Source organism: Rhodamnia argentea, chromosome 2 (assembly GCF_020921035.1).
Source record: "Rhodamnia argentea isolate NSW1041297 chromosome 2, ASM2092103v1, whole genome shotgun sequence".
Taxonomy (NCBI): domain Eukaryota; kingdom Viridiplantae; phylum Streptophyta; class Magnoliopsida; order Myrtales; family Myrtaceae; genus Rhodamnia; species Rhodamnia argentea.
The window spans coordinates 16,216,584-16,360,762 of record NC_063151.1 but is presented as its reverse complement, the minus strand read 5'-3'; the positions used below and the strand labels follow the sequence as shown (position 1 = coordinate 16,360,762).

Sequence of the window (144,179 nt, the reverse complement as noted above, 5' to 3'; positions counted from 1 at the left end):
CCCTCTAGATCTCCCCCACGATTTTCCCTCTCGGTTGAGCCCAAGAAAACTAACACTCCCTACCTCTCCTCCTTGCTTGCTCGATCAAGGGAGCTTCAAGCCGGCGCCACCACCTCGGCCTCCTCTCGAACCACCTGTTGAACCACGAGCTTTGGAGGCCATCTTTGCTTGATTTGCTTAGTCCTTTTCGGAAGGTAAACTGCCCTTAAACTCATCTTAGCTTGTTAGGGAACAAAAGGTGGACATTATAGTTGGATTTGAAGGAGTTTTGTTGACTAAAATTTGGTGTTTTTCCCTTGAAACTAAATTAGCTCACTCTAGCTCAGTTCTGGTCATGGGGAGTTGCTGCCATTTCCGTGGACTTCTCTTGCCCAAATCAAGGGTAAGTTGTTCTTAAACCTAACTTAGGACTATAGGCTACTAAGGAGTATGTTAGACGGTGATTTTGTTAGGTTGAGGGGCTGTTCTTTTGGGCGTGTAATGAGGAGCCGAAGTCCGCCATGAGGGAATCGAATGGAAATTTTGTGTGCTAGAGACTAAAGTGGGTAACTATGATTGATTTGGATCATATATTTGGTTTAGTGTATTTGATGGAGGGTCGAGTAATTATTTTGGCATATGAGTATGTTTTAATGCCCATTATTATGCAATGGTAGTCACGAATAAAATTGATACCATGATATTGCTTGTAAAGATACCATTGTGGCTAATTGAACCCCTAATGTTCGATTGGGTTAGTTGTGGTGCTATTTTGCTCTAGCGTGAAGGTTTGATCCTTAAGATTATTCGGCTATCATGTGGTGTTTGGGAAAGTTGATGATTGAATCCATACGGTGTCCTAGAGTATTCGATCTTGTGGTGATTTTTTTCTTTCGCGAAACCATTAGTGAAAATTGGGCTTAATTCCACTATACTCGATCATGAAGTTTTGAAATGTAAGACAACCGAGTCTTAGGCGTGAAATCCCATTTGTGTGCCCCGATTGTGGAAATGTGCAATTTGCTGCTTTTTGGCTTTCAAATGGATGAGTCGCAAGTTGATATGTATTTGATACCTTGATGCGTTAAACGCGGGGTTTGGAATTTATCTTGAGGCGTTAATACGCGGGATTGACCTGATGCGTACTAATGCGGGTCTAAGAAGGGCATGGTAACCTAAGGCGTTAATACACAGGCCTAATTGCTAGAATTTTTTTGTTAAGCCCGAGACGTTAATTCGCGGGCCTAATTGCTGGGAATTTGAGCCATATTAAGTCTATTACTACTCTGTAGTCGATGTGATATCCAGTGCCTAAGTGCCAAGCATAGTCCTAACCGATTAATTGAATGTTGATTGGAAGCTTGTGTAGTGCCAAATTTATTCTTATGTTCTGATTGTGGTGTCGATCATCCGGTGGTTACTTCTGTTTGATTTCTGAGTTATACATTGCTTAGAGGTACTATTGGCCTAGCTTAGGTTTAGGTTTGACTTGCTGAAATAAAATTTCACCTCGTCGTGGGTTCAACTTTTCAGATCCTAAATCCTAGCCATGCCGCCAAAGCGTTTTGGGGTATCGATGGGCATCGATACGTCCGTCACCGATTACCCGGTAGGCGAGGGAAATGCCTATGTTAGGAAGGGAAGTACGGTTTGGGTAGACGAAGGGAATGATTATAGGAAGCCTCATTCCTACGAAGCCTGGTTCTATAAAGACGGTGATGTAGAGTTTGGACCGCTTAGGACTTTTGAGATACCCGCTGGTATCATCCCCGGATGGTTTAGTACTACTCCCCTGGATGGTGAAGTACTCAACTCGGATGTTAAGCCTAAAGTCCAGCCCCAGAATTCACCTAACCCCGAGGAAGGAATTGAAATCGTAGAACCCTCTGATGTTGATGCTGAGGCAGAACCTAGAGAATCTTCCGAGTCGAAACCTGAAATGGAAGATGAATATGATATCCTATCAGACGCTGAATCCGATCCTGATGCGGAGGGAGAAGCAGCAGACCGCATGACAGTCCGAGTTAGACGTTTCTGCAGTGGACTGCCCCTCGATGATGAAGAATCCTATGATGAGAGTGAGCCCGACCCCTAGGTGTAGCTGTAACACCTAGCTTTTGGTATCCCTTTGGGTTTAGGTAGCAGTGTCCTTTTAGTCTGTATCGTCTTTGTTGAACCCTCTAGGCCCTTTATACTTTATCCCTCGTGTTGTAAAACACTATGTGTTATGTTATGATGTTTCCCTTAAGTCGTCTTGTTTCAATTTGTTCGTAAGTTGTTCATGCTTCCGCCTGTGCATACCATATCGCGTTAAGATGCACGCCGTTTGATCCTGGGAGTATTAATAAGTAACGGTAAAGATAGGGATGTTGGTGCCCCCGTAGGACACGGGGCATGACATTTTCCAAGTTTGGGATGCAAGGGAATCTTTCCTAATAGTAGTTTAAGTGATCAGCCTTTTCCCATTTTGCCAAAAATGGGCAGTAAAATGTCTGTCTTGTAAATTTGTAAAAATTTTACTTTGGAGAGAGATGCACACTGGATGTAAAATTTGTTGTTGTCTTGTAAAACTACGACAAGCTTTTTGTATCTTTGTAATGATCTCTGTTTTGTGTGTTTAACTAAAGCTGACTTAGCAAATTTCATGTTGCCTCATTTGTCATGGGACATGGTAATTCTCGATTGAAAAATGAAGTGGCTCATGGAAATTGCTCCCTGCTTGATTTGTGACTGTGCATGGAATACGGGCTTATAAATTTGATATGAAAGAAATCTTTCATAATAGTAGCTTCAGTGATCAGTCTTTTCCCTTTTTTGCGAAAATGGGTGCAAAGATGTCTCTGTCTTGCAAATTTATAGGTGAAACTGATCTACCAGGAAGATGGTGGCCCACTTCTGTCATGTTATCTTTGGTTTCTTCTCTTCAAATGTCTTGTCCATTGTTGATAGAGAGATTTCTAACTTTGGAGAGAAATGCAAGCTGGATACAAAATCTGTTGGTTACCTCAATGTTGAATTTATGTCTCGAGTTTGAGCCCAATAGATCGAACTTGATCTGAATTGATTTAAAAACGCATGAAACTCAAAAGTTGAATCTTGCAATTTTGGAAATCGCTTGAGCATTGGAGTCCACTTCAATTTTGTTCACGTTGGAGTCAAAGTGGATGAGAACTTTGATTGTGGAAAGAAAAAAAAACAATAAAGTAAAGGAAAGTGGGGGCTTGTGGATGAGTCAGAAAGAGAACAACAAGAAATAAGATATTCTAAAAAATCTACTTTCCTATACGGTGCAATAATGGTCAACAAAGATAAAAAGAAATCAAATATCTTATTCCTGCATAAGTCGGTTTTGGATTTCCTAGGGCACAATGCATATATAGAAGACGCGAACAACATGAAGAAGATATAGCACCGGTTGTTGATCCAACGAAGAGGGACTTCTTGAAGCGCCGTTTATCGAGTGCTTGCTCGGTGGGTTTATTCCGTGGAATTACATCAAGTATTCAAGTGTCAAAGCCGATTAAATCTTGTGAGTCTAAGATTTGTTTTAATTCCTTTGCGAGATTGAGAGATTATTTTGTTAGGAATTGGGGGCTAAACATCGTGTGTGTTGTTGGATGTAATTGGGGCTTAGGAAACACCGAGAGTGTTGGAGTTACTCGAGTTTGGTCCGTAATCTCCGTGTATCGCTCGTTCTATAGTGGAATTCGTTGCTGCTCTCCCCGTGGACGTAGGTCTCTACGTCCGAACCACGTACATCTGGTGTTCGATTTATTTTCTTGTTCTGTCTATTTTATTATTCGATCGCTTGTTCCACGCAACACTCAATTTCTACAGAAAAAAGATTTTCTGATCGGTGCTGCCTTTAAACATTAGCACCCTTGCTTGCTCATTCTCTTTCACTCTTTTTCTCTCTTCTTGTGATGAGCTCTCAATCTGAAGGCTACACCCTCCTTTTTGTTTGAATCAGACGGTTGTACATAAGTTCCTTGGAAAGTGAAGATATTAGTTTCGATTGTTGATGCACATCTCGTCTACAGTCCCTTGAAAAGTAGGCATGATTATTGCAGATGAATTTTATCCAAACTCCATGAGTCAATGTTTGAGTAAAACGTGTTCCTACTTTACTTAAAATATGTTTTGGAAATTGAAATGATGTAACTTTCTTCCTAGATCTTCTTTGCCTCTTTAGAAGGCCAATTTGCCTTCTAGGTCTAGGTTCGCAGAGCATAATTTGGGTGACTAATTTGTTGTGAACAACTGTCTTTCTTGAAAGCATAAGCCCATAGGAAAAGGGCGGGAAAAGTACACTAGAAGTGCCATAACTTTTGTACGGCATTCACTTGAGTGCCATAACTTTCAAAACGTTCACTTAAGTGCTATAACTTTTAAAAATCATTCACTTAAGTGCCATGTTGACGTGGCAGCCGGAAAAGCTAACGTGGCGATCGGAAAAGTTACTGTAGCCGCCAGAAAAGTTACCGTAGTATGCCGGAAAAGTTATTGTAGATGCCGGAAAGATGGCATGACATGCCAGAAAGCTGACGTAGCACGTCGGAAAAGTTACTGTAGCACTCAAGTGAACGGTTTTGCTCCGACGTAGCACTCAAGTGAACGATTTTTGAAAGTTATGGCACTTAAGTGAACGTTTTGAAAGTTATGGCACTCAAGTGAACGCCGTACATAAGTTATGGCACTTCTAGTGTACTTTTCTCGAAAAAAGGCTGACTACGAATATAACAACTTTTTAAAGAGTCCCCTCATATTTAAGCCAGACCTTTTGTGTAAAACACCACATCTGGACATAATTACATTAACGGGAAAATAGGAAACTAAAGCATTATGACAAGGGAAACGTAGAACGACTGGCAGATGGAGTGCCAAGAGTTGAAGCCTTGGTTTGTTATCTAATACCATGTTGACCATCTATCCTAAAGCTTAAGCTGGTAGGCAAAGGGTTCTCGATCTATATTTGAGATGTACTTCTTAAAAATTTGTTTGGTTTACACTGTTTGTTGATTAGATTAAGGAGTGGGAAGAGATGGTCACTTACCTAAACCTGATAGTGAGAATAAAGGTGGAAGTCCTGCAGCTTTTGCTTCATGTACGAGGAATAATAATGTTGCAAACAGATGCTTTAAATGAGTAGTTGTCATTGTAAATGAATTTATCCTTGTTTGCCTGCACAGAATCGAACACTAGTTAGCTCCTGTGGTAAAAAGAGAGTCTGCCTGTTCAACATTTGTGATTTTCCATCTTTAGAAGTACGGGAATACATTGTTGAATATGGAGAGAACTTTCTCTTCATCTGGGGAGTTGTCTTGGAATGCTGTCGTCATGCTAAAAATGAGTTTCAGAGGAATAATGGACACAAAAATTGCATATTTAACATATTTTCTGTCTTGCAAACAGATATATCAAATTAAGGGCGTGTCGCGTAAATTGGAAGTTAGAATATTATTGAGGTGATATCCATGGTCTTAGTATATTCTTATTGATTCATTTTATTTTTTAAATGATTTTACATGATAATGCCAGTAATAACTACACTTTATGGTTTTGCAACCTGTTAATTAGCCTTCACTGTCTCTGTGAATTTCTTCATCTAATAATTTATTTTAATTTTACTTGAAACATACTTTAGTTATAAGGAGAATGTAGAAATTTTCAAAGGAGGGGCTGCACTAACAGACCAAAGAATTGGCCTCACGAATGAAATTTTGGCTGCAATGGACACTGTGAAGTATGACTCATCTTTAGAACAGCTCTTTTCCATTCATAATGAAAATTAAGCATCTGACACTTTTTTTGGGCTTAATATGTTTTATATGTTATGCATGGGTGAGTAGCTTCCAAGCCAAAGTTCAAAGCTGTTTAGTTTCAAAAGAGGATTCTGATTTCATTAATAGCCATTACAAGGATATATAAACCTAGGATATATAAAGACTATTCTACCCTTATTCTTAATACTCCCCCTCAAGTTGTGATGTAAATATCAAATAATCCCAACTTGTTACATAAAAGGCTCACTCTACTCCTCCTTAGAGATTTAGTAAAAACATTAGCAAGGTGATTCTCTGTCCTTGCATGCTGAAGAATAATCTCCCTTTCCGAATTTTCTCTCGTACGAAGTGACGATCAACCTTAATGTGTTTAGTTCGCTTACGGAATACGGGATTATTTGCAATGTGAATAGCCGATTGATTATCGCAATATAATACTGATAGATTTGATGTTGGCAAACAAATTTCTGATAATAACATCCTCAACTAGAGCAATTCACACATCACATGTGCTATAGCTTTATATTCTGCTTCCGCACTTGATCGAGAAATCACTTGTTGCTTCTTATTTTTCCAGGCGACTAAATTACCTCCAAGGAACACACGGTAACCCGATGTAGACCTCACGTCGGTAGGACATCCAGCCCGGTTTACGTCAGAGAAACCTATAGTGTTCGGATGTCCGTAATTCTTGAAAAGTAGCCTTTTACCCGGCGCTCCCTTCAAGCACTTAATAATTCTAAGTACAACATCCTAGTAAGTAGTACGGGGAGAATTCTTGAGCTGACCGACTACACTAATAGCAAAAGATATGTCGGGCCTTGTGACGGTAAGATAGTTCAACTTTCCCACTAGTCTTCTATATTTCCCTGGGTCATGTAACAATTCTCCATCTGCATCAACCTTCACATTGGGTTCCATAGGAGTATCTACTGGCTTTACTCCAAGAAATCCAATCTCATCAAGAATGTCAAGTACATACTTTTGCTGCGATAAATTGATACCTGCATGTGAATATGCAACTTCAATACCAAGAAAGTATCGTAGATGTCTCAAATCATTGGTGTTAAATTCTATGTGTAGAAATTGCTAAGTTGTTGGATATCATTTGAATCACTATCGTTAATGATAATATCATCCACATATACCACCAGGAGAATACAACCAGGCGAGGAGATAGAACTAAAAACTGAATAATCTAGTTGAGATCGTTTTAATCCGAACCCGATAACAGCATCACTAAATCTGCCAAACCAAGCTCGAGGAGATTGCTTGAGTCCATATAAAGTTTTATGCAAGCGGCATACCAAATTCTCCCCATGAGCAACAAACCCGGGTGGTTGCTTCGGGTAAGCGAGTGTGAAGACTGCTTTCAATCTACAAAGAAAAAGTTGATGGAGGCAAGATCAAGTGGATTCTCTGCAATGGCTACTCCAGTCTTTCTTGGGGAAAATTATCAAGCTTGGGCTGTCAAGATGACAACATTCTTGGAGGGTCATGATCTATGGGAAGCTGTGGAGAAAGATTATGAGGTTGCTCCACTTCCAAACAATCCGACCTTGAATTAGATAAAGTACCATAAAGAGAGAACCACAAGGAAGGCCAAGGCAAAGTCTTGCATGTATGTTGCTATCTCACCCCCTATCTTCATAAGGATCATGAGATGTGATTCTACAAAGGCAATATGGGATTTCTTGAAGGATGAATACTAGGGAGATGAGAAGGTAAGGAGCATGAAGGTGCTGAATCTCTTGAGGGAGTTTGAGAGACAGTAGAAGAAGGATTTAGAGTCAGTGAAGGAATACTTTGATAGGCTGATTGAGATAGCTGAAAAGATCAGAGTCTTAGGGAGTGACTTGAAGGATGACAGACTAGTTCAGAAGATCCTAGTCTCTTCCGGAGAAGTTTGAAGCCACCATAGCTTCTTTGGAAAATACAAGAGACTTAGCTGACATAAAGCTTGCAGAATTGTTAAGTGCCCTGCAGGCACGGGAGCATAGAAGACCGATGAGAAGAGAAGAGCCAGTAAAGGGTGCACTACAAGCTAAAGTGAAGTTCAATGATGGAGGCAAAGGGAAGAAATGGAATCAGTCAAAAGGGAATGCAGGTGACTCCAAGTTCATAGCAAAAGAAGGAAGTTCTAGTGGGTGCGTGCCGTGACCTAAAATTAATTTTTAGGCTAATGGATTATCGGGTTAATTATTTAACTAACCTAATACGGACTCTCCCAAGCCCTACCAAATCGTAACATTGGTTAATTCAATTGATTTAAAATTCGGGGTCGCCACTAATCATTTTTGATAGGTTGATTAGGAACCTAAGCAAAATAGCGGAAGAACTACTTTACTTTTACGAATCGGAGATTAAGTGTTCGGGGACTTGGTTACATTAGTTAATTAAAACTAATGCCCTTTCGGTACCTTAAATTTCATGAAAATCCTAAGTTTAGCAACTCGAATTGAATCAATTCAAAGTTTAGAGAGTGGAGTGATTTTTAGGTCTTCTCTTGTTTAAATGTATGCATGAATGACATGGAAACTATCTAAATGGCAAAGAGAATATAATATAGCAAACTTGACATATAAGATGCAAACATGCGACATGACACGATACGGTACAAAAACGTATAACATATTAATGACATGACGTGCAAACATAAGATGCGAGCATGGGATATGCGGACATTAGATATGCAAATGTGAGATGCAAACATAAGTTATGCAAATATGCGGACACCAAGAAATATGATACGAGAAAAAACAATGACATGCAAACATGAGATTTTCGAAAAATATGGTATGCGGATATGAAATATGCAAAACATGAGATATGCAAGAGAACATGTGTTGTATGGTACAAAATATGCAAGATATGCACGATATGACAAGATATGACTCGATATGCAAGAGATATGCATGATATGTAATGCAAATATTGATGACCAAAAATGAGATAATGCATATGCATGATATGATTTTTATGCTCTTTCCTTTTGAATTTTTTTGTCACATGATGGTAAATTGAAGATTTCATTATCTTGATTTATATTCTTAAAAGGTCAATGAGATAAGGTTTTCTAAGAAGCCTTATCTTCCTAAAAATTTCAACTAGATAGGGTTTCTAAGAAACCTTATCCCTCTAGAATCTTTAGGGATTTGCAATATAGCAAACCAAATCAAGATATTATCCATCTACAATATTCCAATCAAGATATGGAAAATCAATCAACAAGATCATGACTATCCATGCCTTTCAACTTTTTCAAAAAAATGAGATATCCCAAATCTAAAATCGGTTCATGAAGATAGCGAATCGGATCTAAATGGCAAAAGATCAAATTCGCTAACTTTCCGTCTTTACTAAGTTGGAGGGTCGTACCCGAATGGCAACGGGTAAGGTTATCCAACTCAACGTCGACGTTGCCTATTAGAATAAAGATTTTTTCTAATTTAGATTTAGGATTTTTTTTATTCTGAAAATTGTTCCTAAAACATGAATCAATTCAATTCAAACAATGTTTTTTCTGAAAATTTCAATAAAAATCAGAAAATTGGTGATTGAACTTGCAAAGATTGCTCTTTTGATTATCAAAAATTGAAGCTCAATGTTTGCTTAGCAAAATGTTCCATATTTCAATCGTTTGATAGGGAAAACATGTCAAATCAAGAGGAATCATAACATATGCAAAGTCATACTCAAATACGACATATTTCGCAACCAAAAGTGAGGAAAATTACCTTGTTTTGCTTAAAAAAAAAAAACTGCACGCGCACGAGTTGTGAACTCCACCCAATAATTGCACCTTTTGGCTTTGATTTGCAGCTGAAACGAACCCCAAACAGCAAATAAACCTCCCTAAAAAACCTACGGTAAAATGTAGCACTAAATAGTGAGCAAACTGAGCATAATCGCCACGGAACAGAAGCTGAACAGCAGCTAATCAGCACGACATAGCAGTGGCGTCGGGATGGCAACAGTAGAGGCGGATCTCGGGAGGGTAATAGCTCATGTTGGCTTCGACGGAGTGTTTTGCATGTCCACGCTCGGGAAACCAGTATATGTGTCGACGAGGCCGGTATTAGGAGAGAGGCTTTGTGAATAGACCAACGGCAACGAGCAAGATGAAGCATCAACCAAGAAACTACAAACATTAGAGCTCAAACATATTAAAAAAAATTAACTCAAGTGAAGAATAATCTTTTGTCCTTTTCCTTTTTCTCTTCCTCCATTGTCAAAGTGCTATTCTGGCAGAGAAAATTGACCGATTTGTGCCCACGTCTTCTTTGGAGGTGAGAATTGCAGTAGTGGAAGACTTCTCTATGGACACGTTTTTCCTTGATCAATATGTTGAGTCTTGTGTGAGTGCCTTCTTCGAGTATTGCTCCGGCACCTTCCCCTAACCTTGCGAACTCCCTCTCTATTTTCTCAATGTGTCGCTCTAAGAACCATCGACAAAATTATGCCGTGTATTCTCAACCCCTAATGGCCGTGTCTTCTAATGAATGGCCCCCTCCCCCTTGTGTTGTGAACAAGCTTCCTATTTATAGAACAAACTAGGGTTTCGCGACTTTCATTTAATTACGAAGTAGTCCCTCAACTTTGGGTAATCGCAATTTGATCCAGAGACAAAATATTCTATTTCATAAAGTTTTTTTCTCAATTAATGAGCATCTTTAATTAAAAGGCTTTTTCCCAAATAAAACATTAAATGGGCTGGTTTAAACTCAAATTAGACCTCAAGACCTTAATGAATTTTTCGGAGTTGCCCCCAAGCTACCCGAATTCTGCTCTTTGAGCTTTGGTCCACCGCTCTTCGATTGGAATTCATTTTCCACTGCCCATCCGATTAAATGTAAATGCAATGTAATGCAATATGATGCTAAAAATAAATATGAAAAATGATTTGATTATTTTTGGTAGGAGTTAAAATTAATTCCTAACTTTTATTCAAAATAAATAACTAAAAAGATAGTCAAAATTTAGGTGTCAACGGTCTGGCAACTGGAAGAAGAACAAAAAGCCTTGTCAACACCGTGGTGGAACTAATCATCAATCCTTTAGATGCTGGAGGAAGCCCGATGCTAAGTGCAGAAGATGTCATAAGGTTGGTCACATGGAAGCTATCTGCAAAGAGAATAATTACCAGCAAACAGGAGAGGCACGGATAGTTGTGAATGAGGCTGAGGAAGAACACTTATTTGTAGCTTCCTATTCTGGTTCTCCTATTGAGAATGATGCATGGCTAGTGGATAGTGGTTGTACCAATCATATGACTAGCAATTTGAAACTGCTTAGGAGTCTAGATAGGTTAGTTAGGTCCAGAGTCAAAATTGGCAATGGACGGTATATCGAAGTACAAGGCAAGGGTATAGTGGCTATTGAAGGAAATGAGGAGGTGAAGCCGATTAGTGATGTTCTCTTTGTGCTAAAAGTTGACCAAAATCTGTTGAGTGTTGGTCAATTAGTTGAGAGGGGCTATAAGGTGAAGTTTGAAGGGAAGGAATGCCTTATTGATAATGCGGATAGCGAGGAAGTGCTGAGAATACCAATGAAGGATAAGTGCTTCCTGTTCAAGCCACGGGAGATGCAACAAATGGCTATGAAGTGCAAAGAAGAAAATGCAGAGCTATGGCATAAAAGGCTTGGGCATGTTCACGGGAAGAACATGTTGTTTATGTAGAGGAATAGCTTGGCGGATAACTTACCAAGTTTGGAGGAAGAATTTCCATAGTGCAGAACTTGTCTTCTTGGCAAGCAAGCCATATTTCCTTTCAACGGAGGAGGCAAGAGAGCATGTGAGAAGCTGCAATTGTCGGTGGCTAGTGATTTCACCTAGAGGGGAGTGAATAGGTGATAGAGTGTGATTTTAAGAATTTATTGCGGAATTTAGATCACACGGCGCAAAACGGAGATATCGGATGAAGGAGACAGAGTGTATCGCAACGAGTAAGTAATTCAATTGATGCAGGATATATAATGTGATCAATGCGTGCTGTTCGTGTGTAGTTTAGCTATCACAAGATATCTAGAGTGATCAAAGTAAGAGATAAGGAAAATTGCACAGAGGGTTTATAATGGTTCGGCTTTGGCTGACATCGAATCGAGTGGATTCCACTAGTAAGCTGCTCGGAGGTTACAAATCGGTGATCTCCTTGACACGTAGGACTTCACACCTAGCGCTCAATACTCGTATGTACACCTCCTCACAATTACAATGGATGGATCAAGAAGTGTGTTGGAAATGGAGTTTACTCTATTTAAGAATTATGAACACTTTTGCCTCTCAACGCCGATCTTTGTTTTCCCTTCGTCTTCGAGATATCTTTTGTACTCTTCCGCCTCCAATCTAGCCGTTGTAAGGCATCCAGAAGAGATCTCTCCAAATCTACCCTTTTGGACAAGATGATTACCAAAAGAAGATTTCTTAGCCGTTGGGGATCGCCAAAGGAAAGTCTTCCCCACTTAGATCAAATCGCCCATACAATTATGATCTCGGGTTTCCATAGATGGTTTCTTCCATTTGGAAAGTCTTTGTTTGTTTTCTTGGTTCCGCATCCTTGATTGATCTCTGTCACCGAGAATCTTCAAGAATGATCCAGCTTGATGGCGTCCGTTGATATGCATCAATTAAGCTCAATTTGTATTCCTCTTGAAGTTCTGATTCTTGCTCGTGAAGTACTTCTCTCGGAGCTTGAGCGTCACTCCAACGTTTGAGCTATCCCCACTCATCGTTTGAGCTATCCCCACTCATCGTTTGAGCTCGAACCGGTGTCTAAGACTCTCAGAAACAACATCTGAGCCAAATCCTTTTGCAGATTCAATCCCGTGCATCCCCGCACCAAAGGATAATATGCAAAACAAGTAAATCACGACATTATCTCAAAACACAAAAGTACTTGGATTATTTTGTCAATTTCAAAACCGTCTAGGGATTTTTCTCAACAATCTCCCCCTTTTTTATAATGACAAAACGATCCACAATAGTAACGAGTAACTAAGTTAAAAAGGTGAGCAACTTTAGCAAAGTTACTCTAGTGAGGATCTTGCTAAGGAATAATTTTAGCGGTTCTCTCCTTGTACTTTTAGCAAGAATAAGTTCTGAAAAAAATGCATTTATATACGATGATGAGTAGTCTAGAACTTGTGCTATCTCAATTGATGAGTTTATATTCTAAGTGCATATACTTATTGAGATGTGTGATAGTTTCATATACGATGCGAGTATGAAAGTTGTAATTCTTCAGAGTATCACGTTACGTCGGATGCTCGGAGCTTGTCTTGTTTAGCTAAAGCTTTCAAGTTTAACTTGTTAAGTGAAATATGTGATTTTGAGAGAAGGGAACTTGTTCACCTGCTCGGCTTAGGAGAAGGTATTCCTTCTCGGATGATGTTTCCACAGATCATGCTTCCCAGATGATGTTTACGTATTCCACAGAACATGCTTAACTTGAGATCCTGTACTTGAGGGATTCTTGCCAGAATACGCACGCATATCACAGATTGATTTCACACGATTCATTCACATATTTTTCCGAGTCATATATCACACATATTACTTCACGACATCACAAGTTAGTCATATATCGCATATATCATGTCACAACATCACAAGTTATAACACAATTATGTCACACATATCTCACAATATACCATTCTCCCCCTTTTTGTCATCAACAAAAAGGAGTGACTGATATAGTCGGATACAAATTGTAGAGATAAAACGCTGCTTTCCCTAAATTTGATACCTATTCGGGTCATCTATGCAGTATACTTAAATCAATCATGCTAATATTCGGATATGAAATTTTGCGGGAAATAATGAATCACTCAATCAAATGAATCAGAAGAGAAAAGGATAGTGTTCAGAGTGAGATTCGAATACGAGATCCAAACATGAAATGTTGTAAAAAATAGTTTAAGGATTTGGTGTTTGTGCTGGATGAGAAGATGATGGGGCTTAATCTGAAGTGGAAGCTTGGTCCGTAGGTAGTTGAACTAGGATAAACTTGGATAGCTGATTTAGCTTAAGGTCTAGATCACGCCTCAGAGTGAGGATCCTATCCTCCAAGAAGCCTAGCTAAGATTTTGAATTATCATGGACGGTTTTCTGAATTTTTGCAACCTCGGCATCTACCTTTGTACTCGGGCTTTCAACTTCTGAGCGCAGAGAGGTCCAAAGGTTTGACCATTTTTAATCCATCTCTTGTTGCCTCTGTGCTATTTCCACGAGAAGGTTTGAGTCATTGGCACTGTCTGTTTCATCCGTCTGAGTGCCCACATTTGTTGAATCCCCACGAGTCCTTGCATGCTGTTCGGATGATGAAGCGGATTTGCACGGGAGATTTGCTATTTCAGCGGCATCGGTATCTGTTTCGGTTTGCTCCCTCTCAGATGTTCCTTCTCGTGGAAGTGGCCCCTCGCTCTCTATTCCCTGTTCCGGGACAGATGACATTTCTTCTCTCGCTGTATTTCCTTCTTCTTCCGTGTCCTCTCTCTCCTTTTCCTGCTGCTCCGATTGAGTGGCGATCTCATCCTCATATGTTGATCTGACGATCGTTTGAATAAGCTCTTCTAATTTTGTATCATTTGTTGTTGAGCTATTCGAGATGTGCTCCTTTTCAATTCTATCAAGCAGCACTTTAGCAAGTTTTCTTCTTTTGATGCTAGGTCTAGTTGAGTTGTGAGCAATCATCTTGATCCTCCTCTTTCGAGTGAATTCTGAGGATGATTCTACATATTTGTTTTGTGGAGTTTCAACAAGAGGCTCCTTCTGAGGAAGATCTATGGGGATCACTTTCTTCTTTCTATCCCTCCAGCTTCCATCTTCAAATCCGTAACCCATTTTTGTGAGCATTGTCTCGCCTATACTTCCCTAATGAAGCTCTATGGATATGAGTTCCATGGGTACCACTATCCTTGAGTACTCAAAGATTCTGTTTATTAGAGATCCATAGGGCAGCTGGCCCTTATTCTTCTTCATTGCTCTCCTCATGTGCAAAAAAATTAGGTGAGGCAAAGAAAGGGGTTTTCCATTCGGGATGGCCTAGATAAGTTGCCTCATACCTTGAGACATCTATCTTTGAAGATCCCTTTGGCCTTAGGCGGTTGATAACTACCTTATGCAGTATGATGGTCCTCCGAGGGAAGTGGTGATGCTCAACGTGTGGCTTGTTGGCTCTTGAAAGATTAGGGTTGCCGAACTGCTCCTTGTAGACATCTTCATCTGAGACAGGAATTTTGGTGAAACCGAATAGCTCGATCTGAAGAATGTCTGCCAGGTCTTCATAGTTAGAATGATGTTCTGCTCCCTATAAGGAAACTAAATTGCATTTCTATCGATCATTGTGAAGTTCGAGTAGAAATAGGCGATCGATTCAGTATAGGTTAGAGTGGTTAATGAGCAGAAGTTGTAGAGCTGCAAGTTGGTGAGGGGATAGAGGATCTGCGGACCATTCCTTTCAAAAAAGTCAGAATCAACAGGTCTGTTAGGCATAATGCCTCTAGCAAGTAGTGCCTTGTAGCATTGTTGATGTTCTTTCGATCCGAACCACTTGTCTCCCTCTTCTTCATCAGCCAAAAAATTCATTGGTACAGTCTTGAAGAAGGAATAAATCAGTTCATCATCATCATCCCTTAAATGTTCGGTCACAAAAATTTCTTCCTCCTTCACATCCTTCTTTTGAGTACGTCCCTACTCAATCTCTACAAGTTCTCCAACCTTTCCGTTTCCCTTTCCAAAGGGACTACTTTTTTGAAATTCGATTCCTACCCCGGTAGCTAGCCCTATTTCTTTACGAGTGAACATCTCGGAAAATTTGTACAGCTCTTCCTCATTGAAAAACCCATTCCTTCTTATAAATTTCAGAATGTTACTTTCAGACCTACCATCAATCCGTATCCCTTTAATGACATTCGATAGACCCCTAGCTAGCTTTATCCTTTTGTCAACAGGCAAACTAGCGTTTTCCTCAAGGGTTCGGATTACCGTGGAAGAGATTTGTTGCTGAATCTTCTTGCTTTTCTCTTCTATCATTCCCGTTGGTGAAGTCTATGCCATGTGAGCGATCAATCTCTGTGCCTGCTTTTCGGCTTCGCTCGGCGAGGTGGTGAGGTTGTAATGGGTTAGAGCGTCACCGGATGCTCTATGTCCTTTGGATCCTAGGCAGACGGAACGGCGAGAGCCGGCGGCTGATGATTTCTATACCGAAGGGTTCTTGGGCGCCATGAGGAATGATAATTGTCGGGCGATTCTGATTGTGGAGCTTTGGGAGATTTAGGGTTTTTAGATTTCGTAAGGCCGAGAGTGCGATTTGTGAGAGTGAACGAGTAGAAAAGGTTTAGGATGTAGGAGGCGGTTCTTATTTCGATAAAATAGGAAATTCTTTTGAAAATATTTTGAGAATATTTCAGTTCAATCAATTTAATTTCAATCAAGGCAATCAAATATTCAATCAAAACAATCAAGACAATCACATAATATTTGCTGAATATTTAAGAAGATTGTGTTGATGCGTACCTTATTTGTTGCCAAAAATAAAAACGACTTACGCGCCAAGATTTCGAATGATCAAATCTTTTATCGTATATGCTCAGAAGATGTTGTCTTCGGATGATCCTCTAAGTTCCGAGATCCTTGAGTTCCTTCGGATGATGCTTTCAAGCTTTGAAGTCGCTGAAAGTCTTCAAATTATATTTTCAAGTTACGAGGTAATTTCTCCTGTCTAGAGCTCGGCTCAAATGGGAATTATGGTAATACCCAATTCTTGTCTAATGTACTCAAATGTATTTTTGTCAAGTGCCTTAGTGAATATATCAGCTAATTGATGTTTAGAATCAACAAATTGAATGTTAACATCACAGTTATGCACATGATCATGAATAAAATGATGCTTGATTTTAATATACTTAGCTCGCGAGTATAGAATTGGATTTTTCGTGAGGTTGATAGCACTTGTGTTGTCACATTTGATTTCCACGTTGTGAGCTTCAACACCAAAGTCCTTCGGTTGTTGCTTCATCCATAGGATTTGAGCGCAATAGCTCCCTAGTGCTACATACTCGGCTTCTGCAGTTGATAGAGCTATGATGTTCCATTTCTTGGAGAACTAAGACACCAGCATTGATCTCAGAAGTTGACATGTGCCTGAAGTACTTTTTCTATCCAACTTACAACCTGCAAGGTCGGCATCCGAATAGCCATGTAATACAAGATCCGATGTTTTGGGATACCATAATCCTAAGTTTGGATTAGTTCTTATGTACTTGATGATTCTTTTGACGGCAGACATATGAGATTCTTTAGGTTCAGATTGAAATCTCGTACACATGCACACACTAAATATAATATCGGGTCGAGAAGCGATAAGGTATAACAAAGAGCCAATCATGCTCCTGTATAGCTTCTGATCAACCTGTTTGCCTTGTTCATCCTTATCCAATTTGGATGAGGCGGACATCGGCGATTCTGTTTTCTTGCGGTTATTTTGACCAAACTTCTTCACTAGTTCCAAGACATATTTTTCTTGATGTATGAATGTACCCCGATTAGTCGGATTTACTTGTAGTCCTAGGAAGAATTTGATTTCTCCCATCATGCTCATCTCGAACTCATTCCGCATGGTCCGAGAGAAGTTCTTACAAAGATGTTGGTTAGACGAGCCAAATATAATATCATCAACATATATTTGGATAAGCGGAATGTCTTTACCTTTCCTTTAGATCAATAAAGTTGTATCAACTTTACCTTTTTCGAAGCCTTTTTTAGTAAGAAAATTACTTAACCTTTCATACCAGGCTCGGGGTGCTTGCTTGAGTCCATAGAGAGCTTTCTTCAACTTGTACACATGATTTGAGTTCTTTGGATCTTCAAAGCCTGGAGGTTGTTTGACGTAAACTCCCTCCTTGATATGTCCATTGAGAAATGCGCTTTTAACATCCATCCGGTACGACTTGAAGTCATGGTGGCAAGAGTAAGCGAGTAGCAATCTAATAGATTCTAGTCTTGCTATTAGTGCATAGGTTTCATCGTAATCAATCCCTTCTTCCCGTGAGTAGCCTTTTGCAACGAGCCTTGCTTTGCTCCCGATTACTTTTCCTTTGTCATATAGCTTATTCTGGAAGACCCATTTGGTTCCAATAACATGATGATTCTTTGGTTCGGGTACAAGTTCCCAAACTTCATTCGATCTGAATTGTTGTAACTCTTGTTGCATAGCTTTGATCCAGCTTTCATCTTCAAGAGCTTCTTCGATTCTTTTGGGTTTGACTTCAGAAACTAGAGCAAAAGCATTTATCGTATCCTTGAGTTTGGACCCGGGTTCGACTCCTTCATCTATATTTCCAATGACCTGATTTGCGGGATGAGTGGATCTATATTTCCAGCTCCTATTTGATTTATCACATTCGGTCTCGGTGAAATCTTCATCATTTGAATCTTCAGATGATGTGCTTTACTGAGTATTCTCCATGTTCTGAGAGGTTTCATCTAGTTATGCGTCTTCGGATGATGGTTTTTCCTTCTCAGATGATGATTTCTGATTCTCAGATCTTATTGTTTCTTCAGCATCTATCGTCCGAGTAGTCCGGTCATCTTCAAATTTCACGTTCATTGATTCCTCGACTGTCTGACGGTTCTTGTTGAAGACTCGGTAAGCTTTCCTTGTTGTGGAGTATCCTAAGAATACACATTCATTCCAATACTCTGTGTTAGAGTTGGTCCGGAGATATCCATGTACAACAGCTGCAAAGCATGGGTAGTGATGACTTCATTTATGGATTTGTAGAAATTTCTTACTTGCTTTCCAAGTGTGCATGCTTCGCAAAGTTTTGTCTTTTCGAATCTGGCATTTGGAAGTCCTCTCACAAGCTTTTTTTTGGAAAGTTTGTTGATTTGCTTGAAACTTATGTGTCCTAGCGTCAAGTGCCATAGTTCCGGATCGTCTTTAACGAATAGAAGACATTTTTCATTCTCGGACGATGTGTCCGGAAGGTATATGTTGCCATATCTTCGTCCGGTAAATGATAACTTGTTGTCTTGGCTTGTACTTGAACACTTATTTTCTGCAAAAGAAACTTTGTATCCAATATCGCATAGTTGGCTAATACTAACAAGATTGAAGTTCAAACCCTTGACTAATGAAACATCTTTGATGAGTAGATTGCCAATCTTCACGGTTCCTTTGCCGATAATCGTTCCTTTGTTGTTGCCTCCAAAGGAAACATTTCCTCCATCAAGATTTTCAAAATCAATGAACATGGATGAGTCACTAGTCATATGTCTAGAGCAACCGCTATCAAGGTACCATTTGTTTTTTCTTTTGTTTGGTACCTATAATGATCAAATATTCTCATTTTTTCTTTGGTACCCAAATTTGTTTGGGTCTTTTGAGGTTAGCCGTATAAGCGTATCTAAGAATGTTACGTGTTGGTCAATTGATCTTTGAGCAGTAGCTCTTGGAATGTTTCGAATCACCACAATTTGAACATCCCGAGAGATATTGTCCTTCAAATCTTACAAATTGTTTCCTAAAGTGACTCACGTAGGCGCGTTTAGAAGGTCGCTACTTAAGTTTTTCTTTTACTATCGAAAAATAATTTTTCTCATCACTTTCCTTTTGAAAACCAAGTCCGACTTGTTGTAATAGGGAATTTGTATAGAAAGTATATGTTGCAAAGTTTTTGAACCGGATGAGAATTTTTTGTGTATCTCCAAAACTTCCTTTCTCAAAATGGAGTTCTCTTTTTCTAAAAGATCTTTTTCCTTTTTCGGAGAAACATTTTCCTCTTCAAAAGGATTTCTTTCCTTTTTCAAGAAATCGTTCTCCTTTTCAAGAGATTCCACCCGTAATTTCAATTGCGCATTTTCGCAAGATATAGAATCGGATTTCTCATTTAGTTGACAAAATTCTTCTTCGAGAAAACTGATTTTATCTTTTTACGAAATATCCTTTTGTTTAAAAACAGCTACTTCCTTTTTGAGTTCGGAAAGTCTCTTGAGAGTAACCTTGTATTCTAAACATAGCTCATCTATATACGCAGATACTTCGGGAGAGATGTTTGAATGAGTTATCTCAAGGTCATCATTTGAGTCCGCCATTAGACGGACATTTACGTATTCTTCATCACTTTCACATTCGGTGTCTCTCCAAGTCTACGCTTTCAATGCTTTCTTGGATTTCTCATCCTTGCCTTTCTTCTTTAATAGTGGGCAATTGGATTTGATGTGGCCTCTTTTCTTACATTCGTAACAGATGATTTCTTGACCTTCATTTTTTATCTCAGATGATCTTCTCCGATTGTATCGTCCGAGATCCATTCTGTCTTTGAAGTTCCTACCTTGTTTAGCCATTCTTCTAAATCTTTTGACCATGAGCGCTAGTTCTTAATCATCTTTGTCTTGAGAATCCGAAATGTCAGAATCAACATTAGATTTTAAGGCAATTGACTCTTACCTCTAGTTTTGGTTTCATCATTGATTCTTTCTTCTTCATAAGATTGAAGAGTTCCAATGAGCTCGTCCATTGACATGGCGGATATTCTTTGAGTCTCTAGAATGGAAGTTTTAACGTTGTCTCATTTCTTTGCAAGAGCTCGGAGTAGCTTGTTGATTCTCATCGGTCCGGAAACCGGTTGCTCGTGATATGTGAGACCATTCACTATTTCGGTGAACTCGTCAAACATTTCTTTCACTGTTTCTTCAGGTTTCATTTTGAATGCTTCATATTGTCCGAGTAGAAAATTGACTTTTGTCTCCTTTACTCTGTCTGTTCTTTCATAGGTGACGTGAAGCTTATCCCATATTTCTTTCGATGAGGAGCAATCTGCAATACGTTTATATTTAGTAGGAGATAATGCACTGTAAAATGAATAAATAGCCTTTGCATCAAGAGCATCTCTCTTGGTTATCTCGGTTGCGAGATAGAGTACCGTCGGCGTTGTGTTGTTCCCTGCACTTGTAATCTCGTGTCACACCCCCGGGTCTCGACCAGGCACATGAGCATCCCTCGCTACACTAAAAGGACGCTCGCTCGTAAGCTAACCCGGGATCACGACGGCGTTGGAACAAGCTAGAACAAATGATAAGGCGGAATCACACATCGCCGAACGTACATAAATTATACAATTGACATTAGAACAACACAATATAAACATACTTATATTACAATTTAAAAGTTGGATACAAAATACCCATTTAATACAACAACGATACGTAAACGTAGTTCCGACGAGAAAGTAAGTACCGAAAGACAGACCCAAGGACGGACTGGTAGACATCATGGTCTTCGACTTCATACATCAAAAGTGGACCTCAAGCACTGCATACTAATACATATAAACGGATACGGAAGGAGCATAGGCCAAAGACTGGGGTAAGGTCAATCACTGGAGTTGACGAACTCCTCCGCATCCTCCTCTAGGTAGATCTCCATGTCAGAAACGAGTACGTCGGTCACCTCCACCTGGTCGTCCTCATCCACTATAATAATAACCTCCTCCTCCGGCTCGGGCTTGGGATCAGGGAAGTCGGGCTCGGGGGCGGCTGGATTAAGTATAGGAGCGGGGCCATCGGGATCTCCCTCTAACGGTCCAACGAAAGCCCAAGGGAGTAACTCATTGGGCGGTATCTATGAGGGTTTAAATGGACCAAAACGCCTACCGTTTTCCTCAACATACCAAGTCTTGAACCAATGGGGCACCCTATGTACCCCTCCCTCATCAACCCATACAGTGCTACCGCACCGTATCCAAGTTTTATTTGGTCCTATAGGAAAGTTAATCACATGGGTATCTATGTCCTTGGGTAGTCCAAAACATCATGCCGGCATCTTCGGGGTGTACGATCCACAAGTTTACCCCACGGGGGCAGGATAAACGGTTCGGGTAAGTCGAACTACCCCTAGTACGGTTCACAAGTACCACAAAACATTGGCAATAAACAAACATGTGAAAAGAATTTTGAGCAATAAATCCAATGAACTAAAATAAGAATCAATCAAATTCACATAGATCGGCCACAACTGGAAAATCCACATCGGAGGTAAATCACAGGCGGAATAGACACGGGGTAGAGCATGGTAGCAATCAAAACGACCGAACAAACTATGACAAACTCGATTGCTAGTCCTCTTTTGGTAACTTTTCCATTTATTAGACTCGGGATCCCAACAAACTAGTCTCTTTGGCATGTCTTGATGACATTTGTCTCCGAGCATGCTGTCCTCATATACTCGTATATCGGTTCGATAGAGGCCCCGGACCTTATTCTGTACTCCAATCACCACCTCGAGCCTCCACTAGCCATTAACAAAATTTCACTTGATTAAAAGGGACAACCTCGCCCTTGACACGATTTTCGGTCACTTTCTTGATCGATCACCGGGTGACTATCGAAACAGTCCAATTCACCCCGACGATCAGTATTTCACTTCAAACAACATTTGATAACTCAAGATCTCAAGCAATTGGGTATGTCATTATTCAAGTCTCAACAGTTTAAGCACATTTTAGAGCATTCTCGGATTCGTCATAGTTGGCTCAACATACCATGCACACATAATGCCATAAAAACATGTATAAACTCATTTTCTTGCGAAACCGAGCACAAGGCAAACCAAGTATGTGTTATCCATGCGAGGACCGAACCTATACAGCCACGGGGCAACATTTTCATGATTCGTTTAAGGCGAAACCGCACGCCACTAGCAAGCAATTATGAACACAACCCAAGATAATAAGCGATATCAACCACTTTACACTATGAGATCACTCAACTCATGCACTTTAGCTTCTCGGCAAGCTAGTCAAGGGTTAGAACGACTTACTTAGGCCTCTAAGAGACTCAAAAACACCACTCAAGGTCAGCAAATTCACCGCACGGCTCACAAACTCTAACTGGCAGAAACCGGCTGCCTGCGCACCTCACGGTCTCGGATGTCTTGAGGGAGCTACAGAGATCACATGTACACAAGGTTAGTTTAGCTTGAAATAGGACTCATAGAAGAAGAAAATGGCAGTGGTTTGAGGTCAAAAAGACATCGGATGAGGGAGATATACCCATTCAAAAACGGCGATATGGCGATCGGCGGGGTCGGTGAGTGACCTACCTTCTCAACTTCTACAGAACGCGTCCAGTTGAGTTTAGAGGCGATCTAGATATGCACGGAAAGAGGAGAGAGAAACGAAGAGGATGGAGGTAGTTTGAGGTCAAAAAGACATCGGATGAGGGAGATATACCCGTTCAAAAATGGTGGTACGGCGACCGACGTGGTGGTGGGTGAGCGTGAGAGTGGGAGGCCGAGAGGGAGAGAGAGAGAGAGATGAAGAGAGTGAGTGAATGAGAGAGTGGAGAGTTCAAATGAAGAGGAGAAAGAGGAGGTGGAGTGTTTGGCTAGTAGAGATTGTGGATATAATGGGAGTAGGTGGCCCACTTGTACTTGTGAAGGATAGTTGACAAGAGATGGTGATGGTTGTCGGTCAAGCCTATCAATGTCTTATCTTCTTTCTATTTAATTTGGGATGACCAAGGGGAAGTTAAATGTCCATCTCGCCCTTCCCAAGTCTAAATGGGTGTAAGAAATCTTAGGGGCAAAAATGTCATTTTCCCTATGCGGTCCAATTTCCACTTTCTAATTCCTATGGAGCGCTATCCAATCTTTACTGTCTTCGATGAGACGTCGTTCAATTTATTAGTATTGGAATCCTCAAATGTCCGGTCTCTAGTTTCAAAGTCTACTTCGCGCTCAAAATCGACCGATTGGAAATTCGGTACATCTCGGACCGACGAGCGGCTCTTAGGAGTTACGCGTATCGACCTGTGATTTATGTCAAGTTTAAGAATTATTCGAACCATGGTGACCCTGGTTGTCATGTAATTGTGAGAGTAATTGCCGATCCCGGATGGACGCGATCGTTAGAAATCAATTTAGGTCATTTGCAAATCACGCCGTGGTCCCAGCGGTATCACCGCGATCCAATTGCATGACACTAGCAAATTGTTACGATACTGATCTTAGATCGGCCGGTGATGGTTCAAAATATACCCTCGACAATCCTTATGGTCGGGGTGCTAGTCCGCGGTCGAGTTCTTTAGTCCACGTACTTAAATCCTAGTCGGCCATTCCCCTTTGGTCGGTCAACTCTAGAGAGATCAATTTTTGAGCGAGATTACTGAAATACATCGATACTCATTTTATTCATTCATAGACTTCGAAATGGGGTCGGAATTCAGAATGTCACAATTCTTCCCCCCTTACAGAAATTTCGTCCTCGAAATGTACAAGACTTTAACTACTCAAACAGATAGGGGTATTGACGCCTCATCGCTTCCTCGCTCTCCCAAGTAGCTCCTTTCGTTCCGTGGTGCTTCCGGATCACCTTTACTAGTGGGATCGTTTTGTTCCTCAGGACTTGCTCCTTCTTGTCCTCTATTTTGACTGGTCTTTCCACATACGTCACTCGGTCGTCCACTTCTATAGCTTCATAGTCCAATACATGAGTTGGGTGCAGTTCGTCCTTCCTCGGCATCGACACATGAAAGATGTTGTGGACATGGGATAGGTTTGGCGGCAAGGCAAGTTGATAGGCGAAGGTTCCAATTTGCTCTAGTATCTCAAAAGGACCCACATATCTCGAGCTCGACTTTCATTTCTTTTCAAGCCGAGATAGTCCTCGCATCGGCGATACTTTAAGGAAGACATGGTCTCTCACTTGGAATTCCAAAGGTCTGCGCCGCTTGTCGGCGTAGCTTTTACGGCGACTTTGAGCGGTCTTAAGCCTTTCTCTAATGACCTTTATTGCCTCAACGGATTGTTCTACTAACTCCAGGCCCGTTATGCTTCTCTCGCCAACCTCATCCCAACATATCGGGGTTACGTAAGCTCGCCATACAAGTGCTTCAAACGGTGCCATTCCGATGCTCTGTTGATAGCTGTTATTGTATGCGAACTCCACCAGGTGCAACTATTCTTCCCAACCTTCTTTAAAATCTATGACACATGCTTGTATCATATCTTCCAGTGTTTGAATCGTCCTCTCGGATTGCCCATCCATCCGAGGGTGGTAAGCGGTACTGTATTGCGGTTTCGTCCCCATTGCTTCATGTAGGCTTTTCCAAAATGACACGGTGAACTTGGGGTCTCTATCTGACGTAATCGTCACGGGAACTCCATGCGGTCGGACTATCTGCCGCATATACGACTTGGCGTATCTGTCCATGGAAAAATCCTTTCGCACTGCCAGGAAATGTGCAGATTTGGTCAACCTGTCCACTATAACCTAAATAGAGTCATGACCCCTTTGACTCCTTGGCAAGCCCATCATGAAATCTGTCGTAACATGTTCCCATTTCCATTCGGGAATCTCTAAGGGTTGTAGCATTCCATCGGGCTTACAATGCCGTGCCTTTACTTGCCGACACGTTAAGCATTTGGCTACATGCCTCGCCACATCGACCTTCATCTCGTTCCACCAATAATGTTGTCGCAGATTCTGGTACATCTTCTTACTACCGGGGTGGATATTGTAGTTACTCCTATGGGCCTATGACAAAATCTTTTCCTTAAGTTCCCCGTCATTGGGCACGCATAGTTGTCCTCCGAACTTCGTATACTGTCCTCAGAAACTTGGAATTCTAGCCTCCTTTTATCCGCCTCCGTTTCCACTATCTTCGAAGGTCGAGTGTCCGCGGATTGTAAAGCCTTGATTACGTCCCGAATTTCTGGCTCGACTCTCAACGTTGCCACCAAACTAGATAGCCGACGGACTTCAAATTTAAACTCAGAACTCTCAAATCCTCCAAAAGCATCCATCCCTTAACTAACAACGGTATGACGCTTGATTTCCTGCTCGGGGCATCTGCCACCTTATTCGCCCTTCCAGGGTGGTACAGAATCTCACAATCGTAATCCTTTAGTAGTTCCATCCGCCTATGCTGCCTCATGTTTAATTCCTTACGGGAAAACAAGTACTTTAAGCTTTGGTGGTCCGTGTAAATTTGGAACCTTTCACCACACAAATAATGCCTCCAAATCTTCAATGCAAAAACGATGGCTGCTAACTCTAAATCATGCGTTGGATAGTTTATCTCATGATGTCTCAATTGTCGCGAGGCGTACGCAACTACCTTCCCGCGTTGCATTAGCACACAACCTAATCCTTTCAGAGATGCATCGCTGTATATCTCGTAGCCTCCCGGTCCAGAAGGAATGGATAAGATAGGTGCGGTTGTCAATCTGTGTTTCAATTCACGAAAACTCCTCTCGCATTTATCTATCCATTCGAACTTAGTCTCCTTCTTGGTCAATCTCGTCAACGGAACCGCTATCGACAAGAATTTCTCCACAAACTTTCGATAATAACCAGCCAATCCCAAGAAACTTCTTACTTTAGTTACTAACATGGGCCTTGGCCAATTCACGACCACCTCAATCTTAGCAGGGTCAACGGAAATTCCTCCTCCGGAAACTATGTGTCCAAGAAATGCTACCTTTTCTAACCAAAACTCGCACTTGCCGAACTTAGCATATAGCAAGTGACCCCTCGTAGTCTATAGCATAATCCTTAAGTGCACTTCATGATCCTCTTTACTCCTCGAATAGATCAAAATGTCGTTAATGAACACGATGACAAACCGATCTAAATATTCCTTAAACACTCGATGCAACAAGTCTATGAATGCAGCGGGGGCATTGGTTAATCCAAAAGGCATAACCGTGAACTCGTAATGTCCATACTTTGTCCTAAAGGTAGTCTTAGGGATATCTTCCCTTTTTATCCTTAACTGGTGATACCCCGTCCTCAAATTGATCTTTGAAAAGACGCGCGTGCCTTGCAACCGATCGAACAGATCATCAATCCTTGGCGGTGGGTACTTATTCTTAATAGTTACCTGGTTTAACCGCCTATAATCGATACACAATCTCAATGATCTATCCTTCTTTCTTACGAACAACATTGGTGCTCCCTAATGTGACGCACTTAGACGTATAAATCATTTGTCTAACAACTCCTGCATCTGCACCTTTAATTCTTTTAGCTCGGATATCGACATCCTATACGGGGCCTTCGAGATCGGTTCCGCCCCATTAATCAACTCGATAGAAAATTCCATTTCTCTTTCGGGTGGTAAACCTGGTAGGTCTTGGGGAAAAACATCAAGAAACTCTTGTACAACAGGTATATCCTCAAACTTTGGCTCTTCTATTGTCGAATCCATAACAATAGCCGGATAAGCTTCACAACCTTCGTCAATTAACTTTGTCACTTCCAATGACGATACTAAAGGGATCGAAGTTCCTCCTCAACTCCCTACAAACTTGAACCTAGGACGACCAACCGGATTAAATTGAATCGTCCTACTACCATAGTCAACCACAGTTCCTAGCTTTCCTAGCCAATCCATTCCAATTATCACATCGAAATCATATATCGGAAGCACAGCCAAATCTATTTTGTCCTCTCTACCATGAATCACTATCTTGCAATTTGCACACCCTAGTGTAATCGACACACCATCCCTTAAAGGCGTTACCACATGCAAAACTACTTCTAATGACCTTAAACTTAAGCCAACCAATTCAGTAAACCGGGCATAAATAAACGAATGCGAAGCTTCATGGTCAAACAAGGCATACGCAGCGTGATCACAGAGAGAGAGACCGTACCTGTGACCACGCCGGGAGTGTTCTCGGCATCCTTCCTCGTCACCGCATAAATCCTTCCTTGCGCCAAATGTCTGTTCACATTTGCTTGCAACGCAGCTCCCATTTATGGCTCTCTTTGAGGCCTTAATCCTTGGGGTTGATTCCCCGGGGCTCTGTCTGGAAAATTCTTCATTTGATGGCCATGTTGACCACAATTGAAACAAGCACCGGTCTGCAACGGGCACGGTCCACTCCCATGCCTTCTCTCGCATATGCGACAACTCCAATTACTTGATGGGCGGACTTTCCAATGTTCCTTCTCACCGGAGGGACAAATTGTCTGTTGTTCGCCATCTGTCCCTTGCCTTGGTTCCGATTGTCCCTAGGTGGGTTAAACCGCTGCACGGGAGTAAACCTTCTCCTGTCTCTCATGTCTTGCTCAATCATCTGACCTCGAACATACATATCTTCATAGGTGTTCAGATTCCAAGCTATCAACCGGCTACGAAGCTCCGGTTGTAACCTATCCCGAAACCTCATAGCCTTGTCTTACGGGTTCTCAACCATCCTCGGGGCATACTTAGCCAATCTTGGGAATTCTGCCTCATATTGCTCTATCGTCATGTTCCCTTGACGGAGATCCCGAAACCCTCTCATTTTGCGTTCTCGAGCAGCCACAGAGAAATACTTATTGTTAAACACTTGGGCAAAGGCAGCCTACGTCTGTCCCACACCTTCCGGGAACACTATGCTACTCGTGGCCATCCACCAATCATGAGCTGTATCTTACGGGCGATACGTTACCGGGGTTACCTTTTCAGCCTTAGTACAACCTATAACCCTAAAACACTTCTCCATTTCGGCGATCCAGCTAGGTGCCAACTCTGGGTCACCTTTCCTATTAAATCTGGAGGGCTTCAATTTGAGGAATCTCTCGATCAGCTGACACGGAGCCCGAGCTTGCATTTCTTGACCGGGCACATTTTCGCCCACATGACCTAGATTATTCCCTTGATTCCCCGGTGCGGCGTGAACGAAGCCGTGCGGCTGGGCGATGCGGGCGTAGTAGCGCCCCTTTCCTCGGCTTGACTCGGCGTCGAGGCGGCTCTTTCCTGGGCCTGCCCGTTTAGTAACTCTCCAATTTGTTCTAAAGCTCTGAGCATACCATCCACTCTTGGATCTTCCACCCGTGGTGCACTCGAGCTAGACGCTCCTCGGGTTCCTCTACCACGGTTACTCATTGTTAAACACACAGGGTACACGGGCAACTATAATTCTAGTTAGGAATTAGGGATCTAAGCCAACTCTTCGAGGCTAAGCCAACTAGCTACCCAACTAAGCAATTAGAACAATGACGGACCAACGGGCAGCATATATTCAAACTCGAACACACACCACATTAACCAGTTCTTTGCATACCAAGCAACCAATCAGCAATTCATCAAATTTCAATTCATACCTCCGGTCCCACCGCATCTGCAACTTAGCAATATCACTCAAACAGTTCAACTTCAGTAACGTAATCGAATCATGCAACTGTTCGATGCAGCCAACGTAATGCCAAACAAACATGCCAATTCGAATTCCATGCACTACGCGCCTATGACACCTATTCACCTAAGGGTCTCGGTCTCTATCGTTCTAATATCACTCCACCTTATTACTCCAAGCCTCAACCTTATGGATCGAGCTGACCTCACTTTGATACCATTCTACCCAGGATGTCACACCCCGGGTCCCGACCGGGCACGTGAGCATCCCTTGCTACACTAAAATGATGCTCGCTCGTAATTTAACCCGGGATCTCGACGACGTTGGAACAAGCTAGAACAAATGATAAGGCGGAATCACACATCTCCAAACGTACATAAATTATACAACCGACATTAGAACAACACAATACAAACATACTTATATTACAATTTAAAAGTTGGATACAAAATACGTATTTAACACAACAACGATATGTAAACGTAGTTCTGACGAGAAAGTAAGTGCTGAAAGACGGACCCAAGGACAGATCGGTAGACATCACGGTCTTCGACTTCACACATCAAAAGTGGACCTCAAGCATTGCATACTAATACATAGAAACGGATACAGAAGGAACATAGGCCAAAGACTGGGGTAGGGTCAATCACTGGAGTTAACAGACTCCTTTGCATCCTCCTCTGGGTAGATCTCCATATCAGAAACGAGTACGTTGGCCACCTCCACCTGGTCGTCCTCATCCACTATAATAATAACCTCCTCCTCTGGCTCGGGCTTGGGATCGGGGAAGTTAGGCTCGGGGGCGGTTGGATTAAGTATAGGAGCGGGGCCATCGGGATCTCCCTCTAACGGTCTAGCGAAAGCCCAAGGGGGTAACTCACTGGGCGGTATCTCCGAGGGTTTAAATGGACCAAAACGCCTATCGTTTTCTTCAACATACCAAGTCTCGAGCCAATAGGGCACCCTATGTACCCCTCCCTCATCAACCCATACAGTGCTACCGTACCGCATCCAAGTCTTATTTGGTCCTACAGGGAAGTTAATCACATGGATATCTATATCCGTGGGTAGTCCAAAATGTCGTGTCGGCATCTTCAGGGTGTGGGATCCGAAAGTTTACCCCACGGGGGTAGGATAAACAGTTCGGGTAAGTCGAACTACCCCTAGTCCGGTTCACAGGTACCACAAAACATTGGCAATAAATAAACATGTGAAAAGAATTTTGAGCAATAAATCCAATGAACCAAAATAAGAATCAATCAAATTCACATAGACCAGCCACAAGTAGAAAATCCACATCGGAGGCAAATCACGGGCGGAATAGACACGGGGTAAAGCATGGTAGCAATCAAAACGACCGAACAAACCGCAACAAACTCGATCGCTAGTCGTCTTTTGGTGACTTTTCCATTTATTAGACTCGGGATCCCAACAAACTAGTCTCTTTGGCGGGTCTCGATGACGTTTGTCTGCAGACATGCTGTCCTCATCTACTCGTATATTGGTTCAGCAGAGGCCGCAGACCTTATTCTGTACTCCAATCACCACCTCGAGCTTCCACTAGCCATTAACAAAATTTCACTTGATTAAAAGGGATAACCTCGCCCTTGACACGATTTTCGATCACTTTCTTGATCGATCACCGGGTGACTATCGAAACGCTCCAATTCACCCCGACAGTCGGTATTTCACTTCAAACAACATTTGATAACTCAAGATCTCAAGCAATTGGGTATGTCATTATTCAAGTCTCAACGGTTTAAGCACATTTTAGAGCATTCTCGGATTCGACATAGTCGGCTCAACATACCATGCATAAATAATGCCATAAAAACATGTATAAACTCATTTTCTTGCGAAACCGAGCACAAGGCAAACTAAGTATGTGTTATCCATGCGAGGACCGAACCTACATAGCTACGGGGCAACATTTTCATGCTCGTTTAAGGAGAAACCTCACGCCACCAGCAAGCAATTATGAACACAACTCAAGATAATAAGTGATATCAACCACTTTACACTATGAGATCACTCAACTCATGCACTTTAGCTTCCTGGAAAGCTAGAAAAGGGTTAGAACGACTTACTTAGGCCTCTAAGAGACTCAAAAACACCACTCAAGGTTAGCAAATTCACCGCACGGCTCACGAACTCTAACCGGCAAAACCTGGCTGCCTGCGCACCTCACGGTCTCGGACGTCTTTGGGGAACTACAGAGATCACATGTACACAAGGTCTATTCGGCTTGAAATAAGACTCACAGATGAAGAAAATGGTGGTGGTTTGAGGTCAAAACGACGTCAGATGAGGGAGATATGCTCGTTCAAAAATGGCAGTACGACGGCCGGTGGGGTCATCGAGTGACCTATCTTCCTCGGCTTCTACAGAATGCGTCCAATTAAGTTAAGAGACGATCCAAATATGCACGGAAAGATGAGAGAGAGACGAAGAGAATGGTGGTGGTTTGACATCAAAAAAATGTTGGATGAGGGAGATATACCCATTCAAAAACGGCGGTATGATGACCGGCGTGGTGGCGGGTGAACGTGAGAGTGGGAGGCCGAGAGGGAGAGAGAGAGAGAGAGAGATGAAGAGAGTGAGTGAATGAGAGAGTGGAGAGTTCAAATGTAGAGGAGAAAGAGGAGGTGGAATGTTTGGCTAGTAGAGGTGATGGATATGATGGGAGTAGGTGGCCCACTTGTACTTGTGAAGGATAGTTGACAAGAGATGGTGATGGTTGTCAATTAAGCCTATAAATGTCTTGTCTTCTTTCTCTTCAATTTGGGCTGACCAAGGGGAAGTTAAATGTCCATCTCGGATTGACGGGCGGCTCTTAGGAGTTACGCGTATTGACCCGTGACTTATGTCACGTTTAAGAATTATTCGAACCATGACGACCTTGGTTGTCATGTGATTGTGGGGGTAATTGTCGGTTCCGGATGGACGCGATCGCTAGAAATCGGTTTAGGGTCATTTGCAAATCACGCTATGGTCCAGCGGTATCACCCGCGATCCAATTGCATGACACTAGCAAATTGTTCTGATACCGATCTTAGATCGGTTAGTGATGGTTCAAAATATACCCTCGACAATCCTTATGGTTGCTGGGTGCTAGTCTGCGATCGAGTTATTTAGTCCACGTACTTAAATCCTAATCGGCCATTCCCCTTTTGTCGGTCGACTCTAGAGAGATCAATTTCTGAGCGAGATTACTGAAATACATCGATACTCATTTTATTCATTCATAGACTACGAAATGGGGTCGGAATTCAGAATGTCACACTCTGTCGTTGATTTTACTCCTCTTTATACGACATCCCAGATTTGGGGATGCTGGCATCCGAGGAATGCTTTAAATTTGTTCCGCCGGTCGCTATAATCTTTTCCTTCAAAGTATGGTGGCCTATTGTTAGTTCCACCTTCGATCCAAGAAGGAGAGAAATTGCTAGCCATAAAGATCGTTAGCTCAGAAGTAAAAACACTTCACAAAATATGAGCACCAGACTACGATACCAATTGTTGGTGGCTAGTGATTTCACCTAGAGGGGGTGAATAAGTGATAGAGTGTGATTTTAAGAATTTATTGCATAATTTAGATCACACAGTGTAAAACAAAGATCTCAAATGATGGAGACAGAGTGTATCGTAATGAGCAAGTAGTTCAATTGATGCGGGATATGTAATGTGATCAATGTGCGCTATTCATATGCGGTTTAGCTATCACAAGATATTTAGAGTGATCAAATTAAGATATAAGGAAAACGCACGAGAGGGTTTATAGTGGTTCGGCTATGGTTAAGCCTACGTCCACTTTTTCGGTTGACAGCCAATCGGCTAGACTCCACTAGTAAGTCGCTTAGAGGTTACGGATCGGTGATCTCCTTGACACACAAGACTTCACACCTAGTACTCAACACTTGTGTATACACCTCCTCACAATTACAATGGATGGATCGAGAAGTGTGTTGGAAATGGAGTTCACTCTATCTAAGAATTATGAACACTTTTGCCTCTCAATGTCGATCTCTATTTTCCCTTCGTCTTCGAGATGTCTTTTGTACTATTTTGCCTCAAATCTAGCCGTTGCAAGGCATCCAGAAGATATCTCTCCAAATCTACCTTTTTGGACGAGATGATTACCAAAAGAAGATCTCTTAGCCGTTGGGGATCGCTAAAGGAAAGTCTTCCCCGCTTGGATTAAATCGTTTATACAATTATGATCCCGGGTTTCTATAGATGGTTTCTTCCATTTGGAAAGTCTTTGTTTGTCTTCTTGGTTCCGCATCCTTGATTGATCTCTGTCATCGAGGATCTTCAAAAATGATCCGGTTCGGTGGCGTCCGTTGATATGCATCAATTAAGCTCAATTTGTATTCATCTTGAAATTTTGATTATTACTTGTGAAGTACTTCTCTTAGAGCTTGAGCGTCATTCCAACGTCCGAGCTATCCCCACTCATCGTCCGAGCTTGAACCAGCGTCCGAGACTCTCAGAAACAACATTTGAGCCAAATCCTTTTGCCGGATTCAATCCCGTGGATCCCCGCACCAAAGGATAATATGCAAAACAAGTAAATCACGGCATTATCTCAAAACACAAGAGTACTTGGATTATTTTGTCAATTTCAAAACCGTCGAGGGATTTTTCACAACAACAATTAGTCCACACATACTTATGTGGACCTATGTCCGAGTCATCTTTTAGTAGTAGCAGGTATTTCATTACTTTCACAGATGACATGACTAGGACGAGTTGGATTTACTTTCTACGGGCCAAGTCCGAAGTTATTGATGTGTTTGTGAAGTTCAAAGCCTTAGTTGAGAATCAGAGTAGGAAGAAAATCCAAATGCTCGGGTCTGATAATGGTTCTGAGTATACCGCTCACAAGTTTAAGTTAAACTGTGAGCAAGTAGGCATTGTGTAGCGATTCATTGCTCCCTATTCACCTCAATAGAATGGGGTCAGTGAGAGGAAAAATAGAAGCATTATGGAGATGGCCGGATGTATGATGCGGGAGAAGATGTTACCTAACAATTTCTGGCCTGAGGCGGCTATTACTGCAGTGTTCTTGTTGAACAGATTGCCCACAAAGGCCTTAGAGAGGTCGGCACCTTTTGAAGTCCGGTATGGTGTTAGACCTTATGTGAAGAATTTGAAGGTTTTTAGGTGGTTGTATTATACTCATGTTCCTTAGGTCAAGAGGGACAAGCTGGATCAAAGAGCCGAGCCTGGAGTCTTCATTGGGTACAGTCTCCAATCAAAGGCTTATAGGATTTTTCAGCCTACGACGGGGAAGGTATTTGTGAGTAGAGATGTTGTTTTTCTAGAGGAAGATGAGTGGAATTGGATGGAAGAAAAGAATACGGGACAGCAACAATCTGCAACAATTGTACAGTTTGATGAAGTTGTGGATGGGTTGGAAGATACTATGGATGATCCGCAAGTAAGAGGCACAAGGTCACTTGCTGAAATTTATGAAAGAAGCAATGTAGCAATGCTTGAACCAGCTAACTTTGTGGAAGCTAAGGAGGATCAGAGGTGGATTGCTGCAATGCGGGAGTAGTTAGCAATGATTAAGAAAAACCACACATGGGAGCTTGTTGACGGACCATTTGATAAGAATGTGATTGGGGTTAAATGGGTGTCAGAACAAAACTTAATCCCGATAGTTCTCACAATAAATACAAAGCTAGGCTGGTTGTGAAAGGCTATGCTCAGATATAGGGAGTAGACTATTCTGAGACTTTTGCTCTCGTTGCAAGACTTGATACAATCAAGCTACTATTAGCTGTTACAACAGAGAAAGGGTGGCCTATATTTCAATTAGATGTCAAGTCTGCATTTCTGAATGGAGAGCTCGAGGAGGAGATTTTTGTTGAACAACCCGAAGGCTTCAGTATCAAAGGGCAAGAAGAGAAGGTATACAGATTCAGGAAAGCTCTATATGAATCGAAGCAAGCTCCAAGAGCTTGGTATTGGAAGATAGACAGATATTTGCGGGATTTTAGCTTTGTGAGAAGCTTGAGTAAGTTCACTCTTTATGTCAAGAGGGTGAATCACAAGTGTTGTAATTCGTCACTCTATCTAGATGATTTGTTGGTGATAGGGAATGATGTGGAACCGATAGAGAGGGTAAAGTAAGGTCCTTTTGCAGTTTTTGAGATGTCAGACTTGGGAAAGATAGCTTATTTCCTGGGTTTGGAAATCAAACAAGCTTCACATGAGATCTTCATCTGCAAAAAAAAAAAAAAAAAACAAAAAATACATGAAGGAAATTCTGAAGAAGTTTCAAATGGAAGATTGTAGAAGTGTTAGCACTCTTATGGGCGCTAAGGAGAAGCTGCGGAAGAATGGTGGAACAGATGCGATAGATGCTTCTATGTATAAAAACTTGATTGGATGTCTCATGTATCTTACAGCAACTAGACCAGATATTCTATTTGCTGTGGATGTTCTATCCAGATTCATGAGTAGTCCCGATCGGTTGCATTTGGTTGTTGCAAAAAGGGTCTTGAGATACCTCAAAGGAACATTGTTCTCTGGTGTGAAGTTTAGGAAAGGCGGGAAGTTTAAGTTGCGGGGCTTTTCTGATAGTGACTGGGCTAGCTCGGTGGATGACATGAAGAGTACATCCGGGTACTGCTTCACTCTTGGTTCCGCTTGTTTCTCCCGGTGTTCCAAAAAGTAGGAGATTATAGCTCAGTCCACTGCAGAGGTAGAGTTTATAGCAACTACCGCAGCTGTAAATCAAGCTTTGTGACCGAAGAAGATAATGAAGGATTTGTGGTTGAATTTGGTGATTGCATTGAAGTTTACGTGGACAATCAGCCTGCATTAGCAACATCACGTAATCCAGTTTTCCATGGCAAAACCAAGCATTTTAAGGTCAAATTCTTCTTTCTGCGTGAAGTACAACGAAGTGGTGAAGTTAAGTTGGTCTATTATAGATCAGAAGATTAGCTTGCAGACATGTTCACAAAGCCACTTCAGGTTGGAAGATTTGAGCTATTAAGAGAGAAAATAGGAGTTTACAGTAACAACCGATCCAAGGAGGAGTTTGTTGGCGCTATGTCTCAATGTCGCTGATGTTCTCGTCATTTTAGCCTTTTTTGTTATTTAGTCAAGTTTGTTTGTTAGGTGGTTAGTTTGTTAGCTATTTTCTCTAGGCGATTAGTTTGTTAGCTATTTTCTAGGAAGTGGAACAAGTCTCTTTTGCACGTTTGTGTGTGGTTCTAAAAAGCTTCCTATTTTGCTTGTAGTTGATGCTTTTTTCTAAAACAATGAAGTTTATGTTTTTCATTCCATCTCTCTCTCTCTCTGTGCAACTAGAAGTTTGAGTGAATTAGCTGAATATATCACTAATAGCAGTTTCTGAGGCCTCGCGGAATTGGACCCGTGAAGTGATTATCCATCCCGGAAAAACTTTGAAGAGCTCGACTAGCGCAAATATCTTGGGGCAAGTGGCCGACAAAAATGTTGCTGGCTAGCTGCAGATTTGTGAGCTTGCTTAAGTTACCTATAGTGGACGGAATCAAGCCGGATAAAATTGTTATACATAAGCACGAGATTAGAGAGAGACTCGAGCATTCCTATTTCTTTGGGAATAGGACCAGATAGCTCATTTTGGTAAAGTTGAAGGATATTTAGATTGGTCAAATTCCCTATGGACGATGGGATAGGGCCTGTTAAATCATTGTATAGCGATTTGAAATGTATGAGGGATCTCATTCCTCCAACTTCCTAACGCATGAAGCCAGAAAGTTGATCGCCATAGAAGTAAAGAAATGCCAAATTACCGAGATTTCCTAGAGTGGTAGGGATGGATCCATTGAGATCATTGACCGACAAATCAAGTTCATTGAGAGACCCCAACAATCTTATTTCCTTTGGAATGGACCCAACAAGTTGATTAACGAAAAGCCATAAGCTCGACAAGTTGCTCATGTTTCCAATGGAAGAAGGAATTGGATTGGTGATGTTGTTGTTGTTTAGGTTGAGAGAATTGAGAGATTTAAGCATTCCTATTTCATTTGGAATGGAACCAACAAGTTGATTAATGAAAGCCCTTAACTGTAACAAGCTGCTCATGTTTCCAATGGAAGAAGGAATTGGACTAGTGATGCGGTTGTTTATTAGATAGAGATAATTAAGAGATGTAAGCATTCCAATAGAAGAAGGAATTGGACTAGTGATGCGGTTGTTCACTAGGTTGAGATAATTGAGAGATTTAAGCATTCCTATTTCTTTAGGGATGAAACCAAAAAGCTTATTATCCGAAAAGGATAGATAGGACAAGTTGGTCAAACTACTTATTTGATTGGGAATTGAGCCGGTTAAATTATTAAGACCCAAATCCAAAATTTGTAAAGATCCTAACGACCCGAGTTGAGTTGGAATGTTTCCCGAAAGGTTGTTTCGAAGCAAGGTCGGATATGTAAGCTTGGCAAGATTGCCAATGCCCGGAGGGATATTTTCGAAGAGGGAGTTGTTGGCAAGATTTAGAGTGATCATATTCAGCAACTGGGAGAAATTGAGATGATAAAGCGTATCACAAATGGTAGAATCTGAAAGGTTCAAGCTCGTGATGCTTGCGAGAGGATCGCAACCAATCCCACGCCATGAACAAGCTTTGCTTCCATTCCATGAAGACAAAGTAGAGCGACTACGGCTGTCTAGGTTAGACTTCTAGGTTAGGAGTGCCTCCACCTCCTCATTTACCGTTTCGTTACTAGCACCAATGATGGCCGCTAGAGAAGAGCTCCGAGATGAAGCAAGACAGGGCATTTGATGCACGAGCACGAGGAGGACGTAAGCGAGGAACGACATGGAGAGTTGTTTCTGAGACGAGGCCATGACAGGTTTAAAGGGGTGGCTTTTCTTCGTTTCAAGGTGTGCATAAGTGTTGAAAGGAATCAAGTATAACCAACGTATTTATAGAAGAATAGGGACCATATAGTCTTTTATTCTTTGTTATTATTGTAAATTTAAAAATTTCACATTTTTTGCGAAAAAAACGAAATGTGCCAACAAAAGATGTGATGCAAGAGAAAGTGACACAAAAGTTCATATCCCACTGGCAGAACTGTAGAAGTGATGGTGATTTTGGAGGAGGGAAATACGGCATTGAAGAAAGATTGCCCAAGTTCCCAAATTATCTACCGACGCTCAACTTCCATTTTCTTTTGGAGTTAGGTCCACAGAGCAAGTAGCGTGCTCCGCGTAAAACACGAGATGTGGACGTGACCAGGTCAAACAGATAACGACAGGTAAGGAAACAAAGCAAAATAGAAAGAGCAAGAGGTAAGATAAGGAGCTTCAAAGTCCATAATCGTGATATCGTGTTAGACAAATTATCTTCTCTCACAGACTTAAAACCGTTTGGAAATGGAACAATATGTATACATAGTATATCCAACAATACCGTCCATGGAGAAAGATCAAAGCCGCATGGACACGACAATGATCATTCGAACTGCGATGGCTTCGATGGCATGTCATGTATGATCTCAAACAAGCGTTGAGCGTCTTGTTTTGATCAGTTTTTTCATTTTCTCTTTCTTTTTTTCCGACTTCTGGGCATTTTGGCATCAGCGTTTGTTGTGCGTCTCTCTGATCCCTTGCTTTCATTCATCAATTCATGGTACTGTAGCTTTAAACAAGGACGATGGATGAACCGACGGTCATCAGCAAAGCGATAGACATCATCTCGTGATCGTGACCGCACGTCATCACGACTTGTGCACCGTTCATCTGACATGTGGGGCGCTCTATTTGCGAAGACTCCTTAGTCTTCTGCAGAGCAAGGACTTGATATTGCTTGCTGGAGGACAATCCCAACCGGCATTATCGACTGTGCACCCGTTGCCAAAAAAGCATGAAAATCAACAAATGCGCAAGAAAGTCCTTTTTCTCGATTTTTATCTTCGAGGTATATTTTCTCCCAATTTTAATATCATAAATATAGAAGCCATCATCAAGAAAAAACAAATTTGGCACAAGGTGTTATAGGCGTCCTTCAGTAAATCTTACCCGATCATAACATGACTGTAATTTCATAATTTTTTTTTTTGTTACGAAAATTCCATCCAAAAGTTTAAACCGATAGATAGAGAAAGACCATGTCCAAGAAATAAATTAGGGTAGAATGCGACTTTAGTACTATGTTGCAAAGTCCAACTTAAAAACTTATGTCAATCGTCTCCCTCAAGGTTTTTGCGCTCTTTATGGGACGTAACAAATGATTTTCGCCAATGAGGCGTCAGACAAGTTGGTGAGACGCCCGAACCTTAGACAGTTAAACAGAGGAGGTCCTAAGTTCGGATCCCGGTGGCCACGTCTTGGGGGACTTACCTGGTGGTATTAGCAAAAACCCCCATCACCCCAAGGAATAGTTCATTACATGTGGAAAACCTCGGTTATAAAAAAAAAAAACAATTGATTTTTTCTAAAATGACAACAAGAATGTAGAGAAAGGAACGTAAACAACTTACTTTTGATCAAGTTTGACATGAAGCCTTACGTGTATGATTTTTTTTCACTTGATGGAAACATTGGGTAGCATCTATCAAGAGCATCTCAACCACACCCAAATTGTTGAAATCCGATCTAAGAATATCACATATTAATATTTGTATCACTTGACTGATATGGTACTAGAATTTCACAAGTTCTCGATCCGGTGGCACCATTTGTAAGTTGAGTTTGCGCTTTCGGGATTATCGGGAATTACTTCAATTAGGTCTAAGATGAGATATCGCATGAATACCGATGTCGAACGGAGGAGATAAATGTGTTTGAAGTTTCGCGGATACAATGAGCTATTGGCTCGTAGTGGCGAGTGTTGGCAAGACTAGAAGTGGCAATTTCAACCACGACACGAGAACATGATTCCAACACAGCCGCAAATTTATGAGAGAAAGACATGATTGACACAATCCAATACGATTAAATTTCGAACTAAGAAGAATTGACATATTTCACTCATTTTCAATGAATAAGTTCTTTGCAATCACATTAGATTAATAGTAGAACGTTACGAAACTACATGGATAATTGATACAAATACACTGACATGACAAGAATTGCCAACAAGTGAAGCCTCTAATATTAGCTCATTCTTCCAATTTTATGCTATCTACCGAATTGAACAGCGATGAACGATGTGTTGTTAGCCCTTTAGAAACTTGTTGCATGCTTGGACGATGCTCCGGTTTAGGACTCAAGCATGAAAATGCGATCTTCGTCATGAGAGCCACTTCCCCTAGCAAATCGCCTTCGGGGTATGGAATCCTCTGATCCAAAACTTCTTTTAGGGAGCAATGGGGGGTTGTCGAATCACTTGATGTTGGTAGAGATGTGGACAAGAGAGTTGATATGAGATTGCCCGGATGTCTTCCCATTATCACTTCCATTGCTAAGACTCCGAAACCATATATACATCGTGTTTCTCGCTCACTTCCATCGTGTAGGCAAGTTTTGCAAATAGAAAGGAACAACCCTTTTTCTCACTTGATCTTATCAGCGCTTTCTAAATTGATCTTTTACTCTGTTAGATGCACATACAAGTAAGTGAAACCAGTTTAAAGAAACCTTGTACTGGGACCGAAATACTAATATGTCCTTTAAGTAGGACTTCTTGAATGTTCGAAACATCACATACTTATGAATGAAAAAGAGTAAATCCTCATGAAAAGAAGGAAGAGCACTTACCTGGAGCTGCGTATCCAAATGTGCCTGCAAACGAAGTCCAGTTAGATGAATCGGGTTTTAGAACCTTGGCTGTGCCAAAGTCCGAGACGTGAGCTTCGTATTCTTTGTCGAGTAAAATATTCTTGCTCGATATGTCACGATGGATTATTGGAGGACAGCAGTCATAATGCATGTAGGACAAAGCATTAGCCACACCTTTAACGACATTCAATCTCTTATTCCAGTCAAACGGTCTTATCCTTTCTTCGTTCTTCAAGACATCCTCCAAGCTGCCCGATTCAAGATACTCATAAACCAAAAACGAATGGCGAGAGCTCGAACAAAAGCCATACAGCTTCACGATGTTTCGATGTCGGGTTTCCATCAAAGCATGAATCTCCCTTTCGAATGCTTTTCGACTAGCCATTTTGACATCAGGCGCTTGGTTAAGTTTTTTAACAGCAACAATCTCACCCGTTCGCAACTTGGCCTTATAAACACTCCCTTGTCCACCCGTGCCGATGCAATAGTTGGCGTCGAATTCCTCAGTGGCATCGATAATGTTCTTGTACACCGTTCTTCCATCGTAGCTCCATATTTCCAACATATTTTCACTGCTCGCTTCTATCAAGCCGTTCTCTCCTTCCCTTGTTCTTCTGTGTACAATGCATGAAACTCCCACTACAAGAAGCAAAGCAAGCAGGCAAAGAGAAGTAGGGAGTAAAATGAGGAGCAAATTTGTGTGTCTGTCTTTCCCTTTCCCCGCCGTCCCCGGACAATGCGTGAGACCCGTAATATCTCCGCACAAGCCTTTGTTCTCTCCTACAGTAGCGATTGTAGCATTATGAAAGGCTGGGATGTTTGGTAAAGGACCCTCTAACTCATTATGGGATACATCAACAGATGTAAGACCTGTTAGATCATCAAAAGCTGGTGAAATCGCACCCGAGAGTTGATTGTGTGAGAGATTGAGTGTTTCCAAATTGCGCAATTGTCCAAGATCTCGAGGTATATCTCCAGCAAGCAAATTTTGGCTTAGATCGAGACTTTGAAGAGAGTGGAGATTGCTGATCTCTATTGGAATGCTCTGCTCAAGACTATTTCTGCTTAAATTTAGATACTGAAGGTTCACACACTCCCCAAGTTCTCTGGGGATTGAGCCACTTAGCTTGTTTCCCGCAAAGTTAATTTGTACAAGGTCCGACAATGCTCCAATTTCGCGAGGAATGTCGCCAATGAGATGGTTGCCATCCAGCCAAAGCTCTAGCAGATACCGCAAATTTGCAAGTTCTTTCGGAATTTCCCCGACAAGATTATTCGAAGATACATGTAATACATGCAATTGAGTCATCTTCCCAAGATCAGGCGGTATCATGCCTGATAATTTGTTGTCGGAGACTTTCAGGCTCGTCAAATTGCCCCACGTGCCCAATCTTGTTGGAAGCTCTCCGTAAAGTTCATTATTGCTCAGCTCAAGATAAACCAAGTAGGGGTATGTGCCGAGAACATCAGTAATGTTGTCCTTTAGCTGGTTATTTTGGAGCCTAACTCTAAACAAACTCGTACAATTTTTCAGGCTTCTTGGTAGGGGTCCCGTGAAGTGATTGTTGTAAGCAGAGAAATTTACAAGAACATGACCGCTGCATATATCCGGTGGCAATTGGCCGACGAGCTGGTTATCGCTAAGTTGTAGCCTTGTGAGGGATGTGAGATTGTTGATCTCAATTGGAAGAGAGCCTTCGAGGCTATTCTGGAATAGAGACAGTTCAACAAGGGTTCCTAGTCTTCCCATCTCTTTCGGAATCGATCCTGTGAGATTGTTTTGGTAGAGATCAAGTTGAGAGAGAGATCTAAGGTTTCCGATTTCGGGAGGAATATGACCGGAAAGCTTATTGCCACAAAGATAAAGAATGCCTAAGTTGCTTAAGTTCCCTATCGACGACGGGATTGAACCTGTTAGATCATTGTTTAAAAGCTCGAAATGCATGAGGGATCTCATTCCTCCGACTTCTTCAGGTATGTGGCCAGAGAGTTGGTTTTCATAAAAGTAAAGAAAGCCTAAATTACTCAAGTTTCCTAGAGTTCTTGGGATAGATCCGCTGAGGTAATTGCTTGATAAATCAAGCTCGCTAAGAGACCCCAACATCCCTATTTCTATTGGAATGGACCCAACAAGATCATTATTGAACAACCATAACTTTGTCAAACTGCTCATATTTCCAATGGAAGAAGGAATGCGACCGCCGATGCGGTTGTTAAATAAGAACAACTGGTTGAGAGATTTGAGCAGTCCTACTTCTTGAGGGATGAACCCGGAGATGTTATTGTTTTGAACGTATAGCCCAGTCAAGTTTCTCAAACTTCCTATAGAGCCGGGGACCGAACCTGTGATGTTGTTCGATGACAATTCCAAAACTTCTAGAGACCGCAGCAATCCGAGTTGGATTGGAATCTCTCCAGAAAGCTGGTTCTGAGACAAGTCTAGGTAAGCGAGCTTGGAAAGATTGCCGAGACTCAAGGGGATGTTCCCGAAGAGCGAGTTGTTGTCAAGTTTAAGAGTGACCAAGTTGGGCAACGAAGAGAAATCGAGATCGTGAAGCATACCGCGGATGGCGTTGCTCGAGAGGTTCAAGCTGATGATGCTCCTGAGAGGATCGCAACTGAGTCCGCGCCAAGAACAAGGGTCGCTTCCGTTCCACGAAGACAAGATAGAGTGACTCTCGCTGTTGAGCTGGGATTTCCACTTCAGGAGCGCCGCCACTTCCTCATCTCTTGTTTGGCTGCCTGAAAGAGCGAAGGCCATTAGAGAAGAGCTTTTGGATGAAGCAGGACGAGACACTTCTTGCATAACAAGCATGAGGAGGACATAAACTAGGAGGAGCATCGAGAGCTGTTTTCGAGACGATGCCGCCATTTGAAGGATGTTTTAAGCTATGAGGAAGGGGTGCTTTTGTTGTCTCAATGGCAATGCTAGCGGCCGAGGTATTTGTAGTATAATGAAGTCGGATCTTTATGCCATCTAAGACCAAGTCAATATTGGTTCACACTCTAAGCTCACGCAATGCTTGCTGTCCATGACAGCTCCCGGTAGTTTTGACTTTTCTGCTTTGAGAAATTTAACATCCGGTGCCATTTCAAGGATGACTTTGAGAGCACATTCTGTCCATAGAAAAGAGAGCATTATCTTCTTGAGCCCCTCTTTAGAGAAGGGTCGGTCTAACTCAAATGTGAAAGTGTGAGCAGAAATCTGTGAGACATTTGTATCTACTAGACCTATCAAAATAAGGCATAAGTTGTTACATGGACCAGTTATATTCAATAAATGAGTTATAAATGTTTCAAATATAATATGATTTTTAAATGAGTCATAAATGGGTTTTCATCTTACATATACCCAACCTATCTCTATGATACTCTTCTTCTCTCTTTCGCCCTCACTCGATCTTGCGCTTCCTCACTCGCACTCTCACCTCAGTCTAGGTATGAGATTTTCTAAATTAGATGCAAGTACGAAAGTGTTTTTCAAATATATTTCAGGTCAAGTATGAGTTGGATATGGATCATATTGAATATGAATCACTATATTTGCATTGCAATAAATAGGTCATAAACAGGCAAAATAAATTTATTTGGATCGGACCATTTATGCTCGACCTATCGGCTTGACGTACGTAGTATCTACACAGAGTCCCAGTTGAAGGACAAGCTTCATATGTACCCTTCTTTCTTGGAAGTGATAGACAGCGGCATGAGAGTCTTCATTGTCAAGAGCAGTGAAGAAGGGTCCACAACACTCGAATCAAATAAATGCTAACAAAACTGGCAACTTGCCTACATTGACTTCATCGACAGTAGGTCTTGCCATTTGTCTAATTAAGATAGCGGAAATCCCTTTGTTGGTACTGGCAGTATCCAAATTCAAGTCCCCGGAGCATCAACAAATGGTAAATCAATTGGGGAAGCGTTAATATTTCCGATCAAAGAAACACTTTCATTTTATTAGAAATAAATATATCCTTTTTACATGAAGGTCTCATGCACTAAACATCGCCTGGAGAATGTGCAAGCTCAAAATAGAATATGAGGAGTCAAATAGATGACGTCTCTCACTCATGCCACGGTGTTACATCCTTCATATTAATAAGGAATTTGGAACTTTTAACTTATTGTAAATTTAAACTGTAAAAAGATGAGTACTATTGAAAAGCAAAGCCTACGGCGTTCTTGGCTCTCGCTAACCTCTGTCCTTCATTTAGGTGATTTGTCTACTATATATGTTTACAATCCGCCTCTGGGCCTGTTTGGTTCGATTCCGGGGGAATATCTTCGGGAAAATGCGAACTCTTCTTCGGACAAATCACCATGAAGGAAGGCATTTTTCACATCTAGTTGATGAAGAAGCCAACCAAAACGTGTTGCAAGGGAAATAAAGACACGAATGGATGAAATTTTGGCAACAGGTGAAAAGGTGTCGTCATAATCAACACCGTACGTCCGAGTATATCCCTTTGCAACTAAACGAGCCTTCAATCGATTAAGAGTGCCATTAGGATGAACCTTAACAATGAACACCCAACGTCAACCAATAGTTTGTTTCTCCGCAGGTAATGAAGTGAGTTCCTAAGTACGGTTCTCAATGAGTGCCTTCATTTCATCTTCCATTGCTTGCTGCCATCCAGGATAAGCAAGAGCTTCGATAACACTGCTGGGCACGTAAACAGAGGACAAGGACGAGGCAAAGATGGAGAAACTAGGAGATAAACCGTCATATGACAAAAAATTGGAAATAGGATGATGAGTACGAAGACAATCAGATAGACCAGAATAAGGAGCATAATGATCCACAGGACGACCGACACAAGAACGTGTACCTTTTTGAGTAGCTATGGGCACATCAGATTAGAGGATGGTACATCAACCGATGAGGGAACAGATGAATCATGTGTTGGTGAAGTCCGCACCACCGTAGTAGGAGCTGCACCATATTGATGATATGTGCGGTCAGCAAACCGAAATCCCGGAGATGGTTACGAAGGAATTGAGAGTGGAGGAATTGTCGGTAAGACACATTCGCCACTCTTAGGAGTCACTGTAGGTTTGATCTAAGTATTATAATATGACTGATCCTCAAAGAATGTTACATCTGCCGACACGAGCACACGACGACGTTTAAGACTACAACATTTGTAGCCCTTCTGAGTTCGAGAGTATCCTACATAGATACATTTCTCTGCACGAGAATCCAACTTATCAAGACTTGGAGTAAGGTTATGCATAAAAAAAACACAGCCAAAGACACGTAGAGGTAACACAAAGAGAGAACGATTTGGATGTAACATAGAGAACAGTGTCTCCCCCCGTAGAATAGAAGTGGGAAGCCGATTAATTAAAAAGCAAGCTGTAAGAACAACATGGCCCCAAAAGGTTTTAGGTAGGTGCATGTGAAACAGAAGGCAACGGGCAACATCAAGAAGATGGCGATTTTTACGCTCGGCAACACCATTTTGCTGAGGAGTGTATGAACAAGAAGTCTAATAGATAATACCGCGAGAATTGAGAAAAGACTGAAAACCCGATATGACAGAAAGATACTCTTTTGCATTATCTGAGCGCAACACTTTAACAGAGGTATGTTACTAACTTAGTACTTCAAAATAGAACATGCGAAAGCAATGAAAAATCTCTGTATGATCTTTTATTAAGAATAACCAAGTTATCCTGGAAAAATTATCCACAAATGTAACAAAATATCTGAAACCAGAAATATCGGAGACATGACATGGACCCCAAACATCGGAGCGAACCAACTTAAATGGACTTGACACACGACTCTGAATATGGGAAGGAAAATAAATCCTATGATGTTTACCAAACTAACAAGCCTCACACTGAAAACAATTCACGGACTCGGACTCGGACTCGGGAAATAAACGCCGAAGAGTGTTTGGTGGCGGATGACCAGCAAAACAATGTATCCTAAACACATCAGAGAATGTGCACTTCACAATTGCAGCGGCTAGCGCCTTGTTGTCTAGGTAATACAGACCATTGGATTCATGTCCCCCACCAATCATCTGTCCATTCCTCAAATCCCGAAAGACATAATGAGAGGAGAAAATGTTACCGAACAATTTAGTTCTTTAGTCAATGAACTAACATAGATTAAATTGTATGAAGATTTGAGATGAAGGACAGATGACAAAGAAAGAGATGAACTCCAATGAGCAACTCCATTACCGGTAACCCGAGATTGTGAGCCATCGGCTAATGTAACAAAATTTGACAACCCAGGAGATTTACAACAAAGTGAAGACAACAACTTAGAATTACTAGTCATATGGTGAGTAGCTCCCGAATCTATGACCCAAGAGTCGGATGGTGCTAAAAGTAAAGAAGATGAACTACCTTTTGATGTCCGTGCTAGAGTTGCGGTAGGTGCTGAAGGACATGTCACCTGTTTGGATCAAACCCATGCATCATACTCAGCACCTGTCAATGTAACCGAACCACTCGTGTTCCGCACATTAGCGGAGTCCGGTGGAGTCTCTTCTACCTTTGCATAAGCAATAAAGTTAGGGCGGAGTTCCGGATAAAGTGTGTGACAATAGGCCTCTGTATGTGCGGTCCTTTGACAATGATTACGATGGCGAGAGCTACGACCACCACCAGAGATAGAAGTACTACGAATACTAATACCTCCATCACGACCACCACGACCTCCATTCCGAGCAAAACCACGGCCACGACCCTTATAACCACGACCACGAGCTCTATGTGCGGTAGTGCTATGAGAAATCATAGTACTTGTCTCCATGGATAGGGTGGAGATCCTTTCAACGAGAGTGGAACGAAGAGCTCGAGAGAAAACCTCATCAACTATACGGAGGGAACTCTGGAAAGTAATTTGTTGGCGAAGTGAGGAATACTCGGGTCCTAATGCCTTGAGATATAATATAACTCGAAGATCCTCCTATCGTTTAATGAGAACAATCAGATTGTTTGAAGCTGGAAGATACCTATCCAATTGCCCGTAAAGTGTGGTAAAACGAGCGTAATGCTCATATAAGGGTTGATTCCCACAGTGAAGATCAAATAAGGCCTCCCATGTGTCACACACTGGTGTCATGTCATTCTCTTCTAAATACGATAAGGCACACTTTTCCTAGACTTCCTTAGCAGATTTGCACTAGATGAAGTGAGGACTAATTTTAGGATCCATACTATTTCATAATAGAGTACGGATCATTGCATCTCCAGCAAGCCAATCGGGTATCTTACTCTAATCTAAAGGGACCGTAGCTTTAAGATACTCACTTTGTTTAGTGGCGATAAGGTAAACTTCAACAGCAATAGACCAAGATGGATAATTAGTTCCATCTAACTTTACCGAAGTCAATTACAATTGCAAGTGGGGTAAATTATTTGAGGATCTAGAGGTAGCCATCGGTGAATCAAGGACACGAGGGAATCCAAAGAACAATTACTTGGCTTCAATTACTTCACTTGGATACTAAAAGTCATCCACAAAGTAGACCAATCAAGTACTTATAACTAGCAATCACCACACCACAGGATATGCCACAAACTTAGACAACCATTGATCAAGAATCGGCAGAAAATTCTTCAAGCTTCAGCCCCTCACAAAATTTCAAAATCCATTACCACACGCAGAATTCAATAGAAAATAACAAACCTCGGGAGAACCATTGTACAAATGATGTAATGGACAACCGAACTAGAGACCCAAACCATTGCGACACACGGAATGAGTTTGCAGCTTCCGGTCGATGTCAATTTGTAAGCTTACGGGTATGTAAGACGTTAGGCGAGACAAGCGTGGACTAAACGACTTCAATTTCTGGGCTTATCGGCATGGACGACATCGGGCAAGACAGGCAGGGATTGGAAGACAGGGGCTGGACGTCGTCGGTTCCAGGTTCATTGGCCCGGGCGAGGTCGCACGACGATGGCTTTGGGCTCACCGGCCTGGGTGACATCGGGCGACGCCCGACGACGCTAGTTCTTGAGTCGTCTGGTCCAAGGCGATGCTGATTTGGGTTCGCCGAGGTAGGACGATGAGTGTTTCTAGGTGGCGTTGGCTTAGATGGCGTTAGACAACGTCGAGATCGAGGATTCCGACATCGGGTTTGGAGGTTAGTGGTCGGCCATGGGTGATCTATCGTAGTTGATAGTGATGAGCGAGAGTTTTAGGTTTTAACCTCGCTCCGATATCATGTTTAGTTTCAAAAGAGGATTCTGATTTCATTAACAGCCATTACAAGGATATATAAACCTAGGATATATGAAGACTATTCTACCCTTATTCTTAACAAAAGCGATTGGACTGACGAATTGTCATAGAGCGGTGTATTGCTATAATCTAATTTTGTGACACCAATGCTATTTAAGACTTGGAGCATGGAGATTCCTGTTCGTATCTTTAAAGAGGTTGAATTCTCCTAATTCGCATCCTGTAGCATGGTTTAGTTTCTACCATGTCATGTGTCAAATCTAGGGAGGAAAGCAATTCTTGATATCTGAGCATGGTTTTCACCTGTCTTTCCACAAACTTGAATTGATTTTACTGGAAGTGAAAGGAAAGTGTGCTGTTATGCCTTTTCCCAGTTGGTACAAGAACAACAGACCGTTGGAGCCTGAAAATTTTTTGAGATAAATTATCTGGTTACTCAAAAAAAGCGAACAAAGATACTAAGCCTAAATGGAAACACAAATTAGGATGGGGCTAACTTCCGCCAGCTTCCTTCTTGGTGATTACAAAGCCGACAACTATTTATGCTTTGTTTAAAAACCTAATGAATATCATAATTACTAAGAACAATTTCTGATATGGTCCCTAGCTCTGTTTTAAAATACTTTGCGACGGTAGTTTATTATTGGTAGAAACATTGATGACCATAAAGTTGGCAGTTTAAGTACTGATTTTGTGCCTCTTTCCACAGTTAAATGGTTTCATACTGAATAGCATTCCCACTGTGGCGACTGTTATTTCTTTTGGAATGTTCACTTTGCTTGGCGAAGATCAGACACCAGCCAGGGCATTTACATCTCTCTCTCGGCTGTTCTCCGGTTTCCTTTGTTCATGCTCCCTAATATAATAACTCAGGTACTTCAATGTTCTGTTTATAATGAAACTGATCCCGTCTTTGCTGCTATTTTGGAATGGGGAGATAAGTATGTGTCTCTGACATAGGTGTTTTGACTTTTGAGTGCTTACAACCTACGTGATATTAAAGTTGTCTTCTATCTTTTACATGTTCTCTTGTAGAAAAGGTTAAGAGAAACGCGTTCTCATTTATCGTGTCTGAAGAAGAGGATGGCAGCTCGTATTTTTCCTCTTTTCTTAGGTTCCCTTCATTCAGTTTAAGAAGTTCTCTATGCTTGGAGTCTTAATTGATTGAAACATTCTTTAGAAAATTGCTGCTTGTTCAAATCTCCTGTTTATTATTTGGATGTGTTTTGTGATGTAATTCTAACTTAAAGTTCTCTGAAGAGATGGAAATTCCTGTGCCTCGACATTGTTTGAAAATGGTTCATACATGCGGTAATTTGATGAAATGTTTTGAGTTGATTTTCTCATTCTCGTAGAATTACCTATTTGAAGAAAATAATATCATTGAGAAATATATGAGTTCCATGGGTGAGTTTTCTACTTGTCCCAGTTTTATCTCAGCTGTCTTATTCTGTCACAAAATTTTTGATGTGTGTATATGCTTTAAAGGTGTTTGGACTATATTTGGATTTTTTAGTAACAACTGAAGTTTTAATATGGCAGTGGCAATGATTAGTGGTAATGGGTGGCGACAATACCACTAGTTGATTATTAATGTGGTGGTATTGATGAGAAGGAGGTGGGCATCATTGGTACGTGTAACTGTTAACAGTGATGGAAAGTACAAGAATTCGGTGGCATGATCCCATGCCAGAGAATTTCGGTACACTCAATTTTCTGGAAGCATTTAATATGGATTGCATTTTCATCCATGATTCCCTATGTCACGGGGCTAGAGTTGAGGATCGACCCGCGCGACGACTAAGGCTTCCTTTGTATCGGTGGAGCACTCGCATAGAGAGAGGAGCGTTCTTAGAGAGAGAGAGTCTGGGAGGAACTTCTTTAGTAGCTCATTTGTAGATGATCAAATGACAAAGAGGACGCTTCTTTATATAATAGAGGGCCTCCGATTACAACCGTAGGTCTCTATCTCATCCGACGCCTAAGATTACACCTCCTATCTTCCTAACCACCGACATTAATTAAGAAGATTCCATAACACGGGACAATTACTGTCTCGCTTACCCCTAGGAATATTCTAGAAGATAGTAGAAAACTCTAGACAAACTTGGGGATCCAAGACACAACAAGTCTTGGGGTATCTCTCAATTAGACGATCAATCGGTGGGGACACGAAAACCTCAGCCCGTGTCATTTTTCCCTACCCATTTGAGCGCCGTCCTCTGTGCTCTTGACTCGGGGTTGAATTTTCCACCGAAAGTTTTCTTTTGGCCGCCGCATCCTTTTCTTGGATTATCGGCTTCTTTGTGTTTTTGTTCTTTTGTCCATGAGAGCGCTTCTTCTTCGGCTTTGGGACTTGATGTCTCCTTGGTGCTTCGACCGCAACATGAGTCATTAGCGACTTGTTCTTTGAATTGGCCGTACCAATGTCTTCCACCTCCGGGAATAGCACTTGGATTGGCATGATGATTTGGGTTTTTGTGAGTAGCTCCCACTCTTCCTTTCGTTTCGCCAAAGGTCGGGTCTTTATGCTTGATTGAGGCGGCACTTCTACTCTTGTTTTTCTCTCCACGAGTCTAATCATGTTGATATTTTTCGTTTCTTTCACTCCATTGAACATGGTCACAATCAATGGGCATTCGGGATCGGTTATGATGATCGACTTGGTTCTTAGGTTAACCATCACTTTAGCCCCGTGAAAGAAATCCATACCCAATGGAAGATCATAATCGTCGAGTGGAATTACCTCGAAATCAAGCTCTTCTTTCCATCCACCAACTTGAATCTCGATGCCTCTAGCAACACCATTAGCTAGTTTATCTTTTGACTTGAGCGTCTTGAAGAAATGTTTAGTGGGTTAGTGGAGTTCCAACCACTTTGCCGCTTCGCTCGAGAGGAATAAGTTTGTCGCCCCTGTCGACCAACGCAATGAGCGTCTTGCCGCGCTACCTTGACTTCCCCGAAGTTTAGCGTCGATGCCCTCGAGGATTTCTTTGGCGGTGATTGAGTTCGTATGGAGCTAAGTTGTCTCACACCACCGAGTCCCAACACCCTTCCTTCTTTCTCTTTTGGTTCCCGATTACCATCCTTGGTGACGATGGAGTATAGTGTTTTTCCTTGATTTTTCTTTGGACACAATTGCGTCCAATGGCTGCCTTTGTATATCCCGCACGGCTGCAATGGAGGATGTTTGAACTTGTCCTCCGGGTTGTAGTTGTTTTGGGGGCGATTGCCCTGATGTTGGTAGTGTTGATGTCCGGAGGACCCTTCTCCCCAATTCTTTTGATGTTCACCATGGTCTTTTTGGCCACGATTGGGATCACATTTGTTAACAATAAAAGAGCGATTGATTTATTTCTGAGAATAAGAGAAGTACTTATAGGCTTAAGATTAAGCCTAGTACAATTATATTTATACCCCAACTTGCTAATAATCTAACACTTCCCGTCAAGTTGGAGCGTACATATAAAAAAGATCTAACTTATGACAAATATATGAAACTCTTCCACGTCGAAGAGGCTTTGTGAAAATGTTTGCTAGTTGCTCTTCAGAACATATGTGCACTAATCATTTGTCTCCATAGTTCACCTTTTCTCAAACAAAATGATAATCCACCTCTATATGCTTTGTTCACTCGTGAAACACTAGACTGCTAGCAATATGAATAGGCGATAGATTATCACAACAGAGAGTAGATGATCCGATCATAGGCGATCCAATCTCGGCTAAAAACATACGAACCTATTAGAGTTCTCCTGTAACATTAGCCATAGTACGATACTCGGCCTCTACACTTGATCGGGAAATAACAGACTGCTTCTTACTTTTCCATGACACAAGATTACCACCAAGAAAGATGTAGTATCCCAAAGTAGGCCAGCGATCCATAGGGCAACCGGCCCAATCTGCATCAGAATATCCTATCACCTCCAAAGACTCGGGATTAGAGTAACCGGATATATGAAGATGATCCCGATTATGAAACACAAGTCCTTGACTTGGAGCTCCCTTTAAATATTGAACAGTTTGTAGAGTAGCTTGCCAATGAGTAGTACGATGAGAGCTCATAAATTGACTTACCATACTAACAGTGAATGAAATATCCGGACGAGTAATGGTAAGATAGTTTTACTTGCCTACTAACTGGTGATACTTCTCCGGATCATGAAGAAGTTCTTCGTGTTCATTATCAAGCCTTGCTCTAGGGTCCATAGGTGTGTCACGAGGTTTAGCATCATGTAAACCGATCTCCTTGAAAATATCAAGAGTATATTTTCGCTGGGAAAGAGCAATACTGCTATTAGCATAGGCAACTTCGATGCCAAGAAAATTTCGAAGACAACTTAGGTCTTTAGTACTAAACACCTTCTGTAAAAATTGCTTGAGTCGTTGTATACCTTCAACATCACTTCTTGTGACAACGATATCATCAACATAGACAACAAGAATAATACACCCTTTTAAGGATGACATACTAAATATTGAGTGATCCATACTGCATCGATACATGCCAAAAGTGACAACCGCATTGCTTAAACGACCAAACCATGCACGAGGAGATTGCTTAAGTCCATAAAGAGCTTTTTGTAACCTGCACACCTTCCCACCCGAGCAACAAACCCAAGTAGTTGCTCCATATATACTTCCTCGTGAAGATCACCATGAAGGAATGCATTTTTGACAATAAGCTGATGAAGAATCCATTGTGATCGAGTAGCCAATGAAATAACGATACGAACAAAAGGAATTTTAGCTACTAGAGAAAATGTCTCATCATAGTCAATACCATAAGTCCGAGTATAGCCCTTTACCACAAGACGTGCTTTTAAGTGCTCAACCGAACCATCCGGATTATGTTTGACAACAAAGACCCAACGACACCCCACCAACTATTTATTAGCCGGTAATGGAACAAGCTCCCAAGTTTTATTACGATATAATGCAGCCATCTCCTCAAGACGAGCCCAACCAAGATGGGCCAAAGCTTCCTACACACTACTCGGCACGGATACGGATGCAAGGGATGACACAAAGATAGATATCCGAGGACTCAAGTTATGATAAGACACAAAGCTAGAAAGAGGATACCGAGACCAAGTATGATAAGCAATAAAAAAAACTAGCATGAGATTGTGGAGGAGGATCCGAAACCTGGACTGGAGGTGGTGATTGTGGGGCACTTGCTAGTGGAGAGTTACAACCCCAAATAGAGCGAGAACCGCGTGTATAAACTTGACGAGGAGTCGGCGATGGTAAGCCTAGATCCGATGGAGCAATATCATGAGTAATAGACGGTGGTTCCGACTGAGATGTAAGTGTAGAGGGTGGCGGAAGATCCATGGTTAATGGTGCACGAGGACGAGCATTACCAAAAAATGTTTGATCCTCAAAGAAAGTCACATCACCAGAAACATACTCCTAAAGACGAGTAGGATTATAATAGACATATCCCTTTTGAGTATGGGAGTAACCCACGAATATACATTTTTCTGCACGAGGATATAATTTGTCCAATCTAGGAGACAAAGAATGAACAAAACAGACACATCCAAAAATACGAGGGCGAATAGACCATAAAGGACGATCGGGATGAAGAAGAGCATAAGGAATAGCTCCTTTCAACACAGATGACGAAAGATGATTAATAAGATGACATGTTGTAAGTAGTGCATAGCTCCAGAAGGATTTAGGCATATGAGTGTGAAGGAGTAGACAACGAGCAACATTCAACAAATAACGGTTCTTACGTTCAACAACTCCATTTTGTTGTGGAGTGTGAGTGCAAGAACTTTGATGTAAAATACCACGAAATTTCAGAAACCGAATGAAGGTAGAAGAAGAAAAGTACTCACGAGCATTGTCGGTATGCAAACACCTAATAGAACAATCATACCGAGTACGGATTTCATTATAAAGTTGGCAGAAAGAATGAAAAACTTAAGTACGATCTTTTATTAAATATAACCAAGTTGTACGAGTACAATCATCAATAAAAGTGACAAAATAGCGAAGACCAAATGGAGACTCTCGACTAGGACCCCATACATCGGAGTTAATTAACTCGAATGGATGTGAAGCACGGCTAGAAACACGAGGAGAGAAAGACTCACAATGGTGTTTACCCAACTAACACGTTTCACAATTAAATTGAGGACTTGAACTAGACACGAAATGAAAACGTTGGAGTACGCCCGTCGATGGATGGCCAAGGCGGCAATGTAGTCGATAAATATCATCCACAGCTTTATTCCGAACTCTTACAGCGGCAGCAATAATCTTAGGGTCTAGGATGTACAATCCACTAGCTTCATGCCCACCACCTATTCGGCGTCTAGTCTTCCGTCCTTGGAGAACACACGAAGATGAAGAAAAGATAATATCGCAATCAAGATCACAAGTAATAGAACCGATCGATAATAGATTGTAAGGAAAGTGTGGAATATGATAAACAAAAGGTAAAGAGATAGAGGAACTCAATGATACACAACCTATACCAGTTACTTTAGAATGAGAACCATCTGCTAAGGTGACTAATGTAGAAGGAACAAATGAAGTGGATGTGAAAAGACGAAGATCGCCGGTCATATTATGAGTGGCACCTGAATCAATAACCTAAGAACAAGGAGGAGCTGTACTAGACAAGAGACAGGTAGGATCATCACGCTGTGCTAAAGTAGCAGTAGGACAAGAATGAGAACCATCTGCTAAGGTGATTGATGTAGAAGGAACAGATGAAGTGGATGTGAAAAGATGAGGATTGCTAGTCATATGATGAGTGGCAGCTAAATCAATAACTCAAGAATGAGAAGGAGCCGATCTGGACAAGAGACAGGTAGAATCATCATGCTGTGCTAAAGTAGCAAGAGGACTAGAGACACCACCACTCTCACTTTGTCGTGCTCTGACCAACTCATCATATTCTGCACGAGTCAAGTATACCGTACCCTCTCTAGAAGAGGATCTAGGGAGATGAGCTCAAGGCTCGGTATCAATAGAAGTATGTAGACCTCGCAGCTAGGGATGGAGGTCATAACAATAATCAATAGTGTGCCTAGAAAGTTGGCAATGAGTACAAAAGCGGTTTGCTTGACCACCACCACGAACTCCTCTAGAAGTATTATCACCATCACCGTGAACGGCACCTTGACCTTGAAAACCACGACCACGACCACCGTAAGAACTATCGGAATTCCAACATCCACGACTACTAATACGGCCACAAGTCCCTTGACCTCCACGAACCACCATAGCACTACTATTTGATATTGTTGAAGTCTTGGAACTGGAAGTGTAACGAGTAGCTCGAGAATACACTTCTTCAATGGAAGGAAGAGTGCTCCGAGAGGTGACTTGTTGACGAGGAGCACTATGATCCGGACCAAGGCTAAGAACAAAGAGCACGGTTATCATGTCCGCTTCTCGTTATCGCATCTAGATAACTGTGGTAGCAGGTGGAAAATAAGACTTGAGGCGCTAATACAAAGATGCAAAGTGAGCATAATGTTTTGCCAAAATAGCATCACCAATTTTGGCTTCAAATAAAGCCTCTCACATATCACAAACTCGACTCATGTTATTCTATCCGTAATACAGTAAAGCACACTTTGTCCATACCTCACGGGTTGTAGTGTAATCCATGAAAAGATGGCGAACAGATTCAGCCATACTTCCCCATAAAAGTATACGCAAAGTAGTATCTACGTACTTCCATTCTTCTAGACTAGCTGAATCTGTAGGTGGTCCTTCTTCAAGCCATCTAGACCGGCAATTAGAATAAATAAAAGTTGAAAGAGCCATCGACCAAGAAGGGTAGTTGGTACCGTCCAACTTGACCAAGGTATTGTGTAGATTTGTCATACTATAATATGGACCAAAAGATACTGAACTTGAAAAAGCACTAGAGGGGCCCAACCTCGAAACAATGGATGGAGAACTAGATGAACTAGTAGACGTCCTCACAAACTACCAATCACTAGAAACTTGACTCGCGTATGTAATAAATAACACACCCCACTTACTATAGAACTTCTTCGAGTATCCACAAATCTCGATAACCCCACATGTCACTCCAACTTCAAAACACAAAATTCGTAGAACTGGCACTTCAAAACATCACATTCAACCAAAAAACAGCACTAACAAATTCAATGCTCCCTTCGGACACCACAACCAATGCAAAATTCACCACTACTACTACCAGCATTAAACCAATAAAAAACAACACCAAATTTCAACCTCATATCAACAAAATAAGAACAAAATCAGCAATAAACCACCTATCAACGAAAAAGGCCATTCATAGTGGCCACACCATTGGTAAACCCACTCACAACATCACAATTACACAATTAACCCATTCACGAGAGCACTTGACTTACAACAAGGAGGTCGCAAGAGAAATTGCCCTCAAATTAGGTTGTCGGACCAGGAGATGTTTGCCTTGGGGTAGCTTGGTCCGGGCGACTCAGCCTTGGAGTCATCCGGCTTGGGTCGCCTTGTTTGGGAGACTCGGGCCCTACGATCGCCGGGCCGGATCATATGGTCCGGGTGACTCGGGCCTTGCAGTCGCCCAGCCGGGTCGCTTGGCCCGGGCGACTCAACCTTAGAGTCGCCTAGCCCGGGTCGCTTGGTGCGGGTGACGCCTCCCCTGGGTCGCCTGGTCCGGACGACTCGGACCTGGGGTCGCTTGGTTAGGCGACTTCTTCCGATGTCAGATCCTTCGTGGATGGGTTGGTCGAGTTGGAGCAAGAGATTCGTGGAGGTTGGTGGTCGCTAGTATCAAATCTAGGGTTTGTTGGTGGCTAGTAATTTCACCTAGAGGGGGGTGAATAGGTGATGGAGCGTGATTTTAAGAATTTATTGCGGAATTTAGATCACACAACGTAAAACAGAGATATTAGATGATGGTGACGGGGTGTGTCGCAATTAGCAAGTAATTCAATTGATACAGGATATGCAATGTGATCAATACGTGCTGTTCGTGTGCAATTTAGCTATCACAAGATATCTAGAGTGATCAAGGTAAGAGATAAGAAAACCTGCACGCAGGGTTTATAGTGGTTCGGCTTTGGTTAAGCGTACGTCCTCTTCTTCGGCTGACGACCAATCGGTTAGATTCCACTAGTAACTTGCTCGGAGGTTATAGATCGGTGATCTCCTTGACACACGAGAATTCACACCTAGCGCTCAACACTTGTGCGTACACCTCCTCACAATTACAATGGATGGATCAAGAAGTGTATTGGAAATGGAGTACACTTTATCTAAGAATTATGAACACTTTTCCCTCTTAACGCCGATATCTTTTCCCTTCGTCTTCGAGATGTCTTTTGTACTCTTCCGCCTCCAATCTAGCCGTTGCAAGGCATCTGGAAGAGATCTCTCCAAATCCATCTTTTTGGATGAGATGATTACCAAAAGAAGATCTCTTAGCCATTGGGGATCGCCAAAGGAAAGTCTTCCCCGCTTGGATCAAATCGCCCATACAATTATGATCCCGGGTTTTTATAGATGGTTTCTTCCATTTGGAAAGTCTTTGTATGTCTCCTTGGTTCCGCATCCTTGATTGATCTCTATTACCGAGAATCTTCAAGAATGATCCAGCTCGATGGCGTCCGTTGATATGCATCAATTAAGCTCAATATGCATTCCTCTTGAAATTTTGATTACTGCTTGTGAAGTACTTCTCTCAGAGCTTGAGCTTCATTCCAACGTCCGAGCTATCCCCACTCATCGTCCGAGCTCAAACCAGCGTCCGAGACTCTCAGAAATAACATCTGAGCCAAATCCTTTTGCCAGATTCAATCCTATACATCCCCGCACCAAGGATAATCTGCAAAACAAAGTAAATCAGGGCATTATCTCAAATACAAGAGTACTTGGATTGTTTTGTCAATTTCAAAATCGTCTAGGGATTTTTCTCAATAGGGTTTAGTTTTTTTTAATTGAGCTCTGATACAATGTTAACGATAAAAGAGTGATTGATTTATTTCTGAGAATAAGAGAAGTGCTAACGAGCTTAAGATTAAGCCTAGTATAATTATACTTATACCCCAACTTGCTAATACTCTAACAGCTTTCATCATGTTTACGATCCTTGTTTCGATTCTTCCATTCATTCCCCTTGGACTTGGATAATTGAGTTTGTTGAAGTCGATCGGAGACTCGACCATGGAGATTGCCTTCGTGACGCTCCAAACATCTCTTCGCTTTAGCTCGAGTTACGCCCACGGCGTCAATCCATCCATGAACGCCCCAAGAGTCTCCTCCTTACCCAGATTGGGGATTTGGAGTTTGAGCTCGGTGAACTCTTTCAGGTACTCTCGGATCGTGCCTTTTTGCTCAAGGTGATGGAGTTTGCTATGAGCTTCTTATGCAGCGAACACGAGGTAGAAATGATTCTCAAGTTCTTGGATAAACTTGTCCCATGTTTCTATGAGATCGGATGTGCCTTTCCTAGCTTCATCAACTATAAATCGCCACCACAGCATGACATTTTCAAAGAGATATAAAACAGCAGTTCGTACCTTGGCTGTCTCATTGTGGATACCAATAGCATCAAAGTATTGCTCCATGTCTAGCTCCACGGCGGATTGTTTGCCTTTAAAGTCTTTTGGTTTTGGCATGTTTATCTTTGGCGCCGCTTGAAAGGTAAATGCACCATTCGCGATTGCACTATTTGCGATGCTCATTTTGTACAAGACTATCTTCGTCTTGAGCTCTTATATCTCCACCTTCAGTGCTTCTATCTCAACTTTGTGGGAGTTTCCTTTTTCTTGGGCATCCAGCTTCAAAGCTTCGATCGACACTTCGAGAGCTTCGTCCTTCATTTGTAGTGGTGCCATGGCTCCATTGAGAACGATGGTGAAGTCTTCGTGAATTGTCCTCTTCATCTTGGTGATCCGCTCTTTTACATCTTCAATCAAGGTCATCGATGAGCTCATACATTGTGGCTTTCAATTTGTCAAATTTTTCACCAAGCAAGGACACAACATCCGAGGATGCTTCTCTTCTTTATGATTTACCCCGGGCTTTCTTTTGTGGGCTTTCTCGTGGGGAATTTCTCCATCCACGGCAGCAACATGATCCACTTCTGAGATCGACATTGCCTTGACCAGCTTGATGCTCTATGAACCTACTAACAACTTGTCTCTATGATGCTCTGATATCACTTGTCATGGGCCCGGAGTTGAGGGTTAATCGGTTCGGCGACTTAGACTTCCTTTATATTAGTGGAGTGCCTAAGCTAAGCCTTTCTTCCAATGATTCACTCGGATCTCGTAGAGAGAGGAGCGTTCTTAGAGAGTTTGGGAGGAACTTCTTTAGTATTTGATTTGTGGATGATCAAATGACAAGAAGGATGTCTCTTTGTATGGTAGAGGGCCTCGGATTACAACCGTATATCTCTATCTCATCCGACGGCTAAAATTGCACCTCCTATCTTCCCAACCACCAACATTAATCAAGAAGATTCCAGAACAGGGGACAATTACTATCTCACCCACCCCCGGGAATATTCTAGAAGATATTAGAAAACCCTACACAAATCCTAAGGATCCAAGACACAACAAGTCTTGGAGTATGTAAGACCCTAAATTTCTGCCAATTAGATTAACGAGCTAATTGGTTACTTCGAGGCTAAATTATTCGATATTATGAGTTGGGCATTTAATATATGGTGATGTGGAGGATTATTTGAGGTAATGAAATGGTTCGATTCAACGGGGTTAGATGGACCGTCTATGTTTGATTGATAATTTTAGTTTGAGAAAACGATCCGGCGCAAAATTGGATCACAATTCGAGCCCGAAAACCCAAGAATTGACCCACCCTCAAGCCTCATTTTAAAAGACCCTCTTCTCTTTCTCTCTTCTCATTATTTCTCTCTTTCCCTCTCCCTTTTCTTGTGAAAAGCCTCCTCCATCTGAGAGCTCTTTCTTGCGGGTTTCAGCGCATGCCAATAGAAAAATGGCTCATTTGAGCTCGTCCGGAGGGCGAATCGAACTCCGTTTTTTCCTACACGACCATAAGATCATGGGCAATGTGGATCTAAGGATTGATTGTCCAAAAAATTGATAGAAATTCATGGATTTGAGCTGGACAGAAGCTAGACGAGGAGACCTACAATTCATCCGACTCAATTCGGACTTCGTTTTTCTTAGTACACAATCCCAGGCAAGTGGACTTCTATCCCTATCGATGTTTAAAAATGGGTATTTCGAATAGTAGAATTTGTTATTTGGAAGCGAGAATGCGATTGCATGTTCGATCGATCGTTTGGTATAACATCTCTAGGATATGGGTACTTCGATTGCAAGAGCCGATCATCCCATATGTAGTTGGTTTGAAGCGAATCATAACTACACTTGTTATGGGGTGATTCGGTCATGGGCCTTGGTAGTTGATGCGTGAAGCGCGTAACTCCCATGTGGGTGCTGCTGATTAGATTATGTTTTTTGGTTATGAGCAAAATGAATTAAGGACTGAACTTGGAAAAACGTGGAGCCGAGAGCCGTGGAGGGATCAATTGTGCACTCAAGGGATTTGTGAAAGTGGAATTGATAGATAGTTCCACACAATGGGTTGAGTAACTTGAATTGGGTTCTAAGGATCCGGTCCCCACCGAGTTGTTCGGTGAATGGAATCAAGTTACTTAGGCATTCGGCCGCGACGTTGGTGGGAAGAATTCGGGGACTCTGTGTTTCATTGTGTTTGGGTTATCTATTAGACCTCGATTGTCTTGAAGTTCCTTTTTCGTATTTAGATCGTGGATGTTGTGCTTGAATTTTATTGCTTGTTTGCTTATTGAGATTTGCTTGATTGAATGAGTGAATGGACGGCCTAGTCGTTAGGCTAGAAGTTTTACCTATCGAGCTGTTAGCTCACCCCTATTTGGGGACTATCTTTTCGCATACTCGGGTAAGGAATGGGATTGAGCCCTAAAAATGGTGGCAAAGACAAAGCTCGTTGATTGCACCGATGGGATGAAAGTAGTCCTCGTAGTTTGTAATATTTGGACTTTTGTAAAGAATCTTCCAAAGGGTATATGTACTTGTAAATAAACTCAATTTCCTTTCCCAAACTATTATTTGTTGATCATGTGTTTTAACAGGATTACAAATCCTATGAGTAAAGCCAAACCTTTAGGTATCATGCCTACCATATGTTCTCTATGCACTTGTTTTATGTTTAGTCTTTTGCTTTCGCCCCTTATTTATATAATAACAGATTAAAATAGAAGTGAATTAACTCTGATTAAGGATGGCGGCTCTGACAAGTTGGCATCGGAGCCGGGGTTTAAGGTCGGGCTACTACTATCACGACCCGAACCCTACGAGCTCGCCAACATCCCCTTTGGCCATGATTATGTACAGTTCTCCAGGATCTAAAGGCCAATGATATTCGGAAGCAAAAAAACAAACCCCGTACGAAGCAAACAGCAACACGATAACTTGGGACGGAAAAAGGAAAACTTATATACATATCCACATATCTCTTTACAAAAGTCAGACCTAAGGCTTCAGAGGCCATTGTACAAGCCTATGACCATTACAACAAAAAGGACAAATGGTCGAAGCCTAACTATACTTCAAAAAAGTTCTCACTCAAAAAGTCAAGAGGCCAACTACCCTAGGCCCCATCCTCGTTATCATCGGTCTCGGACCATATAGCTTCCTCTTCCTCCTAATCTATCTCGGGTGGCAGCTCCACATCCGATGGCTCTACGATCTCTACAACCTCTTCCGGGACCGGGTCCTCGAGGCCGGACTTCGAATCCTCGGGGCCGGTGTCCCGGCTCATCACTATATCATCGGGAGGAGCAGCTTGAGTGGGGTTCAATTTCCCAACTCCATCATAAGGGATATCAAAACCCATCAACGGTCCTACTAGTATATCCTCGTGTCGGTAAGTCTATACCAGGTAAGTGTGGGGCTTCCAAAAATTCTCCCCGACGTTTACCCATATAGTCATAGTGTGTCTATAATATGCCTTATCTACCCCTACCGGATACTCGTAACCACTTGTTTCCATATCTCGGGGGATTCCAAATCTCCGGGGTGGATCGTTCATTATCGAGGCGGAGGGTCTGAAAAGAGATAACCCACGACGGGGTGAGAATAAATCTCAGTAAGAAAGTCCCTAATCCTAGATCAGGGCACTAGTGCCTCCGGACATAATCTAGGTGAGCGGTTCTCAAAAAATTCTTCCTCGCTAAATAATTCACAGAATAAATTCCAGAGTAAATGTCATTCTTTCTCCCAACTTGCTACACCTTAATAAAGAAATTCAACGTTACTCAAAAGCCCGCGTTTAACACATCGAGCTATAATATAAATGGACAAACCCGTGTAATAACGCCTCAGGCCATTATATAGTCCGGACCCGCATAATAACGCCTCAAGTTAGTATCCCGCGTTTAACGCCTCAAAATAAAATAATAAAAAGAACCCCGCGTTTAACGCCTTAGGGTAAAATATGGTCTTATAAATATAAACCCCACGTGATAACCCCTCGGGGTAAAATATGGTCTTATAAATATAAACCCCGCGTGATAACGCCTCGGGGTAAAATTCCGCACATCCGCTCGATTATTCCTCATAAAGACCATATAGTAATAATAATCCCTCGATCGCTCGTCTAATACCATCCAATCATATAAAACCTCCCGGTCAATCAATCCAAACCACACGATCTCGCTAAACCTCCCGATTACCAGATCAAAACCACACGATCTCACAAACTTTCTCTAATAAAAGATCGGGACTACACGATCTTTCTAATTTTTCCCGTCCACTCAATCGAGACCACTCGATCTAATTATACTGGAGAAACATTCGATCGGGACCACGTGATTCACTCACGTTGAATAAATAATTAATCGGGACCACCCGATTAAATCACACCGCAACAATTAATTTACACTACACGATCAATTTATACCAATGAAATAATTAATCTGCACCATACGATTAAAATTATGCTAACATAGCAATTAATATTTACTACACGATTAAATTATGCTAACGTAGCAATTTATCGGGACCGTACGATTACGTCATCATAAAGTGGCACTTAATCTAAACCACACGATCTATCTTCATAAAGCAAGATGCAATATAAGCCGCACGATTAATCTTGATAAAGTGACTTTCAATCATAGCCGTATGATTATTCTAAATAAAGCAACTTTCAATCATGGCCATCCAATTCCAATCATGGAAAACTATTCACCTCAAGACCACAAATTTTCTCTCTCCTCTCTCTCCATTTTCGGCCATCAAGTTTGAAGAACACAATCCAATGAACTTTTGCATCAAAACTACTCAAATCGTAATCCTTTAGCATCCTAACTACCTAATCAAGGTTTAGGAACTAACTTACATTGAAATTCTAGCAAATCCTATGGTGAAAAGTTGAGAAATTCCCAGGTCGAAAGGCGGCATCGGCGGTATCCGTGACATTCCGAAATCCGACCCTTTTGAAGTAATGAAATGTCACCGATGTATTTCAAGAAATCTCGCTCGGAATTGATCACTCTTGAGTTAACTAACCGAAGGGGAATGGCTAACTGGGAAATGGGTACGTGGACCTAAGAACTTGACCATGGATGGACAATTTGGCCATAAGGGTTGTCGAGGGAAGATTTAGCTATTATAGGCCGATCTAGGAACGACTAAGGAACAAATTGCTAGCGTTATATAATTGGATCGCGGGTGATTCCGTTTGACCACAGTATAATTTGTGAACGTTCCTAAACCGTTTCTTGACGATCGCGTCCTTCGTAACTAATGATCGACCCTCGCAATCACATGACAACCAAGGTCGCCATAGCTTGAGTATGATACGAATCATAAGGTCGATACGCGTAACTCCTAAAGAGCCGCCCGTTAGTTTGAGATAAACTGAGTTGCAATCGATTTGGATTAGCCATTAAATTGGACTTCGAACTTGGGCATCGGACTTTTAAGGATCACAATATGAATATTTTGGATGTCGCCTCACCAAAGTCAATTAAGTTTACGGTTCGTCCCAAAATGATTAGAAAAGTGAGATATAGATGGAATTAGAAATTTCTCTTTTACCGTTGGATTAGAGCTCATTCCTCAAGTTAGATTAAGGGCAAAGTAGTCTTTAGACTTGAGTTGGATTTACAAGATTGCCCCTCTTGTTGTTATTTGCAAGAAGCCAAAAGTTTGAATTAATGATGTGACTCCATAGACAACTCTCCTTAAAACCCTCAACCACCTAGTCTACTAAGCCCCCCCCCTCAAGTCAAAAGCCTAGTCTAAGACAACCCATCACCTCAATCTCTCATTCTTTCTCTTGGCTTTGGGAACAAGCTTTTGAGAAGCAAGAGCTCATTTTAACTCCCCCTCTCTCCTTTCTCACCACCATCTCCTTCTTGTTACCTTGTCCGTTGGTCACCGGGATGCCTCACCACCACCACCATCGACCACCCTCTTCCGCAAGAGCACCGTGAGCCTTGAACCGCCGTCCGTGAGCCATTGAGAGCCCGCAAAGCCAAGCCAAAACAGCTGCTGCCCTTCACTGCAACTGTGGACTTGTAGGGCTGTTCTAAGGAGTTTCTTGGGTGGTTTCAAGCCCTCAAATCTGTTCCAGATCTGGTCGTGAAGTCTTGCCGCCCCTTGGTTGGCTTTTCAAGCTTCAATCTTGTGGTAAGTTACTCTTAAACTTAGTCTAGGACTTTAGGTTACTAATGGATGGTTTAGAATTGGATTGGTAGGATTTTAGAGTAGTTTTGTATGAAGAATGTGTGAAACCCGAGAGACCCGTTAATCCCGTTTTTCAGCGCGCATCGAAATTGAAATGGCTCGTTCGAGGTCGTCTGGAGTCCGAATTGAGCTCCGTTTTCTCTCACACGACCGTAAGATCATGAGGAACATGATTCTGAGTTTGGATTGCTCAAAAAGAGATTATAAAAATGTCAGTTTTTCTGAGAGTAGGTCTGGATGTAGAAATCAGTAGGTAGATACCGCCGAGGATGCATGGACGTGGCTAAATTAACTTGTTTGCCCTATATGTGTTTGGTCTTGAGGTACCTTGTGGATTGATTACTTATCGTTATTATGTTTGGCTATGGTTTGCCAATGTGAATTGAGCATTTGGAATTGATTAGCTAAGTACCTTGTATTCGGTCATGAGGGATTGAAATGATCGATTGACTGAATTGATAAATTGCTCTAGTGTGTTTGACATTATGATGTGGAACATGAATGAATTGATGTGTTTGGGGCATAGTGGACGAACCATGAGATGTCCTTTGTGATTGTGCAATTCATGTTTGCTCGAGCAAGTGCTATGGTTAATTGGTATGGCTTGTGTTGTTTAGGTCATGATTGATCTTGAATTCAAGTTTGGCTAAGTGAACGAATTGATTATATATATGTGATCACATAATACCCTGAAGCGTGATACGCGGGGAATTGAATTTATCTTGAGGCGTTAAACGCGAGATAACGACTTGACGCGTGTTTACGCGAGTCTTAATATTTATAACGACTTGATGCGTGATTACGCGGGTCTTAATGCTTAAAATGGCCTGAAGCGTTATGACGCGGGCACTTGGCAATCTGATATCAATGATTGGTATGTGATTGAGATATACGATAGGAAACACCTTTTATGATCTTGTGATTTGTGAAATGTCCAAGTACGAAGCTCGACCTTAAAACTGTAAAGTATGACTTGAATTGCGAACTTCTATCTTATGTTTGTAGTGTACTTTTGTCGTTTTGCTTGTTGAGCAATTGTCCCTTTGAGTAGAATTACATGTTTTAGGAATTGTCGGGAGGTACTACCGGCCTGGTCTAGGTTTAGGAATAACTTGCTGAGATTTATTCTCACCCCGTCGTGGGATAACAATTTTCGTGTCCCAAATGATGAAGTCTCATGACCGCCATGGATTGGCTTGTGAAGATGCCCTTTTCGAAGTAGTTGAACCGTTAACCTTACCTGACTGTACTTCTTTTTGTAGTCTTAGAGAGCTGTGTTTTTATATTTGGGGTTGTGTTCGCCCGTATAGCTCAGTAAGGTTAAACTTCATCTCCCTTGTTTTATTAAGAGAAGTTGTATTTTGAGAATTATCAAGTAGTAATTTTTGAAGTCAATTTGACGTTTTTAAGAAATGTATGGAGTAAGTTTTAAATCCCTCTTTTTACATCCCGAGTCATTGTATTTCATTTTGTTGTATGGAGTGTAGTTCTCGCTTCCGCATGTGCTTATCATTTTAGGCTTAAGTTCGTTGCCGTTGGATCCTTGGGAAGTTTATAATTTACGGCCCGTGCGGGGTGTTGGCGTGCTCGTAAGGTTCGGGGCGTGACATCCCCGTTTAATTGGTATCAGAGCAAGGTCAGCTCGATCCAAGTTGGTTGAGACATGGAGTAATAAGGAGCGATGACTTTAGGATGATTAGATAGTAAGACCTTAGGCGATTATAAAAGTTTAGCACATTCTGCATGTCATGTGAATTGGCGCTTGTAATTGGTACACTTGTTTCGCATTACCTTGTGTGATTAAAGGTCGTAAAGCTTCGTACTTGACATTGGGTGTTGTTTGGCTAAAGTTTCAATGAGGTGTTAATTGGCATGTTGTGATGATGCTAAGTTGCGGATGCGTCTGGACTTGAGGTATGAATGAGAACTCTTGATGTGTTACCTATGATTGCTTGAATTGTGATGAATCCCTGGTTGTATTTGTTGAGGTGATAAGTAGCCCGAACTGCTAGACTTAAATAGACGGCTTAGGTCTCCGATTCCTGGATGGAATTATAGTGGTTCAGGTGTGGTGAGATTAGCGAGGATGAGCAATCGGGGTAGAGGTACAAGAAGAGCCTCTAGCTCAAGAGCACAAGTGGTTGAAGACCCAAGAGTAGATGGGGTCCTTAGAGCGCTAGAACAGATTGGGAATATGATGGGCAGGCAGGGTGAAGAACGAGCCGCCACTGTCGCCCAACAAGCTCAAGAGAGGGCTGCCAATGTTGCCCAAGCTGCTGAAGCTGCGATTGCTGCCGTGAATATGGTGAATGGGAACAATGGGAATAATGGAAATAATGGTCGGGGAAACGGAGGTGGTAATGCCCATGGTAACGAAAATCGCTTGATGGGTCGGTTAGTAGAACAATTCATGAAGCTGAAGCCATCCAAGTTTGATGGCAAGGGAGATCCCGAGGTCGCCCTAGATGGATCGAGGAATTAGAAAAGGCCTTTGAAGTTTTAGGGTGCACCGAGGCTGAAAAAGTAACCCTAGCAGTTTACCGGCTTCACGGGATTGCAAATGATTGGTGGAAGGCCACTAAGGGAAGAGTTTTCCTTAAAGGCACCGTGCCAAATTGGACTGCCTTTTCTGAGGCCTTTAATGCAAAGTTTTTCTCTGAGGCGGCCCAAGAGCAAAAGCTGGTTGAATTTCGTAACCTCCGCCAGAATCGGATGACAATCGATCGGTATGAAGCCGAGTTCTCCAGATTGTCCAAGTATGCTCCAAGAATGGTTGAGAACCCCGTGGATAGGGCAAGGAGGTTTAGAGATGGACCGAGGTCCGATCTTCGCAGCCAGCTAGTGCTTCTGAATTTGAAAGATTATGATGAGCTGTACGAAAGAGGCCAGTTGGTAGAACGGGACATGAGAGAAAGAGGAATCACATTTGGACCACGATTTACTCCTGCTAGGGATAATCGTCACTTTGGCAAGAGGCATGTGACCGACAATAGGCGTTTCGTCCCTTCCGTCAAGAAGAATATTGGGAAGCCAACGTATCAAGCTAACTGGACTTGTCGGCTTTGTGGACGGAAGCATGGGAATGGGCCTTGCCTAAGCAAGATGGGAGTATGCTATAGTTGTGGCCAGCTTGGCCACCATAAGAGGAATTGCCCAAATCTAGCTGCGGGAACTCGGTTTCAAGTGCAACGACCTCGGGCGGGACCTCAAGTTGGAGCTATTCCGCAGGCTAATCTGAATAGGCCGCCAAATCAAGGAAAAGTATATGCTGTGGCGCGCAAGGAGGCGGACAATGCGCCCGGCGTGGTCACGGGTAAGATTTCTTTATGTGACCAAGCTGCTTATGCCTTATTTGATCCTGGAGCATCGCATTCTTTTGTGTCTGCACAATTTGCTGATTTGGCCGAAATGGAATTGAAACCGTTGGATGTGATATTGCATGTTACCACCCCTTTAAAGGATAAGGTGCTAGTCTCGTTAGGATGCCAGAACCGTAAGATAGTTATTGGTGGTAGCGAAGAGTTGATAGACTTAGCAAGATTGGCCATGTATGACTTTGATGTTATTATTGGTATGGATTAGTTGGGTAAACAAAAGGCAGTAGTGGATTGTGGTAGCAGGGTGATCCAATTCCATCCGATTGGTCGCCCTAAGTTCGAATTTACAGGAAGTCATGGACGAATCTCGATCCCTTTAATCTCATCACTTGAGGTGACTAAGTTGATAGATGAAGGATGTGAAGCTTATCTAGCTGTTGTGGTTGATTCAACAATTGAAGAGACTAAGCTAGATGGTATAGCCGTGGTGCATGAATTTCCCGATGTCTTTCCTCAAGAATTACCCGGATTGCCACCCAAAAGGGAAGTAGAGTTTGTGATTGAGTTATCCCCTCGAACGGATCCGATCTCGAAGGCGCCCTATAGGATGTCCTTATCGGAGTTGAAAGAGTTAAAGGTACAGATGCAAGAGTTGCTGGACAAAGGATTCATTCGTCCAAGTGCATCGCCGTGGGGAGCACCAAGATTATTCGTAAAGAAAAAGGATGGGTCATTGCGTTTGTGTATTGACTATAGGCAGCTGAATCAAGTTACCATCAAGAATAAGTATCCGTTGCCAAGGATAGATGATTTGTTCGATCGGTTGCAAGGAGCGTCGGTATTCTCCAAGATTGACTTAAGGACGGGTTACCATCAATTAAGGATCGAAAAGGAGGATATACCGAAGACGGCTTTTAGGACGAGGTATGGGCACTATGAGTTTACAATCATGCCGTTTGGATTGACTAATGCCCCAGCCGCTTTTATGGACTTGATGCATCGAGTATTCAAGGAGTATTTGGATCGCTTTGTTATCGTATTCATAGATGATATTTTGCTTTACTCAAGGACTTGTGGGGAACATGAACAACATCCGAGAATAGTTCTACGGACCCTAAGAGAACACTCGCTTTATGCTAAGCTTAGTAAGTGCGAGTTTTGGCTTAATAAAGTAGCTTTCCTTGGTCATGTAGTTTCTGGAGATGGGATCTCAGTGGATCCTTCCAAGATTGAAGCGGTTATGAATTGGCCAAGACCAACATCGATTACCGAGGTTCGAAGTTTTCTAGGATTAGCAGGTTACTACAGAAGGTTTGTGGAAAAGTTCTCCTCAATAGCTACTCCATTGACAAGGTTAACTAAGAAGGAAACGCGGTTTGAGTGGACAGATAAGTGTGAAAGGAGTTTTCAAGAACTTAAGCATAAGCTGACGACCGCACCAAGATTGACTATTCCTTCCGGTCCTGGAGGTTATGAGATTTATAGTGACGCGTCCCTAAAGGGATTAGGATGCGTATTAATGCAGAATGGAAGAGTTGTTGCTTATGCATCACGACAGTTAAGACCTCATGAGATGAACTACCCAACGCATGATTTGGAGTTGGCAGCTATTATCTTTGCGTTGAAGATTTGGAGGCATTATTTGTGTGGCGAAAGATTTCAGATCTATACAGATCATCAACGCTTGAAGTATTTGTTTTCCCAGAAGGAGCTAAATATGAGGCAACGTCGATGGATGGAATTACTTAAAGATTATGATTGTGATATCCTGTATCACCCCGGGAAGGCAAATAAGGTAGCGGATGCCCTTAGTAGAAAATCAAGCATCGCGCATTTGATGGTTAAGGAATGGACTTTACTTGAAGGAGTAAGGGATTCGAAATTTAAGTTCGAGGTTTGTCATCTTTCAAGTTTAATGGCTACTTTGAGGGTTGAACCCAAGATTCAAGAGAGGATTAAGGCATTGCAATCTACGGACCTCGACATCCAAAAGATTTTGGAAATGGATTCAAATAAGAGGAAACCTGACTTTCAAGTATCCGAGGATCGGATCTTGAAGTTTCGTGGACGATTGTGCATACCCAACGATAAGGAGCTTAAGGAAAGGATTTTGTCGGAAGCTCATCGAAGTAACTATAGTATTCATCCGGGTAGCACAAAGATGTATCAGAACTTACGACAAGATTACTGGTGGAACGGAATGAAGGTGGATGTAGCTAACCACGTGGCAAAGTGTTTAACATGCCAACAAGTGAAAGCACAACATTGTAAGCCCGGTGGTATGCTGCAACCCTTGGAGATTCCCGAGTGGAAATGGGAACATATCACCATGGATTTCGTCATGGGTTTACCTAGGAGTCAGAGAGGGCACGATTCGATTTGGATAGTCGTGGATAGATTGACCAAGTCTGCACATTTCCTGGCCGTGCGAAAGGATTTCGCCATGGATAGATATGCAGAGTTATACATGCACCGGATAGTCCGCCCGCATGGAGTCCCAGTGACGATTACGTCGGATAGGGATCCTAAATTCACCGCGACTTTCCTGGAAAAGTCTTCAAGATGCCATGGGAACAAAGCTGCGGTTTAGTACGGCATATCATCCTCGGACCGATGGACGATGCCGAGAGGACAATTCGGACATTGGAGGATATGCTTCGTGCATGTGTAATAGATTTCAAAGGAGGTTGGGAAGAGCATTTGCATTTAGTAGAGTTCGCCTACAATAACAGTTACCAACAGAGCATCAGGATGGCACCATTTGAGGCATTGTACGGCAGAGCTTGCGGGACTCCGGTGTGCTGGGATGAGGTCGGTGAAAGAAGTATACCTGGGTCCGTAATTAGTTGAACAATCCGCGAGGCGGTGAAGGTTATTAGAGAAAGACTTAAGATCGCTCGTAGTCGCCAAAAGAGCTATGCCGATAAGCGACGTAGGCCCTTGGAATTTCAAGTAGGAGATCATGTCTTCCTTAAAGTGTCGCCAATGCGAGGACTATCTCGATTTGGAAAGAAAGGAAAGCTAAGTCCGAGATATGTAGGTCCTTTCGAGATACTAGAAAGAATTGGAAATTTGGCATATCGCCTTGCCTTGCCCCCGAGTTTGTCACGGGTCCATAATGTATTTCATGTATCAATGTTGAGGAAGTACGAACCGGACCCGACTCATGTACTGGATCATGAAATCATTGAGGTGGACGATAGAGTGTCTTATGTGGAAAGCCCAATTCGAATCGAAGACGAAAAGGAGCAAGTCCTGAGGAATAAGACGATTCCGCTAGTCAAGGTAATCTGGGAGCACCATGGAATAGAAGGAGCCACATGGGAGAACGAGGACAAGATGAGGCGTCTGCACCCCCACTTGTTTTAGTAGCTGGATTGATGTAAATTTCGAGGAAGAAATTTTTGTAAGAGGGGAAGAGTTGTGACATTCTCAAATCCGACCCTTTTGAAGTAATGAAATGTCATCGATGTATTTTAGTAAATCTCGCTCGTAATTGATCACTCTTGAGTTAACTAACTCAAGGGGAATGGCTAACCGGGAAATGGGTACGTGGACCTAAGAACTTGACCATGGATGGACAATTTGGCCATAAGGGTTGTCGAGGGAAGATTTAGCTATTATAGGCCGATCTAGGAACGACTAAGGAACAAATTGCTAGCGTTATATAATTGGATCGCGGGTGATTCCGTTTGACCACAGTATAATTTGTGAACGTTCCTAAACCGTTTCTTGACGATCGCGTCCTTCGGAACTAATGATCGACCCTCACAATCACATGACAACCAAGGTCGCCATAGCTTGAGTATGATACGAATCATAAGGTCGATACGCGTAACTCCTAAAGAGCCGCCCGTTAGTTTGAGATACACCGAGTTGCAATCGATTGGGATTAGCCATTAAATTGGACTTCGAACTTGGGCATCGGACTTTTAAGGATCACAATATGAATATTTTGGATGTCGCCTCACCAAAGTCAATTAAGTTTACGGTTCGTCCCAAAATGATTAGAAAAGTGAGATATAGATGGAATTAGAAATTTCTCTTTTACCGTTGGATTAGAGCTCATTCCTCAAGTTAGATTAAGGGCAAAGTAGTCTTTAGACTTGAGTTGGATTTACAAGATTGCCCCTCTTGTTGTTATTTGGAAGAAGCCAAAAGTTTGAATTATTGATGTGACTCCCTAGACAACTCTCCTTAAAACCCTCAACCACCTAGTCTACTAAGCCCCCCCTCAAGTCAAAAGCCTAGTCTAAGACAACCCATCACCTCAATCTCTCATTCTTTCTCATGGCTTTGGGAACAAGCTTTTGAGAAGCAAGAGCTCATTTTCACTCTCCCTCTCTCCTTTCTCACCACCATCTCCTTCTTGTTACCTTGTCCGTTGGTCACCGGGATGCCTCACCACCACCACCATCGACCACCCTCTTCCGCAAGAGCACCGTGAGCCTTGAACCGCCGTCCGTGAGCCATTGAGAGCCCGCAAAGCCAAGCCAAAACAGCTGCTGCCCTTCACTGCAACTGTGGACTTGTAGGGCTGTTCTAAGGAGTTTCTTGGGTGGTTTCAAGCCCTCAAATCTGTTCCAGATCTGGTCGTGAAGTCTTGCCGCCCCTTGGTTGGCTTTTCAAGCTTCAATCTTGTGGTAAGTTACTCTTAAACTTAGTCTAGGACTTTAGGTTACTAATGGATGGTTTAGAATTGAATTGGTAGGATTTTAGAGTAGTTTTGTATGAAGAATGTGTGAAACCCGAGAGACCCGTTAATCCCGTTTTTCAGCGCGCATCGAAATTGAAATGGCTCGTTCGAGGTCGTTTGGAGTCCGAATTGAGCTCCGTTTTCTCTCACACGACCGTAAGATCATGAGGAACATGATTCTAAGTTTGGATTGCTCAAAAAGAGATTATAAAAATGTCAGTTTTTCTGAGAGTAGGTCTGGATGTAGAAATCAGTAGGTGGATACCGCCGAGGATGCATGGACGTGGCTAAATTAACTTGTTTGCCCTATATGTGTTTGGTCTTGAGGTACCTTATGGATTGATTACTTATCGTTATTATGTTTGGCTATGGTTTGCCAATGTGAATTGAGCATTTGGAATTGATTAGCTAAGTACCTTATATTCGGTCATGAGGGATTGAAATGATCGATTGACTGAATTGATAAATTGCTCTAGTATGTTTGACATTATGATGTGGAACATGAATGAATTGATGTGTTTGAGGCATAGTGGACGAACCATGAGATGTCCTTTGTGATTGTGCAATTCATGTTTGCTCGAGCAAGTGCTATGGTTAATTGGTATGGCTTGTGTTGTTTAGGTCATGATTGACCTTGAATTCAAGTTTGGCTAAGTGAACGAATTGATTATATATATGTGATCACATAATACCCCGAAGCGTGATACGCGGGGAATTGAATTTATCTTGAGGCGTTAAACGCGAGATAACGACTTGACGCGTGTTTACGCGAGTCTTAATATTTATAACGACTTGATGCATGATTACGCGGGTCTTAATGCTTAAAATGGCCTGAAGCGTTATGACGCGGGCACTTGGCAATCCGATATCAATGATTGGTATGTGATTGAGATATACGATAGGAAACACCTTTTATGATCTTGTGATTTGTGAAATGTCCAAGTACGAAGCTCGACCTTAAAACCGTAAAGTATGACTTGAATTGCGAACTTCTATCTTATGTTTGTAGTGTACTTTTGTCGTTTTGCTTGTTGAGCAATTGTCCCTTTGAGTAGAATTACATGTTTTAGGAATTGTCGGGAGGTACTACTGGCCTAGTCTAGGTTTAGGAATAACTTGCTGAGATTTATTCTCACCCCGTCGTGGGATAACAATTTTCGGGTCCCAAATGATGAAGTCCCATGACCGCCATGGATTGGCTTGTGAAGATGCCCTTTTCGAAGTAGATGAACCGTTAACCTTACCTGACCGTACTTCTTTTGTAGTCTTAGAGAGCTGTGTTTTTATATTTAGGGTTGTGTTCGCCCGTATGGCTCTGTAAGGTTAAACTTCATCTCCCTTGTTTTATTAAAAGAAGTTGTATTTTGAGAATTATCAAGTAGTAATTTTTGAAGTCAATTTGACGTTTTTAAGAAATGTATGGAATAAGTTTTAAATCCCCCTTTTTACATCCCGAGTCATTGTATTTCATTTTGTTGTATGGAGTGTAGTTCTCGCTTCCGCATGTGCTTATCATTTTAGGCTTAAGTTCGTTGCCGTTGGATCCTTGGGAAGTTTATAATTTACGGCCCGTGCGGGGTGTTGGCGTGCTCGTAAGGTTCGGGGCGTGACGGTGTCCCTCACGGCCGGGGCGGTTCCACGACGATCCGGTGGCTCCGGGTAACTCACGGTGGTGGTTGAGCTTCAGTGGTTCAAGGTGAGGCCGGTGGCGGCTCGGTAAAATTTCGGCGGTGGTGGTGGTGGCAAAGGGAGAATTCGGCCAAGGCTAGAGAGAGAAGTGAGTTGAGAGAAAGTTTCATGAAATTTATGGAGAAGATGATGAAATAATCAATATAATAGGTTATGATTTTTTTTGGAGTAGACATTTTGGTCTCAAAATGCAAAAAGGTCAATTTGGTAATTTGCTTCCCAATTGACTAGTCAAATTTTCGGCCATGGGGATGATTGACCAAAATGTCCTTTGGCCAAAGTGGAAAAAATAGATATTTTCCAAGGGTAAATGGGTCTTTCCCATTTCCAATCCTAATTTCATTTTTTTGAACACTTTGGGGCGAAACGCGAAGTACCATACTCCAGATGAGGTAACGTCCAAAATTTAATTATTGAAACCCCCGAAGATCCGACGTCTAATTTCAAAGTTTGATTCGCGATCAATCTCGATCAATTGAAATTTCAGCGTATCTCAAACTAACGGGCGGCTTTTAGGAGCTACACGTATCGACCCATGATTAATACCACGTTTAAGAATTACTCGAGCCCCGGCGACCTTGGTTGTCACGTAATTACGAGGGTCAATCACTAGTCCCGATGGACATGATCGTTAGAAAATGATTTAGGGACGTTCGGAGCCCGTGCGAGGTCAAACGAAATCACCCGTGATCCAAGCATAGGGTATTACCCAAATCGTTCATTAACCGTTCTAGGATCGGCCTATATTGGTCCTAAATATTCCCTCGACAATTTTCATGGCTATAGAGTCGATCCAGGATCAAGTTCTTAGGTCCACGTACTTGATTTTCCTAGGCAGCCATTCCCATTTGGTTAGTCTTCTCAAAAGGGATCAATTCTGACTGAAATTTAGCTGAAATACATTAATGAGACATTTCATTCATTCAGAGCTTCGAAAGTGAGTCGGAGTACAGGATGTCACAACTACATGGTATCTCTCGGCCAAATGATCGACCGGTTGAGACACGAAAACCTCGGCCTGTCTCACCTGCTTATTACTTGTGTGGCATACTATTGACTGAATGAAAGTCTTAAATGCGAGAGAATTTTGATGGTAAAAAGAGAAAAATTGTAAGCTTGTTGAGTTTCATTTCCTCTTTTCCCATTTTTATGTATTGCAGCTTATTTTTAATTTACTTTGTACATTGTCTTCTTTGTCAAGCAATATGCGCTTTTTCACTCCATATTGACTAGTTGTTTCCTAGAGAAAGCAGACATACGGATAAATTGAGAACATTGATCATAGAAGTGGAGGAGGAGATCCAATGAAAAAGAGCTGAGATCTGTCTTAATTATTAGTTGATTAATGTTGAGTCCCTCACAATTAGAGAGGACAATGCAAAATATGTGTAGTAGATGACGTAAAAGAAAAAGAAAAGAAAAAAAAGGAGAAAAAGAAAAAAAAAATATCAGGGTATATCGAGAGGAAAATCAAAGCAATCTTCCAAGTTGTACAAAATCAAAAGATATCGGGAGATGATCAGATGTGATCTTCCAAGTGATACGAATTTAGGGAAACTTGGGATATAAGATGATCTTTCAAAATCTCACGGAATCGGAAGATTATCAAAGCGATCTTCCGGATTGTGCAATTGAGATTGCATCTGCTCCTATAAATAGGAGTCGTTCTCAATAGAGAATATTGTAGCAAGAAGTTCGGAGCGTAGCGGAAGAAACAGTTCTTACTCTTCCAAGAGAGTTTTTCTTTGAGCGAGTTATCTAATTTGTGAGAGATCTAGATCCACAAATTAAAGTGAGAGATCCATCTTCGGGTGAAGTTGTAATCCCATTATTGCTATAGTGGAAGCTTGGGTTTGGAGTGGACTACCATCCCGTGGTTTTTCCCTTCACATTGGATTGGTTTCCACGTTGAAATTCTGGTGTTCTCTATTCTTTATCTTTACAACTTTCTATCGATATTTTAATCCTATTTAATTCTCACAGAAGTAGTAGTGGGAAAATTATCTAGGGCTTTCTCCGCAAATATCAATTTTTTTTCCCAACAAGTGGTATCAGAGCTAGGTTGTTCTATATATCTTTTTTGTGCGGAATTAAATGGAAGAGAATACTGGCAACATGATAAAATTGACCGCATTCAATTATACGATCCGGAAACCGAAGATGGAGGATTTGCTATATATTAAAGATCTCCGGAAGTCGATCGTGATGTCAATGGAGAAACCAGCACCAGGGATCAAGATATCCGATACCAAAGCAGAAGACAAATCGGTAGCATCGGAGGATAGCAAAACAACAACCATGTCCGAAGGTGAGTGGATGGTGTTAAATCGAAAATGCGTTACTCAAATTCGATAATGGATCGACAAAAGCATTTTTCAAAATTTTGCTAATGAACATGATGCTGGTGTTCTTTGGCAAAAATTGGAGAAAATGTACGCAAGGACAACGGCGCAAAATAAAGCAAATCATATGTGACAACTCGTGAATCTGAAGTACAAGGATGGGAGCAATGTCTCGGAACACATGAGCGAGTTCCAAGGTATAGTAGATCAACTCAACTCTATGAAGATGACATTAGATGATGAATTGCAGGCGTTGCATTTGCTTAGCTCTTTGCCAAATAGCTGGGACACACTTATTATGTCGGTTAGTAACTCCGCTCCCGACGGCAAACTTACCATGGATATGGTAAAAGATAGAATGTTGAATGAAGAATCCAGACGGAAAGAGAGCGGATTAAAACCTGAGTCCGAGGCTCTTGTCATCAGCCGACAAGATAATCAAGAACGTAGAGGGAGGAGCAAAAGCCGGAACTTCCGAAACCAACAAAGAGGAAGGTCACAATCCAATTTTAGACGTGACAAGAAGTGCCATCATTGCGGTAAATTGGGGCACTTTATCCGAGAAATGCAGAAAGCTAAAGGCAGAAAGATCCAAGAATCATAGTATCAACAAAAGTGATGAGAATCGGGCGAATGATTCCGCAAATGTTGCAGATGAGGTAATTTTTATTCAAAGTGATGATTCTATTAATCTTACATCCCAAGATTCAACATGGGTAGTCGATACGGGCGCATCCTACCATGTTACGGCCCATGAAGATCTTTTTACATCTTACACCGAAGAAGACTTCGGCTTTGTACAGATGGGAAACGACGATACGTCCAAAATTACTGGTATTGGTAATATTTGTTTGGAAACTAATATTGGATGCAGGCTATTACTCAAAGACGTGAGACATGTTCCGAACATACGTCTCAATCTTATATCTGCCGGCAAGCTTGATGATGAAGGTTACGATTATTACTTTAGTGATGGAAAATGGAAACTCACTAAAGGTAATTTGGTGGTGGCCAAAGGAGAAAAGGCTAGCTCTCTCTACATCACACAAGCGAAGCTGTCTAGAGGAGAGGTTAATGTAACGGGAAAAGGAATCACCATCGACTTATGGCATAGACGACTTGGACACATGAGTGAGAAAGGACTCAAGATTCTTTCTGGAAAGCAACTTCTACCCGGAATTAAAGGTACACCGTTAAATACTTGTGTTGATTGCATTATGGGAAAGCAACACAGAGTGGCATTTCTTACTTCCCCACCATCTAGAAAAGCTGACATTCTAGATTTGATACACACCGATGTATGTACAATGCAAACTAGATCACTTGGAGGTGCTCTCTGTTTTGTAACATTTATTGATGATCACTCTAGAAAGGTGTGGGCATTTGCTTTGAAAACTAAAGATCGAGTGCAGGAAACTTTCAAGCATTTTCATATGAAGGTTGAAAGGGAAACAGGCAAGAAATTGAAGTGCGTACGCTCGGATAACGGTGGCGAGTATCGAGGACCGTTCGAGGATTATTGCAAAAATTTCGGAATCAGATTGGAAAAATCCGTGCCAAAAACACCTCAACAAAACGGTGTTGCGGAGCGGATAAACAGAACCATTTGTGAGAGAGTCAGATGTATGCTCTCTAATGCAAGGCTGCCTAACCATTTTTGGGGTGAGGCAATGAGGACAACGGTTGACTTAATCAAACTATCACCTTCAGCTCCACTCCACGGTAATGTGCCACAAAGTGTTTGGATTGGTAAGCATGTTTCTTATGATCACTTGAAGGTATTTGGCTGCAGAGCATTTGTTCACATTCCCAAGGATGAGAGATCAAAGCTTGACGGGAAATCGAAGCAATGCATCTTCTTGGGCTATGCTCATGAAGAGTTCGGCTACGAACTTTGGGATCCCGTCAACCAGAAGATAATTAGAAGCGAGGATGTGGTGTTTCTTGAAGATCAAACAATTGAAGATTTTGAGAAACAAGAAAAATCTCAATCAACAGACGAATATCCTGTTGATCTTCGTCCAAATAATTCTCTCAATCATTCTAAAAAGGAGCAAACTGAATTCAGCATTCAAGGTGAGACTACTTCAACCGAACTTGAACAAATTAATGAACAGGTTCCACCGTAACCTCAATTGAGGAGATCAACCCGTGAACGACAATTTAGTCGTAGATATTCTCCCAATGAGTATGTAATGCTCACCGATGGGGGAGAACCGGAGAGCTACGAAGAAGTCATGACCCACGAGCACAAAGAAGAGTGGTTTAAAGCTATGCAAGAGGAGATGAAATCCTTAGACGAAAATCATACTTATGATTTAGTCAAATTACCACAAGGAAGAAAAGCACTCAAGAACAAGTGGGTGTTCGGACTAAAGAATGAAGAAGGTAATTCACAATTGTGATACAAAGCTAGACTGGTGGTGAAGGGATTCTCTCAGAAACAAGGTATCGACTTTGAAGAGATATTTTCACCTGTGGTAAAAATGTCATCTATTCGTGTTGTTCTTGGATTAGCAGCAAGCTTAAACTTGGAGATCAAGCAACTTGACGTGAAGACTGCATTTTTACATGGAGACCTTGACGAGGAGATTTACATGGATCAGCCGAAAGGTTTCAAAATCAAAAGCAAAGAAAATCTTGTATGTAGATTGAGGAAGAGTCTTTACGGACCGAAGTAAGCACCAAGACAATGGTATAAAAAGTTTGATACATTTATGGAAGAAAATGGGTTCAACAAAACCACCGCCGATCACTATGTGTTCGTCAAGAAATTTATCGACGGTAATATCCTCATTCTCCTACTTTATGTTGATGACATGCTTATTGTTGGTCGGGATAAAAGCAAGATCAACAACTTAAAGAAAGAGTTGAGCAAGACCTTTACGATGAAGGAGTTGGGACCCACGAAACAAATTCTTGGCATGGAAATATTCCGAGACAGGCAGAATCGTAAACTTTGGTTATCTCAAGGACGGTGTGTTAATAAAGTTCTTGAAAGATTCAACATGAATAACTCCAAAGCGCTTAATTCTCCACTTGCAAACCACTTCAAGTTAAGTGTAGAATAGTGCCCAAAAGGTGAGATGGAAAAGAAAGAAATGGAAAAGTTTCCTTATGCATCGGCGGTTGGCGGTTTAATGTACGCAATGGTATGCACGAGGCCCGATATCGCTTATGCAGTTGGTGTAGTAAGCGGGTTCCTATGCAATCCTGGTAAGGAACATTGGGCAGCTGTCAAATTGATACTCGGGTATCTCGGAGGCACTTCTAATAGCTATATATGTTTTGGTAATGGTAAAACTGTGCTAGAAGGTTTTGCAGATGCATACATGGCTGGGGATGTGGATTCAAGAAAGTCTACATCGGGATATCTAATGACTTTTGCGGGGGAAGCAGTTTCTTGGCAATCCTAACCGCAAAATTGTGTTGCGCTTTCTACCGCCAAAGCGGAATATATTTCTATAACCGAAGCATGTAAAGAGCTCTTGTGGATGAAGAAATTTCTGCAAGAAGTGGGCCACAATCAAGACAAGTACATTTTGTATTCGGATAGTCAAAGCACAATTCATCTCAACAAAAATGCAACTTTTCACTCCGGATCCAAACACATCGACATCAGATATCATTGGATACGTGATGTGTTGGAAGAAAAAGCCCTGCTATTGAAGAAAGTACACACCGATGACAACGGCTCAGACATGATGACAAAAACTCTATCTATAGTGAAGATGCAAGCTTGTCGAACTTTCGCAGGTTTGACGTCCTCTTCTAATTGCTCGTGAGGGGGAGATTTGTTGAGTCCCTCACAATTAGAGAGGACAATGTAAAATATGTGTAGTAGATGATGTAAAAGAAAAAGAAAAAAAAAAGGGAGAAAAAGAAAAAAATATATCATGGGATGTCAAGAGGAAAATCAAAGCAATCTTCCAAGTCGTACAAAATCAAGAGATATCGGGAGATGATCAGATGTGATCTTTCAAGTGATACGAATTCAGGGAAACTTGGGAGATAAGATGATCTTTCAAAATCTCACAAAATCGGAAGATTATCAAAGCGATCTTCCAGATTGTGCAATTGAGATTGCATCTGCTCCTATAAATAGGAGTCATTCTCAATAGAGAATATTGCAGCAAGAAGTTCGGAGCGTAGCGTAAGAAACAGTTCTTACTCTTGCAAGAGAGTTTTTCTTTGAGCGAGTTATCTAATTTGTGAGAGATCTAGATCCACAAATTAAAGTGAGAGATCCACCTTCGGGTGAAGTTGTAATCCCATTATTGCTATAGTGGAAGCTTGGGTTTGGAGTGGACTACCGTCCCATGGTTTTTCCCTTCACATTGGAGGGGTTTCCACGTTAAAATTCTGGTGTTCTCTATTCTTTATCTTTACAACTTTCTATCGATATTTTTATCCTATTTAATTCTCACATAAGCAGTAATGGGAAAATTATCTGGGGCTTTCTCCGCAAATATCAATTTTTTTTTCCCAACAATTAACTATTTACAATTGTAGACTCACTCATTTTATGGATGGTGTTTTGCATGCTCCCTCATAAGCATTTGTAACATGCTCCTTAAGCAAGACTGCCGTTTTGTGCTTGTCCTATTTACAGTTAGGATGAGGCAATCTTTAGCAATTGGAAACTTCCATTGCCATGTACTCTGAAGGAGCATGCTCCTATATGTAATGCAAAAGGCAAATACTCTTGCAAATGAAACTGTTTGTTTCTTTGCATTTGCTTAGATACACCTCTGAAGTGCTTGATGTTGTGCTTCAGGCAGAGAGGCTCACACAGCCAAATAAACTTGGATGTTCCAGTAGGCAATTTGGTTGCGATTGTTGGTAGTACTGGGGAAGGAAAGACATCACTGATATCAGCAATGCTTGGGGAGCTTCTGGAATCTCTTTTTGCTTACTACTGTCCTGTGAACATTTGCTTTGTTATCTGAACATAATGGTGCCCAGCTCTGGTGATTACAAAGCTGACTTCGGTCAGTTAGGATGGGGCTAACTTCGGTCAGCTTCCTTCTTGGTGATTACAAAGCTGACAACTATTTATGCTTGGATTAAGAAACTAAGTGAATATCATACTTACTAAGAAGAGTTTCTTATATGGTGCCCAGCTGTGTTTTAAAATACTATGTGATGCTGTCTTATTATTGGTAGAAACTTTGATGACCATAAGGTTGGCAGTTTAAGTACTGATTTTGTTTCTTTTTCCACAGTTAAATGGTTTCATCCTGAATAGCATTCCAGCTGTGGTGATTGTTATTTCTTTTGGAATGTTCACTTTGCGTGGTGAAGATCTGACGCCCGCGAGGGCATTTACATCTTTTTCTCTCTTGGCTGTTCTCCAGTTTCCTCTGTTCATGCTCCCTAATATAATAACTCCAGTATTTCGATGTTCTGTTTATAATGAAACTGCTTCAGTCTTTGCTTCTATTTTGGAATGTGCAGATAAGTATATGTCTCTGATATAGGTGTTTTGACTTTTGAGTGCTTACAACCTGTGTGATATTAAAGTATTCTTCCATCTTTAACATGTTCTCTGCTTGAAAAGGTTACGAGAAACACCTTCTCATTTATCGTGTTTAAAGAAGATGATGGCAGCTCGTATTTTCCGTCTTTTCTCAGGTTCCATTCATTCAGTTTAAGAAGTTCTCTTTTTTTGGACTTTTAATTGCTCGAATCATTCTTTAGAAAATTGCTGCTTGCTCAAATCTCTGTTTAATGCTTGGATGTGTTTATTGTGATGTAATTCTAACTTACATGTGCTTTGAAGAGATGGGAAATTCATGTGGCTCAACATTGTCTAAAAATGGTTCATACATGCTATAATTTGATGATTCTCCTCGACATTATCTGTAAATGGTTCACATATGTGCCTTGAAGAGATGGGAAATTCTTGCAGTTTTTCACTCTATATTGACTAGTTGTTTCCTGGAGAAACCAACATATATATAAAGTGGAACATTGATCATAGAAGAGGAGGAGGAGATCTAAGAAAAAGGTGCCGAGATCTGTCTCAATTATTAGTTGATTAACTATTTACAACTGTGGATTCATTCATTTTATGGATAGTGTTTTGCATGCTCTCTCATAAGCATTTGTAACATGCTCCTTAAGCAAGAGACTACCTTTTCTGCTTGTCTTGTTTACAGTTAGGATGTTTTTATAGCCAGAGGCAATCTTTAGCAATTGGCAACTTCCCTTGCCATGTACTCTGTAGCCTATATCAAATGCAAAACGCAAAATACTTTTGCAAATACAATTCTGTTTCTTTGCAATTGCTTAGATACACCTCTGAAGTGCTTGATGTTGTACTTCAGGCAAAGCGGCCCATATTGTCAGATAAATTTCGATATTCCAGTGGGCAATTTGGTTGCGATTGTTGGGAGTCCTGGGGAAGGAAAGACATCAATGATATCAGCAATGCTTGGGGAGTTTCCTGCAATTAGAGATGCAGCTGTGTTATTAGATGAACAGTTGCTTATGTTCCTCAGGTTTCGTGGATTTTTAATGCAATTGTTGCTTATGTTCCTCGGGTTTCGTGGATTTTTAATGCAATTGTGAGTATTAAAGCTTTCCTAATTCATTCTCGTGAATTTCTTTTGGCTTATACTATTGTCTTGTGAGCATTCACTTTGTTGTCTGAACATAATAAATCTTATTAGTGGAATGTCCTTCTCTGCGCTCTAATGTTAATATCCATGTGGACCTCTTCCATTATTCACACCCAGCTAAACCTTGTAAGCTTTTTGCAGGTACGTGATAACATATATTTGGATCTCCTTTTGAATGAAGAAGATTGGATAAGCCAATAAATGGGACATGACCTTGACTTGCTACCTGTAAGTTTAGTTCTGATAGTTGTATCTTTAATGTAGTTCTTGTGGACTTGCATTGTTCTAGCAAGTCCATGCTGTTCAATGTTGTTTGCTAAAATCTTCATCATTCTAACATGAATAATTACCGGGGTGGTTATCTAACTGAAATAGGTGAAAGGGGTTTGAATATAACTGGTGGACAAATGCAGAGAGTTTCTATGCCCCGGGCTGTGTACTCAAACTCAGATGTCTACACATTTGATTATCCACTAAGTGCTCAGACGCGCATGTTGCTCGATAGGTACTTAATCCTCCTAGATAAATTTTCTCTGCATTCTTTGTTTCTAATTTTAGTTTTGCTGAAAAATATTTCTTCTGATCTTTTTACATTTCAAAGGTGGCTTGCAACTTCCTGAGCTTTGTAAGTTTGTTTTTACCTGTCTTTCACCCTTTGAATTAGCAAAGCAACTGATTTTGAGATGCAAGCAGATCATGGAGGTAAGCCTTTAAGGCTCTGGAAACTGAATGGCTATGCTTTATTGTAGGTTGGCGAGGTTCATTGATTTTTGTCTGAACCTGGGTGTGGATAAGAAATTACTAGCATGTTTAGAAATTGCAATTTGGACATTACAACTGAAAGTAATGTTACCTCGAGAAAATTATTCATAATCGCTTTTCTTTTAATGTACTGATATTGTTTAGTGTTTCTTTCTTAGCTTTAGAGTTATTATTACTACATTGAATTACACCAAGAGTACTCCATGATCGAGAAAAACACCATGACCATATCACTGCATTCGAAGCTTACCATTCAAAATTTTTGAAAGGAAAAACAGACATTCAAAGGTTTAACAGGTGTCAACTTTTGTCTTTTCGTTTGGTAAGTAGTGAAGGAGTTTTTGTTTCCGAGTATAAGCTGACTGGAACATACATGACATTGAAAGCTCTTCTTAAGTGGAGGACATGGTTCTAGTGTCCATGGAAAAATCCACTACTTGGAAGGGAGCGGGTGGGTACATTGGACCTTCAACGAACACTTTCCTTGCTTTCTTCCTTACCCTCTGATCTTGTCTTGATAGAGAACTTAATGTAGTGGCTCTTTCCAAAAGGCATGAATGCAAATGAAAAGCATGTCCCGGATAAGGTTTCTGTGACCAGGTGCTCTTTGTAAAAGAAGAGACTTTTGGCAATAAGCCTGCCACGAACTGTTTCCAAGTGCACTATCTTTGTGCTCATTAGATCCTTATGAACAGACATGTCTAGGCATGGTGATGATTCTATTTGAGTGGCACTCTCTTAATGATAAAAAAGATCTCTAAAAAAAAACAAAGACTAGCAGCGGTCCCGTCTTCGGAAATCAGTGATTTTAATAGATCCCCTACATCAGTTAGTCTTGACCAAGATCTAGAACTACCTTCAATGGTTTGTGTGACCACAAATGGGGCACTTCGAAATGCTTAGACTGTAAGGGCGCTACTGAAAGCCTTGAGGTGCGTAGAGATTGGTACAATACAATTCAACATTTTGCATTCACTTTGGAGTTTTGAAATGCGTTTAGGGCGTTTCATATGACAAGGAATCTGCTCTCGATTGGGATGATAAAATACTGGATGTTGATCTTCTAGACCGATATAGAGCACAAGAATTTAGGGACAATGGAAATGTTTGAGGAAATAAAAAAAAAGCAAAAAACAAAGGAAAAGAAAAAAGAGGATGAAAAGCGAAAATATATAGAGGAAGAAGAGGTGGGAGAAAAAAAGGAATAAAAGGAAAAAAAATTAAAAAAATTAAAAACAAAAAAGCAAAGAGGAAGAATGTGAAATTGCTATATATTCTCGGTTCAGCGAAATTGGATTGGAGATTGTCCTTGGTGGACAGTGCTTCTTTTGGTCATATAGCCGAGTCTTGAACTTCATGAATTGTTTAAAGTCTAGTTTGGATGGATGAGTAGTGTTTCTCATGTAAATGATGATATTTATAATTAATTCGGTTCGTTACTTGCTCTTTTGAAGAATATTTGGCTGAAGTTCTCACAAAATGTTGGAAAAGATGTTCGTGATTATGACATAGTAATGCTTTGTGATGATAACGTCATCGCATTCAGTTGAGATACAAGCTTATAAAAACTGCAAAATGGCTGCCAGTGGCGAATGTTTTTACAATTTCCTCAGATATAAATATATGGTCGAATGTGACATCCTCGGTGCTTCTAAGGATAACGATTCTCGATTTGATGTGGCATCAGCTTTTATGAGTGAAACTCATTGACTACTTGAGGATTTATTTCTTATTCTTGGTCATTTTTCTCTATTCAGGATCATCAGAACTGGCGGCAGTTGGAGTATCGGTTTCTGTTTTCAATCTGGTTTCATAATTGTTTAATGTTCCCTTGCTATACATTACCACGTCATTTGTACCCGAAGAGCAAGGATAAGAGCAGTGATCATTATTATCGACTTGGTGATGATAATTTCTTTCTTCTTATTTGATCATACTTTAAGACATAATTACTGTTAGTGCTCCAGCTATGTTCCTTTAAATTGGACCTGCTATATTGATTCTATCTGGGTTTTGCCAAGGAGCAACAAACAAAGAAGCTCCTTCTCTCTCAGTATCAACTTCTTTACTACTGGCTACTGGCATTGCTGAAAGTCTTGGACATTCACCTGGCTCAGGTTTCTTGATCAATTTGATGGGTAAGCCCGATTTCTCCATGCTTAGTCTAGTCTGTCATAGACAAATCATGATGAAGTCCACTGTGGCCCTTGCTCGTGCCCATTAAAAGTTTATCATGTTACTTGTGGAAGGCAACAAGAGGCCTGCTTAGACACTTGACACCTTCTTCACTTTATGAGAAAATGATCGTCATTTAATTTCTCTTAATTTTTATCACTTTTCTATGTATTGGCTTTCAAGGAATGCCATGGACTCATGGTACATAACCTGTGTGAGATTTTGTGGGCTATTAGATGAAGGTGTGGTTTAATATTTAATTACTCTAACACTCCTCCTTATGCTTAGTCCGGTATTTTTTTGCCTAGTACTAAGTGAAGGGAATGGATCCCGATTACATACGCAGCGGAATTACTCTGAATTAATAAGTGCTAGGATCGTCTTGAATTACCGATCGGAAAAATACATCACGTAACGGACATATCTCGTTTTTCACAAATTAAGTGTTTACAATGCAGCGAGAGAATTCGTCGCCCGTTTGACGTTCCGGAGAGGAGAAGGGAGAGATATCGTCGTCCTCTCATTTTTTCTGTTTTTTTTTTTTTAGAAACTGACAAATGAAAAGGAATGTACGTTATAAACATGACTTTTCACGTTTAATATGAATAACTACCTTTGGTGGTTATTCCTTTGACCAAGGGATGAGATACCCTATATGGGTGGACCATGTTACTTTCCAAACACCCTCAAAATCTAATATCTCCCACTCGCTTATGAAGGCTATCCATAACTCTCATTTGCCCATGAAAGGTCAATAACTCCCACTCACCCATGAAAGGTTAAACATAACTCTCTCTCTTCTCTGCAAAGTTCATATTGCAAATAATCCGTGCAATCAGCATATCGCGAGAGCTCGTTGCCATACATCCGTTGGGAGTATGTAGCAGCTCAAAATTGGCACGTTAACTCGTAGTAGATTTAGTATTCAGTATCCTAGATCAATCGGTCACATTTACATCATATCTCTCTTGATCTCTTTGACTACTCAAATACAATACATTGTACTCACAATCATGACTAAACTCAAATAATCATAATTGGTTGACCTATGAATACAAAGATTGAATGTGACATCAAAATAAATTGATCTTCCTCTTCCCTTAAACCTCCCAATCTCAATTTAGCTCGCTTTTCTAGAAATGTCACATTAGATCGAATCAATCTCATGACCATTGGCAACACCCTATGATAGCGAACACCGAAAAGAAATCTTGAAAATAAGTAAAAGTCGTAAGGGGACTAAATTGGGGAACTCTTATCCTCAAGAGTCTCACATGGCTATAGAGTTGAGATCAAAACTCTTGTCAACTCTTCTTGATCATCTCATGCATACGTAATATGAAGTACGTATTACGGTATTCTCTCCTTTCCCATGGAGCGTATGTCTTTCAACCTAATACCATACGTATGATAGCTTAAACATACTCAATGTCTAGCTTGAGTTCACAAATCTACTCTCTTTGAAAGAATCCATCAAAACTCATATTTAGCATTAAAGACATAAAGTGAAATACGTGGATTATTTCACTTTCGAACATAATAAATATTATGACTCATCTTCACACTCTATTAAGGCGACATCTTTATTTTAAGCTCGAGCTCTCAATTATCACCTAGATAGTGAATTTAAAATTGTCTCATCTCTATTTATCACATAGTAGATAGAGGTAATTACCCGTGTAAGTGGGTTAATCTCCATTTGTCCGATATACCTTCTCAAAGTAATACACTAAGCATCAATATGTATAAATGTTATACAAGCTCATAGGTATCAATAATAATAACAAATACTATTAATTGTGAACTTTGGAAAATATAAATATCCAAGACTCCCACTTCTACGCACTTCTAGAGATTTCAATGTATAGAACTAATACCTTTGTCAATACATCACTAAGGAAAACATCTCTAAGAATTGACTTCTTTATAAGATCTGCTATCATTCTATGTGTAAATATGTACTGTACGTTCACATCTTTTCGTACAATCATGTCTTTCACAAAATTATATTTCGTGACTTTATGTTTGGTCTTGTAATGGATCCTTAGTATAAGCTATTGCTACTTGACTATTACAATTAACAAATAATTGAACCCGCAGCATTCTTAGCAACACCTCACTAATCCAAACATCTTTTAAGCCAAATACTCTTTTGGACTCTTGCCGATAACACCACGAGATCATCTTCCATCGTGGATAAGGCTATACACGTTTGTTCCTTACTACTCCATGATATGGCGCCATTGCTAAGTAAGAAAGCAAATCTAGAGGTTAAATTTCTCTAATCTAAACCTCTTTTTCAATCAACATCAGTATAGATTTCAAAGCGCAGATTTCTACCTTGATAACTTGGCAAAAATCAGCAAGACTTTTCAAATATCTCGGGAATCTCTTGACGGCAATCCAATGTGCTTGACTTAGATTGAACTGGTGCACTTACCATTCCAACCGCATAACAAGTATTAGGTCTAGTACACTTCATTGTGTACATTAAGCTTCCAACAGCACTAGCATATGGAACATTTTCCATTTCTTCATTTGCTTATGGAGTCTTAGGATACATTTTACAGCTCAAACCTTTACCTCTTGCAATGAGAGTATTTTGGGTTTACAATTTTGCATACAAAAACATTCAAGGATTTTATTTATATAAGTCTTTCGTGAAAGAGATCACAATCTCTTTGAACAATATCTGGGAACCTTAATTTCAAGAATGTATGCAGATTCGCCCATATCTTTTATCTCAAAATTGGAACATAACCAATTCTTGACTGTATTAATAAACTCCATATTGTTCCCAGCAATTAGTATATCACCAACAGATAATGATAAGATCACATATTGATCTTTGGATCTTTTGATATACATGCAATGATCATCATTAATCATTACAAAATCATATGCCACTATGGCATTAGGAAAAAGTATATATCATTATCTCGAAGATCGCTTGAGGCCATAAATCGATCTCAAAAGTCGATATACGTTTTGTTTTTGGCTTTCTGTAACAAACCTAATAGATTGTTTCACATAAATTTCTTTTACTAATTCTCCATTGAGAATAACAATCTTTACATCCATTTGACGTAATTCAAGATCCATACTAATCACTGCTAAAATGAGGTAAATTAATTATACCATTTCACCACAAGGCGAACCTTATATCTCTCAATCGAGCCATCGGCTTTAGGCTTTATTTTGAGAACCCACTTATTCCCAATGGCTTTGCGTTCGCTCGGAAGATCAACCAGTTCCCAAACCTACGTTGATCTCATTCACTCCATCTCTCCTTCCATTGCTTATATCCACTTTTCCTTATCAAGGCAAGTTAGAGCCTCATTTACATTCCTTAGCTCACTCTCTGCTTGTGGAGCGACCATGAAAGCTTTACCTTTAATGTCTAAATTTCGACGAGTCAACAGAGAACATTTTTGCGACTTGTTCGCCAAATTGGAGATTGTACACTTAGTACATCATTCTCTAGTACACTTCCACTTCTCACATTGCTTTCACTTGGATGAGATGCCCCAAGAAAATCATTATCACTATCCAAGTTTTCAAATAGAGAATAGTTTTTCACTTATCTCGCCCTTATTTGAAAATTCATTTACTAAGAATGTGACATCTTGTGATTCATATTCAGTTACACTTCCACTTTCTTGCTCATCTATAAACACATGCCCTTTTGAGTGTTTTCAGTATCTCATGAATATACTCATTTTATCTTTAGGGACCAATTTTTCATACATGTGGGAGGACTCCTGTGTATAGGAAGCACAACCCTAAGGTCTAATAAAACTCAAATCTCATTTCGACCTGTCCAGAACTCATATGTAATATCAGAACCGGATTTAGAAAGCACACGATTAAGTATCTAGACAGCAATCGACAAAACTTCACCTCAAAAAGGTGATAAGTAAATTAGTCTATGCCATCACAAGCCTAACCATTTTTTATTAGGACCTATTTCTTCTCTTTGCAACTCCAATTCTATTGATGAATCGTTGGAATAGTCAAATATCTTTCTATTCCTTTTTCATCACATAAATGTTTGAACTAATTAGATAATTTTCTCGACCTCAATCGATCATTCATTTTTTTATTTCAAATATGATTTTTTAAAAGCTCAAAGAAAATTTTCTCAAAGCAACTCATGCCTCAGATTTATGAGAAATCAAAAGATGACATGTCCGAATCGCGTGTAATCAATTATCAATGTGATGAAATAAATAGCATCATGCCTTGCTTTTGCATTCATTGAATCATATATGTCCAAATGGATCAACTACAAAGGAAACTCAGCTCTTGTTCCTTTTCCAAATGGTTTCCTCTTTGTTTTTCCCACTAGGCATGCTCACAAATAGGCATATCGACATTCTCAATGTTGCTCAATAAGCCTATTTGGCTTATGTAAATATTTGTTATTGCCCAAAATGACCCAACCTACCATGACACATATTCATATCATCACAAAAGATGAAAATAGGGAATAACTTACATTCACATTATTCTACTTAACAATTAGCACAATGAAGCCATCTAGAAACATACTAACTTGTTTTCAATGACAAGTCATCATCATTGTTATGAAAGTTCCGTGACATCCTGTATTCCGACTCGTTTTCGAAGCTTTGAATAAATGAAAGATCTCTTTGATGTATTTCAGTCTAATCTCATTTAGAAATGGTCCATTTTGAGCAGACTAACCAAATGGGAATGGCTAGCTAGGAAAATCAAGTACGTGGACCTAAGAACTTGATCCTGGACTGACTCTTTGGCCATGAAAATTGTTGAGAGAATATTTTGGACCAATATAAGCTGATCCTAGAATGATTACGGAACGATTTGGATAATACCCTACGCTTGGATCACGAGTGATTCCGTTTGATCTCGTATGGGTTCCGAACGTCCTTAAATTATTTTCTAACGATCGTGTCCATCGAGACTAGTGATTGACCCTCGCAATTGAATGACAACCAAAGTCGTCATAGCTTCAGAAATTCTTAAACATGATATTAACCACGGGTCGATACACGTAACTCCTAAAAGCCGCTCGTTAGTTTAAGATACGCTGAAATTTCAATTGATCGAGATTGATCGCGAATCGAGCTTCAGAATTTGACGTCAGACCTTCAGGGGTTTCAATAATTAAATTTTGGACGTTTCCTCATCCGGAAAACAATTTCTTCACGGTTCGCCCCAAAGGGTTCAGGAAAAATAAAATTTGGATTGGAAATGGGAAAAGATCCATTTGCCCTTGGAAAATATCCAATTTTTCACTTTGGTTCTAGGGCATTTCGGTCAATACCCCTAGTGGCCGAAAAGTTTGGACTAGTCTTGGTTGGTGGAATTACCAATTTGCCCTTCTTGACTTTTGACCAAAATATGCACCCCCAAAATTATCCGAACCTTTATTAATAAATTTTGTGGTCTTCTTCCTCATAAATTTCAAGAACACTTTCTCTCTCTACCTCACTTTCTCTCACTTGGCCGAATTCTTCATTCCCCCACCTCCATTGCCAAAGATTTCTTCAAGCTACCACCGATTTCACTTTAAACCGCCAAAGCTTAACCACCGCCGTGAGCTACCCGGAGTCACTGAATTTTTGTGGATCAAAGCCGATCGAGAGGAATCGCCGAAGCCGCCGATTGGGATCACAATTTTCTCTCGACTTTTTCACCGGAAAATTTGCTAGATTTTGGGTAAGTTGGTTTCTAATCTTGGATTAGGTATCTAGGTTGCTAATGGACATTAGATTGAGTAGCTTTGATGAAAATTTTATGGGATTTGCTCAAGAACATGCTTTGGCCGAAAATCATGAAGAGAGGAGAGAGAAAATGTGTTCTTGAAGTGAATAGTGATATGCATGATTGATATTGGATGACTAGGATTCAATCTAGCTTTATCATGCTTTAATTGATCGGTCCATATTAAATCTTGCTTAGGAAGATTGATCGGATGGCTGCGGTTAAATTCTGCTTTATATAGATTAATCGTGTGGTGGAGATTTTATGCACGTTAGGATATTTTAATCGTACGGTCCCAATTAATTGCCATGTTACTATAGTTTATTTGTATGGTACGTATTAATTGTACGTTAGCGAAATTCCGATCGAACGGTGATTATTAATTGCTACGTTAGCATAATTAATATCTTGTGGTGTAGATTAATTTTTGTGGTAGCATAAATTAATCGTGAGACCCGATTGGCCGACGGCTTGAGTGTGATTTAATCAGGTGGTCCTGATTTATTATTTATTCAATGTGAGTGAATCACGTGTTCAGACCGAGTAGTTATTCAATATAATTAAATCGAGTGGTCTCAATTGAGCAGTTGAAGAAAATTAGAAAGATCGTGTGGACCCGATCTTTTTATCAAAGAAAAATTGGTGAGATCGTATGGTCTCGATCTGCTAATCGGGAAGTCTAGCAAGATCACGTGGTGAAAACGGATCGATCGGGAGGCTTCTATGGGACCGTATTGTTATCGTATGGTCTTTATGAGGATTAATTAAGAGGTAAGTGTGGAATTTTACCCCGAAGTGTTATGACGCGGGGTTCGTATTTATAAGACCATATTTTACCCCGAGGCGTTAAACGCGTGGTTGTGCTTATTATTTTATCCTAAGGCGTTAAACACGGGATATTATCCTCGGGTGTTATTACGCGGGTTATAGTAACCCGAGGCGTTATTACGCGGGTCCGGACTATATAATGTCCCGAGGCATTATTACGCAGGTCTGTCCATTTATATGATAGCTTGATGCATTAAACACGGGCTTTGGATCAACGTGAAATTTTATATGATAGCTTGATGCATTAAACGCGGGCTTTGGAGTAACGGGAAATATTTTTATTATAGCATGAGTTGTTTAATGCGGGCAACAGAGTAACGTGGAATATTTTATTACGATCTGAGGCGTGGAACGTTGATATGAGAGTAACGTGGAATTTCTATAAAGGTGTGGCAATTTTGGGAGAAAGAATGAAATATTCTGGATTTTATTTGTTGAATTATTGCTTGAAAGAGGAATTGTTAAGAATTGCTCACCTAGGACGTGTCTGGAGGCACTAGCGCCCTAACTTAGGATTAGGGACTTTCTTACCGAGAATTATTCTCACCTCATCATGGGCTTTCTTTTTCAGACCCTCCGTCTCAACAATGAATGACCCACCTCAGAGGTTCGGCATTCCCCGGGATATGGATACATTAGTGACAGAGTATCCGGTTGGGGAGGATCGGGTATATTATAGGCACGCTACCATGGTTTGGGTGGACACAAGAGAACTTTATTGGAAGCCCCACACATACATGGCGTGGACGTACCTCTACGGGGATATGTCAATGGATCCACCGAGTGGATTCGATATCCCCTACGATGGTATTGGGGAATGGGACCCCACTAGTGCTGCACCTCCGGATGGCATAGTGGCGCACCCCGATACTGGACCCGCAGGTTTGGAGCCCGACCCCGAGGTCATGGTGCCGATCACGAATGGGGAAATCGTAGAACCTTCTGATGCGAAATGCCCACCCGAGGCTGATGAGGATGAGTTAGCAGCTATAGATGATATAATAGTGGATAGTGAAGACGAGGCCTAGGGTAGTTGGCCTCTTGACTTTTATAGAGTGTTTTATTTTGGAAGTATAGTGGGCTTCGACCATGTAATCTTTTTGTTATAGGTGGTCACAGGCTTGTACAGTAGCCTCCGAAGTCCTAGGTGTGAGAGTTGTAACAATTATGTATTTTTGTACGTAAGTTTGTTTTTACCATCCCAAGTTATCGTATCATTGCTGTTTTATGTACGGGGATTTGTTTACGCTTCCGCATGTGTTGTTTTTGTTGGCCTTTGAATCTTGGAGAACTGTACGTAAGCATAGCCAGATGCGATGTCGACGGGCTCGCAAGGTTCGGGTCGTGATATCCCCGTTTGAAGTGGTATCAGAGCAAGGTTAGCTCGATCCAAGTTTGGATAAGATATGGAGTGATAAGGAGCGATAACTTTGAGATGGTTAGATAGAGAGACCTTAGGTGTTTATGTGAGTCAAACGCGTTATGCAGGGCATTTGAACATGCACCCGTGATTTGCATGATTGATTGTTTTTGTGCTGAGTGTTTAATTTTTTTTGTTGAATCGTTCTACTAGAAACGATTTTTAGCTTTATGCTAATTTCCGTGATAAGCAATGTAGAACCGCTAGACTCAAGTAGGTGGCTTAGGTCTCTAATTCCTTGGTGGAATTATTTTGGTTCAGGTGTTATGAAAGTTAATGAAAATGGATAACCGAGGTAGAAGTTCCAGAGGTGGTCCTAGAGGAAGTTCTAAAGGAGGTTCTTGGGGAGCATCTAGCTCTAGAACAACAGTTAGGGAAGATCCGAGAGTGGATGCAGTCCTTATGGCTCTAGAGAAGATTGGAAATTTAATGGGTAGGCAGACTCAAGAACGAGCTACCGCTATTGCCCAAGCTGCTGAGGCTGCTGTTGCTATTGCTACTGCTGCCTTTGGGGTAAACGTGAATCATGGGAACGATAATGGGAATAGACGGATGCATCGGCTAGTGAAACAATTTCTGAAGTTGAAACCTGCAAAGTTTATTGGAAAGGGTGACCCAAAAGCTGCACCTCATTGGATAGAAGACTTGGAGAAAGCATTTGAGGTTTTGGGTTGCACGTAAGAGGAGAAAGTGACCCCGGGAGTGTATCGGTTGTAGGATATAGCCAATGATTGGTGGAGGGCCACCAAGGGAAGAGTTTTCCTGGAGGGTACATGTTTGAATTGGACCGTATTCACCGAAGTCTTCAATGGAAAGTATTTTTCTGAAACCGCTCAGGAGCAGAAAATGTTAGAATTTCAGCAACTCCGCTAGAACTAGATGATTATCGATCGGTATAAGGCAGAGTTTTCAAGATTGTCGAAGTATGCACCAAAAATGGTGGAGAACCCTCTAGACAGAGCAAGAAGTTTCGGGATGGATTAAGGCCGGAACTTCATAGTCAATTGATCCCGCTGAATCCGAGGGATTATGACGAGCTTTATGAGCGGGGTTATATGGTAGAAAGAGACATGAAGAAGAGGGCTACCGCATCTAGATCGCGGTTTATGCCAGCTAGGGACAACCGCTAGTTTGGCAAGAGGCCAATGATGGGAAACGGCCCTTCGTCCCTCCGAGTTAGGAGAAATAATGGGAAACCGATGTACCAATCCAATCGAAATTGCCGACTCTGTGGAAGGAGGCACGGGAACCGGCCTTGCCCAAGCGGGACGAGGGCGCAATTATCCCGATGTCTTTCCTCAAGAATTACCGGGATTGCCACCTGAAAGGGAAGTAGAGTTCGTGATTGAGTTAGTTCCCATAACGTAACCGATCTCCAAGGCGCCCTATAGAATGTCCCTCTCGGAATTGAAAGATTCGAAGGTCCAAATGCAAGAGTTGCTGGATAAAGGATTTATTCGCCCCGGTGCATCGCCGTGGGGAGCGCCAATGCTGTTTGTGAGAAAGAAGGACGGGTCATTGCGGTTATGCATTGACTATTGGTAGTTGAATTAAGTAACCATGAAGAACAAGTATCTCTTGCCAATGATAGATGACTTGTTCGATCAACCGCAAGGCGCTTCAGTATTTTCTAAGATCGACTTGAGGATGGGCTACCATCGCTTGAGAATTAAGAAGGAGGACATACCGAAGACTACTTTACGTACCAAATATGGGCATTACGAGTTTACGGTCATGCCGATTGGATTAACGAATGTCCCGGCTGCTTTTATGGATATGATGCATTGGGTGTTTAGGGAATTCTTGGATCATTTCATCATCTGTTCATTGATGATATCTTGGTGTACTCGAAAAGCCTGGATGAACATGAACACCATCCGAGCATTGCTCTACGGACCTTAAGAGAGCACTCTCTCTATGCCAAATTCAGCAAATGTGAATTTTGGCTCGATCAGGTAGCATTTCTTGGACATATCATCTTTGGGAATGGAATCTCAGTAGACTCGGCAAAAATTGAGACCGTCGTGAATTGGCCAAGATTGACGTCGATTGCGAAGGTTCGAAGTTTTCTAGGCTTGGCGGGATATTATTGACGATTTGTAGAAAAGTTCTCTTCGATAGCTATTCCGAAGACGCAGCTAATGAAGAAGGAAACTCGCTTTGAATGGACAGATAAGTGCGAGACGAGTTTCCAAGAACTCAAGCATAGGTTGATGACAGCAATAGTTCCGACAATACCATTGGGTCCTAGAGGATTTGAATTTATAGCGATGCTTCGCTAAAGGGACTAGGATGTGTCCCGATGCAACATGGCGGGGTGGTCGCATATGCGTCACGACAGTTGAGGCCTCATGAACAGAACTACCCAACGCATGATTTAGAGCTTGCGGCGATTATTTTTGCGTTGAAGATTTGGAGGCATTATTTGTGGGGAGAAAAGTTTTAGATTTATACGGACCATCGTAGTTTGAAGTATTTATTCTCCCAAAAAGAATTGAATATGAGGCAGGGTCGTTGGATGGAATTGCTGAAGGATTATGACGGTGATATTCTATATCACCCTAGGAAGGCTAATAAAGTAGCGGATGCTCTTAGTCGAAAATCGAGCATTGCGCATTTGATGGTGAAAGAGTGGACATTACTTGAAGAGTTGAGGGATTCAGAGTTTAAGTTTGAAGTTTGCAATCTCTCAAGTTTGTTGGCAGCTCTGAGAATTGAGCTAGAGATTCAAGCAAGAATTAAGGCGTTTCGGTCCGAAGATCCCGACATTCAGAAAACTCTAGAGATGGATGCCACCAAGAGAAAACCCGAATTCCAAGTGACCGAGGACGGAATCTTGAAATTTCGTGGACACTTGTGTGTCCCTAATGATGAGGAGCTTAAGGACAAAATTTTGTCAGAAGCTCATCGAAGTAGCTACAGTGTACATCCAGGTAGCACCAAAATGTATCGGAATCTGCGTCAAGATTACGGGTGGAATGGAATGAAAGTCGACGTGGCCAAGCACATGGCTAAGTATCCGACGTGCCAATAAGTAAAAGCACAACATTGCAAGCCTGGAGGATTACTTTGACCGCTAGAAATTCCCGCATGGAAATGGGAACACGTTACTATGGATTTCATTATGGGACTACAGAGGAGCCAGAGAGGGCGTGATTCAATTTGGGTAGTCATCAATAGATTGACGAAGTCTGTGCATTTTCTGGCAGTGCGAAAGGACTTTGCAATGGAAAAGTACGCCAAGCTCGTATATGGGCCGATAGCTCGATTGCATGGAGTTCCAATTACCATTACGTCGGATAGAGACCCTAAATTTACCGTAACTTTTTGCAAAAGTCTTCAGAATGCCATGGGAACCCAAGTGCAGTATAGCACCGCATATCATCCCTAGACAAACGGACAATCGGAGAGAACAATTCAAACACTTGAGGATATGTTGAGGGCATGCATGATAGGTTTTAAAGGAGGTTGGGAGGAATAGCTGCATCTAGTGGAGTTTGCCTACAACAACAGCTTCCAGCAGAATATCGGAATGGCACCATTTGAGGCGTTATATGGCAGAGCTTGCGTAACTCCAGTATGTTGGGATGAAGTTGGCGAGAGAAGCATAACGGGTTCAAAGTTGGTTCAACAATCTGTTGAGGCAGTGAAGGTGATCGAATAGAGACTAAAGACTGCTCAAAGTCGTCAAAAGAGTTATGCGGACGCACGACGTAGACTTTTAGAATTTCAAGTGGGAGACCATGTTTTCTTGAAAGTGTCGCCAATGCGAGGTTTATCTCGATTTGGAAAGAAAGGAAAATTGAGTCCTAGATACGTAGGCCCATTTGAAATCCTGGAACGGATTGGGACTTTAGCTTATTGACTTGCCTTGCTGCCGAACTTGTCTCAAGTCCATAATGTCTTCCACGTGTCCATGTTGAGGAAATACGAACCGGGCCCAACTCAAGTGTTGGATCACAAAGTTGTGGAAGTAGATGAACGGGTATCTTACATGGAGAGGCCGGTGCGAATAGAAGACGAAAAGGAACAAGTTTTGAGGAACAAGATAATTCCACTCGTGAAGGTGATATGGGAGCACCATGGAACGGAAGGGGCAACCTGGGAAAATGAAAAAACGATGAGGCACCAGCACCCCCATTTATTTGAGTAGATAAGTTTGTTGTAAATTTCGAGGACAAAATTTTTGTAAGGGGGAAGAATTGTGACATCCCGTATTATAACTCTTTTTCGAAGCTTTGAATAAATGAAAGGTCTCGTTGATGTATTTTAGTCAATCTCACTCAGAAATGGTCCATTTTAAGCGTACTAACCAAATGCGAATGGCTAGCTAGGAAAATCAAGTACGTGGACCTAAGAACTTGATCTTGGACTAACTCTTTGGCAATGAAAATTGTCGAGGGAATATTTTAAACCAATATAGGCCGATCCTAGAATGATTAAGGAACGATTTGGATAATACCCTACGCTTGGATCACGGGTGATTCCGTTTGACCTCGTATGGGTTCCGAATGTCCCTAAATGATTTTCTAACGATCGTGTCCATCGGGACTAGTGATTGACCCTTGCAATTGAATGACAACTGAAGTCGCCTTGGCTCAAAAAATTCTTAAACGTAATATTAATCATGAGTCGATACGCGTAACTCCTAAAAACCGCCCGTTAGTTTGAGATGCGCTAAAATTTCAATTGATCGAGATTGAACGCGAATCGAGCTTCAGAATTTGACGTCGGACCTTCAGGGGTTCCAATAATTAAATTTTGGACGTTTCCTCATCCAGAGAATGATTTCTTCGCGGTTCACCCCAAAGGGTTCAGGAAAAATAAAATTTGGACTGAAAATTGGACAAGACCCATTTGCCCTTGGAAAATATCCAATTTTTCACTTTGACTCAAGGGCATTTCGGTCAATACCCCTAGTGGTCGAAAAGTTTGGACTAGTCTTGGTTGGTGGAATTACCAATTTGCCTTTCTTGACTTTTAGACCAAAATATCCACCCCCAAAATTATCCTAACCCTTATTAATAAATTTTGTGGTCTTCTTCCTCATAAATTTCAAGAACACTTTCTCTCTCTACCTCACTTTCTCTCACTTGGCCGAATTCTTCATTCCCCCACCTCCATTGCCAAAGATTTCTTCAAGCTACCACCAGCTTCACTTTAAACCACCGGAGCTTAACCACCGATGTGAGCTACCTGGAGTCGTCGAATTTTCATGGATCAAAGCCGATCGAGAGGAATCGTCGAAGCCGCCGATTGGGATCACAATTTTCTCCCAACTTTTTTGTCGGAAAATTTGCTAGATTTTGGGTAAGTTGGTTTCTAATTTTGGATTAGGTATCTAGGTTGCTAATGGACATTAGATTGAGTAGTTTTGATAAAAAAATTTATGGGATTTGCTCAAGAACATGCTTTGGCCGAAAATCTTGAAGAGAGGAGAGAGCAAATGTGTTCTTGAAGTGAATAGTGATATGCATGGTTGATATTGGATGGCTAAGATTCAATCTAGCTTTATCATGCTTTAATTGAACCGCCCATATTGAATCTTGCTTGGGAAGATCGATCGAACGGCCACGATTAAATTCTGCTTTATGTAGATTAATCGTGTGGTGAAGATTTAATGCACGTTAGGATATTTTAATCGTACAGTCTCGATTAATTGCCACGTTACTATAGGTTATTTGTATGGTATGTATTAATTGTACGTTAGCGAAATTCCGATCGTACGGTGATTATTAATCGCTACATTAGCATAATTAATATCGTGTGGCATAGATTAATTTTTGTGATAGCATAAATTAATCATGTGGCCCGATTGGCCGACGGCTTGAGTGTGATTTAATCAGGTGGTCCCGATTTATTATTTATTCAACGTGAGTGAATCACGTGGTTCCAATTGAGTAGTTATTTAGTATAATTAAATCGAGTGGTCTCAATTGAGCAATTGAGGAAAATTAGAAAGATCGTGTGGACCCGATCTTTTATTGGAGAAAAATTGGTGAGATCGTATGGTCTCGATCTGCTAATTGGGAAGTATAGCAAGATCACATGGCAAAAATGGACCGATCGGGAGGTTTCTATGAGACCGTGTGGTATGTGAAGAAGCGATTGAGGAATTATTGTTATTATATGGTCTTTATGAGGATTAATTGAGCAGAAGTGAGGAATTTTACCCTGAAGCGTTATGAGGCGGGGTTTATATTTATAAGACCATATTTTACCATGAGGCATTAAACGCAAGGTTGTGCTTATTATTTTATCCCGAGGCGTTAAAGGTAGGATATTAACCTGAGGCATTATTACACGGGTTATAGTGACCTGAGGCGTTATTATGCGGGTCCGGACTATATAATGGCCGGAGGCGTTATTACACGGGTCTGTCCATTTATATGATAGCTTGATGCGTTAAACGCGGGTTTTGGATCAATGTGAAATTTTATATGATAGCCCGATGCGTTAAACGCGGGCTTTGGAGTAATGTGGAATATTTATATTATAGCCTGAGGCGTTTAATGCGGGCAATGGAGTAACGTAGAATATTTTATTACGGTCCGAGGCGTGGAACGTTGATATGGTAGTAACGTGGAATTTCTGTAAAGGTGTGGAAATTTTGGGAGAAAGAATGAAATATTCTGGATTTTATTTGTTGAATTATTGATTGAATGAGGAATTGTTAAGAATTGCTCACCTCGGACGTGTCTGGAGGTACTAGCGCCCTAACCTAGGATTAGGGACTTTCGGACCGAGAATTATTCTCACCCCATCGTGGGCTCTCTTTTTCAGACCCTCCGCCTCAACAATAAATGACTCGCCTCGGAGGTTCGGCATTCTCGGGATATAGATACGTTAGTGACAGAGTATCCGGTTGGAAAGGATCATGTATATTATGGCCACGCTACCACGGTTTGGGTGGAGACAGGAGAACTTTATTGGAAGCCCCACACATACGTGGCGTGGACATATAGCCACGGGGATATATCGGTGGGTCCGCTGAGTGGATTCGATATCCCCTACGATGGTATTGGGAAATGGGACCCCACTAGTACCGCACCTCCAAATGGTGTAGTGGTGCATCCCGATGCTGGACCTACAGGTTTGGAGCCCGACCCCGAGGTCATGGTGCCAATCGCAGATGGGGAAGTCCTAAAACCTTCTGATGCGTAACAGCCACCCGAGCCCGATGAGGATAAGTTGGCAGCTATAGATGATATAGTAGCGGATAGCGAGGACGAGGCTTAAAGTAGTTGGCCTCTTGATTTTTGTAGTGTGTTTTATTTTAAGTATAGTGGGCTTCAACCACGTAATCTTTTTGTTATAGGTGGTCACAGGCTTGTATAGTGGCCTCTAAAGCCCTAGGTGTGAGAGTTGTAACAATTATGTATTTATGTACATAAGTTTGTTTTTACCATCCCAAGTTATCGTATCGTTCTTATTTTCTGTACGGGGATTTGTTTCTTCTTCCGTATGTGTTGTTTTTGTTGGCCTTTAGATCTTGGAGAACCGTATGTAAGCATGGCCTGGTAGGATGTCGATGGGCTCGCGGGGTTCGGGTCGTACAAGTTCAAACTAAAATCAAGTTTAACCAAAACTAACACGGAAACTAAATTCCGTCAAGGTTTTAGAGCATATAATACATTATATAGGAGCAGGGTACGACCACCACGCATATTCAATTGACAGGTGCCAATCTCTTTTACTTCTACTCAGGAATTATTTCTCACATTTATTCACTTTGCTCCCTGTGGAACTCATTAAAATTTCACTAAGGCATTTCTTTCCTTCACTACATGGTTTGTGGTCTCTAAGTCTACAATCCACAAAGGATGAGATTCGATTACTAAAACTGAATTAAGACATATGTATACTCTTAAGTGTACAAAGGGTTTTTACTTTATTTGGCTCACTCTAATTGGAAGCAAAATGACCCTTCCCGCCACGCTTAAAACATTTCACATTTGATATGTTTTTCTTGAAAGGACGTTTTCCTTTCTAATGTCGGTTAAATTTCGATTTCTATCCATAAGGATCTGTTCCTTTATCCTTTCCACTTCTTAAACCCACCTTGACACTTACGCTTAGAGCACAAAGTTCATTTGACCTAGAATTAGCATAACAAATATCGATTTCAGGTTTCGCCGCCGTAAGGCGATTAACCTCTAGTTTAAGGTGTTGCATAGTATTCTCAAAAGTCTTTAACTTATATTGTGGATCAAGTGGATTTTTGATATGCATATAGCTATGAGACAAAGAACGGATTACTGCTTGCACTTGCCGCTTATCACTCAAATGTGGTCCGCATCTTATAGTTCACTCATCATGTTTGATACGTGCCACAAAAGTTGTTTCATAATTTTGCCCATGAGGCATCACATAAGTGTCAAACTTTACAGTGATCTATCTCAACTTGGTGACCGATGTCTAACCAATTTTAACTTTAATGCTTCCTACTTGACTTTGGCATTTTCATAAATGCCCGAACTCACGCATAAAATCATTTTTCATGCTACTCAGCAACATAATGCTAGCAATAGAGTTCATCTTTTTTTTTTATACAACAAATGTTTCTGTTTCCCTTCTATATCACGCAAGATTGCCATCTTCAAATTCTTCCATAACTAGGTTAAGAGCTTTTAGTGCTTCTTGCTTTTCTAACACATACTAGATTCTCATATTCCAGTTTTCATAATCTTGCCATTCAAAATTCTCTCCTTTGTCAAGCTCGGGTATGATATTCTAATAAGCTAAAGCCATTGTATCTAAACACAAAGTTCTATAGACATGTATTCATGAACCATTAATACCTAACATTTATGCATCTATTTTACACTAACTAATTATATTAATGAGTAATTTCACATAAGGCCTCGGATTCAAAAGTTCACTATGTTTCCAATCATTGTCCAAGGATCCTCGCTTGAAATTACTATTAATATAATCATTTATGTAAAATTGAGTTCACCAAAGTTACTAAAACTTTATAGAACTCCACACTCAAATAAAGATCATAAATCAAATAATGATCTCTATATTTTACAATCATAATATGGCATAGTATGATTTGAAATTATATACAAATAATTCACGCATCAAATCATATACAGATTACGGGATACAAATAGCAAGTACATTAAACATTATACATGCTAAACATGCTCTACACAATATGGCTATGTACATGTAAGCCATCTTTTTTTTATTAATACTCAAAAACACCGTAAATACTTGTATCATGGGTTTCATATGTATTTTCATAATTTTATATTCATTAAAAATGTCTAAATAATATATCAAATTGAAGATAATTTCAAGACGAATGCAACGGTACCTTACATGCCCCGAATGGAGTTCAAACGCACCCCTACGAGCCGGCTAAAGTTTTTGCATGTGCAATCAACGCATGGTCAACAATCAGAGTTGACTTTAGGGGTCAAAATGTAATTTCTCGAAAATACGGAGACCAAATTGCAATTATAAGAAAATACGGGGGGATCGAATTGCTATTTTTGAAAAGTTTGGGGACAAAATTAATTTTTTTAACAAGTTTGAGGATCAAATTGCAATTTCCGAAAAGTTCGAGGACCAAATTATAATTTTCAAAAAGTCCGGGGATCAAAATGTAATTTTGGGAAACTTGGTTTGACTGGTCAACAGTCAACGAGGACTAGTCAACGGTCAAAGGCCAATCGGTCAACCATTGACCGGGTCAAATCGTGGCTGAACCAGGTGTAGAATAACCCGAACCGGGTTTGCGATATTGATAAACCAGTTTTGGGATAGGGTAAACCAAGTCCGGTGTACGCACATGTGCTGCGCACGTGAGGAGAGTGAATCCCACGCACTCCGGACCCTTCCGGCACGTGCGGCACGTGCGGACTCATCCGGCCACCTCCGGCGACGAGCTACCACTCAAAACGATCATATTGACGATATGAATCCGATGGTTTATTCAAACCTAATTTTTGTTGCACGAAATTTCATGAAAAGGCGTCGTTTAGCAGCTGCCCGGGAACCCTATCCCACGGTGGCACGTGCTACGCGTGCGGGGTCGCCTGGCGTGGCCTCACGACGAGTGACCACTCCAAATTTTCATCTCTCTAGGCTCATTCCAAAAAATTGGTTTCTCGCATTGATTCGTGACCAAAAACTTGATAATCAATCAAAAAACAAGAACCGGTGCTCTGATATCAATAAAGGGAACGGATCCCGATTACATACGCAGCGGAATTACTACGAATCAGCAAGTGCTAAGGTCGTCTTGAATCACCGATTAGATAAATACATCACAAAACCGACATATCTCATTTTTCACATATTAAGTATCTACAATGCGGCGAGAGAATCCATTGCACGTTTGATGTTTTGAAGAGGGGAATGGAGAGATATCGTCATCATCTCATTTTTTCTTTTTTTAAGAAATCGACAGAGGAGAAAGAACGTACGTTATAAACGTTGACTTTTCACGTTTAATATGAATAACTGCCTTTGACGGTTATTCCTTTGACCAAGGGATGGGATACACTACATGGGCGGATCATGTTACTTCCCATACATCCTCGAAATCTAACACTAAGCATTGACATATTTCATTGGGTGGCAAATAGGAAAGGATTGGAGTGCATTTTGTTCCGACAACCTGGAAATGTTTCTCCTTAAAATTAGGCACCTCATTTTGTTCTGACAACCAAAGGATTGGAGTGCATTTTGTTTGAAATACCTGCATAATAATACCCTCGAGGGACGTATACTATATGATATAGATTTTTATTTGCATTCTTAGTGACATTTGTCTAATATCTTTATGGTGTTCATTGAGGTTCGCTCTTCCACAGGATTTCCCAATTAGAATACCAGCTAAACGGTTCTTATATTTGAGAGCTTTTGGTGCTCCAGCAACTATAGTAGCACTTGCGGCACAAGGTGCTTTTTGTGGATTCAAGGACTCAAAGGCACCTCTATATGCCATAGGTATGTACAACACTGAGTTCTTTTCTTTTCTTTTTTTCAAAAATCATCAAGGATTTACAAAGTAGTTTTCCCCTTTGAGTAAATAGATTTTTTGGTAAGATGAGAACATGTAATTTTCTTTCTATGGCTAATTTATGTGAAGAAACTTCTCTGTCTTACTATGCTTTTGATTTGAGACTTGATAACTTCAGCTGCTTCTTTCCTTGTTTATTCTGGCTGCCAGCAAACACTTATGGAAAATTAGTGTACTGTTGCACGATGCCTCTTAACTAGCCTTGGTGGCTTTGCATAAATTTTTATGATTTGTGTTGATTTCAAATAAGAAAAGAAGTTTCTTCTATTTCTTATTGTTGGGTTTATTACTTTATGTTATTGATAAAAGAATGATTACTTTATTTCTGAGATCAAAATAAATACTCATAGGCTTAGGGTTCAGCCTAGTACAATTACATATTTAGCTTCAACTTGCTAATATTCTAAAGTAATAAACCTAACATTCCCCCTCAAGTTGGAGCACAAATATCAAACATGCCTAACTTATGACAAATATATGAAACTCATCCATATCGAAGAGGCTTTGTGAAAATGTCTGCTAGTAGTTCTTTAGAATGTGTATGCACCAACCTTATGTTCCCACAGTTCACCTTTTCCCGAACAAAATGACAATCCCCCTCTATATGCTTCATTTGCTCATGAAACACCGAATTGCTAGTAATATGAATAACATACTGATTATCACAATAAAGAGTAGATGATCCGGTCAAGAGCAATACAATCTCAACTAATAAATTACGAACCCATTGAAGTTCACCTGCAACATTAGCCATAGCACGATACTCGGCCTTTGCACTAGAGCGAGAAATCACAGATCGCTTCTTACTTTTCCACAACACAAGATTACCACCAAGGAAGATACAGTATCCCGAAGTAAATCAGCGATCCATAGGGCAACCAACCCAATCTACATCAGAATGTCCTGTCACCTTCAAAGACTCAAGGTTAGAATAACCAGCTATACGAAGATGACCCCGATTATGGAACACAAGCCCTTGACCAGAAGCTTCCTTCAGATACCGAACAATTTGTAGAGTGACTTGACAATGAGTAGTATGAGGAGAGCTCATAAATTGACTCACCACACTAACATCAAATGATATATTTGGACAAGTAATGGTAAGATAATTCAACTTGGCTACTAACCGATGATACTCTTTTGAATCATGAAGTTCTCCGTGTTCATTATCAAGTCTCACTCCAGTATCCATAGGTGCGTCCCCAGGCTTAGCATCATGTAAGCCAACCTCATTAAGAATGTCAATAGTATACTTTCGCTGGGAGAGAGCAATACTGTCATTAACATAGGCAACTTTGATGCCAAGAAAATATAGAAGACGACCTAAGTCTTTAGTGTTAAACTCCTTATGTAGAAATTGCTTGAGTTGTTGTATACCTTCAACATCACTTACCATGATAATGATATCATTAGCATAGGCAATAAGAATAACACACCCTTTTGAATATGACATGCTAAATACTGAGTGATCCACACCGCACCGATGCATGCCAAGTGTGATAACCGCATCACCGAAGCGATCAAACCAAGCCTAAGGAAATTGCTTAAATCCATAAAGAGCTTTTTGCAATTGATATACCTTCTCCCTATAAGCAACAAATTCAAGCGGTTACTCCATATATACTTCCTCGTGAAGATCACCATGAAAGAATGTATTCTTGACATCAAGTCGACGAATAGTCCACCGAGACTAAGTAGCCAAGGAAACAATAATGTGGATGGAAGGAATTTTGGCCAACGGAGAAACAGTCTCATCATAGTCAATACCATATGTTTGAGTATAGCCTTTGCCACAAGACGCGCTTTTAAACGCTCAACCGAACCATATGGATGTTGTTTGGCAACAAAGACCCAGCGACAACCCACCAATTGTTTATTAGTTGGCAATGGAACCAACTCCCAAGTTTTATTATGATGTAATGCAGCCTCTCCTCCTCCATAGCATGAGCCCAAGCGGGTAGGCTAAAGCTTCCTACACACTAATCAAGACAGACACATATGCAAGGGATGACACAAAAAAATCTGCGGGCTGAAGTTCTGATAAGAAACAAAATGAGAAAGAGGATACCGAGATCGAGTATGGTGAGTAATAGGACCGACGGGAGACGGTGGAAGAGGATCAGAAGCTTAGACCCGATGTGGTAGTGGTGGGATGCTCGTTGGTGTCGAGGACCACATGTAAAAACCTAAAGAGGAATTTGTGCTAGCGATTCCGGATCCGGGCGAGCATTATTAGAAGGAACAAACGGTGACTCCAACCGAGACATAGGTGCGGATGGTGGCAGAAGATCCATGGTTAATGGTACCCGAGGATGAACATCACCAAAAAATGCTTGATCCTCAAAGAAAGTCACATCAGCAGAAATATATTCCCGACGACGAGTAGGACTATAATAGACATACCCCTTTTGAGCACGGAAGTAACCAACAAATATACATTTTTCAGCACGGGGTGATAACTTATCCAACTCATGGGACAAAGAATGAACAAAACAAACATCCAACAATAAGAGAACTAATAGACTACAAAGGACGATCGGGATGAAGAAGAGTATAAGGGATAGCTCCTTTCAACATGGAGGATGGAAGACGACTAATAAGATGACATGCTATAAGAAGAGCATAGCTCTAGAAGGACTTAGGCATATGAGTGTGAAGAAGTAAACAACGTGCAACATCCAACAAATGATGGTTTGTACTTTCAGCAACTCCACTTTGTTGAGTAGTGTGAGCACAAGAGCTCCGATGTAAAATACCATGAGCTCAAGAAAGGGAGTGAAAGTACAAGAAAAAAAATATTTATGAGCATTGTCTATACACAAACACTTAACAAAATAATTATACGGAGTATGGACATCATTATAAAGTCGGGAAAAGAATGAAAAACTTCAAGTACAATCTTTTATTAAATATAACCAAGTTGTACAAGTACAATCATCAATGAAAATGACCGACTCTCGACTAGGACCCTACACATCAGAGTGAACTAACTTGATTGGTTGGGAAGCATGACTCGAAAGACGAGGGGAAAAAGACACACGATGGTGTTTACCCAACTAATAGATTTCACAATAAAACCGAAAACCTGAACTAGACATAAAAGGAAAACATTGGAGTATGCTTTCTGATGGGTGACCAAGGCAACGATGTAATCGATAAGAATCATCCACAGCTTTATTCTGAATTGTTGTAGCAATAGCAATAATCTCAAGGTCCAAGATGTACAATTCACCAACCTTACACCCAAAACCTATGCGGCGTCCAGCCTTCCGATCCTAAAGAACACATGAAGACGAAGAAAAGATAATATCGCAGTGAAGACCACAAGTAATAGAACCGACGGATAATAGATTGTAAGGAAAGTGTGGAATATGATAAACAAATGGTAAGGAGACAGAGGAACTCAATGATACACAATTTGCACTAGTTAGTTTAGATCGAGAACCATCTGCTAAGATAATCTCAAGGTCCAGGATGTACAATTCACCAACCTTACACCCAAAACCTATGCGGTGTTCAGCCTTCCGATCCTGAAGAACATATGAAGATGAAGAAAAGATAATATCGCAGTGAAGACCACAAGTAATAGAACTAATAGATAATAGATTGTAAGGAAAGTGTGGAATATGATAAACAAATGGTAAGGAGACAGAGGAACTCAATGATACACAATTTGCACTAGTTAGTTTGGATCGAGAACCATATGCTAAAATAACTAACATAGAAGGAACATATGAGGTGGATGTGAGAAGACAAGAATCACTAGTAGTATGATGAGTGACACCTGAATCAATAATCCAAGGATGAGGAGCAGTTGTACTGGATAGTAAACAGGTAGGATCATTATACCGTGCTAAAGTAGCAGTAGGACTAGAGACAACACCACTCGCACCCTGTCATGCTCTAACCAGCTCATCATATTCTGCATGAGTCAAGTTCAATGTAGCCTGTCTAGAAGAGGATCCAGGTAAAAGAGTCATAGGCTCGAGATCAATAGAGGCATGTAGGCCCCGTAGCTCGGGGTGGAGGTCATAACAATAATATATAGTATGCCAAAAAAGTTGGCAATGAGTACAAAAGCGGTTCCCTCAACCACCACCTCGAACTCCTCTAGAAGCATTATTACTAACACCATGAATAACACCTCGGCTTTGAAAACCATGACCACGATCACAGCAAGAACTATCACAATTCCATTATCCATGACCATTAATACGACCACGAGTCCCTTCATCTCCACGAGCTACCATAGTACTATTATCCGACATTGCTGAAGTCTTGGGATTAAAAGTGTAACGAGTAGACCGAGACTACGCTTCTTCAATGGAAGGGAGAGTGCTTTGAGAGATAATTTGTTGTTGCGGGACATTGTGATCTGGACCAAGACCTCGGAGAAAGAGTATGGTATGTCATGTCCATTTTGCGTTGTTGCATCCGAGTAACCATGGTAGCCGATGGGAAATAAGACTTGAGATGCTGATACAAAGACGCAAAATGAGCATAATATTTTGCTAACCTAGCATCATCAATTTTGGCTTCAAATAAAGGCTCTCACATATTACAAACTCGACTCATATTATCCTGTCCAAAATATAGTAAAGCACACTTTGTCCATACTTGACGAGCTGTCGCACAATCCATGAAAAGATGGCGAACGGATTCAATCTTACTTCCTTGTAACAAAGAATGCAAAGTAGCATCAACAAACTTCCATTCTTCTAGATTGCCCGAATCTTCGGGGGGTCTTCTTCAAGTTATCTAGACTAACGATTACCATAAATAAAGGTCGAAAGGGCCATTGACCAAGAAGGACAATTAGTACCATCCAACTTGACCAAGGTATTGTGTAAACCTATCATACTATGATAGGGACCAAAAGATCCCGAACTCGAAGGAGCACTAGGGGTAACCACCCCCGAAACAATAGACGGAGAACCTAATGAATCAATAGATATCTCCACAAACCACTAATCAAAAGGAAAATTCACATCAAAGTATCACTAAGAACATTACTCGCGTGTAATCAAATACCATACATACCACCTACCATTGAAAACAGCAAATTCAACTTCACAAATTACTTTCGAACCTTCAATAACCAAGCATCTCACTCTAAATTTCGAAAGGGCATGGGTTCAAATTCCACTCTCCAAATTCACACCACACTAATTCAACAACTCCAATTCAGCCACACCAAACTCAAAATACTATTCGCACAATTTAAAACACCATTCAGCCCTTCGTAATATCGGATAACAGCATTAATAGCAACTTACTACCATACTCCTAAAATAACCTACATAATCGTACATAATAATTGAGCCTTAGAAATCGACTACCATTCACGAAGAACTGCCACTGGATGATGTTGATTTCTAGGCTCTTCGGGCTAGATAACCTTTGACGGCACCAAAGCTTAGCTTGTTAGCCAAGGGAATAATAGATCCGGGGTCATCGGGACTTGGGTGACTTCAAGCGGCGCCGAATCTAGGGTTGCTAGTCCCGGGCGACGTCAGGCGACGCTAGCCAAGTTCGTCGGGCCTAGGCGATGCCCGTCCGAGGTTACCCGGCTTGGGCGACTCCCGGCTAAGGTCCGATTTGGAGTCGCTTGGTCTAGGCGACCCGAGATCTAGGCTCGCCGACGAGATTTATAGTGCGGCGGCGGTCGAACGTGATGGTTTGTGGTTATTGATAATGAGTGTTAATTCTAGGGTTTAGGTTATAATTTTGGACTCCGATACCATGTTATCGATACAAGAGCAATTGTTTTATTTTTGAGATCAAAAGTAGTACTTACATATTTTTTTATCAATAACATGGTATTATAGCCCAATTTTTTATCAATAACATGGTATCAGAGCCCAAAATTAAAACCTAAACCCTAGTATTAACACTCACATCGACAACCACCAATCATCCGTAACCAACCACTATATATCTCATTGGCGACTCAAGATTGGCGTTAACTAGGCTCCGGTGACCTCACCCAGGTCCCGGTGATATCCCGATGACCTCACCCAGCGCCGACCAGGTCCCGGTGACCTCGTCCAGTGTTGCCCAAGTCTCGACGACCTTAGCCAGCTCCTAGCGACCTCGTCCAGCTCCCGGCAACCTCTCGGCGACCTCTTCTAGGTCTCAATGACCTCAGCTAGCGTCGCCTAAACCAAGCAACTTTAACCCAGGGTCCCGCACTACCCACCGGTGTTACTAAAAGTCATCTAGGTCACAAAACCTAGAAATTAGTGTTGTTGAACATGATTTGCTCGCCTTAGACCTCTCCATGTATTGATTCCTCACGAATGGTTGTACTTCAGGAGAGTTTTTAAGGCTTGCTGTTGTGTGGGTTGAATGAATAGTGTGTTTATTGGGTTTATTGAATTTAGTGATTTGTGGAAGTGAATCTTAGTGATCTATGGAAGTAAGTTACATTTTCTTTTTTTGGCTTTTTAGTGATATATTGATGAATCTTAGTGTTAGAAGTGGGAATGAATTGAATTTGATGATGTTTTTGGCTGAATTGGTGATTAGTGGGAATGAATTTGGTGTGGTTGCTGAGATCGTTGAATATGGTGCTGATTTTGGTGTTCTGTGGTGTTGGAAGTGTGAATGTTGTATCCGAATTTGAAGTGATATTTGTGCATACTTGAAGAAGTGATATAGTAAGCGGTGTGTTTTACTTGATTGCATATGAGTTAAGTTCCTAGTGTGTAGTGGTTTGTGGTGATGTCTACTGGTTCATTAAGTTCTCCATTTATTGCTTTGGGGTCGTTCCGTGCTAGTGCTTCTTCGAGTTCAAGATCTTTTGGTCCATATTATAGTATGACAGGTTTACACAATACCTTGGTCAAGTTGGATAGTACCAATTATCCTTCTTGGACAATGGCTCTTTCAACCTTTATTTATTCCAATCGCCAGCCTAGATGGCTTGAAGAAAAACCAAATGAAGATTCAGCTTGTTTAGAAGAATTGAAGTTGTTGATGCTACTTTGCGTACACTTTTATGGGCAAGTATAGCTGAATGTATTTGCTATCTTTTCATGGATTGTGCGATAGCCCATGAGGTATAGATAAAATGTGCTTTATTGTATTCCGGATAGAATAATATGAGTTGATTTTATGATATGTAGGAGGCTTTATTTGACGCCAAAATTAGCGATGCTGGGTTGGCGTAATATTTTGCTTGTTTTACGTCTTTGTATCAACGCCTTAAGTCTTATTTCTCACCTACTGCGACGTTTACTCGGATGCAGTAACAAGAAGCAGATATGATGATTATGCTTTGTCTACGTGGTCTTGGTCCATATCACAGTGCCCTTCGACAATAGATTACTTCTTAGTACACTCTTCCTTCCATAGAAGAAGTCTATTCTCAAGCTTCTCACTACACTTCCAATCCCAAGACTTCAACAATGTCAAACAATAATACTATGGTGGCTCGTGGAGGTCAAAGGACTCATGGTCATACTAATGGTTGTGGACATTGAAATTCTAACAATTCTTACCATGGTCATGATCATGGTTTTCGAGGCTGATGTGTCACTCATGGTGTCGATAATAATACTTCTAGAGGAGGCCGTAGAAACCATTTTTGTACTCATTGTCGGCTTTCTAGGTATACTATTAATTATTGTTACGATCTCTATCTTGAGCGGCGGGGTTTACATGCTTATATTGATACTGAACCTTGGAGTCTTTCACCTGGACCCTCCTCCGGACAGGGTATGGTAAACTTGACATAGTGCGAGTAGTGTTGTATTTGGTCGTATTGTGAGGACCCCGCTCCCGAATCCCACTACTCTGATACCACCTTACGTGACTCCGGCCTCTCGACCCCATTGCTCCGATACCATGTTGTCGGGATCTGGCCCCTCGATCCTCCCGCTCTAATACCAACTCGGTTGAGGGGTTGTCCTTACTCGCTCAATTACGCATTCTATTTTAATATTATAGTATATAATAGTATAGAGGTGCATGCGAAAGATTGAAATAAAACTAGTTCAAGTGCATGTAAAAATAACCAGGTAGGCATGACGCCTAAAGGGTTACGGCCTTATTCATAGGGTTCTTCAACTTGTAACAAGCGTGCACATAAATTATATTCACATATGTACATGCGGTCAAATAGCTAATTAATTACAATAGCCATTTTTCCTTTAACTGCACTTAATTCAAAAAGACAAAGTCTCTATCCAATACTCCCACTTTTTTTCCCTTCGACCATTTTTGCTCATTATTGCTATCTTTGCCGACTAACTAATTTGAAAATGGTTAGAACAACAAGGGTGAGCCAAAGCTCAACAAGTGACTCCTGTACCATAACCACTAATCTTTTCAATTGTTGTTCGTTGGGGTGCTTTATGTTGGTTCGAAAATGGGTATGAATCGAGAGAGTTTTGTGTGCATGGAAGGGAGAATGCTTGCATACGAATGATCCATCTCTTGTGTAGCGACTTTGGATTTTAGGTAATTGAGATATGTGAATAGATTGTTTGGATTGCAACTAATTTGTGTGGAATTGAATTTGGGGCCCACGAATGGGTGTTTTAACCGTGAGCTTAAGGTGGAAAAAGGGTTCAATTACCTCATTTGTTCTGCTTATTTGGTCTTGCTCGCCCAAGTACATTGATGTGGTTCCAAAGGATCTGAAATTTTGGACGAAGTACTTGAGTCGTTGTCGATAGGAACGTGAGATAAGGATTGAGCCAAGACGGCGGTTGGCGGTGGGCCTTGAGGGAGTGATTGGTGAAGTTTGGTAGTTCGAATGTCGATTCCAAAGGGGTACCGACTAACCGTGACCTTTAGGTGGGTGCTTTTGATATCCGTTGGTGGTGCATGTTGTTTTGTCTAATCCTCGTTTGTCATTTGGCTAGAGGTTTTGCTTGCTGAGCTTCGCCTCCATTTTCAAATTAGATAGTTGGCAAAGATGGCAACAAGGGGCAAAGATGATCGAAGGGCATAGAAGTGGGAGTTTCGGATAGCGAATTTGTATTTTTGATGAATTGTGGTTGAAGGCAAAATGGCGATTGTAATTAATTAGCTATTTGACTACATGTACTTATGTGAACATAATTGATGTGTACCCCTGCTACAAGTTGAGGAACCCTCTGAATAAAGCCTTAACCCTTTAGGCATCGTGCCCACCCGGGTGTTTTTACATGCACTTATAGTATTTTTATTTCAATCTTCCGCACCTTTGTACTATTATATAGTATAATATTAAAATAGAACATGTAACTAAGCGAGTAAGGACGACCCCTTAGCCGAGTTGGTATCGGAGCAGGAGGATCGAGGGGCCGGAGCCTTACAATGCGGTATTACAACAGGTGGGGTCGAGAGGTTGGGGCCTTACACCTACTACTACTTTGGTATAGCACAATGATTCTACTTGTCTGTTTTAGTACTGACAAATAATATGACATGTGATTCTTATATTTTTACATCCACCTTGTCTGTTCCTTCTATGTCATTCACTTTAGCATGTGGTTCTCAATTCAAGGTAATTGGTACATGGTGTGTATCATTGAGTTCCTCTGTCTCCTTACCTTCTATTTTCCATAATCCACGATTCCTTTACAATTTATTATATGTCAGTTCTATTACTCGTATTCTTAATTGTGATATTATCTTTTCTTCATCTTCGTATATTCTTCAAGATCGAAAGATTGGATGCCGAATAGGTGGTGGGCGTGAGGTTGGTGGATTGTACATCCTGGACCCCGATATTATTGATGCTACTACAACAGTTCAGAATAAAGCCCTGGATGATCCATATCAATTACATTGTCGCCTTGGTCACCCATTAGTAGGCGTACTCAGACGTTTTCCTTTTATGTTTAGTTCGGGTTTTCGGTTTAATTGTGAAATTTGTCGGTTGGATAAACATCATCCTGTCTTTTTCCCCTCGTGTTTTGTGTCATGCTTCCCAATCATCCGAGTTAGTTCACTTTGATGTGGGGTCTTAGTTGAGGGTCTTCATTTGGTCTTCGTTGTTTTATCACCTTTATTGATGATTATACTCATACAACTTGGTTATATTTAATAAAAGATCGAACTGAAGTTTTTCATTCTTTTTGCCGGTTTTATAACAAAGTTCGTACTCATAATGATTATTTTGCTAATTGTTTGCATATAAACAATGCTCATGAATACTTCGCTTCTTTTGCCTTCATTCCATTTTTTGAATCTCATGATATTTTACATCAGAATATTGTGCTCACACTCTGCAACAAAATGGAGTTGCTAAATGCACATTTGTTATTCACACTCATATGCTTAAGTCCTTCCGAAGCTATGCTCTTCTTATAGCATGTCACCTTATTAATTGTCTTCCAGCTTCTATGTTGAAAGGAGCTATTCCTTATGCTATTCTTCATTCCGATCGTCCTTCGTGGTCTGTTCATTCTCAAATTTTTGGATGTGTTTGTTTTGTTCATTCTTTATCTCCTGGATTGGACAAATTATCACCTTGTGATGAAAAATGTATATTCGTGGGTTACTCCTTTACTCAAAAAGAGTATGTCTATCATAATCCAACTCATCGTCGGGAGTATATTTCTATTGATGTGACTTTCTTTAAGGATCAAGCATTTTTTGGCGATGATCATCCTCAAGCACCATTAACCATGGATATACTACCATCCTCCCACCTATGTCTCAATTGGAGCCACCGATTGTTACTTGTAATGATGCTTCACCGAATCTAGGATCACCAGCATCAACTTCTCTTCAGGTTATACATGTGGTTCTCGCTATATTTAGGGTTGTATATCTCTACCAGCGAGCATTCCACCACCATCTCCAGTCCATGCTTCTGATCCTCTTCCACCATCACTTGTCAATTCTCCTATTGCTCAGCATACAAGGTATCGGTATCCTCTTTCTCATTTTGTATCTTATCATAACTTAATCCCTCAGAGGTCCGCCTTTGTGTCATCCCTTGCATCTGCATCTGTGCTGAGTAGTGTGCAGGAGGCTTTGGTCCATCCAGGTTGGAGGAGGACGAGACGACTGCATTACATCATAATAAGACTTAGGAGCTGGTTCCATTGCCGGTTAATAAATAATTAGGGGTTGTCGCTGGGTAATTGTTGTTAACAGCAATCTAAATGGTTCAGTTGAGCGCTTAAAAGCACGTCTTGTGCCAAAAGGAAATATGGTATTGACTATGATGAGACTTTTCTCTTGTAACCAAAATTCTTTCTATTCGTATTGTTATTTCCGTGGCTGCATGGTCTCAGTGGACTCTTTACCAGCTTCATGTCAAAAATGCATTTTTTTCATGGTGATCTTCACGAGGAAGTATACATGGAGGAACCACCCGGGTTTGTTGCTAAGGGAGAAAAGGTGTGAGGGTTGCGAAAAAATCTTTATGCACTTAAGCAATCTTATTGTGCTTGGTTTGGCCGCTTCAGGAATGCAGTTATCACTTTTGGTATGCATCGGTGCGGTGTGGATCACTCAGTACTTAGTATGTCATGTTCAAAAGGATGTATTATTCTTGTTGTCTATGTTGATGATATCATTGTTACAGCAAGTGGTGTTGAAGGTATACAATGACTCAAATAGTTTCTACATAAGGATTTTAACAATAAAGTCTTAGGTCGTCTTCAATATTTTCTTAGCATCGAAATTGCCTATGCCAATGTTAGTATTGCTCTCTCCCAGCAAAAGTATACTCTTGACATTCTTAAGGAGGTTGGCTTACCTAGTACTAAGCCTAGTGACACACCTATAGACCCCGAAGTGAGGCTTAATAATGAACACGGAGAACTTCTTCATGATCTAGAGGAGTATCGCCAGTTAGTAGGTAAGTTAAATATCTTACCCTTACTTGTTCAGATATTTCATTTGTTAGTTGGCTTACAATGAAGTTGCCTATGCCAATATCAGTATTGCTCTCTCGTAGCGAAAGTATACTCTTGACATTCTTAAGGAGGTTGGCTTACATGGTGCTAAGCTTGGTGATACATTTATAGACCTTGGAGTGAGGCTTGATAATGAACACGGAGAACTTCTTCATGATCTAGAGAAGTATTGCCGGTTAGTAGGCAAGTTAAATATCTTGCCCTTACTCGTTCAAATATTTCATTTTTAGTGTGATGAGTCAATGTATGAGCTCTCCTTGTACTACCCATTGGCAAGCCATTCTACGAATAGTTCGGTATTTGAAAGAAGCTCCAGATCAAGGACTTGTGTTCCCTAATCGAGGTCATCTTTATATAGCTAGTTATTCTTATGTTGAGTCTTTGGAGGTGACCGGATATTCTAATGCAGAATGGGCTGGTTGCCTTATAGATTGCCGGTCTACTTTGGGATATTGTGTCTTCCTTGGTGGTTATCTTGTATCATGGAAAAGTAAAAAGCAGTCTATTATTTTTCAATCTAGTATAGAGACCAAGTATCGTGCAACGGCTAATGTTATAGGTGAACTTCAATGGGTTTGTATATTGTTAGTTGAGATTGGACTACCTATGACTAGATCATCTACTCTATGTTGTGATAATCAGTCTGCTATTCATATTTCTAGCAATCCAGCGTTTCACGAGCAAACAAAGCCTATAGAGGTGGATTGTCATTTTGTTTGGGAAAAGGTGAACTGCAGAGACATATGGTTGGCACACACACGTTCTGAAGAGCAACTAGCAGACATTTTCACAAAGACTCTTCGACGTGGACGAGTTTCATGTCTTTGTCATAAATTATGCCTTTTTGATATGTACGCTCCAACTTAAGAGGGAGTGTTGGGTTTATTACTTGAGAATATTAGCAAGTTGGGGTTATATGTATAATTGTACTAGGTTTAACCATAAGCTTATAAGTACTATTTTTAATATCAGAAATAAAACAATTACTCTTTTATCGTTAACACTTATTATTTTATTGTTATAGAGAACATTACACATAAATAGAGTCTAGGACAGCTATGCTAATAAATGAAATAAAAGTAGAAAAGGAAAAAATTTCCCACTTCCTTATCTTGAGAATTCAAAAAATAAAGGACATAAAATAAATGAAATAAAAAATATCATATCCCAAGATTTTCTCCCGATTTCCCGAGATCTTGTCCCGATTCTTTGACACCCCCCTCAAGTTGGTGCGTAAATATGTATCATGCCGAACTTACTGATGAGAGACTCTAAGTTAGGTCCGAACAGTCTCTTCATAAGAATGTCAACTATTTGTTGCGTTGTGGGTGTCACGACCCTCTTGAGTTGGGTGTCCAATTGAATCAAGAGTTAATGGTTCGTCGTCATCCATACTTACGATGGTGTGGATTTCATAAGCGAGCCTCTCCCAAGGCCCATTACTCAAATCACGATGGCGAGGTCATATTTATGAAAACGAGGGTTGATCCCTTTCGCAGTGGAGGATCGGACCCAAGGTCATGACATGTGCGTAATGTGCAAGCCAACGGAGTCCGAACCAATACTTTTTTGAAGGGTATGATAGGAAACCTTATCGAGCGGGTGGGAGAATCTATTCGATTCTACGAGAATCAGAGAAAAGGGTTCGGGAATTTGATTACGTCGAGATTGTCATTGACGCCCTTATAGTATCTAAGTTGAGTGATTTCATAAACTAAGGATTCATGCAAATGCATCGGGAGGTAAGGTAGGTTCTAACGATTTAAGGGTATCATGCAAATGGAAATTTTCTACCCTATTAGTCACAATCAATAAAGGAAGTGCGTAGATCAAGGAATCAATAATATGCGGACAAACACATCAAATCATCAATTAATTGGTCATGTGACATGCCTAATATCGCCCTAAAGGCTTAGAGAATGACCCTTTTAAGTTCGGGGATAATTCGAGAAAAATTTAGGACCAAGTGTTCGGAGGGGTAAAATGGTCATTTTTAAATGTTCGAGGACCCAAAAATTACAAAATTGGGTTGGGCCAGTTGAATGTGGTCATTTCCCATTTTTTGTGATTTTTTTGAATTTTCCTTTCTTTTTTTTTTTTTGAAATTTTTTATGAATTTTCCCCCTTTTTTAGGATTTTTATGAATTTCCGATCTTTTATTATTTTTGGAATTTTTATTAAAAAAGAATTATTCGAACCTGGGTCAACTTGGCCTACGCCTCTTAGGCGCCGATCTAGACCATATAGGTCCCAGGTTGGCACAAAACGACGTAGCCTTGGTGTTTTTAATTTGAATTTTTGAAAATTTTCAATTGTTTGTTCTCTTTTTTAATTTTCCCTCCCAATTTTTATCCTACGACTCAAATAGTGACACGTGGCTAACCCACGGCCCCGCAATCTAACATTTGAAACCTGCGGGCACCGTTTGAATTGCACAGCTAATCCACAACCGTTCGATTGGAAAACATTTTTATTTGTGAAAAATCAATTTTTATAGCCGAAAAAAGTTATTTTTATTTTTCAAAAATTTCATATTGAAACGTGGAAAAAAGCCACCATACGATCTGGATTCTTTTTTTTTATAATCAAAAATTTTTGTTTTAATTTTCACAAAATGATTTTTATTATCAAAAATCTCGGATCTCGACACGTGGCATGATATCCATCGTTGGATCGAGTTTTCATATTATTATCGACTTACCACACGGATCACTGACGTGGACGCCACGTGGCTTGCCACGTGACACAATGTCGGTGTTACCCGGTCAACAAGTGTTGAATCGATCAACTTGAGCTGAAGAAGACAACTGGAGGCCCTAGTTTTACGGCCAAAACCGCCGAAGGCTCACCTGGGACACCAAACCAATGTAAAAATCTATAAATCTACCTCCGAAAAACAACCTAAAAGCCACCTAACCTAGCACCGGCCAAACTTATCGCCGGCGGCAAATCCAAACAAGCCATTTCTACGCTAAACAAGCCATTTAATCCATCGATCATTGTCGCAAGAGAATCGGGAAACTTACCCGACCATCGCCCGGTCTCGAAAGCATTGCGAGCTGCCTAGCTCGCTTGCGACGGGTCCGGGAGTTCGGGAAGTCGACTCGGTGTTTATGCAACAAATGTTGAGGAAAATCTCTAGATGGTTTTGAAATTGACAAAACAATCCAAGTACTCTTGTGTTTTGAGATAATGCCGTGATTTACTTGTTTTGCGGATTATCCTTTGGTACGGGGATGTCGCGACCCTCCCTCTTCGATGCGGGCGAAGTGTTTGAGTGAAGGTTAACGAGCCGCGCTTCCGACTCAGCTGGCGGTGGATCTTCGGCGCGCGAGTCCCTTCCGAGGACTCATTACTCGAATCACGATGTGAAAAAAGATTTTTAGAAATATCGGGGTCGACCTTAGTGTGGTCGGGTGATATGTGCATAGTGTACATGCATATGGAGTCGCCACCGATCAATTCTTGGAGGGTATGATCGGGAACCCTACCGAGCGACCGGGAGAAACCGTTCGCTTCTACGAGAACTAGAGATTTGGGTCCGGGGACTTGGTTACGCCGAGATTTAAATCGACACCCTTTCGGTTACCGAAATTGAGTGATTTTCTAACCTAAAAATTCATGCAGACGAAATTTTGGGTGAGGTAGGTTCTAACAATCTAAGGTATCATGCAGACGGGAATTTTCTACCCTAACAATCACAATCAGAAATTTAATGCGCAATCAAGATAATCTCAATCAATCCAATCAATCAATCAAGACATGACACATCTAATATGGCCCTACCGGCCCACGTAAAGATCAAATAGGGTGTCGGGATGGTTTGGAAAAATTTGGTGCGGATGGCCCGGAAGGGGTAAAATGGTCATTTTGGGGTTCGGGACCCAAAAATCACAAAATAGGGTCGGCCCAGTTGAATGTGACCATTTCCCATTTTTTGTGATTTTTTTTAGAATTTTTGAAATTTTTCTAATTTTTTTGGATTTTCCATTTATTTTCTAAATGTCGGGAATTTTTCGAATCGATGTGGATCGACCCTCGGAACTTCAAAATCTCTTGATCCAGACTATAAGAGTCCCGAATCGACCTAAACTTTTTTTAAAAATTTTTTGGAAAAATTTGGGAATTTTTATGGATTTTCTATGAATTTCTTGAAATTTTTTGGATTTTTTAGAAATTTTTATGTATTTTTTATTTATTTTTTTATTAATATTCCGGACCGGGTCAACCCGATCAACGACTAGTCAACCCGGTCCAGACCCGCTCGTGACCCGCTCAACTCGAAAACGACACCGTGTATTATTTGATATTTTTTTTTCTAAAACCAATTTCCTAATATCTTAATATTCGAATATATATAAAAAGAATGGACGGTTGAGATCAATCCTTAAATCGATCTCAGCTGTCGGCCCTCTACTAAACAAAACGACGCCTCATCATACGTTTGAATGAACGGCCACGATTGAAACTTAAATCTAATCTGGGCCGTCGACTCGCCTAGGCTAAAACGACGCCGCATCCATTAAGTGCGCGAACGGCCACGAGCTAACCTAGACTCGATCCGAGCCGTCAATTCTATTAAACCTAAAACGACGACGCATTACTTAGACAAAACGGCACCGTCTTTGCATTTTCTATTTTTTAACTAATAAACTAATTATCGAAAATACTAAAATCGGATCAGACGGCCCTAAATCAAGTTGAGCTATTTATCCGAGTCGTTGAATCTGATCTGACTCGGCTCGCTCGCGCCAACGGCCGAGCCGAGTCAGCGACACCATGAACCAATCAACACACGACACCTAGGCCTTTGACCCTTTGATCGAGCCACGTCAACTCGTCTTCAACCTCGCGCCGGCGAGCGGACCAACGGCCGAGGTTTCTCCGGCGAGATCTAACGGTGAGATCTCACCGGAATGACACGAGACCAACGCCGTTCGACTCGCCTCGACATCTAGATTAACATATCTAAAAATCACACGATTTCATCCGCCAAATCACCATGAATCGAACTTGCACAGACCTAAGCTATAGACAATCGATCGAGCGACAGAGAGCATTCCAACTCAATTCCTTCACACAGAAGCATCACAGGGTGTTGAGAAGACTTACCTCGAGCTCGCAATGGCTAGAAAAACCTGGCCGAAGTCCGACTAGACCGAAGTATGTTGAAGGTTTGACTCGGAGTAATCAGGCGGAATCGATGCAGAAACAGGATGCGATCATAGTCGGTGAGGTTCGAGAAGCAAAAGGCACACGCTAATTTCAATGATTAAGCTCGAGAACTTGAGATGCCATGATTACACAGTAGCAAGATTGGAAGTTCGACTCACCGATTTAGGCAATCTCGAGCTGATTGGTTGGTGCGATCGCTTCTCCTCAGCTCAGGCAAGCTTCCAGTGGTGGTCCGATGTCCCGATTTCGCCTGGATTGGCCGGGACAAAGTTGTAGAATCTCGGTCTACAACTTTGGCTATAGCGTCACACCAGAGCCTCTCTCTCTACTTTTCTCTCTTTCTCTCTCTATTCTGTTGCTGAGCGAGCACAATGAGCCTCTCTCTTTTTATTCGCGAAGCTTCTCGTTCCTTTTATACTCACTTTGAAAATTGGTGCGCACGGGAGCTTGAGTCGGTGACGACCCACACGTGCTAATCACGTGATTTTTGGTCGCCCGAGGTCGGACGGCGATGACTATCACGGTGAACTCCGTTTGGTTCTCCGTCAATCGCGAATTGAGCTTGAACTTGTGCATTCTATGAAGGTTGACTTTTTCGAACCGCCGAGACTTTGACCGTCGATTCCAACCACCTTCGGCAATCATTGTCCTCAAAGTTGAACTCAATCGACGCGTAATTACCTAAGGAACAAAACACCCAAGTCAATTGATCCGACTATCGCCGAATGCCCAATCAATTTGCTCGTCAAAATCCATCCAAGTACTGTTCATTCGCGCAGACGTTTTGAGGAGGAAGATGACACTGTTTGGACCGGTCCGACCGGCGATCAGACCCGTCGAAACCGGTTCAGACTTAGAATTTTCAAAATCAATCAAAATTGGTGGGGAATTTTTGCAATTAAACTTCAAAATTGAACTTAGGGGCTTGAATTATATATAGAAATGTGTTTTTGCCCAAAAGTTCTTATCAATTTCTGCAAAAGCCCCAAATTTTTCTAAAATCCCAAATTGAGGAAAACTTCAATTGGACGCCTAATTGATCAAATTGGACCAAGACACCCCTGCCAATCGATTTGGAATGTATGAAAACCTAGGGGAACAGTCCAATTTTGCCACGAAAGTCCCTCAATTAAAAATAATTTCAGAAATTTGAAAGCCTAGGGACTAAATTGCAAAAAAAATTAGGAGTTCTTGCCCAATTCGTGCAATTCGTGCAATTGGGGGTGCAATTGATCAAATTGAAGCTAGATAGGACTGTAATTGAATGTCTAGAATCAAAATGTGCAAAAATTGCAAATAAAAAGACTCAATTTGTATTTTTTGTGCGAATTCAACTCTCGGCATTGTGAAGAAACACCCAAAATTGAACTCGATTTTTTATTTTTCCTGAGGTCAATAAGAAGAGGGAATTAAAATAAAAATATTGGACATTTTTTTGTATTTTTGTGACCTCAAGAAGTATTTTTTTTTTTAAATTTTCTAGTATTTTTCTATTTTCCAAAAATATTAAAAAATGTGAAAAATATGAAAAATTATTTTTTGTTCAAAATTGGTTCCTTATGCTTGTCCAAGGCTACCAAACTTGATTTTTCAATTTTTTGATTTTTTGTGAATTTTTGGTGAATTTTAGAAAATAAAACTAAGGAAAACTTGATTAAAAATCAAGTGTCAACAAGGGATGCACGGGATTGAATCTGGCAAAAGGATTTGGCTCAAATGTTGTTTCTGAGAGTCTCGGGCGCTGGTTTGAGCTCGGACGATAAGCGGGAATAGCTCAGACGTTGGAATGACTCTCAAGCTCTAAGAGAAGTACTTCACGAGCAAGAATCAGAACTTCAAGAGGAATACAAATTGAGCTTAATTGATGCATATCAACAGACGCCATCAAGCTAGATCATTCTTGAAGATTCTCGGTGACAGAGATCAATCGGTGATACAGAACCAAGGAGACAAACAAAGACTTTCCAAATGGAAAAAACCATCTATGGAAACCCGGGATCATAATTATATGGGCGATTTAATCCAAGCGGGGAAGAATTTCCTTTGGCGATCCCTAACGGCTAAGAGATTTTCTTTTGGTAATCATCTCATCCAAAAGGGTAGATTTGGAGAGATCTTTTTTGGATGACTTGCAGCGGCTAGATTGGAGGCGGAAAAGTACAAAAGACATATCGAAGACGAAGGGAAAAGAGAGATCGGCGTTAAGAGGGAAAAGTGTTCATAATTTTTAGATAGAGTGAACATCATTTCCAATACACTTATTGATCCATCCATTGTAATTGTAAGGAGGTGTACACACAAGTGTTGAGCGCTAGGTGTGAAGTCCCGCGTGTCAAGGAGATCACCGATCCGTAACCTCCGAGCAACTTATTAGTGGAATCCGGCCGATTGGCCATCGCCCAAAGAAGTGGACGTAGACTTAACCAAAGTCAAACCACTATAAACCCTCTGTGCAGTTTTCCTTATCTTGTGATAGTTAAACCGCACACGAACAACGCGCATTGATCACATTACATATCCTGCATCAATTGAATTAATTGCTTGTTACGATACACTCTGTCTCCATCATATGAGATCTCTGTTTTACGCCGTGTGATCTAAATTCCGCAATAAATTCTTAAAATCACACTCTATCACCTATTCACCCCCCTCTAGGTGAAATCACTAGCCACCAACAACAAAAACATAAGTGAAATAGGGATATGGGATCAGTGAAGCATGATGAGTAATCTAGACTAAAAATTATCAAGAACGATGCTCTAGATCTTGAGTTGCCATTAAAATCGAGCTCGAAGCTCGTTTTCGGTACTCACGGTTTTTGGGAATGTGGAGCTTAGCCGTTGGGTTCCAAACATTCGTCTTGACTTCACAAAACCTATCGACCAACTTTGAAACTTCGAGGAAGCCTTGTTCGTGCTGGCAGAGCTTGGAAAACTTCGGGTTGAAACTTCTTCAATGGGGGTTTTTGGAGCTCTCTCTCTCTCTCTCTCTCTCTCTCTCTAGTTAGAATCTATTCCGAGCTAGAATGATCGTCCTCCCATTGTCAAAACGTGTTGGATCTCATATACCCAAGCCAAAAAATTTCTTGCACGGGAGAGGCTAACCGACTCGAGACTCACATACCCGATGCCCAATTTGCGTGCCATTATGCACGTAGGCATTGGGCAAAGTTCGGCTGCCCGAGCAGAGCTCCGAAGTGCTTGAAAAGGGCATGAAATGGTTCAGCTAGTTTGGCCTTTGTTCTACGTTCGTGAAACGCTACTACGAGGAAGAATGGGTCCAGTCGGATCATGGGTCGGATCTCGCCGACCCGACTACTCCGACTCCCAAAATTTTCTCAAATTGACCTACAAAATTCACAATTTCTCAAATCAAACCTCACAATTAGATTCTATGACACATATTTCAACTAAAAATGTGTTTTTTGTGAAAAATATGCTAGAAATTGTGTGAAACCCCCAAAATTTAGGTTTGACCCAAAAATGAATTTTAAACAATTCAAACCATAATGGCCTAATCATCCTAAACCACCCCTATCAATCAATTTAGGAGGTCCAAAACTATAGAATAGTGGTCTTGGTTTGCTATGGTGATCGTCCATAATTTAATTAATTGCATTTTATTTCAAATCCAGGGACTAAATTGAAAACATTTTATGCATTTGAGTCCTTTTCGTGCAATTGAGAAATTTTCTTGAACCCGTGGACTAAGATGAAATGCAGGGTATTAAAATCTAATGTCATGATTGTAAAAGTGCAAAAATTGCAAACAAAATGACTCAAAAAGTAATTTTTGGGCCAATTCAAGATTATGCTCAATGAAGAGACATGGGGTCCTTAATTGAATTTTTGAAATTCTAAAAGGTCAAAATGAAAATTAAATTAAATTAAAAATATTGACTATTTTTTTATATTTTGGGACCTCAAATGCTATTGTTTTTATTTTCCAAGTATTTTTATATTTTCAAAAAATATTAAAAAATGCGAAAAATAACGAAAATTACTTTTTGTTCAAAAATGGTTCCTTAGTCTTGGCCAAGATTCCCAAAGTTGATTTTGTAAATTTTCACTTTTTATGAATTTTCTGAAATTAAACTAATCAAAAATCATGTGTCAACAGTGGGCACAAATGGCACATAAATAGCTCCAGCATCAATCTTCTCCATGATAAAGTGTTTATTGATCTCAACATGCCTAGCTCTATCATGTCGAACTGGATTATGTGCAATGTTGATTTCAGCCTTGTTGTCTTAGTATAGAGCTCAATAGGCATTTTCACTAACACTCAAAGTTCTTCTAGTACTCATGTTAGTCATAGCATCTCACAAACTCCATGAGCCATTGCTCGGTACTTTGTTTCCACGCTGCTTCGTGCCACCACATTCTGTTTCTTACTTCACCATGAACCAAGTTCCCCTAGACATATATACAATATCTTGAAATCGACCTTTCTATCAGCAATTGACCCTACCTTATCTGCATTTGTGTATGCTTCAATTTCATGTTAAGTAGACTTTTTGAATAGCAAACCTTTTCCAAGTGTGCTATTTAGGTATCTCTGGGTCCTATACGCAGCCTCAAGATGTCTTTCACAAGGAGAATGCATAAATTGTCTTACCATACTCACAGCAAAGGCAATATCTGGCCGAGTATGTGGTAAATAGATCAGTTTCCTTGCGAGCTTATAGAATCTTGATGTATCAATGGAAACCTCATCTTTGTCATCTCCAAGTTTTCGATTTGGATCTATTAGAGTTTTTGTCGGTCTACAACCACTCATTTTAGTCTCCTTCAAAAGATCCATAACATATTTCCTTTGTGAAACCGCAATCCCCTTTTTTGATCAAGTTACCTCCAAGGAAATACCTTAGAGTTTCGAAATCCTTGATCTCAAATTCAACCTGTTCATCTCGGCAATATCATTCCCGATAAGAATGATGTCGTCCACAAACACTATCAGAATTGCAACCTTCGCATCACAAGAATGCTTTACAAACATGGTATGATCAGCTTGTCTTTGAACATACCTTTGTTTCTTCACATACTAAGTGAAGAACTCAAACTAGGCCCTCGGTAGACTATTTCAGTCCATATATTAATTTCTTCAATTTACAAACCTTTGATCCAAACATTCTATCAAAGCCCGAGGGGGAATCCATGTATATTTCTTCCTCTAAATCTCCATTCAGAAATGTATTCTTCACATCTAGTTGCTATAGAGGCCAATCAAGGTTGGCTACAAGTGATAGAAGCACTCTGACAATGTTTAGTTTTGCAACTAGAGCGAAGGTCTCAAAGTAATCGATGCCATAAGTCTAGGTGAATCCTTTGGCAACCAACTAAGCTTTATACCTTTCAAGGGACCCGTCAGCTCTATGCTTAGTTGCGAAGACCCACTTGCATCCAATAGTAGGCTTTCCCTTGGGTAGATCCACCATATCCTACGTTCCATTTTTTTTTTCCCTAAAGCCTTCATCTCCTTAATAATTGTTTCCTTCCACTTATGAACTTGTAGAGCATCCCGCACAGTTTTGGGAATCTCCATACAAGACAAGGTTGAGGTAAATACACGAAAATTGGGTGAGAGGTTTTCATAAGTCACATGATGAGACATAGGATGTTTGGTGCAAAACCTAACTCCTTTTCGAATAGCAATAGGTATGTAAAGTTCATCAGTAGACTAATTTTTTTTTACTATGATCAGTTAGGATAGATTGAGTTGGAACATTACCTAATGATTGTATGGAGTTCTGATCATGCGCGGGTTTGGACTCACAGCACCTTAAGGGAGCAAAAGACCCATTTCTTTGAGTTTTGTTTCTTTTCATACAGACTTGAGCATAGGATGGGAGCTCAGTATTCTTGGTACTATGATGGTATTGTGCGAATCTGCACTTTCTTTTCCTCCTAAAGATGAGCTCCAAAAAAAGGTGCTAATTCAAAAAGGGTGACATCCATGGTGACAAACATTTTTTTTGGAAATCGAGTTAAAACATTTATATTGTTTTTGGTTAGGTGCATAACCAACAAACACACATCTTTTGCTCTAGGATCAAGTTTGCCTCGATTTCTATCATGCATGTGGACAAAGGAGGTACAACCAAATAGTTTTAACGGTAAGGTTACAACAAGTCTAGAGGCTGGATAGGTCTTATGAAGGGACTCTCACGGGTGTTTGAAACTTTAACAATCTGCAAGGCATTCTATATGTGGATGTAAGAAGAGCTTCACCCCATAGGTATGTAAAAACTTTATTTGTGAAGAGTATAGCTCTAGTTACTTCTAAAAGGTACTTATTCTTCCTCTCTGCCAACCATTTTATTGAGAGGTGTCGGGAGAAGAACTTTGATGTACAATTCCCTTTTAAAAGAAAAGTTGTCCCAAATTTTTATTGAAATATTATTTCCCATTGACACTCCTAAAAATTTGGATTTGCACTTGAAATTGTGCTTGTATCATGGTGTAAAAATTTTTGAAAACAGACTCTTCCTCAGATTTCTCTTTTAACAAGTACACTCAACTCACCCTCATATGACCATCAATAAATGTAACAAATCATTTCTTTCCCGAGGGCATAGGAATTCTAGATGGACCCCGAACATCGCTATGAATTAATAAGAATGGTCTCAACAACTTGTTGGTTTGAGAGGGAAAATTAGTTCGATGATTTTTGGCTAATTCACAAAATTCACACCGAAATGAAGATGGACTTTTATTTAAAAAATAACTTAGGAAACAAGAACTTCTGTTAGAAAATCCAACCCAAAAGCTTAAGCTAATAGATGGCGGGAGACCACATGAATATAAAGAACATTCAGGACCCGTTGTTAAGCAATTTGGGACATACTTCAACAACTTCAAATATTGAAAATTCGGAAGACCGAGCCTATAATGCCATAACAAAATATCATCATCTTTACAAATAGTAACAGATTCGAAATAGTTGTCCTAAACTTGTCTATTTGAGCTTGTTGCATCTTCAAAGAAATAGAGTCCTCCACTCTCTTTAGCACACCAATCATCCTCCTCGAGGTCAAGTCCTGAAACTCACAATGAGATGAGAAAAAAATAGCTCGACACTTTTGATCAGAGGTTGTTTTACAAATGGACATAAAGTTACCAAATAGCTTTAGGACATGAAGAACATTATGAAGCGTAAGAGCAGGTAAGAGCTTGATGGATCCTAGTCCAGCTATAGTCAAAAGAGAACAATCTGCAATTATGATCTTTTTATTTCCAGCACACTGATTATAGGCAGAAAAGAGTTTTGAATAGCCTATCATATGATCGGTTGCTCCTAAATCAAGAATCCTTCGAGTATTTTGGTGTGAATTTTCTATGAGGAAAGTAGCGGAAAAATGATTACCTTAATAGGCTAACGAACAAGAAGGATTTAAGAAGGCTATAGAGGTTGAAGGAGTTTGTACAGGTGCTCCAACTGTTCCTTTGTGCATGGAACTGAATTTAACTTAATTTGCTCTTCCTCATTTGTTGCTTGGAACGCATAACCATCACTCTTGCTCCTTCTCTTCCAGCCTTCTTTTTTCCAATTTTGTGGTTTCCCATGAATTTTCCAGCACGTTTATTTGGTACGCCATGGTTTCTTGCAATGTTCACACCATGGTTTCTTCCTCCTCGCTTCTTCATAATCAAGCCCCCAAGCTACAAGTGCAAAATTCTCGAATATAGAGTTCACATTTTTTTTTTGAATCACGTAGCATGATTTGCCTCTGAGATTTCTCCCTTCTAACTTCGGAGAAAACCTCGAGGATGGATGGCAGAGGTTTTTGACCAAGGTTTATGCCTCTCACGTCATCAAAGCTTCGATTAAGGCTTGCTAGAAACATGCATATTCTAATGCTCTTCTCTCTTTATTTGTCTCTTGCAATCAGCTAGACTTTCCCATGTGTCATCATAGCATTGATCTAATTCTTACCACAAGGTCACCATTTCATTGTAGTAATTAGTGACCTTATGATCTCCCTGCCTTGATTGCCATAACTTTGTCTTCAATTCAAAAATCCGGGAAGAGTTCTCCAAATCAGAATATGTTTCTCTCACAACGTCCCATGCATCTTTAACGGTCGGAAGGAATAGGTGTGGTTTTCCAATTGTTGGCTCCATAGAATTGGTCAGCCAGGCAATCACTAAGCAGTTCTCCGATCTCCAAGCCTTCCATTTCGAATCGCTTTTTGTTGGTTCCTTCACCTCGCCTGTCAAGTGGCTAAGCTTCCCTCTTCCATCGATTGCTAGTTTCACCGATTGAGCCCACTCCAAATAATTTTGGCCATTCAATATGTGAACTATTAATAGTAGGTTGGAGTGCGGGGAGAATCACTCTCCACTACTACTCGATTGTCCAGAGAGATCAATTGAATTTCTCTCTAGCATGACACCCGAATCGGCGTCCCTATGGGCTATGATCATCGCCATTTTCACCATAGTAGGAGTTGGATTCAAAACCTCCGCTTTGATACTATGTTGATTTCAAAGAACAAAAGTAGTTTCTTCTATTTCTTATTATTTTATTGTTACAGAGAATATTACACATAAATAGAGTCTAGGACAGCTATGCCATAGAAAGGAAATAAAAGCACAAGGAAAAGATTTCCTACTTCCTAATCTTGACGATTCAAAAATAAAGGAAATAAAATAAATGAAAATAAAAAATATCATATCCCAAAATTTTCTCCTAACTTCCCGAGATCTTCTCCCGATTCTTCGATAATTTGCAATCATCATATGTATATGTAAAGTAAAAATACTATCCCAATGGTGTAAATGTTAAAACTTAGGGTCAATCTATAAAATTTCATATCCACCTAATAAATCTAGTTGCAAACTGACAGGCTCGTTTCAAATCCACATTTTGACGGATTCAGCAGCTTTGTGCCTTGAATTAAATTGAAATTGGCTAACGCGGTTTGCCTAATCACTATTTTTATATGCTAATTGCTGGTCTTTGGCTGATTGGCTTTTTGAAGCACTCTGAGATGCTCGTCCTTAAAGAGATGCCTGAGTTCATAGTCAGATGATGTTGAGAATTGTCACAAAGGAAAACAATTTTCTATCCACATGATGATATTATAGTTCTGTTCCTGGCATAGTTTTTGACAAATTTTTTTGGTTGAATTGCAGTTGCTAGCAACTTACTGAACGCATTTCTCAATCCAATTTTGATATTTCTTTTTTATCTTGCCATTGGTGGTGCTGCAGCAGCAACATTGATTTCCGAATATGTCAATACTGTGGTAAATTTAACATAATCATAGCTATTTGCAGAGTATTGAGATTTCTCGATACCCTGATTTGCTGTAACTTCTTTGTCCTCTAAATGGATTTGAGTTTTTTTGGCTTGTATATAATAGTTATTTGATAGCTTTAATCCTGATATGGAAGCTGAATGATTGAAGTACTACAGATCTCTCTAAATTTTGATGGGAGAAAAATTATCCAATATCTGAAATCAGGTGTGACTCTTATTAGAAAACTGTTTTATTTTAGTTCTATTTTCCAACTTCATCATCTGTTGCATCTATATGGTGAAGCAATTATTTGAACCAATTAAAGGAAAATGTAGAATTTAATTTCTCAATGGCTAGAAGTTTACGTTGTCCTAATTTTCTTCTGCCAAGTTACTCTAGAAAGAACCTTAAGTGAGGCACAAAATCAGAAAATCCACTTTTTAATACATTTTGTAGTCAATGACAAGACTGAGGTTCAAAATGGAGATTGAATTTTTAGGCCGTTATGAGTAAATGCGGGTTGTTGTAAAAGCCAGTTTCTTCTAAAGTGAGGCTTGTTGCACCTTCAGGGGGCCTTCTTATTGGCAGAACCTTAGCGGTTCTCGTTACAATGACTTGGCAACATCAATGGCCACTAGGAGGGGCCCTATACCTATGGCTGGTTATCAGATCTGCGCGCAAGTATGGTTGACTTTATCTTTGCTCACCGATGCTCTAGCAATTGCTGGCCAGGTAACTAATCAGCTCTTTCTGTCCTATATCACGTCATAGATTAGATCAGCAAAATCGACGAACAAGCCATTTTTAAGAGTTCTCCCTCGTGAAAGAATTGCCTTTCTACTCGTTTGTCTTGGCAGTCATGGATCAAGTGTTAGAAACAGCTTCTCTTCCATGCATGATAAATCTGCATTTAGACCATCCTTACACATCCTGCAATCTAGGACGCTTACACCATTACCTCCTTATACTTTAAGATGGGCTCTACTATGCGGTTTTGGATTTCGGATATGCTGCCTATTCCATGGTGACTCTTCACTCACGCTACATTTAGTCAAAGCTACAAAGATTCAACATTTCTGACCTCCTCCATTGCTGCACTAAATATGTCTTTGTTGGAGTAGTTTCTTCCGCTTTCTTGTTAATGAGTGGGCAGATGAATTCGGGCAGCAGGTTGCTGAAGGGAGTTTGGGTGACAATGTTGCTGAAGATTGGGAAAATGGGTATAGTGAGTAAGTCAATTATGTTGTATATGAAAGTAGGGAGGAAATTTGATCAATTTCTTAAGCTTCCTTATGGGAAAGGTTGATAATTGAAATTAACAACTAGGTATATGTACATGCTAAAGATACTTTTCCTAGCATAATTGTTCATCCTTAGCAGTACATCTTTCAAAAGTACTTGGAGTTGCAGTGTTTCCTAAATGCAATACCTTGAGAAGGGAAAATTGCCTTTTGAAGTTGGATCAAAATGCAAATTTGATTTATACATGTGCTTGTTGAAGTTACGCGTCGAAAGGAGAACAGTGTCTCTGTCAGTTATTATTTTCTCCATTTCTTTCTTAAATATTATGGTGGTCTCACCATGTGGTCACTTGGCACCATCTTCTGGAAAGCCAAGTGAAATGTTCATCAGATAGTACTGCTGTACCACTGTTGAACTTGGGACAGAGGGGAAAAAGTATTGCCACTATAGCTTGAGAAATACCTGTAAAGAAAGAGTTTGGATTCCTGCATGTCATGACAGCTAGTGAACACTCTGAAATTTGAGCCTTCTCTCATTTGTTTTTCTTGTTCAGTATATCCTCGAAGAGATTTTGACAAACACATTATTGTGACTTGACTTTCCACCTGCCCTTTCCTTTGAGATTTTGCTTTCATGTCTGAAATCCGAAGTTCCTTTTGTTTCCGGTTCTCAGTAATGAATTTAAAGTTTCTCAGATACTAGCATGGAATCAACCATGTCTGTCACTACACTCCTTAAATAATTCAAATGTTATTGTAACATAATTATCTATCTTCAGAGTTCATCCTTTTACATTTATGTCGTATCTTTCAGGTTCTGGAATGAGCAAAAGAAGCAGTCAGATGGTTCAAGGGGAGTTCTGAGTTTTCTCAGATATGAATCCATATGTTGGGCACCCTAATCCCTCAAAAGAAGGCCAAGACCTCTTCCCCAGAGGGCTTCTGAGTGAAGCAATTCTTGCTTTAGAGTCTGAAGTTCTCAAAAATCCTGATAATGCTGAAGGTTCACATTACTTGGCATAGCACATGTAGAGAATGATGATGATCAACAGGTTATTCAACTTACCGTATCTTAAAGTCAGTAAGTGTGTTCTTATGCTTAGGATTTTTAGATACTGACCTCGTCATCAGACCATTTGTTCTATCATTACTACTTTGATATAGAGGAATTTGTTGTACAAATTGCTCTGAATTTGAAGGAAAAAGGAAAATGATGAGTGTCTCTGATGTTTCTTGAAAATTTTGTAAATATACCTGACATGAGTTGACACATACGTAGTTGCATATTGGATAGGGGCATCTTATTGATCTTTATCATGCTGAATGATTTTCCACCTCTTCCACGCAACTAACAATGTTGACAGTCTACCTTTTTCATTACAGGAAGGGCTTACCTGGTAAGATTTTTTCTTCTTTTGATGATTCGAAACTAATTTTTTTTCTTTAGGAAGATAATAACTACATATTGTTGCATTTTCACTTTAGGGTTTTTGAAGCATGCTAGGGATTTTGCTGGATGTGAGTTATAACTGTGAATCACTTTTGTGTGGTGGGGGTTCCATTCTTGGATCGAAATGCATGTGTTGGCATTGCCTTGGCACCCCATAGTGAATTTCTCTATACTTATTTAAAGAAATGTTTCATGAGATCAGTTGTCTTGGGCCCAGCTTGTTACAAAACACTTCCATCTTGTGCCGGTTAAGGATCTGGTGAACAGGTTAGCAAACTAACTGTTAAAACACTTTAATATAACTCACTTTAATTAGTCTATATTGAAGCTTTGCTCTCACAAAATTGAAGTCAACCTCGATATGCTAAGTATTCTCATGAAACATGACATTCATTCTCTTAGCCAGGGAATTTGTAGATTTCCTTTATGGGTCTTGTGGGACATAGTAATGGCACATCACCCTTATTCTCTGAATAACCTAAAACTTACTCTCGATGATTCACTTAGTATGGAAATTGTCAAGACCCATGTACGGATGAATTGTCAAGGCAGACGAAGTAGTTTTAGAGTTGGGAAAGAGGCAGATTGCTATTCCTGTCCGGTACGATACAGCAAACATCATGGACCAAGTGTTATTGATGTTTGGGTGATGCAACTATTATTACTGCATATGCGTGTGTGCCTATACACAATGACCTTGGAGCCTGAAATAAGGGTCTAGTAACCAGTGCAGAGAAATTGGTCACCTTGGTGAATTTTTTGAGAAAAAGTTTGCTGGTGAGGATCAAATTAGGAAAAAAATGAGTAAAATATCTTAAGTGGATGTTATGCACCTCCCTGTATGTGAGATGGAGGTCATTCTTTCATGGGCTAGTAAGTGCTGCTTTGAAATTATCTGGAGAAGTTACCTCAGTGTAAGAAAAGAGAACAAGGTGCCGCTTGATGTTGATTTTGTTGAGGGTTGTTGTTCCATTAAATTTGCTCTTGGAGCATGTACGAGCTCCTCCTTGATTCTTCAATCAAATTCATTGAAAGCTTCAACTGCAGAGTGACTCATAGTTGAGGGCCCCTGTGGAAGTCAGTAAGCAATTTTGAGGTGGACTCAGAAGTCAGAAGTTAATGTTATTAAAATCCGTGATAACCGGAGAGCCTCAGGATATCTGTCACTACGCTCGAGGAGCTGATCCATGCCTTTGTTTTTCTGGTTGTCCCCGGTCATTTAAATTATAGTTGGGACCTAAGATTCCAAGATATCTGTGGACTTTACTTTGTATATAGTGAAGAAGTATGTCTCCAATCTTCCTTATCTAAGGCCATTGTGTATCTCGTTCTATCTGATGTAGAGTGCTCTTATCTTAAGTCATGTCGAACAGCTAAAGTAAATAAACAGCTCCGGGGGGAGTTCAAGTGTTGTCCTGCAATTAAGTTGGTTAAGATTTTCAGTATTGTAAGAAAGCATTAGTCGTGGAATATTAAGGCTGTCTACGTTGACTTGAATTTTCTTCAACTTGCAAGTTTCATGCTATTTTTGACTGACAGATGGCTGTCTTCTGAAAAAATGTGGATCCAGCCTTGTAGAAAATTCAAGACCCCAGAAGGAGCACTCATAACATTACATTTAGATAGACTTATATTGGAGTTACTGGTTGGATACTGTTGAAAATCAGAACCGGATTTTCTTGTTAGCAGCACAAGTTCGGTTATTATGTTTCCAAATCTTCAAAATTTTGTTTGTTAGCTTTTAGGAATTTGTTTCCTAAGCTTTAGGATGCTGTTATTTTTTGTTTCAACCAGCAGCTACTAACCAAATTTATGGCTAGTATATCTGATTTTTTTGCTTCGGTAGTTAGCACAAATAATTAGCTGGACGAGCAACTATAAAAGGCTAGAGGCCTCATGTAATTTTGTAGTATTTTTTGGAGAATAAAACTCAGAACAATTTCTCCTAAATTTCTTCATGGTATTAGAGCTTGATTTGGACCAATTGTTTCTACCATATTTCTGAGTGTTTCCACCATGACAAAATACCCTAGAGCTACCATGGCAAGCGAGGTTGAGAGTGAAACCTCAGACCCTAAAAACTCACAACTCTCCTCTGATTACCCAACCTATCAATGTATTCGAAGGTGGAACTCTTCTCATCACCGGTCATAAACTTACGGTCACAACTTCAATCAATGGTCCCATTCTGTCATGATTTTCATTTGCGGAAAAGGTAAAGAAGATTACCTAACTAGAGCTACCGTACAACCCGAGGAGGTGAACCCAAACTATCGAACATGGAAGGTGGAAAATAACATGGTGATGTCCTGGCTGCTGAATTCAATGACAAATGAAATAGGGCAGAATTTCATGTACTACAAGACGGCGAAGGAGATTTGGGATGATGTTCATGAAACTTATTCAAACAAAGATAACACCTCAGCCATCTTCGAGATCAAGGGCATTCTTCATGATCTAAGGCAAGGGGAATCTTCGGTCATTGATTATTTTAACCAACTCATACGTTGTTGGCAGCAACTTGACATGCTGGAAGATATAATGTGGAGTTGTCCTGAAGATGGCAAGCGGTACAAGCAGATTCAAGATCGAGAACGCATCTACAATTTTTTGTTAGGCTTGAATCAAGAGCTTGATGAGGTACGTGGATGAATTCCGAGCATAAAGCCCCTACCTAGTGTACGAGAAGTTTTTGCGGAGGTCAAGAGAGAAGAGACTCGGTGAAAGGTGATGTTTGGTTCTTCAAAGAACCGGACCAATCCAGAAAATTATGCCTTAATAGCCCGAGGATCTCAACCATCCTACAGTCGAGTCACTCGGTCAAACAACAACAACTAGCGAAGGGGTTGTTGTATGTGGTGTGATCGTTGCAAATGGACGGGTCACACAAGAGACACATGCTAGAAACTTCATGGTTAGCCAGATGATTAGAAGCCATCAGCCTCACGTCCTACTCAAGACCAAGAGAGCAAGAACAAGAGAGCAAAAGCAACATAGTCCAAAACGAAACCGTCGCGACCCTCCTTCGAGCGAGCAAAGTTGAGCGAAGGTTAAAGAGCCGCGCTTCCGACCCGGTTGATAGTGGATCTTCGGCGCGTGGGTCCCTCCCATGACCCATTACTCAAATCGCGATGTGAAGAAAATTTTTACCGAGATCGACCTTAGTATGGTCGGGTGACATGTGCACAGTGTACATGCATATGGAGTCCCCACCGATCAATTATTGGAGGGTATGATCGAAAACCCTATCGAGCGGTCGGGAGAAACCGTTCGATTCTACGAGAACCAGAGATTTGGGTTTGGAGACTTGGTTACGCTAAGATTTACATCGACGCCCTTTCGGTTATCGAAGTTGAGTGATTTTCTAACCTAAGAATTCATGCAGATGAAATTTCGGGTGAGGTAGGCCCTAACGATCTAAGGTATCATGCGGATGGGAATTTACTACCATAACAATCTCAATCAAAAATTTAATGCGCAATCAAAATAATCTCAACCAAATCAACCAATCAGTCAAGTTAACATGTCCACTATGGCCCTATCGGCCCACAAAAATATCAATTTTGGGTTCCGGGGTGGTTCGGGAAAATTTGGGGCGGAAGGCCCGGAATGGTAAAATGGTCATTTTTTTGAGATTCGAGACCCAAAAATCACAAAATTGGGGCCGGGCCAGTTGAATGTGGTCATTTCCCATTTTTTGTGATTTTTCAGAATTTTCCTAATTTTTCTAATTTTTTTGGATTTTTTATTTATTTTCTAAAAAGGTTGGGAATTTTCCGGATCAATGTAAATTGACCCTCGAAGCTTCAAAAATTATCGATCTAGACTATAAGAGTCCCGAATCAACCTAAGTATTTTTAGAAATTTTTTTGGGAAAATCTGGAAATTTTTATGAATTTTCTATGAATTTTTGAATTTTTAGAAATTTTTATGTATTTTTATTAATATTTTTTGACCGGGTCAAACCGGTCAACCCGGTCAACCCGATCCGGACCGCTCGCTAACTGCTCAACACAAAAACGACGCCGCATCTACTTATTATATATTTTTTTTATTTTTCTAAAGTAATTTCTATTATTCAGAATATACACAAAATAAACGGACGGCGGGGATTAATTCCAAATCTAATCTCAGCCGTCGATTCACGTTCAAGCCAAAACGACGCCGCTTCTGACCCTCTAATCTAAACGACATCGCACCGATTAGTGAATGAATGGCCACGATTTGATCCCAGATTGGATCTAGGCCGTTCATTTGCTCGGCCCTCTGAAACGACGACGCTTTGGCACTCTTTTAAAACAATGCCGCATCGTTTTGTTGTATGGACGACCAAGATTAGATCAAAGATCTAATATGGACCGTCCACCCCCTCTTACCCAAAACGACGACACTTCGACTAAGACTATGGACGGCCACGATTGATCTTAGATTTGATCTGAACCGTTCATCCTCATTAACACTTAAATGACGACGCTTCACCTAAGCAAAAACGGCGCCGTTTCCATTATTATTATTATCTAACTAATATATTGAATTATCGAAAAATACAAAAATCAGATCCAACGGTCCAGAATCAAATCTATCTATTTTTCTGGACCGTCGGATCAATGCCGAGATCGCTTCGCTCGCGCCAACGGCCGAGCTGACCAGGCGACACGTTGGACCAATCGGACGATGACACCTAGACCTTTAACCCGCTAACCGCGCCACGTCACCTTCATCGTCTACCTCTCGACGACAACAAACGGACGGCCGTGGTTTCTCCAACGAGATCTAATGGTGAGATCTCGCCGAATGGCTTGAAACCACCGCCGATCGACTCAACTCGACATCCGCATTAACATACTCAAGAATCACGCAATTTCATCCACATAATCAACATGAATCAAACTCGCACAATCTCGATCTCTTAAAACCAAATTTTACAATTCAGAGCATATCTATCAAATTCAAGCTTTAAGCACACTCAAATCAAGTTGAGATACTTACCTCGAGCTCCGATTGAGCCCGCAGTGGCTGGAATTGCCTGGCCGAAGTTCGACCGGACCGAAGCAGGTTGGAGGTTCGACTCGAGGTAATCGCGCAGAATCAATGCACAAACATGATGCGATGATGATTAGTGAAGTTCAACGATGAAAACGCACACATCAATTGCAGGAATGAGACTCACAGAAGTGAGATGCCATGTGAGCACGGTAAGGAGATGCGAAGCTCGACTCACCTTTTATGGACGTTGTAGACCAATCGAAGTGGCACGATCGCTTTCGGGCGCCTATATGAAGCTCCTGGACTTGATCACGAGCTTCGGTTTGGCCTGGATTGGCCGGCCGAACGATGCACAGTCCGAGCTTGAACTCTCGTCAATGGAGGACGACGAGAACTCCTCTCTCTCTCTCTCTCTCTCTCTCTCTCTCTCTCTCTCTCTCTCTCTCTCTCTCTCTCTCTCTCTCTATTCCAACTTGAACGAAGGAGGACCTCTCTCTCTCTCTCTCTCTCTCTCTCTCTCTCTCTCTCTCTCTCTATATTCTATTGAACCTTGCGAGCACGAATGAGGCTCCTCTCTCTTGAATCTTCCTCAGGCTTTTATAGTGAGCTTTCAAAATTTGGCGCGCACGATGAGGGTTCACCAACTCAATCACACGTGCAATCACGTGCGATTAGGTCGTCGGACGGTGACAAAATCAATCGGGATTCCGTCCAAGTCCGTTTGGCCTGCCGTTGATTCAAAACGAGCATGAATTGCACTCGGGTTCTAAAATGTTGACTTTCACGGCACCGAGGCTTTGATTGGCTCCTCCGCCGTGCTCCGGCGACGATTGGCCATGAAAATGGTGGCAATTGATAGACCTTGACTTGAGGAACAAACGCCCCACGTCAATTGATCCAATTAGGGACAAATTGTCCTTCAATTTGATCATTGAAATCCGGCCTTCAAACCTGCAATTCGCACAATAAGTTGGGGAAGACGACATCATTGCGGGATCGTTCGACCGGTCCGACCGGCGATCAGACCCGTCTGAACCGGTTCAGACATTGAATTTTTAAAATTAATTCAAATCTGTGGGGAATTTTCGCAAATAAACCTCAAAATTGAACTTAGGGACTCAAATTATATCTAAAAATGTGGTTTTGCCCAAAAGTTCTTATCAATTTCTATAAAAGCCCCAAATTTTTCAAAATTCCCAAATTAGGGAAAAGTTCAATTGAACGCCCAATTGATTAAATTGGACCAAGACACCTGCCAATCGATTTGGAATGTATTAAAACATAGGGGGACGGTCCAATTTTGCCACGAATATCCCTCAATTAAAAGTAATTTCAAAAATTGGCAAGTTGAGGGACTAAATTGCAAAAATTTTGGAAGTTCTTGCCCAATTTGCGCAATCCGCATAATTAGAGGTGCAATTGATCAAATTGAAGCTTGAAAGGACTGCAATTGAATTTCTAGACTCCAGATGTGCGAAAATTGCAAATAAAAAGACTCAATTTGTATTTTTTGTGCAAATTCAACTCTAGGCATTGTGAAGAAACACCCAAAATTGAACTCAATTTTTGATTTTTCCTGAGGTCAATATGAAAAGGGAATTAAAATAAAAATATTGGACATTTTTCTGTATTTTTGTGACCTCGAGAAGTATTTTTTTGTGAATTTTCTAATAGTTTTCTATTTTTCGAAAATATTAAAAAATGTGAAAAATATGAAAAAAAAAATTTTTTTTTTTGTTCAAAATTGGTTCCTTATGCTTAGCCAAGGCTTCCAATCTGGATTTTTTAATTTTTTGATTTTTTATAAATTTTTGAGAATTTTCCGAAAATAAAACTAAGGAAAGATTGATTAAAAATCGGGTGTTAACAGAAACATACGCATCGGTAGATTTGAGTCCCTTCAATAAAGAGCAGCTGGAGATGCTGAAAAAGTTGCTACGGGAATCGGTTCAGAAGGCAACCCGTCTAGAAGGGGTTAGTACTGTAATGATAGCTCAACGAGATAATTCTCTAAATGCCTTTAGCGCTAAGCGGGAGAAAATCACCTCTTGGGTTGTAGACTCGGGAGCATCCGACCACATAATCGGAGAAATCATAGTGTTCAACAAGTACAATCCGTGTCAAAACAACACTAATGTTCGAATTGCTGATGGTTCTTACTCAAAGGTGGCTGGTGTTGGATAAGTGGTTATTTCAAAAGATACAACACTAAATTTAGTATTATTTATTCCATCAACAAGTTAACCAAAGATTTAGGCTGCATTACTAAGTTTTCCCCACACTCATGTGAATTTCAGGTTTTGAACTCGGGGATGACGATTAGTAGTGATGAGATGGATGCGGGCCTCTACCTTCTGCGAGTTAATGCCTTAGAATGGAAAAACAAGAAGATGTCATATGTAGGATCTCGTGCTAAGGAAGAGAATGACGTAAGATTGTGGCACTATAGGTTAGGTCATCCAAATTTCTCATACTTAAAAAGGTTGCTACCTTCTTTGTTCAATAAAGATTCAATAAAATTTCAATGTGAGGTGTGTCAATTATCCAAACATACTAGCAGTTCATACCCTTTGCAACCTCATAAGTCTTCTCATCCATTTCACATGATTCATAGCGATATTTGGGGACCTTCTCATGTCAATAATATTTCTAGTTCTAGGTGGTTTGTTACCTTCATTGATGATCACACAAGACTCACTTGGCTTTTTCTAATGAAAGAAAAATCAGATATTGGCCGAATTTTTCAAACCTTCGACCTGATGATCCAAACTCCAATTCAACACAAAAATCTAAGTTTTCAAAATGGATAATGGGAGAGAATACTTTCACTCACAGCTCTAGTCATACCTAAATAGCTATGGTATCATACATATTAGCTCTTGTGTCGATACTCCACAACAAAGTGGAGTAGTGGAGAGGAAAAATATGCATCTTTTGGAAGTCGCCCGTTCTCTTATGTTAGCCACCCATTTCCTAAACATTTTGGGGAGAAGCAGTGTTAACAGCTACATATCTCATCAATCTATGCCCTCCCGTGTCCTAGATTTCCAAACACCATTTCAGAGGCACTTCATACCTACCCACATATTCGTTTTTCCTCACATATCCCACTCAAAGTATTCGGCTGCACAACATTTATTCATATAAATCAGTAACATCACAGCAAGCTAGATGTTAAGTCCCTCAAATGTGTGTTTCTATGATACGCTCCAAATCAAAGTGGATATAAGTGTTATTGCCCACAAACAAAGTGTTTTTATACCACCATGGATGTTACCTTCTTTGAGCACTAGCCCTTTCACTCCGAAAATACCATTCATGAGGAGAGTTGTGAGGAATATTATTTTTGGGACACTTATCATTCATTCGGGTCACAACAAACAATTTTTGCTTGTCTTTTGTGTCTACCCATTCCAACATCCGAGAGTCATCCAACATCCAAAAGTCTTATGTGTCTACCCATTCAAGATGCTACACAAGACAAAAATAAAGAGGTAATTGTCTACTCTAGGTGGAAAACTCAAAAGGAGTTGGAGGACCGTACTACATTAAGGCTAGCTCAAGAGATAGATCCGAGTTCAAGACCTACAATCGATGAAGGTAATGCTCCTACAAACTCAGAAAATTTTGATATACTTGATAATCTTGATCAACCTATTGCTCTTAGGAAGGGGAAGAGATAGTGCACTCAACATCCCATTAACAATTTTGTGTCTTACGAAAAGTTATCTCCGAAATACAAGACGTTTGTTTCAACGTTGAGCGACATTCAAACTCCCAAGAATATCCATGAGGCACTTGCTCTATTTGAGTGGAAAAGAGCAGTCCTTGAGAAAATTCATGCACTTGAGAAGAATAAAACTTGGGAATATACAAAATTGCTAGTTGGGAAGAAATTGGTGGGATGTAAGTGGGTCTTTATAGTTAAGCACAATGCCAATGGTAGTGTTGATCGTTTCAAGGCAAGACTGGTTGCTAAAGAATTCACACAATTAGATGGTATAGACTACGAAGAAAC

At 40.8% G+C, this 144,179-nt stretch overlaps 2 pseudogenes; one reads left to right on the top strand and one right to left on the bottom strand.

The window, feature by feature from the left end:
* Positions 1 to 39,929: 39,929 nt before the first annotated feature.
* Positions 39,930 to 43,314, bottom strand: LOC115727365 (annotated as a pseudogene).
* Positions 43,315 to 82,261: 38,947 nt separating this feature from the next.
* Positions 82,262 to 134,589, top strand: LOC125313648 (annotated as a pseudogene).
* Positions 134,590 to 144,179: the final 9,590 nt, after the last annotated feature.